At 41.7% G+C, this 144,179-nt stretch overlaps 4 protein-coding genes and 1 pseudogene across 12 annotated transcripts in view; 3 read left to right on the forward strand and 2 right to left on the reverse strand.

Moving 5' to 3' along the window:
* Nucleotides 1–358, forward strand: part of tox2 (TOX high mobility group box family member 2) — a 162,852-nt gene extending 162,494 nt beyond the window's left edge. For all 4 annotated transcript variants that reach the window (XM_072684789.1, XM_072684790.1, XM_072684791.1 and 1 more), the window contains one exon: nt 1–358. This exon is cut by the window's left edge and continues 1,613 nt beyond it. The gene's annotated coding sequence lies outside the window, so the exon portion shown is untranslated.
* Nucleotides 359–16,962: 16,604 nt separating this feature from the next.
* snta1 (syntrophin, alpha 1) lies at nt 16,963–66,750 on the reverse strand. Its single transcript, XM_072684793.1, has 8 exons — nt 66,421–66,750; nt 46,690–46,875; nt 33,029–33,212; nt 30,903–31,092; nt 30,099–30,220; nt 28,352–28,548; nt 22,956–23,143; nt 16,963–22,302 (listed from the first exon to the last, which is right to left on the reverse strand). Exons 1-8 carry the CDS (start codon nt 66,701–66,703, stop codon nt 22,210–22,212), a joined length of 1,443 nt encoding a protein of 480 aa, XP_072540894.1. The 5' UTR covers nt 66,704–66,750; the 3' UTR covers nt 16,963–22,209.
* On the forward strand, nt 51,234–52,338 carry LOC140559306 (toll-like receptor 13; annotated as a pseudogene).
* A 12,223-nt stretch (nt 66,751–78,973) lies between the features above and the next one.
* On the forward strand, nt 78,974–119,199 carry cbfa2t2 (CBFA2/RUNX1 partner transcriptional co-repressor 2). Of its 6 annotated transcripts, none has more exons than XM_072684795.1 (11): nt 78,974–79,098; nt 104,534–104,677; nt 105,674–105,915; nt 106,071–106,160; nt 109,044–109,237; nt 109,829–110,076; nt 111,453–111,538; nt 111,865–112,072; nt 114,026–114,097; nt 114,987–115,177; nt 116,190–119,199. In XM_072684795.1, exons 1-11 carry the CDS (start codon nt 79,071–79,073, stop codon nt 116,475–116,477), a joined length of 1,791 nt encoding a protein of 596 aa, XP_072540896.1. In that variant the 5' UTR covers nt 78,974–79,070; the 3' UTR covers nt 116,478–119,199. The 6 variants fall into 6 exon arrangements, with proteins under 6 accessions (XP_072540896.1, XP_072540897.1, XP_072540898.1 ...); XM_072684796.1 differs by having other exon boundaries at nt 114,029–114,097; XM_072684797.1 differs by having other exon boundaries at nt 109,044–109,225.
* A 20,915-nt stretch (nt 119,200–140,114) lies between these two features.
* The window catches only part of necab3 (N-terminal EF-hand calcium binding protein 3), a 62,368-nt gene continuing 58,303 nt past the window's right edge, over nt 140,115–144,179 (reverse strand). Inside the window, exons 12-13 of the mRNA XM_072684802.1 lie at nt 143,994–144,085; nt 140,115–141,044 (exon numbers count right to left, since the gene is read on the reverse strand). Coding sequence (XP_072540903.1) covers nt 141,016–141,044; nt 143,994–144,085 — 121 coding nt within the window. The 3' untranslated portion in view covers nt 140,115–141,015. The remainder of the gene's footprint in view (nt 141,045–143,993; nt 144,086–144,179) is intronic.

Raw genomic sequence — 144,179 nt, forward strand, 5'->3', positions numbered from 1 at the left:
ATTTTATTTGTAAAGCCAGTAATGATAATTATTTTAAATTGTTACCAACTTTTTTTTCTTTTTTTTTTGCAAGTTGCCCATCAGTTATTTAATTGTTTAACAGGTTGGTTTCCTATCTATTTATGAACAAAATGAGATCATTTTTTGCTTATAACTACATTATTTGAATTTTCTTGTTTGTTTGTTTGTTTTTGCTCTCTTTTTTTTTGGTTTGATGATGATGATTGCTTTTTTTCCCGTTTTTTGTTTTTTACTTTTTTTGAAGCTGGCCTTTTCTTTCCTTGCCAGCCAGGTCATTTTGTGTCACTATGCCTTTTTTGTTTCATTTGTCCGTAATAAAAAAAATGTTAAAGGTGAACCGATTAGTCTGTGTTTCTTTGAGATCTACACCACAAAAGACATAAATTGATGAACGTTTATCCATTTAACGCCTGAATGCTAAGCTAAATGTGTTTCGCGACTCCCGCTTTCACACCGTGATGTGACTTCAGAATCTGCATTCATCTCAACCCTCAGTGTTGAGCTGCTGCGTCGGCACTGTATTTAGAAGAGCGCTTTGGAGATTTCATGTATGCTTCTTTCCTACCTGAAGAAGTGCAGAAATAAAGCTGTACTCTAGCACTGCCTTGCACCCCCACAGCACCCCCCACCTACCCCCCCCCCCCCCCCAAAACCCCATTAAATGTTTTATTCATACTGCAGCAGGCACCTCTGCTAGTATTGAATTGGCAAATAGATCATTATTGAGCAATCGGAAAACTGAAGCACCATTTTGTGCTATGATACACATTATGTGGAAATCTCAGTCATACATTCTTAATGAAACAAGATAATGGGAGGGGGGGCATGCCATAAATGCCTTGTGTATGTTGTAGCTATGCTATTTCTGCTTTCTCTCTCGCATACAGAGCTCTCTCACTTACAGAGCTTTCTCACGTAACATTTGTAGTTGTTTACTATAAATGCTACAACTGCAGTAGCTTTCTAGGCTGCATTGCTGAACGTTGAGGTTGTGAAGCTTCTAATGTGATAAACGTTACAGATCAGTAACTTCTCTCTAATTAATTTCCTCCAAATAGGCCCCGGTTTGAGAATCTATGAAGTATGAAGTTGAAAGCAATCAACTTCATACTGATGAGATATCCTTGATGCTCATGATTAGATGTCATGACTTTTTCCACTAATTATCTCCAATAATTTTTTAACTTTATGTGGTTAGACTGTTGACAATTAAACTTCATATACTTTATTATCAAATGCAACTTTTTCACTTACTATTCAAGAATTTAAAATGTTCAGCACTAAAAGCGCATAAATTAATAGATTTCCATAAAAACAATTTTCTTCATTTATTTAGACCACTTAACTTCTTACTGTCACATTTAATCTTACAACACTAATATTTTTAGATTATTTGTCATATTTAAACTTATAGCACAATTATTTTTTAGATCTTTAGTCATATTTACACTTACAACACTAATATTTTTAGATTATTTGTCATATTTAAACTTACAGCACAAATATTTTTAGATTTTTTGTCATATTTAAACTTACAACAGTTATAAATGTAGTTTTTCACATTTCAACTGACAGCAATTTTTTTGTTTCATATTTAAACTTACAACACTAGTAATATAACAATACAACATTAACTAATACAACAATAAATTTATAATACTAATAAACTTACATTTTTGTCATATTAAAACTTACAACAATAATAAAGTTTTTTTTTTTGTTTTCAACCTCTTAACTGACAACATTAACACATTTTGTTTGTTTTTGTTAGAAAGTCTGTAAAATGAAAAATGTTTTCACTTTTAATTTACAACAACAAGGTATTTTTTCCAACACAACACTAATGTAACATTTTGACATTTTAACTGGTGGGAAGTGTTTGAGATCACTCTCAGCCATGTAAATACACAACCACAGAGCCCATTACACGCAAGTGCAGTGGTCAAGTGTAAAGCGGTAGTCGGACATATGACCTGAAGGCCTAAGGCGAGGAGACAGTTTGAGGGACATGCTACATGGAAACTTTCCACTAGTGTGGCATCTAAAGTTTTGCGGTGCAACGTGCACCAAACAGTCTCATCGACAGGAGATTTTTTTTTCTCGTTCTGTCTCTCTCTTTCTGGCCATTTTTCTCCTTCTTTGATGTGGCCGGGTAACGTATGGGCGCTGGTTTCCATGTCAACATTTTTAGCTAACGAGACCACATATGTAACTGGTCTGGTAGTCTTTAAGAGAAGGAGTCAGTTTGAAGCAAAGTCCCCGTCCTGCATGCACCCCCCTTCTTCTCTCTCTCTCTCTCTCTCTCTCTCTCTCTCTCTCTCTCTCTCTCTCTCTCTCTCTCTCTAACAATAGCCCAGTCAGAGAGAGAGAGAGAGAGAGAGAGAGAGAGGGGGAACGAATGAGCCCAGGAAACGTGGGTGGATTTGACAAGAAAAGAGTTTCAGTCTCTGCCTTTTATAAGAGGTTTCCTTTTCTTTTCTTTTTACTTACATTCAGCAAAATGAAAAAAAAAAAAAGTTTCAAAAGGGGGAACTTTGCAACCTGCATGAGGCCTGTGATAACCGTGCGAGGCACTTGATACTTTTCTGTGAATTTTCACAGAAACTAACATGAATTATTTCCGTTTTTTCGAGGTGGTGCTGCATTGCTTGGTTTGTGAAATGCGTCTCCGAAAAGGAGGCCTTAAAAAAAATAATCACGTGCTAGTTTTGCTGGCAGCGTCGTCATGAACAAGAGACAGTTAGACAGCTGTGGCTAAAACAGCACCTCAAAAAAAGCCCCAAATTGTCCACAAATACATCAGTACTTGGATGGTTACATTTTCAGAACAGTTCCTAGCGGACGCTTCGTGGTGTTGACAGCACTACAAAAAGGTCCAGAACCTCTGCTGAACTGAATCGATTCCCTTATTCAGGCACTGAATGATATTGTTCTGCAGAAGAAGCTGAAGCTCATGATCTTTCCAAGAAGAAAAGATCACTTAACGATCAACGTACCGATCATTTGTTCTTGTGTGAAGAACCTCAAGCTCTTAAACGGATCATTTTGCATAAAGAAAACTCGAGCCTTTGAGCACTATACCATTTCACACCTCAGCTCACACCTGTACTTGTTCCCTAAGCAGTAATTGGGACACAGTAAGTGTCTAGATAGTGTGGTAGATTATGCTGTAAACACACAGGCTTGTAATGCCAGGAAGTCGCATGTGTTTGAAAGGAGACGAAGGCCTCTTAGTTGATTCACTTTTTTCTGTTTGATTTGTTGGCTTCTTTGTGCCATCGTCGGCTCTCAGCAGCCCACATCACCCCGATAAAGCCTGAGTAAGAGCGGCCATGTTGGAACTGAAATAACAGCCTCGTCCCCCGGCTTCAACCGATCTCTCTCAACTCATATCAGAAGTATGAGTCAAAACTATAGGAAACCACAAAGCTAAGCCTAGTTCTCACAGTGCTAATGCTTTCTGTGCCACAGCCATTTTTAGAGGTCATTACAGTTAGCTGGTGCTAATATTGAAGAAACCAGAGGCCGAACACTGCGTATTAAAAGGTGTGCAGTGTAACAGCAGGTGCTGCAGTCGCATACTTTCACTCGAGGCCAGATGGGTTTCTGCACACTGGAAGCTTTCATTTATGGTGGATTCTTTTTTATTCATTCAGAGATACCTACAGATTCACCCAGCAGGCATTTCAGGAGACTTAATAATAGTGAATGGAGGCACACTGCTGGCTTAAATCATGGAAATAAGCAGTGAAGACTGAGAAATACTACGAGTTTGAAGAGATATCTTATTCAACAGTTTATTGCCTTCTAGTTTCAACAAGGATTGTTATGAAAATGGCCTTTTTCATCTTTTAGCAGATGAAAATAAGACGAACTCATAATTTAATCACTTTACAAATACAAATTGGTGAGTGTGGCAATCTTGGGAATCTTGCTCAAGGACTCTGGTTCACATTTAACTTTAATGTGCTCTTATCCAGAGCGACTTACATTAGAATGATGTTACACAGGTAGGAGAAAGCAGAGTTCGGACTCTTACCCAGGAACTCTTATTGGTCTAGGGTGGTGTGCTCGCCCGGTATTTAGCCGACGCTCTTATCTAGAGCAACTTATAAGGTTAATGGTATTACAGAGGTGGGCCAATGCAGTGTTAGGAGTCTTGCCCAAGGACTCTTATTGGTCTAGGGGTCAAGGGTGATGTGCTCGCCTGGTATTTAGTTGACACTCTTATCTAGAGTAACTTACAAGGTTACTGGTATTACAGAGGTGGGCCAATGCAGTGTTAGGAGTCTTGCAGCATAGTCACCCAGACCGGGAATCGATCCCTGGTCTCTGGGTGGGACATGGTGTTGGCTGGGTGGTTGGTGTGGCGCAACAGTATATATACCCACTAGCTGCTAGTGAGCTATTACACCATGTTGGAGACCAGGGTTCGATTCCCAGTCCTTGGGCAAGACTTCTAACACTGCATTGGCCCACCTCTATAATATGAGTAACCATGTAAGTCGCTCTGCATAAGAGCATCAGCATAAATGTAAATGGTGTATTAGCTCACTGGCAGAGAGTGGTGTTATCTGTTGCGCCACACCATGGTCGGCTGGTGTGGTCCTGCCTGGAAATCGAACCCCAGTCCACCAACGGAAAGGCAGTTTTGTGACCCCACTGCACTTTTCCAACCAATTGCAAAATAATAATCTCTTGCTTTGCAGTGATATCCTCTTACTCCAACATTAAAGCTTAGCGTTAATAACAGTCTCCTACACTCGCTGTAAGCAGATTAAGTGTTTATTTACTCTACTCTTACTGTATCATAATGCTGTAATACTCTACTGTGTTTTTCTAATGTACAGCTTTTTTTCTACACCCCTGCGTACCCCTAATGTACAGCTTACATGTGCTGCAATGTGCCTCTACAGCTGTCAGAGACATTTTTTCGCTACATTACCGAATGCAATACAACACGTAGTACAACCCACAAGCAAATACAGCAAATCAACCAAGACAGCTTTTCTGGTTGGAAATCCTTGAATGTTCGTACATTTTTTTAAGGTACAAGAACGATCGTGCTGTGTTTCTCAATGGTGTACTGCTGTTTATTGATCATTATTGATCACCCCATGAAAGGAACATCCCATTACAGCAGTTACATGCACCTCGACCAGTCATTAAGACCTGAAGCTTGCAGTAATAATGTAGTAAACTAAAACACAAAACACAGCCACAATTAGAATATTGTTTAATAAATAAGTTAGTAATGGAATTTTACAAAAAATAAAAAATGTAATAAAGAATAACAGCACGAAAGTTAAATAACTCGCAAAAACCTTATGAAATACTGAGACACTCTGGTCCCAGTGCTACAGTATTCATTGACTGACTGTTCAAATCAGTCATTTTTTAAAAAGCACATAAACATTTCAGCATTTCAACTTCTTTCATAAGACCCTCGACCTGTACCTCCCAGAATTAAGCATCTTAAGCATCGAAAGCCAAGTGTGTCATATTTGCTACATATTTGAGTTCTCCTTAAGACCTCTGAAACATCAGAGTGATCATGAAATAATGAATTGTCTTAAATAATTAGGAAATAATATATATAATAACAAGTATTATGTATTATATTATGCATTAAATAAATAATAAGTACATCAATAAATATTTAATGACATCCAAAAAATATAAATATAAAAGATCAAATCAGCTATATGTTTTCAGCCTCCTGGTGGATTATCTATGCACTGCATGCACCAGAAAAATACAGACAGATTTCATCATTTGAAATTATTTGATGAACATTTTTAAAGCAACTTTAAATAAAAAGGGGTTAAAAATGTTGTGTCTTTTTAAATAATTGCTCAGAAGGACAAATAAACACTTCAGTTTTACCAAAAATTGTAATTAGATTTTTACAATTTTTCTCATTTTAATGGTTCAAGGCTTTAAATGGGTAAAACTTTCACTCTGCTGTGAAGTATTTGGTGAATGCAGTAGATCATTGCAGGATTTCATACAATTCTTAAATTTCACACACTCCATTCAGGTCAGTGTGTGAGTGTGAGAATCAGGCGCTTCTGATTAGTGAATAAAACAGCAAAACAAATGGGAATTCAGTCAGGTTGACAGTATAGCTTCACTCTACAGTCTGTAGCTTTTAAAATAATAGAAGCGTCACATAGATAGTTCTCAAAACCAAACAAGCTTCTGAAGTTTGCTCGGTAATGTACGTGCAGGAGGCTTTTCTGAGATTAAATGAGAAAGCATCGTGCCCAGTGGAAACAGGTTTCTGCTTGTTTTGTTTTTTTTGTTGTTTTTTTTGCACAATAAAACCTAGCTCCGTTCCCATGTAGTGTGCTCATTGCACAACAGCAGCAGCAGCCTGTGGTGCCACCACACAGATGTGTGGCTGGCTAAAATGTCATATAGTAGTGGGGGATAGAATGAGAGTAGAGTTGGTTAGAATGTGCCCAATGTATGTACGTGTGAGTGCACATGTGAATGTCTGCCCACTCGTCTAAGCAGCTCCTTTGACTGCCAGGGTTTCTTTTGTCTTTATGTCTTCTTCTTTCCATCAAACTAAGCTGAAGTGAGTGATCTTTACTCCTTTACCAAACACAGAAATGCAGTGCAAATCAGTTCACTTCAGGGATCCGCACTAAGATGAGTCCTGAAGTCAGAAACACCTCGAGTGAACCTAGGTGGGTACCTTCGCGTTCTAGCAGACGTGACTCACTGCATTAGGGCTGCTTAGAAGCCCTGCTTCTGCTTATGATACACCTAATCTGGAACTGGACAAGGTGTAAGATAAAGGCCTGTGACTTCTGGTGGAACGTTGAGAGAACACTCTTAATAATAAAGGGTTCTTTGAAGCGACGACACAGAGGAACCACTTTTGGTTCTGTGAAGAAGCTTTCTACAGATGGTTCTTCAAAGCCCTGTTTTCATGAATGAGATGTGAGAAAGTGAAGACCTGTTCAAAGCTTGAAGAGGCTTCACTTTGTGCGACTGTGGACCTGTTGAAGGTGAATTTTTTTTTCTCAGATGCTTCAAAAAGTTGCTTAATTTCATGAATTACATAGAACATGCCCACAACTATATATATATATATGGCTGAGGAGGAGGAGGAGTTAGGGCGTGGTCCATCTCCTGAAATCAACTTTCGTCATAACTCCAAATTGTTGTCAACATGTTATCTCTAATTCACAAAATGAATATATATATATATATATATATATATATGTATATATATATATATATATATATATATGTATACATATACTTTCACTCTCTCAATTCACCTTCATGATGAACAACGTCGCACTCACCCATACCCCGCCCCCTACGTTCTTCTTATTCTCTGCTCACCCATCTGAGAAGTGGATGTGTGTCTCCACACAAAGCCGCCCAGAACTTCAAAGTCGACCCCCATTCCAGCTCCGGGTGAAGTGTCCTTACTCGCAAAATATGTATTTGTGAATATTCATGTAGGCAACGTATTCACAGCTCCATTTTTTATTTTAATAACTTTCTGTGAAATCAGTTTTTCACAGGGAATATCTCTCAATCATTCTGCTTACAAATGAACCCTGTAAATAAAGCTTATAATTATTTGGAGTTCTTTAGAATTTCTCTTTAAGGATTTTCCCATAAACATGCATGTATTTATTTTTAAAGGAGGAATATGCAAGAACTGCTATTTTTGCTCACAGGCTCCTCCTACAGGTGGGAAGTGTAATTCATTTTACTCCACTGCAGTAAACGCAAATCATGCTTTGCTGCCCCCTCATGGCCAGCTGTACACGTGCATTTCTGGACAAGCTGAACGGTACATAGGCAGAATCTGAAGGTAGAGAAGCATGTGGGCTGAGGCGATAGAGTAATACTACAGGACTTTACACTAATGTAACTCGGGTTATGCAGCGCTGCAGCGTTACGCAGTTCTGGAGAGAGGCTCTCTTGCAGCTCCACCATCGTTTCATGGAGCAGTAGCGCTGTTTCAGCCTGAGGTGACAATGACAAAGACAGAGCCACTCTCCCTGTTACTGTCAGGGGAGCTTCAGCAGGATCCTGGAGCTGCTGTTTAAGGTAAGATTGCTCCGTAATGCTGCTGTAAGAGTGAAGGTGTGGAGTGCATTGACCACTCCCTCTAATCAGGACTCTGAACCTGGGTGTAATAGTTCAGATTCTGTTTGGGTGCTCGTCGGCGTGTGTCTGCCTTTAATTGACCTAATCTGGTTTATTCTTCGCCTCTGCCTGACCCTGTGGCTGTGACGCTCAGATGAAAAATAACACAAATGAGAATGCTCACAAAAAAACTCTTTTTATTAGATTAGCAAATTAATCATAACAACTCAATAAAGGCACACATGGAGAGGAATCTTTTTTTTTTTCAACAAAACGGTCCTAATTGAATTAAGTTTTTCATTTGTTTTTGCTGTGTGTGTGTGTGTGTGTGTGTGTGTGTGTGTTTAAGACAAAGAGAGAGAGTGAGAGAGAGAGAGAGAGAGAGAGAGAGAGAGAGAGAGAGAGAGAGAGACTGTGCTAATATTAACAAATTAAAGAGCCTAAAATGCAGTGGGGTCCAAATGTCTGTGACCATAAAATTAAAATTATTAAAATTATGCGATATTTTAACTTAAACCTAATAAATCTTCTTATTATTATGTTTATTATATATTATATATTCTTCTTATTATTATAATTCTTCTTCTTCTTCTTCTTCTTCTTCTTCTTCTTCTTCTTATTATTATTATTATTATTATTATTAATGGCAGTAACATTATGATGTATTGGGTTTTACAATAAAACAGACACTCAATATTTAGCCTAGCAAACACCACAACAACCACCAGCTCTCAGGGGGGAGGACCATACAGCATTTCAGCCTGGTATCAACAGGACTTCGTACCTACGTGACTAAAAGACCATTTCCGGATTCGTACAGCGTGTACCGAACACAGTTAGATTGTCGTACATATTTAGGCTGACTTTAAGAAGCCTTCATGAAAGTAAACAGGCCTTCATTGTTTACCAGTGTTGTGTGTGTCCTTAGGGACATGCTGTAGGTGCATGAGAAATCATGCACGTCGGGGATCTGAACGTCTGAGACCACTTTGAAAAATCTGGAGTTTGTTTTTTAGTTGAACCTGAAAAGAAACAAAAACACAAGTTTGATATTCTGAAGTTTTCCTGTGTAAATATTCCAAATCAAGCAAACGTGTGACAATGACCTTGTTAAGGCCTTATCTGTACAGAACGGTCAGCAGTGTTTTGAGGCTGATCTCGTCCACTGAAGCTTGTATTCAGACGACTCTCAGGTGGAGCTGATCTGCTCGTCAGAAGCTTTTACATAAACTTCTGTGGAGTCTGTGCAGCTTCAGGGCTCTCTAGTATTAAAGCCAATGGGGAACACACCACCAAATACTATAACATTCTAGAATTTATAGATTCTACTTCTTCTTACTCAAATGCCTATGCTGGTGATATTCAGAATGAAAAAATGTTTAAAATCCAAACGAATGCAAAATAAAAACATTTCCTCAGACTTTCTTTTTGTATAAACACACACACACACACACACATCAGGGCAAGAGTACGGTTTGGCAGAGTGCACCTAGACGAAGAGCAGGTCTTGCCCTGATGATTTTTTTGGATAGCTCCTTGCACACCTCACATGAAAGTCAAACTTGTTCGGTCTCTTTCTGATGGTAGATGCTGTAGTTTAGCATTAACTGGGGCAAGAGCTACCTGTGGATCCCATGATGACAGTTTAGGACTGTTGAAGGCTTCTTTGCGGCTGAACTTGGAGGACACCCTGATCTGCCCATGCTGGCAGTGGTTTTAAATGTTCTCCACTTGTAAATAATGTAGCGTACAGAGAAACAGCTGATTTCTAACTGTTCTGAGATCTGTTAAAACCTCTTCCCAGACTCGTCTGCATCTACAACCTTCTTTCTGAAGGCCTCAGAGAGCTCTTAGGATCTGGCCATGATGGTGATCATCACCACTCACTTCAACCATCAAGACCAAACCAGACTAAATGTCTGAGGTTTAAATAAGACAGACTCCTCCAGAATCATCCTCTCTAACCATGTTCTGATCATCTGCAGCTGATGTTCTGCACCTGACTCTGATTGTAGTTTTTTTTTAAATAAATATAATAAAAGTTCATTTGTATTAATTATGTTTTATAAAATGTTTAGAGGCATTTCTCCAGTTTGTGTGTGTTCAGTTTTTTTTTACCTCCATCTCCCAATATGGAACTCAAAAAAGATCAAATGTTCAGATGTTTAAATATGTTTAAAAAGACGAAGGGCTTCATTGGGAATCTTAACTATTTTCAGGAGTTAATTTTTTCTACATAGCAATAAAGTCCAGTAGCTGATTTTAAAGCTCACAAATGTTTCAGCATATATTACTGAAGTTTTTTGGTTTCAGTTAGGCCTTCACTAGCAACCTTGTTGGCTCACAGGGAAAATCCAAACATGAACATATTCTCATCAACAGAGAGAGAGAGAGACAGACTGAGAGAGAGAGACAGAGAGAGAGAGAGAGAGAGACTGTGCAGTGATTATTTTTGGAGGCATGATGAAAACCGGTATGTCTAATACAACCTTGTTGCTCTCCCCACTCTCTTTCTCTCTCTCTCTCTCTCTCTCTCTCTCTCTCCCTTCTCCCACTCTCCCCCTCTCCTCCTCCTCCTCCTCCTCCTCCGCCTCCTTCTCCTTTTTGCTGCTTCTCAAACAAGAAATTCCAATCTCTCCGCATTACTCAGAATTCTGCTCACAGCCTCTTTCCTCTCGCTCACTTAGAGCAGCCTGCTTTAAAATTCATAACTACATTCGCAAGTATAAAAGCAGCACAGATGGAATATTTCCAGGAAGCTTACTTGAGCAAAAATACAATTGGCTCTGGCATATTTAATAACCCTATCCTGCCTCTTTAGTACATGCAGTAATAATAACAATAATAAAAAAGAGAGGGGAAAAAAAGTCAAACCATGTCTTAGCATGAAATGACTACCTATAATTCCAGCCGCCGGCAAAAAAAAAAAAAGAAAAAAAAAGTGGAGAGTGGAGGGAAAGGGGAGAGGGAGGGAGAGGGGGAGACAGAGAGAGAGAGAGAGAGAGAGAGAGAGAGAGAGAGAGAGAGAGAAAGAGAGAGAGAGAGAGAAACAAAAGAAAGAGAGACAGAAAATAATATATATACATTTTTAAATACAGTTTTAAGAAGGGTTCATCGGTGGTTCTTTAGTAAAGGTGAGGGTCTATATAGGAGCACAACTCAAAGAACCATTTAAATGCTTATAAACGGTGCTCAAATACAAGGATGGTGGAAAACCTCTCGTATAAGCTTTTCAAATAAACCATGATCTAAAGAGCACTGTTACGAGTCAATGTACCCATTTTCAGTACTGTAAAAGTCCCCTTTTTAGATATGTTGTATGAATATATACACACACATACTGTACCTTCACTCGAGTGGAACTTGTTTTTTGATGCTATATAGATCAAGCTTATTTATATATATCACATACATTGTTTAAAAAATGTACATATAGATATATTTCATGGACAATGAGTGTAGATACATGGAGGTAGTAGTAATCATTTTACTGTACGGTGTATATATATATATATATATATATAGAAAGGAGGTGGTATTAATTTTATGGCCGATATATACATATGCTGATCAGCCATAACACTCGACACTCATTGTCCATTATATCAGCTCCACTTACCGTATAGGAGCACTCTGTAGTCCACCTGTTTCTCTGCGAACTTTGTTAGCCTCTCTTCAGCCTGTTCTTCAATGGTCAGGGCCCCACAGGATCACCACAGAGCAGGTAGTACTTGGGTGGTGCAAAATACATATATATATATATATATATATATATATATATATATATATATATATATATATATATATATATATTGCATAAAGTAACCAATCCTTATTACATTAAGTAACTAAAATAGTGCTTTTCAGTACTATATAGATGTACTGAATACAAATGTACAGATATGTACACACATATGTATGTATAAACATATGTAGGTATATATACAGTATGTATTGTATGTATAAATATATAGATATATACAGTATGTATTGTATGTATAATATATAGATATATACATTGTGTATTGTATGTATACATATATACAGTATGCATTGTATGTTTAATATATATATATACATTGTGTATTGAATGTATAAATATATAGATATATACAGTAAGTATTGTATGTATAATATATAGATATATACATTGTATATTGAATGTATAATATATAGATATATACAGTATGTATTGTATGTATAATATATAGATATATACATTGTGTATTGTATGTATAAATATATAGATATATACAGTATGTATTGTATGTATAATATATAGATATATACATTGTGTATTGTATGTATACATATATACAGTATGCATTGTATGTTTAATATATATATATATACATTGTGTATTGAATGTATAAATATATAGATATATACAGTAAGTATTGTATGTATAATATATAGATATATACATTGTATATTGAATGTATAATATATAGATATATACAGTATGTATTGTATGTATAATATATAGATATATACATTGTGTATTGTATGTATAAATATATATATACAGTATGCATTGTATGTATAATATATATATACATTGTGTATTGAATGTATAAATATATAGATATATACATTGTGTATTGTATGTATAAATATATATATACAGTATGCATTGTATATATAATATATATAAATACATTGTGTATTGAATGTATAAATATATAGATATATACAGTAAGTATTGTATGTATAATATATAAATATATACAGTATGTATTGTATGTATAAATATATGGATATATACATTTTGTATTGTATGTATAAATATATAGATATATACAGTAAGTATTGTATGTATAATATATAGATATATACATTGTGTATTGTATGTATAAATATATAGCAGAGTGCTGATGGAAGTTTCACTGTTGAGTCATTGGTATGGTGTTTGGCAGTGCGGCCTACAGCGTCAGTAAAGCAGCTGTAATTAAAGCAGCCCAGGCTAGCTTTAAACAGTGTATATTTGCAGTTGTGCATCACACTGACCACATCACAGCACTGTTTTCCTTTCCAGTGGAGAGTTTGTCACTGTAATTAGATATGCATTCCAGCGTCACGTTCGTATTTGTGAGTCTCTAATGAAAAAATACCACAGTCAACCACAAAAGCTGGGCTAGAGAGGTAAGAGACAATGGCATCCTTTTTCAATATGGATTTCACTGCTGCACTTTGAGAATTAATCTCATTCTCGTTCTCTCTCTCTCTCTCTCCTTCATTCCCTCCCCCCAGCTCCCATTGTATGTGTCTGTATGAGTGAGAGAGGGAGAAAAAGATTGTGTGTGTGTGAGTGAGTGTGTATGTGTGTGTGTGTTTTGTACATGAACGAGCATTGTGGGACGTCCTGAACTGAATTAGGTCATCTCTTCAATCAGAGCTCTCTCTCTCTCTCTCTCTCTCTCTCTCTCTCTCTCTCTCACTCTCTCTCTCTCTCTCTCTCTCTCTCTCTCTCTCACACACACACACACACTCTCCCTCTCTCTCCAATAGAGACACAGAGACCCCTACTGTTTCACAGAGGGACTTCTATTACACACTCAATTCTCTCTCTCTCTCTCCCAGCACTTTCCACACAGCCCATCTTCTCCAGACTTCTCCAGCCTGTAGTTCTTCAGTGGTGATCAGTTTGCTGTTGTTGGTAAAGAGATCAGTGGGGTTATTAGTGGCTCCCTCTGTAACTAACAGACTCTTATTAGAAACAAGGATCTGATCCATGTGTTTTCTTCCAGTTCCCACAACAGCTGTGCTGTACTGCCCCCTGGCCACATCTGAGGTGTACTGCATGCTTCCAGAATCTGCACCAGAAGGGAGATTATGCTCCCTTGTTTAGGACTTTACACTCCTACAAATAAAGGTCCCACAAAAGGTTCTTTGAGTGATGCCACAGAAGAACCACGTTTGGCTCCATAAGGAATAACCCTGTTTGCAATCCAGATGGAAGAGCCCTTCAAACTGGTAAAGAAACTCCTGCTTCTGCAGAACTAACCTGCTCCTTTAAAGACCCGAAACAGGTTCTTCTGCAGCATCGCCTTTAAAGCACCTTTATTTGAAAGAGTGTAATAAGAAAAAAAAATTAAGGTGTGAGGTATCCTGAAATGTAACAAAATGTGTGTGTTTGTGCCCCTGTGTGTGTGTGTGTGTGTGTGTGTGTTCTCCTGTAGGGATATGAGTGCTAAATTACAGCTTACTGATGCATTCCCCAAGAGTGAAGTTTCAGTCAGGCAGACAGAGGGACAGCCTCGGGGTAAATGAGAGCAGGGGAGATTTTATGGCCCAGGAGCACACACACACACACACACACACACACACACACAGATGCTGGCACACACATACACGCACAGCTCATATTCCTACAGTTGTGGGGTATTTCCATTGTCTTCTGTTATACTTATATACAATTATATATACAATTATTATTATTATTATTATTATTTATTTTATGTATTGTGTCCTTACAATGTCACCTAGTAACATTTTCCATCTTGCAGTGGGCAATAGCCACCCCCCCTCCCCTCTCTTTCTCTCTTCCTCTCTGTATATTGTTCTTTCTTCCTCCTCTGCCTTACCTCTCTCTCTCTCTCCTCTGCCTGGATGTTGTTATTTCTTCCTTTCCTCCTTTGCCAATGCCTCTCTCTCTCAGCCCCCCCCCCCCTCTCTCTCTGTTTCTCTCTTTCTGTCTGTCTCTCATTTCTTTCTCTCTCCTTCTCATCCTCCTCTGCCTCACCTCTGTCTCTCCTGCTCTCTCTCATATCCCTACACGAGAGAACAGCCCAACACGTCTGAGGGTCCCTGCGTCTTCGCCTTGCTCTCCACGCTGATCTGTGTAACATCTTCACGTATGTGACCGAGTTTGGGTTCTGAGAAGTCCAGGCCGAGCTGATGGGAAACGACCTCAAAGCCCATCTGCGGAGGTCCTCTCCGAAACAGCCGTGCATTTCATTTGCAAACTCCGGCGAGGAGAGGATGGAGATGTTGGGCCGTAATGGATTTTGCACACGTACAGTAATCCATCTAGAGCTGAATAGTGTAGCTTTTCATTCTATAGCAGTCATTAGCATGAAGGACAGAGACAATGGCCTTAATTGTGGGAGAGGAAAGGAGAATTGGGAGAGGGAGGAAAAAAGGAGAGATGCAACCTTTTCTTAATGCACAGCCTCCTCCTCCAGCCTCTGCCAATTTTCTCTCTTCTCTCCCTCCTAAGTGGCCTTCTAGTTTTTATCTAATCAAAATATATTCACTCTATCTCTTCCTTGCTCTCTCTCTCTCTCTCTCTCTCTCTCTCTCTCTCTCTCTCTCTCTCTCTCTCTCTCTCTCTTTGATCTAAAAGACTGATTGGCAATTTTTCCAGCTTACTGATATAGAACACTGACGCCGGCTGCCAATCTTGCGGCCCTGCTGTTGCCATGCCAACAGTCACGGGGTAAAAAGGGGGGTGAAGAAGGGGGTTTGGTTTAATGCACGTCCTGATTTGGTAGTCTGATGCCACGTGTTATTATTTTCCATTATTCGCCTTCCTTTTGTCATACAGAGCACATAACCATTACTTCTAATGCCTATTCCTGCTTTCCGGCAATGGCAATAAGCGCAGTGCCGGGGCTGTAATGTACTGTGTTTATGTTTTTCCTCTTGCTTTTGTTTCACAGAGAGATAGGGAAATGATTATATGCTTCCTTTCAGGTACTGTGGAGATCTAGAGGGTTCGATTTGATGCTGCCCATTTCATGAAAAACGGCCAAGTAAAAACAGTTAAAGGGCCTGTACAGAAGAGGAGGGGCTGATTTGGTGATAATTTGATCTATAATGCTGTAGGTTTTATTGCCATGAAGTGCCCAGAATCCAGTGTGCTGTGTTCTGTTGGGTGTGTGTGTGTGTGCTTTAGGAAACCCCATGAAATCCTTGCCTACAACATATTTACTCATCCGGACATTTGATCTGCATGTGATAATTAATACTGAGAGCTGGAGGTAATATAACTAAACCTACACAACTGAAGAAATGTCTTTTAGAATAATTAATTGATTTTAATGACTAAAAAGGTAACAGTTGGGGTCAAAGCACAGCATCCACCATCAGAACGAAACTGAGTATCAGTATCATCAAAGACTGGCAGATGGTTATTTTAGCCAAATGAAGAAATACCAGCTCTTAGGGTAAAGGGTCTCCTAACTGTTTCCCCAGAAAACAACTTTACTTCTATTAATAACATTTGTAGCTGAAACTACACTATATGGACTATAAGTATTGGGACACCTGCTCACTCAGCTTCTTCTGAAATCAAGGGTATTAAAGGAGTCTACTCTGCCGTCGTTGGAGTACCTGTCTTTACTGTCCACAGAAGAAGGCTACTAGATTTTGAAAAAGTGCTGTGAGGATTTGACTGTATTCAGCAATAAGGGCATTAGTGTGGTCAGGATTTTGGATGATCACCACCTCACCTCATCATTCAAGAGAACACAGTTCCATGCTGGGCCCACACCTAGGTTCGTGCTTATCGGCTCTAGGGGGGTCCTATTCTAGTGCCAGTACTTCTCTACAGGGACTAGCTGTGTGTGTATCTGCATGTGCACATCTGTGTCAACAACCGCTGCAACTTAAGTAGCTAAATGCATTTATTAGAAGAGGTGTCCACAAACATTTGGACATACTGTTTTATTTTTTAACATGACTGTATGTGTGTGTGTCTAAGACTTTAGACTTAGTTTAGTCTGCTCATCAGATTTAAGCACAACGGAGCTCAAAAGCTTGTGCTTACTTACACTGCAGCACTCAGATTACTGTAAACACAGTTCACTGGACACCTGGTGTAAGTCAACATTTGTTTTATTCCATTTTTATATACAAACAACCCTGCAAGGCACACTTTAGTTTAAATAAGAATATACAATACAGTTGTCTTTAAGAGCAAACATATCTTAGTTTGAAGTATATATTAATTTCTAGTATTGTTTGAAAAAGGCCACGTGATAGATCGCTTACAGTAACCCACTGACCAGACAACTGTGTTACAGCTGCATTTGCTTTACTGTGAAATTGTGTAGAAAAAAAAAAAATCAACCACAAAATAACACGAGTCCACTCTGCTATTAAAGGAGAAAGTCCTGACTCCAGGTGTAGGAACATGTGTTGTTGATTTTCACTGGGCTTTGACTGTCAAGATGCTAACATGCTAACTTTTATCATTGTGGCGTCAACTCAGGACACACAGTGGGGACCAAGCATCTGAGGCCACTAGTGAAAATGCTCTCCTTTTGAATTAAACCCAAATATTTTTACTGCATAAAATTAGATTTTTTTCTTTTTTTCACCCAATTTGGTAATTCTGCCAATTAACCCACCCATACACAGCGCCCTCTAGCAGTAGCAATGCTCCTGAGACTAGGAGGGTAAGGACCTGACGCGGTAGCCGACATGCTTGGAGGACAGCATCAGGTCCCCAGCTTCCCCCAGCTTCACCGCACCAGCTAACAGACACCTGTGCTGGCCAACATGGCTTAAAAGTGATGAGGGGGAGAGCGCCATCTACCCATCTACCCAACCTATTGTGCTCTCTCAGACTCCGGCCATGGATGGAAAAGCAGCATGGCTTGGGATTTGAACTCATGACCCCAGGCCATAGTGGTAGCGCATTAGACTGCTAAGGCACTTGGTGCCCTAGAAGCTTTGTACCCTAGAGTGTAAATTGTAAAATTTCTTCACATTTCTTTTGCTTTACTGACAGTGTGCACTTGAGCTGTGTGGTTACATTTTTCAGTGTGGTCTCAGACTTTCAGCCCCCCTGTATTCCTAACAAACAAACATTTCTAAGGACACAAACAACACTGTTGAAAAATGACCATTTGCTTTAGTACAAAACTAGAATTTGAATGTTTGCTGCTCCTTAAATTCAGTCTAATTCAGGTTTGCATTATAAAAATGCCGTCATTTGGTACCACTAGGCACTGAAACAAACAAAGTGTTAGAAAGAAAAAACAAAAACAAACAAACAAACAAAAGAGAAATCCCTGGACTGACTATAAATAAGCGACAGTTGGGAATTTCTACGCTATTGGCTAAAAGTATGGAAGCAAGCAGCGACTTTTCAAAGATCATAAAAGTCCATTTTAGAACAATCTAGATCAACCAAAGAACATCAAGATTAAGCGAAGTTTGCAGAGCTGTGATCGTACTATACTGCAGTATACAGAGAAGAAACATTAGCATTGGTGTTTGCTAATAACAGTCTCTTACACATTGACCAGCTTTTGCAGGCAGTACAATGGGTTTCAACCTCTGCATTTAGCCTATTCATGGCAGTGAACACACACACGCTAGTGAATTTGGGGTGAGACCACACACCCAGAGCAGTGGGCAGTGGGGAAACTGCACCTGGGGAGCAATTGGGGTTAGGTACCTTGTTCTAGAGCACCTCAGTTGTGAATGATGATGGAAGACAAAGCGCTGTTCCTTCACTTGCCCTATCCCCTACTTCCTGCCAGGTAAGGGGATTGAACCAGCAACCTATCGTGTCCCTTGCCAAATTCGCGCCGAGGATGTGCGCAGCGCAAATTGGCCAAGGCCATGGTTGAGTCTGCAGTGGTGGTGTTGCTTCCCTCAACTTTCCTATTCCTTGCTGGCAAGCAGGCTAATGCTAGTGCTGAGTTAGCATGTTTAGCCAGTGTGGATATGGCAGCATATGAGTGACTTTGGGTTCTCAGCCTTGTTTGTTTGTTTGTTCGTTCATCTGCCTCAAAATGAAAGCTGGCGGCATCAACCAGCACTGATTATTAATGGCTATCCGATCCGCGTCCCGTGCTCAGTTTGGACTGCATGTACATGCATGCTTGGCACAAATCAGGCAGGGAAAATGGATGGAGTAGCGACAACCTTCCGTCCCTTCCCAAATCTCAAGTCTACTTCTCTAACCTTTAGGCCACGGCTGGCCCATTTAACAGCTGCCCCCTTAATTAGGTGGATCTGACTGGGACTGCGGAATCACCAGCAGCAGCAAAAGCCAATTACAAGAGAAGGTGAAAGTTTGCAAAGTTGCTTCCAATCTTTTGGCCAGTAGCGTAGATGGTGTGACATCTTGCAATTAAATCAGGTCAAATCAGTTACCCCTAGTTGCCCCACCCACTCACTCACGCTCCGTTAATAATGAAATGCTAGGCTTTTCTGACATTATTACCATTACAAGTGTTAAATATCTGTGTAGAAATGTAAATATGTGAATTAATATCTCATGGCTGGATAACGTGATTAGACAAAAGTGCCTCGCAGAAGTTCAGCTGTCACATTTGAAGAAATGAGACGCTGAAAGGTTACGCCTGGACTCCGCATGGTGAAAAATCATGTTGGCTTTTCTTCTTTATATCTGGGACCTGGGTTTGTGTTTGGACAAGCTGCCAGCAGACGATCATTTGAAATGAAATGACCAGTATCTGAATCACATCACAATAGAAAACGGTTAGATGAAATGCGCTATCAGACATGAGAAAACAGAATAGGATTTGATTGCCGGTCTATTCCAAGCCTCTGGAGGGAAGAATAATGTCAAAAGACATGAGACGGGGGCACTACAGTGTTCTGATCCAAAACAGCAGCAGAATGTTACTCAGGAGGAGGCGAGCAGGTAGCCCTGTCCGATCCTGAACCACAAATTCAGCCCCAAATTATTTCCTCCACCTGCTCAGACAATTCCAGGAGCTTTATTAAAGGAATACTTTAGTTTAAACAAGGCTAATGTGGCTAATGACGAGTTTAAGCTCACAGGGCCTAGGTTAGCTTTATGCAGACAGGATTCTATCTTCCGCTGTTTCTGTTGAACTATCAGCTTTGCTTTCTGCCTGATATCTTTTCAGTTGATCTATTCATGCTCTGTGCACAAATCTACACTTTCTTAGCAACTGTGTCAGTGGTAGAACATTGGCAAAAATCTCAGCAATCTGATGTGCACACAATCTGTAGCACACAAAGCCGTTTCTGGTAAAACTCAGATTTTGGAAATTTAAATCTACTTTAAAGCAGCATTATGCGAGAATTGGCAATTTTCACACGCATTTATGGACAAGCTAAGGGATGCAAAACCGTCATCTCAAGTGATATTACAGAGTAACATTACAGGATGTCACACAAATATGACTCAAATATCAGATGATGCTATTCTCTCTATTACAGTCAGTGGAGCATCCACATTCTAAAGATGCAATTTTAAAGGTAAAATGCTACATACTGCTGCTTTAAAGGAGGATTTCACTGTTTAATCAGCACACTTGAATTATTGAGATGTAAACAACGTTTCATAGTGGTTCATTGTAGAGAATCTTACCAACTAATATGGTCTTTACACTGGCGGTGATAGAAACTAGGGGGTCGCAAGGTCTATACCCAACTTCTAACCCAATGTCTTTTCGTGTGTTTTATATGTAACACTGGTTATGGTAAAACTGGTGAATCTACATTTTTGTGAAAAAATGAGGTTTCTCTGGGTACTGCATTGTGATGGTCATGAATGGATATTAAAAATATGTTTCTGGCCAATACTTTATATCCAAACGTCTCAGACATTAGGCAATATATTTCCAACCCAACTAGAAATGTTTGGTTAATAGAACGTTCCAAACGTTTGGATCTTTTTCTGTACGTTCCTAAAACGTTTTTATGTAACTTTTGGGTTTTTGTTACATTTATTTGTTTATTCTTACAACTGAATATGGGCTTTTCACATTTGGTAGTTATATTTTAAAAAGTAATGCAAGTTCATAATTTAAACCTTTTTTATGATTGATGTTAATTCAGAAAATATTCAATATTATTTAAATAAATGCTCCAGTTCTTCATTTGGGAAAACATTTTGTGACATATTTATTAAATATTATTTATCAGTGTAATTATGTATCAGTTTTATCAATGTTTTGATTGAATAGTATTTTATTTACTGTATTTTAGGGGAAAAGAAAGTTACTTCAGATGTTTCCATACTGTTCGTATTTGTCTATCTGGCAATGTTGTGTAAGAAACGTTCTAATAACATTGCGATTTGTCACCTCTGGCTTGCTCACCAGGGGTCTCAGGGTTTTTTTATGTAATCTTGATCTCTTGTCCTTTTACTGATTACTGATTGTGTAAAGCTGCTTTGTGACAACAGCAGTAGTAAAAAGCGCTATGCAAACAAACTGAATTTGATTTGATTTACAGAATGTTCCTGGAACATTATTTTTGTAACGTTAAGGGCTTGCCATCCTAGAACCTTTTAAAAACATTGCTGAACTCTTTAAGAGGCAACTTGGATGTCTGGTTACCACCATGACCACTGTAAATGACTAGATTCAAAAGATTTCTTTAGAATGAAATTATTAAACACTGAATAATTTTGTTTATAACTTAATGGCTTACTTATGAAGATATTTTAAAAACGTTTATGTAATTCCCCTTTAAGATTTTAAAATGTTATGTTATGCATATGAGCGATAATATTGTTAGGATGTCATTTTCTGGGCGTTTAATGGACTTGACAGTAACATGGTGGCAAATGCATTGCCATTTCCATTCTCCCTAGTTTGAATTAGCTATGGCCACACAGTCCAGGCGAAAAACACAGCATTTTAAACTGGAAACTCAGAGTATTGTAGCGACTCTAAAGCCCATCCAAATTCAACAGATTTAACTGGATTTCTGCCAACGTTCCAGTTTGTCCAATCAGTTGTTCTGAAAGAAAGCAGTCACGTACAAAGCATGGACGGATCAATTCCAGTTATGAGCTTTAAATATTGGCGTATTCTATACAGACTAATATGGCGTACACATGTACTGTATAATCTGTGAAAATCAACTCTACATATTATAAAACCAGATAAACTGATTATTCATTGCATGGCTTTTGATTGGTTGGCCATCAGTGAAAGGATTCCACCATTGGCAGCCCACAGCAGAACAACTCTGCTACTGATGCTGTCTGGTCCGCCTTCTGCTTCCATCGCCGTGGCTCTGATTCCTATGGCATGTAACTAAGGCTTCACGAACTGTAGCTGTGTGTGTGTGTTTAATGTGTGTGGAGGTTTAGGGCATCAGCGTTCATGCTAGGAGGCCCAGTCGCTTCACCTTGGCCGAGAGGAAAGAGTGGATAATGAAGACGATGGTCTTGGGACAGGCGTGGAGGTCCAGTTGCTGAAAAAACAACAACAGAGAGGAGAGGGAGGCTGAGTGAGTGTGACTAATGCAGAGGTGGGGAACCGAGGGCCAGAATCCAGCACAGGATGGTGATTTCCCTGCTCTAACACATCTACCAAACGTGGCAACTAAGAGGTTAGGTCAATCAGGAGAAATTGGGCAGATTAAGCACAAAACTGTGCAGGAATCTGGAGTTCCCCAGCCCTGGTATAACGGGAAAAGCAATTAAAAAAGGGGTATGAGGAAACAACAACAGGGAAAGCAGAGAGTAAAGAAGGAGGATTGGGGGGGGGGGGGGGGGGGCTGAGATGGGTGGGAGAGTCATTATGGAAAAAAAGTCTGAGAACTAGAGTGGAAAAGTTGGTCAAAAGGATGGAGGAAGTCAAAAGAGAATAGCTATGAGCTGACTGAGAACACGGACCTGTGATCAGAGATAAAAGAGAGACAGAGAGAGAGAGAGAGAGAATGAACTGAGTGAGAATAAAGAGCATAGGAAAGCGAATGGCAGCAGGAAAGTTTAAAAAGGGGTATGTGTGTGTGTGTGGTGGGGGGGGGTGTTAAAGAGAGAGACGCATGCAGGAGAGGAACTAAGACTGAGGAGAAGAGGAGGAAGAAGAAAGGAAGGGATGGAAGGAAAGAGGCTCTCTCACGATCTCGGCCTCCGGGCCTCCGAAATCGAGGAAGATCATGCGCACGCCGTCGTCGGAGGACATGCGCAGGCGTTCGAACGGCTGCTGCAGGAGGATGTGCCTGCGGACCCCCGCCTCCTCAGTGAACAGCGAAAAGCCGTTGTCTATGTGCACACTCAGCATGCACTGCTGACCGTTCCAACTGCAGGCTGCAGGGAAGACAGAGACAGAGAGAGAGACAGAGAGAGAGAGAGAGTGAGAGTTACTCATTGAAGGCACTTTAAGGAACATGTTGTACATTTTACAGTACATTTTTTAATGTTTGCTGGGGGACTACAATGTACCCGGCCCATTCCGGAATTGCAGGTACATTTCAGCTAAGGAAAGATTTGACTCAGCTCAATTACCTGTTTAAACCATTAAACCAGTAACAGGGTTGACGATAACAGACGTGACATTTCCACCATCTTTGAGGTTAGCATCATTAACTGTATGTGCTAACCTCAAACTAGCTTCCTCGCAGCACGTCTAATAACAGAACTATATTCCCCTATGGCGCCCCGCTGGTGACGTCCCGCATCGCCACGGCTAAGTAAGACGTGGGAACTGGATAATTAAGCAATTACTAAATTAACCCAATTTAGAAAGGCCTGGGAATGTCCATGACCATGATCTTGTTGCCATGCCTTACCAAGTTGTGGCCAGATTAACAGATTATCGTTTATTAAAAACTGAATAGATTCACAAAAACACAAAAACATAATTAATATGACAAATAATGAATATACTTTTGGTGTATTTCACGTGTTTCCCGCCAGAGGAAGTGACATCACTGAGTGCAGATGACATGTCTTTTATTAGAACTATTTGCAGATTATATAAATTTTTTTTAATAGATGTATCAGAGTTGACCAGAACATTGGGACAGACATAAATGTATTTTTAACTACTGAAATGACATATTCTAGAGACAATAGACAGTCAATGTAAGTAACTTATAGAACTGAAAGCGCAAAAAATTAAATTTGACTTATTTCATGTAAAATTCAAGTTGAATTAATAATAATGTGCACAATTAGGATTAGTATGTAGCCCATTTCTTATAGAATCAGTGTGTAGTACACAATCGGGACACAGCCTGTGTTTTAATGCTGTGCTGTTAAAGCTCCTGGGTTGCGCAGAGTATCTGACTTTTACTCCACTGCCCTACATACAAATCACGCCCTGAGCGCCCCCTCTTGGATAGTCTCTACACGTGCATTTGTTGACAAGCTGGGAGATACAGAAGAGGCATCAACAAAGCATAACTACTGGGAATTCTGGGAACAGTGTAGCCAGTGGTTCAAGCGAAACACAACCACTGCCATATGGACAAGAAGAAGAAGAAGAAATGGTGAAGAAGAAACTCTGGCAGAGAAGAAACCTATGGTGGAACTTTTTGAAGAGGGCCTAGTTAGTTGTAAACATCTTTATGGTGTTACGTCGTGTTCATTATCACAACCTCATTAAGTTCATTATCACGACCTCCTCCACCAGTGCCATGTTTGTTGTTGTCAGAAACCTTTGACTCTGACCTGCCCTCTGGTGGATGTATGGCTTAACGTCCATGTCAACATGAAGGCTGCATCATTTGAAACTAACATTTTTGTATTTAAAGGGACAATTATTGAGCCTTAAAGGTAAAGCAGTGGCAAATATGCAAAATTCAGCTTTAGTTGAGGGACGTTTTGCTGTACAACACCCTGCATGTACCTCTCTGCCCTGAACATGAACACATGAGTTATAAATAAACTTGATTACACAACTATCATAAAACCGGTTGCCAGAAGCATTTAAAAAGCTACATATAAGATGGAGTTACATGACATAGCTTTTTAAATGCTTCAGGCATCTAGTTCGTATCACCACTATTGTGGAACTGAATTTTTACTCCGTAGCTGCGTTCCAAAGCCTGCCGAGAGATAGGCAGCATTTCTCTGTCGCTACGTCATTAGAAGGCTGTTCCAAAGTGAAGGACCCTTCATATACAGCCCAGAAATGAAGCCTGTGTTCAGAAGGACGCAACTGATATCTCCTTCCTGGCCCTCGATTACCTACACTTACGCAAGTATGGGGGGGGGGGGGACAGCACCACCTCCAGATCAGAGTTTGTTTTTAATTGTAATTCATTTCCGTCAAGTTGCAAGAGGTGGAAGCTTTCCAGTGACGTCACTTTCCAGTTAGACGGTGTGACCAACAGGCTACTAGAAATTAGTTAACATAGGACAGTCCTACTGAGGACCTGCCCTACCTTGGCTGCAGCCTAGGCTTTGCACGGAGCTAGTAGGTGAATGCAGAGAACTGTGGGTAACCGATACATCCTTCACCGATACATCAGCTGTATGCATTTCTAGGCTGTATACGAAGGCTCCTTCACTTTGGAACAGGCCTTGGTGACGTTGCGGCTGAGAAATGCAGGATACCTGGACTGCAGCCTAGGCTTTGGAACGCAGCTAAGAAGTTTCTCTAGAACTGACCAAACCTCTCTGTGGAGGGACGAGAGGCGGAGTCGCCGTGTTTCCCTGTCAGCTCTCACCATGGGATCAGGGACAGCTGCAACAGGTTCGGGAGGAGCTCCCAGACCCAGTAAAAGCCCAGCAACATACAGAGCAAGGGACGAGTGACAGAAAGTGTACCTGTGAGAGACTGTGTGTGAGTGCAGAGATGCTGGGGCTAAGATAGCCCAAGGACTGCCTAAAGAGATGAACCTAGGGCTAGTGTGAGACTTTATATTGTTGATCTGTGGGCATTTGTTTGGTGCCCAATGTCTAAAAAAAGATCATTTTGGTGGCTTTTGTGATCTGCGTGTGTCCTTCAGGGACAGGTTTTCCAGTCATGTGATTCAGCTGATGCCTGGGCTGGGATCACAAACTCTTACTCTTAATAAATGAATTGTGCAGAAAATTCTAAAAATTGGTGGAATTTCTCTTTAAGCACAGCATTTACAAGACAATTCATGTTCTGTCTAATCTTCCATTATTGGCTATCACCCAGGGAAAGCTCTGCTGCCCCTGACTCCCCTGTCCACTGCCCCCTATTGACCCATCAGCAATTCACACACTCTCAAGATGAACTACCTCAGAGACAAATTCCTAGTACGTGATGTCTGACTCAGCTAATAAAGCCAGCAGAGACCAACAATGGTCCTACAGCAGTGCCCCAGGGTGATGTTCACTGTGTAAATGTTAGAACTGTTTGCTATATGTTGATTGGTTCACCCTTGATGTGTGTAAGTTGTAAAGTGGGATTCCTTTAGGAATTTGGAGTTAGTGTTTTTACCATCACGTCATAGGTTTGACTGTGCAGTCAGGTAAGCACTGTTGGTCATGAACACAGAGCTTGCCACAGTCGTATTGATTACTTCTCAATTCTGGTCCTGGAGTACCACTGCTCTGTCTGTTGTAGTGTTTTCCTTGCTCAAACACACCCAGTTCACTCCAGGAAGGGCTTGTTTACTGGTGGGGCTGCAGGGCTTCCCTTTCTGGCTCAATCAGTTGGTCTCAGTCTTCAACAACTGATTAAGTGAGCTCCTGTTTGGTTGGAATGAGGACCTACAGCCATTACTGGCCCTTTGCAGCTATGATTAGTGACCCCTCTTCGAAATCTCATTGCATTGCTACTTTGGGACCCCAGGATCGATAGCCACTGTTTTAGACTATTAAATGATGTGTCTGATGCTGCTGGAAGAAATGCAATATGTAATTATTATTTGTGTAGCAGATGTAAATGGGTGACCCATAAAAGGCTTCATAGCCAGTATATGTTAATATACACTATATGGATTCAGGTTTTTCGTTCAGAACCATTGCCACATGTGTATAAAATCAAGCCCCTAGCCATGCAGTCTGCCTTTCCACACATTAGTGAGTGAATGGGTGATTTTGAGGAGCTCACTGAACTCCGGCGTGGTTCCGTATGTAGTAGGAGCCACCGCTGCAACAACAACAAGAAACCTGGTGAATTTTTTTCCCCTCCTAGATCTTCCACCATCAGCTGTGAGTGGTATTATTGAACAGTGGAAGCGTTTAGAGGAACCACAGAGCAAGTGTCAGACCATGTAAAGCTACAGAGCAGGGTCAGGGCCGAGTGCTGAGCTCAGAGGTAGTAGAGGTATAGTGCAGAAAACTCTCCAACGCGCTGCAGAGCTGCTGCTGTTAGAGCTGCAGAGGGGGACCAACTCTATATTAATGCATATGAATTTAGAATGGGATGCCATAATAAAGCTTCTGTAGGTGTAATGTGTAGGTGTCCCAATACTTTTGTTCATATAGTTTACAATTGCAATTTCATTGAGTCAGTTCTTACAGTCTCAGCTCTCCACACTCGTAGCGGAGAGAAATATCCAGCTAGAAATATCCAGCCAACCTAGGGTGGTCATAATATTCTGATAAGGCTTTATTATCACTGCTCTAATGCTCAGTTAGAACAGGATGGGCTTGTTAACAGTTAACTGCAGCTTAATGAACAGCTACTCTGTCCTTTATGACAAAAAAAAAACAATACAAATAATGAATGTGGCCTTGGGCACAAAGTTTGGACACTGTGCCAACTGTGAAACATGGGCGTGGATCCATCATGATTTAGGGTTGTGTTGCTGCCAGTGGCACTGGCAATATTGCACAGGTGGTGGGAGGAATGGATTCCACAAAATACCAGCAAATCCTAGATGCAAATATCCGTTAAATATCTGTTAAAAGGCTGTAGCTGAAAAGAGGGTGGCTTCTACAAGAGGACAATGATCCAAAATATCCTTCACAATCCAACACTACACTACCAGAAGAGGCACAGACTGAAGCTTTTGGAATGACCCTCACTGTCCCCTGACAGTGGGAATAGGCCTTAAACAAGCTGTGCAGCAAGATGACCCAAGAATACCTCAAACTAGAGGTCGTCTACTAAGAACAGTGGATGAAAATGCCAACTAGTCCATTAACCTGAAGACTTTTAGCTGCTAGAAAGTGTTTGCATGCTGTTATGTCTGACTCTGTTACGGTGCTCAAACTTTTGAACAGGCCACATTGAGGGTTTAGATGTTTTAATGTTTATAACATAATCACAGAGGCTGTGTCTACTACTTCTCAATGAAGGAAAAGCAAGACTGTACATTAGACGTTGCAACACCCAAAGGAATCAGCAGAGGGAGACATCATCCTTCACCAGTCTTCACTCTTCTCCAGTTCTCTACACGCCTGACTGCTTGGGTCATAGAGAGAACCCTGACTCCCCTCACAGGAATCTCTGCTCTTCGCTGAAGAATTCACAGAGTCACTGGAATTAAACCAGTGTTGTAATTTCTGATATAATGGAGAGGGTTGAAATGTGTACACAGGGTCTGAGTGTAAAGGACAGGTGTGGAATTAGGACTGGGAGGAATGTACCTGTGGTGACTTCCTGTACGAGTTCAGCAGCGTTGTGGCAGCCCTCCACCAGCAGGTGGCTCCAGGTGGACAGGTCTTTGGCAGTATCCACACGGAACAGGTGGGTCTCCACACCTTGCTTAGTGCCCAAACGAAGACCAAAGGTTAACTCTGAATCCTGTACCGATGAACTCTTCCCAGGCCCTGAGTGAACGAGTCTGCGGTGAGAGAGAGAGAGAGAGACTGTATAAAATATTGCAGGTAAACGTGACTGGGTTTGTCTTACTTACATGTACTTATTTAACTTGTTTCTATGCCATATCTACCAGAGGCAGATTATATCTGCCCAATATCATTATTTTACTCCAGTCCTGGACTGAGTGCATTATTATTAATACAACATGTTGAATAATTTACTTTTGTTGAAATCTGGGGACAATTTCAGTAGTTCATCATGTTTCATTATACAGCTCTGGAAAAATTTACAGACAACCATGCACTTATCAGTTTCTCTGGTTTTACTATTTATAGGCAGTGTGTTTAGGGAAATGAACATTTGTGTTGTATTTCATAAAACATGGACAACATTTCCCCTAAATTCGGAATAAAAATATTGCTATTCTATTGCTATAAAATATTGCCGAAATGACAACTGCCCAAAACAACTGCTGAAATAATGCAAAGACATTATGATAATAATTGCAATTTAAAGAAGTTATTATTCAAATTTAAACAACACAGCACTAATATTTGAACTTTGAGAGCATTCAGGAATCACTGTAGTGGAATAACCTTGACTGCCAATCACAGCTTTAATGTCTTGGCAGGCTCTCCACTAGTCTTTCACATTGCTGTTAGGTGACTTTATGCCATTCATAGTCTGCAAATTCACCTAATTTTGTTTGATGAAATACCTGGAATACAATGTCTGCCAGACACGTAGAGATGCAAGTTCAAGAAAAAAAATTAAGTGGTTTCTTCATTTTTTCCAGAGCTGTATATCACAGACAAAACTAATCAGCCCTATTCGTTAAGAAAGTAATCAGCCTTTCACGCAATAGTTCCGCATCTAGTTCTGAAGTTTTGCTTGGGTTTAATTTCTTTCTATTCTATAAATGACAGCACCTAAACGGTTTGGCTGATAGTCACGTGGCTCTTACTTTTTTAGCTTTATCAGTTATTTTAAACCAAAAGAGTCCCAAAAGGGAAAAACAATGTCTAACAAAAAGTTAACTATAACTATGGATGTAGCAATGGAAAGGGTCCTGTACTGCATTATCACAAAGATATGAATAAAAACATTGAGAAACATCGATTGTAATGGGCTGGCATGTTTGCCGACACCAGGGGCCTAATTGAAATGAGGACTCAACTAGAAAATGACTTAATTTGTTCACAACTGATTTCAGTTCATTTGCGCCATCACTGATATAACACTGTTAATAGATTCCTTCTGTCTACTGGATACTAGTTTGAACTGTAGCAATAAAAATAACTTTAAATTAGGATTCATTCTCAAATATATGATATATTATACTTTGTATAATAATAAAAATAAATATTACTGTGTTTGGATTTGGGAAGGAATATTGTTCAGAAACAGAGAGAAGTGTTTAAAGCATGTGAAATGCTGTTCAGGTCAGCCCTATTTTCTGGACATTCGGGTTGTATGGCTATAGCTTTCAGAGACCTCAGTGATTATTTACTGTATGTGTACTGTACACGGGTATGTAGGGATTTCTGTGTGTGTGTGTGTGTGTAGGTATACCTGGTGGTAATGAGCGGATGGCTCTTGTCTGGGCTGTTAAGGCTCTCTCTGCTGTCAGGTAGAGAGCTGTACAACAACAGATCTCTGTCTGTCAACACGGCCAGTACTGGCCTCTCTGATCCCTGGTGAGAGAATGTTCAAACACACACACACACACACACACACACACACACACACACACACACACATTCTGTCTACTGTATTGTTTACCTTAACTGAAATCCTTAAATACCTAATCCCATTGAGAAACCATTAACTGCACCTCCCTTGTAGTTACATTCATTGGCCCCTTTTTAGAAACACCTACTATACAGAAGCAGAGATACAGTTACAGACTGTGGCCCATCTGTTGAGGCACAACTTGTAGATCTCCCGACTCCATCTGTCAGTAATAAAAAAAAAGACCACCACAGGACCACCGCTGACCAGACATTATTTGGGTGGTGACCCTTTTTTTTCATTCACAGCATGAAAGGGTTGTGGTTGTGGTGCTGCCGGGTTGAAAATTTCCCTACTCAAACACAACTGGTTCATCTCATTAGTTCATAATTAGATCTAGCAGGTGTGTTTCAGTAGGGAATTACCAAACCATGCTAAGCACAGGACCTCCAGAACCCCGAAACCTGAAGTTGAACATCCATGGGCTTCAGAATGACAAGCACAACATGTGTATCTACAAGGATTAGCAATAGCCTCTAACTGTACACCAAAAAGGTAGGATCTTTGAGGTAAGTATGCCTAATAAAGGGGCCAGTAATTGCCTAATATAGTCCCATGAGCAGACCTCACCCCATACACACACACCTGCTCTATAATCCAGCCGATGTGTCTGATGTCCATGCCTGGCTGTAAGGCTCTAAGGTCATCTTTGACTGTGGACAGCAGTGCAATGCTGGCTGTTTGGATAGCATTATACCACGACTGGGCCATGGCCGTGTCCTTCGCCCTCAGGAACACTGACTTCTTCCTATCTGCTGACACCACCTCAAAATACCTACAGAGAGAGAGAGAGAGAGAGGAAAGATGGGGGTGGTGCAAACTCTCAAAGTTTCAGATCCAAGTAGTCACCATAGCACAAAGAAAACATTTCCACAATATTCCCAATACACTCAAACTGTGGAATAGTGTGCCAGAGAATATTAGAAATGCTGAGATGTTTTTAAATCCAAATTTAAAAAAAAATTGTTCGGGCTACCATCTGCCTTTTGTCTTCAGATCTCCTTTTTCTTCTAGAAAAAAAAGGAAAATTGCAATTGTGCTGCTTTTTTACTTCACTTTCCATTCAAAGCATAATATTTCAGCGTATTTTCCAGCGTAAAGCACAGACAGATTACGTACCTGCAATGAAAAATGCTATATAAATAAGTAAAGGTTATTATTATTAGCCGACATTGCTTTTTTCTGTCGAAATCAAAAGAATGCCTTGAAATCCTTGAAAATGTCCTTTTCTTTTGCAAAGGCTTCTAAACCCTGAAGTATCGCTCACTGATGTTTGCTATTGTACTTTGGGATATAAATGCCACCTTAACACAACCTTGAGCATCTTAATAGACTTTGCGGTGCAAGCAGATTGCAGGTGCTTGTAAGGCAAGAGCTGGTTCCAAACAGTACGGCTTCCTTTCAGTTATTAGGTGAGGCAAGGCACGTTTATTTATGAAGCACCTTTTGTGCACTGGGGACATTCATAGTGCTTTACAAATGAGAAAATGCAAAGAGAACAACTTAAATAAAATGAAAAACATGTTAGGAGAGGGCTCTGAGGGGCCCTCAGTGGTTCAGCTGTCTATTGTGCTTCCACAATATCCAGGGGGTCGCAAGTTCCAATCCCAAGCCATACCACTTTGCCATCAGTGGCCGGAGTCAGGCGGGTAGATGGCGCTCTCTCCCTATATCACTCTTAAGCAATGTTGGCCAGCACAGGTGTCTGTTAGCTGGTGCGGCGGAGCTGGGGAACCAACGCTTTGCTCCAAGCGTGTCGGCTGCCCGGCGTTGATGCATCTGGAGCAGTTAGAAAAGAGGTTGAGGCTGGCTTTGCATGTAATGGAGGAGATGTGTTAAGTCCTTACCCCTGCTAGTGTCAGGAGCATTGCTACTGCTTGGGGGAGTTATAAAAGGGGTGGGTTAAGTGGCAGTATCAAATTGGTCCATGCCATCAGCATATGATGATTTGGGAGGAGACTCAAGAGAGGGGAGGGGACTTTGGGCTGGAGTTCAGGTGGCTTCTGCTTGTAGTAGAAAACCAGATCCCCTCTAATAAGTGGAGTCAGGAATTAGAGATATGGCTGAGTTAAAAGGGAGGTGACAGGGTGGTGGAGGGTTGAATGTTAATTTCTAATAATATCTTTGTGATAGTACAGTGCAGAAATACCATTCAAACATTTCCTGAATCTATAGAATCTATAGAGCCCACCCTATAGAGCCCACTACATCACATTGCCAGATCGTATGTGACTCACATCCAGAGTTATGAGGCAATAACGAAGGGTCGAAATACTCGTCTCTGCCACTCGCAGTGTCTAACTTGTGGATTTGTGTGTCCGTCATCTGCCTCTCATCTGTAATTGGTGGATTTGTGCGTCCGTCTATGGGGTTTGTGTGATACTGACCAATGAACACTAAGAAACCCTCTCGCTGTTTATATACTTTTTTATTATTTCCGGTACTTTTGTGAAGCTAAGACTCTGGTAAACCCATTTCAAGCACCAAAACTAATCGTCCGAGAAAATACAAAGAATTTCTAAAATTGGACTTCAGTTTTTCCGATTTAGGGCCTGAGTATCTCTTCACACGGTGCATAAAGAGAGAGCTGAGATCATCTAATATGAGTATTATTATCATGTCAATAAGACAGGGTCAGTTAAAACCAACATCAGTATGATTCCCTACGTAAATGGGGCGTGATTCGAATTTGGTGTCGTGTATGTGTTTACCTGTCCTCTGTGTCTGGGGGGCACTGCTTACGGGTGACATGGCACATTTTCAGAGGGATGGTTCTGGTGTCCTTTAAGGCTGGGTCAGGCTGCTTCTGTGGAGTGGACGGAGGAGAGTCCAGTGCAGGGGGAACACCCGGAGATGGGCTTTTAAAAAATGCAGACATCTCCTTTATGTACTTCACTGAAGAACGAGAGAGAGAGAGAGAGAGAGAGAGAGAGAGAGAGAGAGAGAGAGAGTAAGCAGTGTAGAATATGATACAGTGTAGCAATGTTGGCCGGTACAGGAGTCTGTTAGCTGGTGTAGCAGAGCTGAGGACCCAGCATGTCAGCTGCCCGGAAATGCTTCATCAGCAGCATTTCAAAAAGAGGCGGTGGCTGGCAGAGGAGACCCTTACCCTCCTAGTGTCGGGAAATTACGAACAGGGGGGTTAAAAGACAGTACCAAACTGGGGACAATGAGAAAAATGACTGATACGACGGCGATGAAGCGTAGTGTGCCAAACACATACTGTACACTGACAAAAGCTCAGATGAACTCCGGTGGGCCAGTGCACCCCACCCATCATATCCCAAGCACTATGCTTCACTCTGCTGAAATAAATAGAACCTGCTATAATTCTCTCAGGACCAACAACTTATCTCTCTCTCTGCTGCTCACACGAACACACTCTCTCACACACTCTTTCTCACACACACACACAGAAGGAATATAAATAGATGCCGCCACTGAGGGGGCACAGATAGGGTTTCGGTACAAGAGTTGAAGAGTGAGGTGTCAGAGTGAGTGGTGGGGAGAGAGAGACACCGAGAAAGCAGAAGAGCGAGAGAGAAATAGAGGGGCTTCCTCAGCCAAGAATAGAGTCCGGCGCATGGCTCGCCCATTCCCACACTTGTACCTCACCAAGCAGCACCCCTCTCTCTCTCTATGTGTCTCTATCTTGCTTTCACCTGTTGGCCACACACACAAACACACACACACACATGCAGAGTCAGCAAATCTGTCTGTGTGGTCTCTCTCTCTCTCTCTCTCACACACACACACACACACACTGTGTGACAGTTTCTAACCTCCATAGTTGCCAGCTTAGATTTTCCCGTGCCACACTTTCTCAGTGTGGCTAAATGCGGACGGACACACACACACACACACATATTGGCCCACCAACACATTTAACACCCATCCTGTGCTATTGTACACACACACATTCACAGAACAGAAGCACACATACAGTAAGTACACACACATGGCCCTAGGGGCACTCATACACACACACACACACACTAAATTGAGCCTCCACTGTGGAACCCACAATGAAGTCTTGATTATATTTCACCACAGTGGCACCTCAGCTCTTCTACCCAGCCCATCTTTCTGCTAAACACCCCCAACAAAAGATTTCTGACAGGAGCCCACAAACACGGGGTAAATGCGCAGATTTCTGGGTGTATTTTTAGAAACAGGGATTTCGCCGGTACAAAAGCCTCCCGGGACCTGATATTAAACAGCCTTTTGTGAAATTAAAAAGACCAAGCAACGAGCATTCCTCACTTATCGGCCACAGCAAAGATAACATGAGTAGAAAAAGAGGAAAGTAAAAGAAAGAAGGAAGGACAGGGAAGGAAAAAGCAGACGTCAGAGTTTTATTAGGGAAACCAGGGTTGGAAATTTGTGCTCAGCTCTGCAAGGAACAAGCCGTGCTTAATGCAGACCAGATGAAACCATGAATGCCAAATCCAATGCTGCATTAAACCAAACCACACTCTGCTTTAAAACGCTCATACACTATGTGTCCAAATGTTTGTGGACACCCCTTCTAATAAAATACATTCAGCTACTTTAAGCTGCACCCACTGCTGACACAGATGTGCAAATGCACACACTCACTCAGCTTGTCTAGTCTCTATAGAGAAGTATCACCAATTGAATAGGCCTCTCTGGAACAGATAAACATGAACCTATTGGCACCATGCTGCCTAATGCCAGGCATGGGCTAGATGGGGTATAAAGCCCCCCAGCATTGAGCTGTGGAGGAGTGGAAGAACTGTGTTCTCTGGAATGATGGTTGGAGCTCCATCCAATACTTTTGGGATGAGCTGGGGAGTTGGGGATTCAACCACCCAAATCAAATCAATGCTTCAAGCAAATATCTGCGTTTATAAACATGAGCAATGGGTGCAACTTAAAGTAGCGGAATACATTCATTAGCAGGGATGTCCACAAACATTGTGTGTGCATTTGTCACAGTTGTGAAAGCTTAGCCTTCAAATGGTTACTTGTGGTTATAAAACCTGTGCAATTCTGTATACCATGGTCATTTTTTGACTACTCTACAGGGGGTAGATAAGCTGTGAGTGCGTGCCTTTGCACATCGGTCTGTGACAGCAACGGGTGCAACTTAAAATAGCTAAATGCATTCATTAAATAAAAACACAATGAAATGAAATGAAAACATCTAAATTTTTGTCCCCTTTTCTCCATGGTTTGAACCCTGTAGCTGCTTCTGTATACTGTGTAAATTATTCCGGATGAATAGACCAATAGAAATGCTCTAAATTACTTGGAATAAACTCTTATTTTACATTGACTTCCATTCAGAGATAAGACCATTTTGCTTTATTTTGTAAAGAAATTTGGAAGATATGTGATTTTTATTAGTTTTTCATTAATGATATACATGATATATATGATTCCCATGCCATATTTTCTATTGATCTCTCTATCTCTCTATCCATATATATATAGTATATATATGGATAGATAGACAGATAGACAGACAGACAGACAGACAGATAGTAGATAAATATGTAAATAGATAGACAGACAGACATATGGACAGATAGAGAGATATATAGATAGATAGATAGATAGATAGATAGATAGACAAACAGACAGATAAATGGATAGATAGATAGATAGATAGACACATAGATAGATAGACACACAGATAGATAGATAGATAGATAGATAGATAGATAGATAGATAGATAGATAGATAGAGAGATAGATAGATAGACAAACAGACAGATAGATAGATAGATAGATAGATAGATAGATAGAGAGATAGATAGACAGACAGACAGACAGATAGATAGATAGATAGATAGATAGATAGATAGATAGATAGATAAATGGATAGATAGATAGATAGATAGATAGATAGAGAGATAGATAGATAGACAAACAGACAGATAGACAGATAGATAGATAGATAGATAGATAGATAGATAGATAGATAGATAGATAGATAGATAGATAGATAGACACATAGATAGATAGATAGAGAGATAGATAGATAGACAAACAGACAGATAGACAGATAGACAGATAGACAGATAGATAGATAGATAGATAGACACATAGATAGATAGATAGATAGATAGACACATAGATAGATAGATAGATAGATAGATAGACACATAGATAGATAGATAGATAGATAGATAGATAGATAGATAGATAGATAGATAGAAAGATAGACACATAGATAGATAGATAGATAGATAGATAGACAGATAGATAGATAGATGACAGATTATTTCTGAGGCCAATCTAAAATGCTTGTCTGGACAGAGACTGTCTTGTGTGTTAAGATGCCATTTTAAAATGAAAGTGTTTCTTTTTTTGTTTTTTGTTTTTTTGCTGAGGGAGGAAATTTGCCTAAAGGGAATGCTGCGAGTAGCCCGAAGAAAAGAAACAATGTGGAATATGGGCCCTTTAACTGTAATGCTTCAACCAGCAATAACACAGAGTGACAGCAAGAGAAAGAGCGGGGCCCCTCTGAGCTATAAATACGTTTCAAAGTTTTCATGAATCTTCTAGAAGTAAAAATTCCTAACCTTTCGAACACAAAGCAAGTTAGCAGCCATTACTCTGAGTTGCAGGAAGTGTATATTTGAGAACAGTTGGTTCGGGTTCTTCTCATTGGTCGACAGGCTGGCCGCCGCCGAGCGGACAGGCCTTGGCTGGTCAACATGGCAGCAGGTTGTTTTTCTTGCTGCCTCATTGGGCAAACACAAGCCATCGTTGCCAAGTCAGGACAAAAACGTCCTATAGCAGAGTCCCTCTGCTGCCTGGTTGCCGTGGGAGCGGCTGGAATGCGTCTGATTGGCTGCTGCGTGACTCCTGAGGCATGCTGTGCTCTGTGAAAGCTCTATTAGCCCAGGAATGTCCCTCACAACACCCCCACAAAAATGTGGCCATAAGAAAACACACACACACACACACTCACGGTCACAGCACACACACACACAAACTCAATCAACAGCCACAACAGTTCCAACGCAGCTAGAATTCTCCACTGTGTGTTTTTCGCCTTGTTTACACAGATAATGGGCTCTGTTGCGGAGCAATTTTATTATCCACGCAAGAGTCGACCACATGAAACTGTGAACTTGTGTGAACTTGCACGCTTCTACGTCTAAACTGATACTGCAGCTACTGTGGGGATGAGAGCTCTGCATGACTCAGTTTGCTGCAACCTCCAGAGAGCGCATTTGTAAATTAGAGACTAGAAGAACTCAATTCGGCTGAGATTTCTCTCTTCGTCACCATCTCACATGAGCTCATTAAATGTCTGTCCCTCTGCCAGATACAGGCGTGCTTCTGGAGAGAAACCAGGTCTTTGTTAAAAAAGGGTCCTTCATCACAGATAGAAGCTAGTGCTCACTGTTGTGATGACACAGCACAAAAGAGGCCATAAGGCCTAATGATGTTAATTTAGTTAAGTGTGAGAATTCAGTTGAGGAAGGAATGCTGATCACTTCCTCTTTCAGAGGAGTGTTTCATGTGAACACAACTTAATGTGTAAGTGCCCAGCCATCAAATGTGATAGGATCGAAATATACTCTTACTGTTAGGTCTGTAACACTCATTTTTTTGGACAATATACTGTCCCAGAAACTATATTAACGATATTATATGGTGTTAATCATTTTAAGAATATTTTAAGTCACAGATATAATGAGAATGTAATAGCATAATAATTCAATTACCCCCCTTTTTAAAGCAACAAACTTTTAAATAGTGATAATATTCAGACATTGGAATTTAAATATGAAAAAATTATAAATGAATAATAGTAAATAAAGCATAAATACAATTTAACCAAGTCAACATAACGTCTCATTCATGTTAAAGGCCTCTCCTTGCTTATTAAACGCAGTAGGCAATATCTAGGTCAGCAAAAACTACTTACTGTATAATGAGGATTGAATGAATAAATATAAATATATATATTTTTAAGTGCAAACACTTTGCAAACTAACGTTTTTTCATTTTCTTCCACATGCAAGTTATTTTTGTACGGCTTTGCCTTTATTTACAGGTGTCCTAGAATGGATAACTGTATTTACCTTGGCATGGTCGAATAATGAGAGTTCAGTTCGGCATAACCAAAACTGGTTGGAAAATGGGCCAGTCTCAAAACCCCCCAAAATGTTACATAACAGTCTTGGCCAATTTTATTTATGCCCCCAAAAGAGACATATACCCAGCCCACTAGAGAAAGCCATGCTGGTCCCACTCAATGCTGACAACACTGTAAAATGCTACAGCAAATTCCGGAAAATATGATGTTGTTAATAGTCTTCATAAGGGGAGCTCACATGCAGGCAGCTAGGCCATGTGCTAGGCTAAATCGCTAACTGAATGGCTTTTACCCTCTCTTCTCATCAACGTTCCTTAGACTACATAGATGATTTTGTAATACTCTGGCTGGACTATATGCAAACAAAAACACTCCAGTACATGAGCTCTGCTCACCTGTAGAGAGTGAAACGGCAAGCTTGTCCAGAAAAAGAGTGCGAAAGCGCCAGTTTGAAAATTATTCTGGTTTGCAACCGAAGGAAGGAACTCAAAGAACCACTGGATGCTATCAGTGTTGCATGCTGGCTGTGCACAATAGAGCCATCATTATAAATTATTCAGTAATATTAAAAGCTAGTCCAGACTCTAATGCTCACACGTGATGCTGTGAATTTGAATCATGATGATATAGTTCTATTTCTACAGGCGTTTAGCCTAGCAATACTTCCAACACTAGGAGGGTAAGGACTTAACACGTCTTCTCCATGTAAGCCAGCCTTCGCCTCTTTCCGAACATTGCTGGGCAGACTTCACTGCTTGAGAGTAATGAGGAGAGGCATCACCCACCGGGCGAGGAGCACAGCCAATCGAGACAATTAAGCTCTCTCAGATACCAGCTGCTGATGGCAAAGCACCATGGCTCGGGATTCAAACTAGCAACCCCCAAGCCATAGTGATCGCAGAGCCACTCTGAGCCCAAGAAACGTGTGTATGTGAATAGCTGTATTACCTCCATCTCAAATGTCGCTATTTGTTATGTAATCATTTGACTGTGTAATGCTTTTAGACTGGAACAGATTAAGGGCGTACTCACACTAGGCCCGATTTGAAGGCGCTTGGGTGTGCTGATACACAACACTCTCACATGCCTTATAGGCTTACGTTTTGTTAATCGTGCTGAATGCATAAGAACGTTTTTGCCGAGCCAGCATCACTGACATCACATTTGAGTTAGCAATCACACTACGTATGTACCATGCCTGAGTCCAACTGAACCGTGTCTGAGACCACATCTTCACTGTAGCGTGAACCGCTTTGAGGGGGAAACATGCTTGGGCACAGTACAGACCACCTACTGTGAGTCCACCTAAAAAAGTTCTCAGAAGTAACTGAAGTAAAATTGAAGCAAAAATTGAGTCATTGAAATTTTGTAAATCAAAAAGAGTCATATATATATAATGTTTTATTTATATTTGAGATATTTTTTATATTCTATGTGTATATAACATTCTATTTAACATACTTTTTACAATGTTTTGATTGTATTAAACTTGTTCCTTTTACTAAATTAAATTTATTTGTAAGAACTTTCAAGGTGAACTCACAGTAGGTGGTCTGTACTGTGCCCAAGCATGTTTCCCTCAAAGCAGTTCACAGTACAGTGGTACAGTGAAGACGTGGTCTCAGGCACGGTTCACTATATATATATACAGTTTGTGTTTGGTGTTCGTGTATGTATACATATACATACATATAACATATATATATATATATATATATATATATATATATATATATATATATATATATATATATATATATATATCAATATGTGTCAATGTAGAATATTTTGAAGCATTTCTATTGGTCCATTCACCAATAACTCTAGATAAAACAGAGAAATTCAGACTTTTAAACAACAGAGATTGAACTGAACCCCCCCACCACCCCCACGACCCATAGCATTTTAACCAGTCTGCATCCTGTTTATCTTATTTATACATTCCACACTTTACTACCTCAGTGCTGTGTTTTATGTTTCATGTGTGTTGTATGCTGTCTGTACATAACGTCAAAGCATGTTATATTTCTATGCACCTTATTACCAATACCTTTACTCACTTTCTGCAGTCTGTCCTGTACTGTATTGTTTTTGTCTGTATTGTATATTTTGTTCCATGTGGCACCCTTGTTCAGGAAAAAAAATAATTTCATTTCTGTACAGAGCTGAAATGACAATAAAAGCCACTTGACTTGCCTTGAAACTGCCAGATTTACATTCTATAAAAGTCAGAAACAGCAAAAAAAAAATTAATTGTAGCAAAATTCATTTTAAATTGTGAGGTCGGGCCTTCATGGATCACATCAGTGAGCCTAAAATGCTCATGACCCTCTCGCCGGTTCACTGGTTGTCCATTCTTGGACCACATTTGGTAGTCATTGACAACCCACAAGACCTGCCCGATGTTTTGGAGATGTTCTGACCCAGTCGTCCAGACAGCACAGTTTGGTTCTTGTCAAAGTGGCTCGGATTCTTATGCTCCTCATTTGTCCTGCTTTCCACACGTTCATCACCTTCAAAAACTGACTGTTTATTTGCTGCCCAATAGATCCACCCCTTGACAGATAGATGCCACTGTAGATCAACATAATCAATGTTTTTGATTTTTCACTCATACCTTTCAGTGTTACTAATGTTATGGCTGATCAGTGTAGTTCACACACTTCTGTTATGTGTCTCAGCAAGGAATGTCCTTTAATCCCTCTCTTAGCAAAGCCACACAAACACACTCGTTTCCCACTGGCTGATGACTTTTCCAGCCTACACGTCTGGAGCAGCTGAAGGTCACGAAGCTGAAAGCGTAATTTCTTTTAAATTACGACACGACACTGGAGGTAGAACTGGCCTTTCATCAAAGACAAAGTGAACTAAATTGGCTAAGCCACTGTGTGCCGGACTGCCTCGTACCGCGTGGCTCACTGTGTCTCACAATCCAATTATATCTTCACGTAATAACGCCGTGAGAAAGTATGTGATAAATGAAACCTTTTGTTCTGTGCATCCACATTAGCATACAACTCTTTGGACGCGTAATGTGGTGGTCGATAGTTTTACTACACTTGCCTGCAAGGGTTTTTCATAATTGCTAGTTACATTTCTGCTTGTGAGGGCTGAACACGGCTCTAGTTAATGGACTGTGCTCTGAGGAGTCAATGCAGAGCTTAGTAATGGAAATTAACTCTTAGGCTTCGGCTTTGTGCTAAGGCCAGACTTGCCTAGCTGCAGTATAACAGCCATAAAATGCAGAGAGAAGACAGAGGGGTGACAGCAATCATCGCCTGTGAGAATGAGCAAGTAAGGTACACAAAAAAAGTATGTGGACACCATTCTGAATGACTGAGTTCAAGTGTTTTAGACACATGCTAACAGCTGTATAAAATCCACAGAGCAGTCAAAGGGGTCAGAGAGCCGAATGTGGCACGAGATTCCACCTTTGCCCCAAGTCAAAGATCGGCTAGATCCGTACTGGTCAACTGCAGGTGCTATTATTGTGAAATGTATAAGTTTAGGGGCAACAACCGCACAGTGGTAGACCACGCACACAATAGACTTACAAGCAGCCTACGAAAGTGATATCAGCACAAGAATTCATCAGGAAATGAATAAAAAAGGGTTTCCAGGGTTAAAATCACTATGCGCATAGTCGAGTGCCGGCTGTAGTGGTGTAAAGCACACCACCACTGGACTCTGGATCCGCAACAGCAATTCCATATTAACATCCTTCATACATTATTTGGGCCTCATTATTACAGGCTCCGTTCACACTTGCCATTAACTAGGTTACTCTGCTGTAATACCCGAAATTATGCCAGCAAAATTGAGAGATTGGCCATCCTCTTTCTGGGTAGGTAGATGGCAATCTCTCCCCACATCACTGCCCATGTTAGCTGATGTATCAGAGCTGGGTTGGGTGTTGGCTGCTCCGCGATCACGCATCAGTGGCAGTTCAGAAAGAGGCAGTGCCAACTGCCAATTACCTCAACCGCTCGTAGCTCCCCCTAGCACTAACAATGCTCCAAACACTAGGAGGGTAAGAACTTAACACATCTTCTCTGATACACGCAAAGCCAGCCACTGCCTCTTTTCAAACATTGCAGAGCAGACTAAGTACCAGGTCCAACCAATTGTGCTCACTCTGACTCTGGCTGCTGATCGCAAGGCGGCAATGTTAGGGATTGGACACCGCGACCCCCAGACCGTAGTTTTACCTTCATCTCGGATGTCAATATTTTTTACATATTAAGAAAAAGGACACAGACTGTCATGGGTTGTCCTAATTTATTCACATATCTAATAATACTTATGAAGTATTGCAGTGCATCTCTTAAAAAAATAGTCCTACCATATTTTATCATTTAGAGCATTTGTGAAAGTACCAGCAGCAGTGGATGCTTGGTGAAAGACAGTAGGCTGCTTAAGCAGAGCTTTGACAAGTAGGAACCGACTGACTCCAGCTTCTATATGATGCTTATTAAACCGAAATGCCCCTGAGGAATGGTGCGTGAGTTGTCAGTGAACACAGCAGCAACAGCAGCCTGAGGGAGTGCTTGTTTGAGAACAGTGGGCTTTCGGATGCGTGAAAATTCCTGTTATCCGTTGCAGCTTTTCCCATCAGTGGAGAGGGTGAGAAAGACCGGAATTCACACGCGTGTAGACATACACACACACATACACACACACACACACACACACACACACACACATACACAGGAGAGTAACTTTGATTCTGCTGCTGTCTTCTCACATACTGAGAATATACAGAAAACACACACACTGTGGAGCTGGCAGAGTTGGGCTCAGCTTGGCTGGGTGAGTTTATTTGTTACTGTGAGTAATTGAGCCTGCTTCATCCTGGCACATCTTCTGCTCCATTTCCCCCCTCTTTCTCTCTCTCTATCTCTCTCACTCACTCTTTCTCTAACATGTGCACAAACACATACATTCACACAACCCTAATTTGTCATTGCTCGCTACTTCAACACTGTGGCTATTATACATTATGCATCACTAATTCTTACTTAATTAATGAAGTACACAGTATTTCAATAAAAGTATTGGGACACCTGATCATTCATTGCTTCTTTTGAAAACAAGCCTATTAAAAAGAGTATAATCTGCTTTTGCTGGAGTAAATGTCTCTACTGTCCAGGGAAAAAGGCTTCATAATAGATTTCAGATTGCCCTGCTGTGAGGATTTGATTGCATTTAGCAACAAGAGCATTAGACATCTGGATGTTGGATGATCAACACCCCATCTAAACTCTCCCCAACTCTCTAATTTATCCCTAAAATACTGGATGGAGCATCGACCATCATTCCAGAGAACACAGTTCTTCCACTGCTCCACAGCTCAATGCTGGGGGGCTTCATACCCCACTAGCCTACGCCTGGCATTAGGCAGCATGGTGTTAAGAGGTTCCTGTTTAACTGCTCCAGAGAGTCCTATACTTCTCTACTGAACCACTTCGACAAGAGCCAAACTGTAATGGCTACACGACTGGGTCAGAACATCTTCAAAACATCAGGCAGGTATTGTGGGATTTCTTTTGGTATGCAGTGGTCAGTACCTACCAAACAATCTTCAAGAAACCTGCGCAAGGGTCATGGGCACCTAAGGCTCATTGATGTGATCCTTGGAGGTCCCACCTCACAATATACAGGACTCTAAGATTCTTCTGCTAATGTCTTGGTGCCAGATACCATAGGCAGGATGCCTTCAGAGGTCATGTGGAGTCCATGGTGGGCCTATTCAAAATAAGGCAGGTGGTGCTAATGCTGTGGCTGACTGCCATATGGTGTATATAGAAGTGTAGAAGGATTGTGTGTTCACTGGTCCTCATTCACCAAACTCTTCCTAAGAATGTTTGTATATTCCTGATAGTCCTAAGAAAACTGTTGAGAGCTCTGCTCTCGTAAAGATGGATCCATTACCTGAACAAATCCCAAAAAACAGGAAACATGGATGAATGCCAGAATCGTCATGAAAATCATTAAGGGTTTGAAGAAGAACTTTCTTTCTCAGAACAGCTGGTGAATGAGGCCCAATATCTTCATCAATGTTGTTTAGTCGAAGGAGAGTGCAGATGGAGAATGTCTACAGCTCAACCCACCCCCCACTACACACACACACACACACTCCAGCAGGCATGCACATCCACCTTGATGGCTTTCACTGTCCATTTCAAAGAGATCCATTACAATTGGTAAATGCTGATATGGCACTTTACTGTCTGCACTTATCATATCCAGTACACATTTCTCTTCAATCATCTCTCTCACTCGAAGTCCATCCCCACTCCTCTCTCTCTCTTTCTCTCCTGCAGTCTTTCTATTCTTTCTATTTCCAACTTTCTCAAGCCTAAAATGATCTAATATGCCACAATAAAGGCAACACTGATCATTAACACTTCATAAGCAGTCCAGCCCAGTCCTTTCTGGCTGATATGTTAGAGCCAGTGCTGCTCTGTGAGAGTCTGGCAGGCTGCCTCCACAACTCCAGTGTGATTTGCTTCTTGTGCTAATTAATTCATTGAAACCGTGCCTAGTATTATGGCTGCTGGCTCGGATATGAAGCTAAACTGAGAAAGCAGTAAACAGTGTTTTGAGCAAAGCTGCAAAGCTCAGATCTCTCACATTACACAAGACGCTTCTCATACTCCTGCACCGGTGGACAATGCAGACTGTTCTGCGACCATATTTATGACCACATGTCCACAATAGTGCTGGTCATAGGGACATGGCATTACTTATTTGGGGTGCAAATCTCTAACCCTACTGATTCGATTCTTTAGGAAAGAAATCAGTGCACCACAAGCTTGCAGATTCACTTCAGTTCAGTTCAACGCAGACAGAGGACTCATCTCTTTCAAGAGCACTTGAATCAGCAGTGATCTTGCCCTTACTAAAGGCCTGTAATAGCACTCGTGTCTTACCTTGATTTCTTTGACTTTCAGGCACAGTGTAGTATATGTACTTTATGTAGCTGTTGTGCATCTTCTGTATCCATACTGACTTTTGTATGTGGCAGTATGTAGGCTTAAAAGTACACTATATGGACAAAAGTATTGGGACACCTGCTCTTTCATTGTTTCTTCTGAAATTATTCTATTCTAAACTATTCTACTACTGTCCAGGGAGGCCTTCCACTAGATTTTGGAGCACTGCATTCAGCGCCAAAGATGTTGGATAATCACCACCCCACCTCATTCCCAACTCATCCCAAAACCATCATTCCAGAGAACACAGTTCCACTGCTCCACAGCTCAATGCTAGGGGGCTTTATACCCCTCCAGCCCAGCCCTGCCATTAGGCAGCATGGTGCCATTAGGTTCATGCTTATCTGCCCCAGAGAGTCTCATTCTATCTGCAATACTTTTCTACAGGAACTAGACAAGCTGTGTGTGTGTGGATTTGCACATCCGTGTCAGCAATGGGTGCAACATAAAGTAGCTGAATGTCTTCATTGATAGAATAACCTCTATTAGAGACCATTGTGGGGTGTCTATATGTGTGTGTGTTTGTGTTTGAGAGAGACAGGGAGGGATGAGGTCAAGCCTGAAGTTTTACGATTTCATCTGCCATATTTTATGGATCCATTTACCTGACCTACTTCTGTGCTATTAAGATCTCACAATACACAATACTTGAGCAGGTGTCCCAATACTTCTGTCCATATAGTGTACCTCATTCATAGCACAGTATGATTGTGCAGTTTACAAAACAGAATAACAGACAGAATGGCTGCTAATTTTGGCCTGAACTGAAGTTTCACCTCAAGGACTCTTAAACCTGAAGCTGAGGAGAAAACACTTCAGCCTGACTGCGGGCACATGCTGATCAGGCTGTTTACTTGTTTCCATGCTTATCCCAGCCTCCTGCTGTTTATGCACGTGTCTTCGTGTGGGTGTGTGCATATACTCATGCGCATACTCCTGGGGATCCCCGTCTTTGTTGTTTGGCGCTGAAAGCTTTGCACTGAGCCCCCTTTTTATTCCCCAATTTCTTCCTCATATATTTTGACACAGCCTCCTGGTTGTGAATTTTAATGAGCCTAATCACAGCCAACCATGTCTGTATCGCACTGTTGATTACAGTCAAGAACTTTGAGGTGTTGGAGGTGTTTCTTTGTGCTTTTCTTTGAATGAGGTGCTTCAGAAAACCCCTTTATATGAAGATCACTTATAACTAAAGCGAACTCTATTTTGTGTGTGGAGATTGATGGAGATTGAAGGTTAAAAAAAGAGGCTAGAGCATAATTCTGGCTTGCAACCAGCCACACCCATGATGGCTTACCCTCCAGGATGACCTCTTTTCCTGTCTTCTTCAGGGCTTGTACAGCTTCGTCATGTGTGGCTTCTCGCAGGTCACATCCATTGACTGACAAAATGGCATCACCCACATAAAGGGCCTCAGTCTGGTCTGCAGCAAGTCCCTTGAAAATCTTCGAGATTAGGATGGGCATCTTATTCTCTTTACCACCTAAAAGTCAACGAACAAAGAGAATGCTACCTTACTGTCGTCCTCACATGTAATCAGTACAATACAATACAATCAGAAGAGGCAGAAGTGCCACCCCTGTACCACACTTCAGTACAATAATAAACATTGCAGTTTAAAAATACTCTGGTAAAAGTATTACAGTACATACTCCTGAATGTACTTATGACAAAAAGTATTTAAAAAGTTTCAAATTCAGTATTTATTAATGATAAATATATACAACCACTAAGCAAAAACAATGGCTTATTCTAGAACTACAGAATCATCTGCATTATCCTACAAATGACATCTTAATATTTTATTTTTTTAACTAACACAATGAACATTATTCAAATATTACATTTTTCAGTTTTGTATTCATCTCATGGATGGTAAACAGGGTCATATACTGCATCCTCAGCTCTGAAATCCTCAATATGCGATTAATCCTATAGTCCTTTCACTTAGATCTTGAGTTAGATCATTTCTGTTTTGGTATTTCTTTGTCTTATTTGGCGTCTCAGTTATATGAAAGTAATTTTTAAACTAGCATACTATAAAATTATGCCATCCATCTGAAATCAACACCCCCCCCCTCTCCGGATTAACAGCTGAAGCTCAGAGCAACCCTTTCCAGTTATTTACAGATTTTGAGTGACCGATTGAAATCAAGGCTCTGGGAGTGGGACACAGGAGTTAAAAAGTTAAATAGTTTCACTAAGATTACACTGGAAATGATTTACACTTCCATCAGATCAGACCACAGCTTTCACGGATTCAGATTCACCAACAGCAGTGATTGGAAACTGCCCTATTAAATTTTTTTTTTTTTAAATTAAAGTTTTAAAGTCTGTTTTGAAAAATTGGTAAGTAAAAAGTGGAATGTCAGGAGTAGAAGTCGACAAAGACAAAGTGACAGAAATACTCAAGTAAAGTACAGACACTTCCAAAATCTCAAATACTTCAGCACTTTTCATTGGAAGATGCAAAATTGTGATGCTCAATTTCAAAACACAATGTGGAACAACTTCAAAAATGAAGTAAGAACATAAAATCCTGGGACTGCTTCAGTTATTTATTAAATGTTACACAGGCTAAATTTAAGGCTGAATACCGCTAGGCCTTTTTTTTAGCATCATGAGGATGTAGATTCAGGGTGTAGCCAAGTACATATTTAAGGCTAACCTATCACCACCGTTGGCTGCTGTGGAAACTACAAACTATATGTCAGAATTGCTGACACAGATGTGCAAATGCACACACATACACACACAGCTTATGATTCCCTGTATAGCTGTGGAGCAGTGGAACTGTGTTCTCTGGAATGAGGGTGGGAATCATCCAATATCCTGACCTCACTCATGCTAATTCTCACAGCAATGATAGAAAGCCCTCCCTGGAAAGTACGTAGAAACAGTCTCTTTTAATACTATTGATTCTGAAAGAAACAATGAATGAGCAGTCCCAATACTTTTGTCCATATGTTGGATAACTCATTATTAATCACAGGCATAAAGGAAGAAGCACACAAGAGGCACTCTGAGCTCTGTGATGCTTAAATGTAGTGGCTCAAGTTTCAAGGCCCTACCAGTGCTAAGACTGCTTTGTCCTCTCTCTCTCTCTCTCTCTCTCTCTCTCTCGGTTCTTTTATTTCAATTCCTGTGTCTTAGAAGAACTGATGGTTTCAGTAATCGGTCACAGTGTCAGTAGAACCACACCAGGTAAGTGTTCTTGCAATGTTTGCTGTATTCAGCTGGAAAATGAATTCTGGATATGAAATTATGCTTGGTTATGTCTACTGTGCCTCAGCTCATAGGGTGTTTCAAACAAGAACCCGATAAGAAAACTAATGGTTGGAATAATGTTGTTTTGTTATGACCTTAATATTTAATTACATAATTAATAATAGAACAATGGGCCCAATGAATTGATCAATATCTTTCTCAAGAATTTTCTTAAACTTGTTCTTGAGAAAAGTCTATGTCAGATTCATGATGTGTTCAGATCAGCCATAACATTAGCACCACTGACAGGTGAAGTGAAAACATTGATTATCTTTATCTACAGTGGCGTCTGTCAAGAGCTGGGTCACTGCATATTAGGCAGCAAGTAAACAGTCAGTTCTTAAAGGTGATGAAGGTGTTAAAAGCAGGAAAAATGGGCAAGCCTACAGATCTGAGCCACTTTGACTAGAACCAAACTGTGATGGTTAGATGACTGCATCTGACCATCTCCAAAACATCAGGCAGATCTTGTGGGATGTTCATGGTATGCAGTGGTCCGTACCTACCAAAATGGTTAATGAAAGGACAACCAGTGAATCTGCGTGTCATGAGCACCTAAGGCTCATTGATGCGATCCATGAAGGCCTCTTGGTGGCAGATACCTCAGGACTTCTTAAGAGCTCTTAAGAAGTTAGTAGATAGTGTTAATGTTATGGCTGATTAGTGGATGGTCTTATTATGACGGAACCCACTGTCCTTGTAATTTGAACAAATCCCGAATAAGAAAATACTGGTCAGAAAAAGCTTTTATGGAGTAAATATGAATTTCTATTAAGGCTTGGAAAAATGCTACATCCACTATTAATAACAGAGTTACCCTTTACAACGTGTCCATTTTGATGTTTCTTGGTAGCTAAGGGCTAAAAAACACTGTTATAACACTAGTATCACCTTTTTATCCCTGTTTAGATCATCTGATCTATCTGTTCTGCAGAGGCAGATCATTTACGAACAGACCATTAAGCAGCACTGCAAAGCAGTGAACTGACTTCAGCATAGGGAGTTTTAGGCAAAAACCTGCAAAATGACCACTTGCAGACCAAGCTCAGTGAAATACAGCATCATGCTATGCTATACTATTTATTCCTTCACTATTTTTGTGCCAACTTCTGAGATCCAGGCCCCTTCAACTACTCAGACAAACCGAGGGTATTTTGCTACAAAATGTGTTTCACAAGCGTTCCTCCTCAGTTACCCAACAATGTAGTGAACTTCATTACTTTCAATTACATCTCCAAAATCAAAGAGGCAGATCTTTGCAGGCTCACATTTCTGACACATATAAATGCTTCCAACAACTGGACCTCTCAACTGGTCTCGAAGCCACCTAAGCAACATATCAGGAAGATGGCTGCAGGGTCTGTATCAACTCTCTGTGCTTCGGCTTGATGGAAATTTGATTGAACACATCGAACCAAACTCATTTATATCGCTTTTGAGTTTAAAAGTTTTGGATCTAATTGACAACAAGCTCCAATGCATCGAGAGGCTTCAACTACAAGAGCTGCATGTTGAAAAGAACAACTTCAGCAAATTCCAAATGACAGAAATCATTTTACCTGCACTTGAGGCCTTATACACAATACAATTCACAAATACAATGTGCAATACCCCCCCCCACATGTGCAATTAAGAGTCAATGTGCAATTATCTGTAAATAATCTGTAAAATTGTTATTGCTTTTTTATTTATTTATATTGTGTATATGTTGGTCCCATTTCTGCTGTGACACTGAGAATTTCCCCACTGTGGGACTAATAAAGACTCATCTTATCTTATCTTAGACCTCTCCTACTGTAGCCATGATGGCAACCTAGACTGGATCGTTCCAGACGTAACAATGCTGAAGTCTGTGACAATCCTCAAACTGGATGGAGTACAGATTACAGAAGAACAAATGATAGATGTTTTTGCGACTTTTAACGCAAGCCTTTATAGACTAAGTATGAATGACATTAAGCCAGTTCAGACTGGTAGTTTCAGTGCACTGAGGGTCCTACACTTAGGGGAGAAAAACATCACTTCCCTCACGGAACACATGCTCATGCCCTGTTGCCACCTGCAGCTTAGACTTATCAGGCAATATCATATTCAAACATTTCGCAGAACACCTTTACCAGTTTTATACAGCTGATAGCTCTGCACTTACTTACAAAACGACTAAATGGGGTTTTTAAAGGCCTTTGAGTACTTGAGCTACTGGACTTGAATGGAAATAGGATTGAGAAACAAAACTGCTGATAAATCTGATAGGATCTATACAGTATGTGTACAGAAAGGCTGCTAACTGTCAGCAAGTTCTTCTCTGGGGTATTACTGAACTTGAAATACCTGCAGCTCAGATACAATTTGCATTGATTTGCATCCGCTTCAAAAATTAGATCTAGTCGATAATCCGATTTCTCAGATTGAGGAGTATGCTTCTGCAGTATTGGGAAAACTGACTTATCTTTCCATAGCATCCAACAAAGTCACAAAGAACACAATAACAGATCAGAATAACAGAATAACAGAACAGAAGTATTTTTAGGATTGTTCAAGCTGCAGAAATTACATCTGTTTAGCAACTACATCATGTTTAAGAGTGCATATTTGGATTCTCAACCGTTTACTGATTTAAAAATCCTTTCACACATTGGCAATTAACACCCTGCGCCACCATGGCCTCCAGTTTTTCTTACCCAGAAATCTACTTGAGGGCTTGAGATCCTTGAAGGTCTTCTATGGTGGAAACTTCAACATTAACTATCTGCATCCTGACACATTCAACAACACCCCTTACCTCTGGCATGTGGATCTCACAAGAAATATGCTGTCAGACAGTAACGCCCTCACTCCTCAAGTTTTCCATCCAATCCCTAAGCTAACGAGGCTCAGCCTGTCCAAAAGTCAGCTTACGTCTTTGGACTACCTGATCAAAGCAAATCTATCGAGACTTTCTGTCCTACGAGAACCTGGAAATCAGCTTGCATCAATCAACCAGCCTATGATGCAATCCATCCCCAGACTGAAATTCTTGTACTTGCAGAACAACACAATCTCCTGTGACTGTAGCAGCGCCTGGTTCATTGACTGGTCAATCCAGAACAACCACACCCAGGTCCTTTATCTGAATAAGTAATCTGCAACTATCCACTGGCAATGAGCCAGGAGACCTTAGAGGACTTCAACGCTGAACCCTGCATCGTGAATAATGACTTCATTTCCTTCCTCTGTAGCTCTTTGATAGTCATCTTCACTGCTGTCATCTCATTTGCTTACAACTTCCTGAGGTGGCATCTGGTCTGCACCTACTACCTATTTTTAGCCCTCCTCCATGATGGGAAAAGCAAACCAAGAGCTCAGCAACAGATTTCAGCATGATGTTTCGTTTCCTACAATGGTCAGGACAAGTCATGGGTAATGGAGGAACTTCTAACCAAGCCTGGAGGGCAACCAGAACTGGAGCCTGTGTCTGCACCACAGAGACTTCCTGCCAGGCAAGTCCATCACGGACAACATCGTCGACAGGACATACAACAGTCGCAAGACCATTTGCTTAATCACCCACAACTATTTGAGGAGCAACTGGTGTTCCCAAGAGATTCAAGTGGCCAGGTTCAGGCTTTTCCATGAAAACAAAGATGTGCTGATGCACATTTTCCTGGAGGACATCCCCGCTCATTACCTTTCTCCCTAATATAAAAAAGTTGGTGAAAAAACAGACGTCTCTCAGTTGGCCTGAAGCGGGAGGTGACACCAGAATGTTTTGGCAGAAAGTGAAAATGGCCATGGAGACCAAAGAGACTCTAGAGGAGGAGAGACGCAGTCTCTCAGGGCATGATAATGGATTTTAAATAGAGACAGCACTGCAGTTTGAGTGCTCTGGCAGGAGGAAATAAGGAGCAGCAGAGCATCATTTCCTGATCTGCATCAAGTTCTGTGTAATTAGTTCATATTCTTTGGACTGTTTAAGATGTGCAAGATGGTTATGAACACCCAGTATGTTTTATTATTAGTATTATTTACATTATTATATAAAGTAGTTATACACATGAATAACTATGCAAAATGCATCTTTTTTAACTATTGTTAAAGGCCTTGACCAGTTGTTATAATATTTTCACCCAGTTTACATTTGTGTGCATCGTACGTATCAGGGTTATATCTGATTAAGCCCAAACCACATCAAAATGCAAGTGTAAACAGAAGAGGTGGTCTGAAACGCATTTCAGCCAAGTTATAACAGTGTAAACGCATCCGTCTCTCCAAGATGCATTCCACAACCAAAACCCCTCCCAGTACAACCAAAATTTGCAAGCAATTTTGCATATTCTGTCCCACTTAGCGATTGGACTTCAGTCTGACTAACCAGAGTCACATTTGACTATCTAGTGTGGCTATCACTATCATGTGGCTAAAATCTTACCAGGATAAAATCAAGAAACTAGTCACGTGAAGTGAGCAGGTGTAAACAAAGTCATTGTTGTCAGGGTAACATGCAGTCTCATATGGCCAGGTGGGAACTCATGTAGTCATGTACTATTTTATTGCTCAGTCCCTGTTCTTTATATGCACTAAGCTATACTGAAAAGGAGTTCCACTCCTACAGTAATTCTGAGGTTAAATAAAAAGTTAATTAATAAATAATTAATTGTTAATTAATAGGTCAATCAATAAAGAATTGATGGATCGATTTATACATTTATTGATTCAATGTCACAATTATTACTTTACAACTTTTTAAGATCCAAGTACCAATACCATTAGTGCTATATGTACCAATGCCAATAGCACTATATGTACCAATACCAATAACAACAGTGCTATATGCACCAATCCCAATAGTGCTATATGTACCAATACCAAAAGTGCTATAAGTACCAATACCAATAGTGCTATATGTACCAATACCAAAAGTGCTATAAGTACCAATACCAAAAGTGCTATATGTACCAATACCAATAGTGCTATATGCACCAATACCAATAGTGCTATATGTACCAATACCAATAGTGCTATATGTACCAATACCAATATGTACCAATACCAATAGTGCTATATGTACCAATACCAATATGTACCAATACCAAAAGTGCTATATGTACCAATACCAATATGTACCAATAACAACAGTGTTATATGCACCAATACCAATAGTGCTATATGTACTAATACCAATATGTACCAATACCAATAGTGCTATATGTATCAATACCAATAGTGCTATATGCACCAATACCAATAGTGCTATATGTACCAATACCAATAGTGCTATATGCACCAATACCAATAGTGCTATATGTACCAATACCAATATGTACCAATACCAATCGTGCTATATGTACCAATACCAATAGTGCTATATGCACCAATACCAATAGTGCTATATGTACCAATACCAATAGTGCTATATGTACCAATACCAATAGTGCTATATGTACCAATACCAATAGTGCTATATTTTAGTTAGAACAATAAACTACATGTACAAGATAGTACATCTACAGTACATACATATCTGATGTTCAGCACATCAAGTGGTTACAGGTTTTGGGATTTAGGGACGTCCATGAGTATAATGGCACAGCAGTTTTCATTCACCTCTGGAATCTGGAATGCTGCTTTTTTTTTTTTTTTGACAGGCTTAACAGGCCTCACGTTTTTGGTTTCTCCTAGATTTGCCCCTAGGCCAGGTGGTTGACCTTTGATAACACATTAAGTAGGAAAGGACAGCACTGCAAACTTTACCCAGAGCTGTAAAGGTGCTCAGACCGATAACCCACTAGAACAGCTGTACAAACATCCAAATAAAGCATGGGATCAGAATGTGACGGCTTAGTGGGAGCTTGTAAAAGCAGAGCTGCTCTAAAACAAATCTCTGGTGAATATGCAGCTTGTTTGACTGAAATGCAGTGACAGAATTTTCCACAATAACAATATCATGTGTGTTTAATAGCACATAGAATACCAAATGATCCCGTATCTAAATCACAGAGTTTAAATTAGGGTCAACAGTATCTACCCTACATAAGCCTGTAATGGTTGTGCCGTGACTGTTAATGCTGGGTAACCATTTGCTGTACACAGTTAAAATTATGAGAACCTTGAGAAACTTAGGGAGGTTCTTCAGTTTGAAACTGTAGAGAAACCTCTTAAGGTGCTTTGAGGAACTTTCAAAAAACCTTCTTCCTTTAAAAACCTTGAAGGTTCCTCCATAGTTTCTAACTGAAAAACCTCCTCAAGGATCTTATACTTTTAAGAGTGTTTGAAGCCTCTCTGTGGTGAGTAAATTTGATCTTTGAAGAATTGGCCACTACAAAACTGTGCAGAAATTCTTAGTCTTCAGGAAAAGTAAAAGCCTTTTGCTGTCATTTTTTTTAAACAATGAAATAAGTATAAACAAACAGATACACAGCACATTATCATTTGATGTGTGAGTGTGTTCTCTTCACCATTTCCAAGGCTCTACTCAAGGATGCTCCCTATTTACACATCACCTAGTTGGACTAATCACTCCTTCTTTAAATGAAATCCATACAGTGGCTGAAGTTCACAATTAGGTCGGTAATCAAACATCAAACTTCTACATGTCATGTGTAACTTACTTTTTCTAGCCTGCACTGGGACATGAACAGTACAGCAGCTGGTGTGATATTAGTTTAGTAATATTGTGTTTGTTTATTATTGTGACTTAGTAATTGAGCTAACAGTAATCAGCTCACATGTTATTAGTAATTAATGCAGAAAGTTTGACAGGTAATTTGACAAAGTTCACTTACTTTTTCTAGCCTGCATTGTGGATGTTTACTTAATCTGCTCAATACAAAACATTTACAGCATTTATCAGATGCTCTTATCCAGAGCGACTTACAAAAGTGCTTTGCTATTTACTCAAGAAAAAACCTCAGCTAGTTAGAATAGACTAAACATTCAAAGATACCTCTAAGTTTAGACACTACTAAACACAAGTCAATAAGGTGACCACTCTGCTATTCGCCCAAATACTCTCGGAAGAGGAGGGTCTTCAGTCTGCGTTTGAAGACAGTGAGCGACTCGGCCGTTCGGACACCCAGGGGAAGCTCGCTCCACCACTTTGGTGCCAGGACAGAAAAAAGCCTGGACGCTTGTCTTCCGTGGATTTTGAGGGATGGCGGGTCAAGTTGAGCCATATTTGAAGCTCGAAGGGCTCTAGGTGCAGATCGGCTTTTGACCATTCAATAATCAATGCAGAAATCCACAAAATTTCAAAGGGTTAACTTATACCCTTATACCCTAATACCCTAATTCCACAGGATTCCACAAACTGCTCCCACAGCAAAAAGTCAGTGGGAAATATTGTGTCAATAATGTCAGATACCAGCCAAGTCTCTGGCTCTCAGGTGATGAGTAACGTAGACGAAAGCAGATTAAATCATATGAACTCCCAGTGCTTGTCTGCTGGTAAGGATTCATGAGGGCTGCAAGGAGGCTAGCCGCAGTTTTCTGCATGTGTTTAAAGAGTAATGTCACATCATTCCAGTAAATATCGAGCACAACGCATGTCAGGTATCTAACACACCTCCAGCCTGAACTGAGAGTGTTTCTCAGCTCCAGTCCAAACAGCTCCCTGAAGTGTTTTTGAACTGCTTTCCTTTCGAAATTGTGCTACGTGTTTGCTGACTACTCCCTTTTGTGCTAAAAACAGACTGCCACTACTGGAGCTGATTTAGGCAATGGAGAGAAAAACAATGCACTTAGAATAACACACCAAACACTGAAGTATTGGGACACCTGCTTAATCATAGTTTCTTCTGAAATCAAGGGTATTTAAAAAGAGTTTATCCTGCTGTCCAGGGAAGATGGCTTTCAACTAGTTTTTCTGAGCATTGCTGTGAGGATTTGATTGCACCAACCAACCAATAATCTTCCACTGTCCCTGCCTTTATATCCCTCTAGCCGACGCATGGCATTGGGCATGGTGCAAATAGGCTCATGCTTATCTGCTCCAGGGAGTCCTATTCTATTGGAAGTACTCTACAGGGACTGGACAAGCTGTGTGTGTGGATTTGCAGATCCGTGTCAGCAATGGATGCAACGTAAAGTAGCTGAATGCATTGCACAGGAGGTGTCCACAAACATTTGGACATCAAGTAGAAGTCCATGTTAAGAGAATTCAGAGCATTTCTATTGGACCACTCATCATGACATTTGGACACAATGTAAAGAACTACCTTCTTGGGCAGCAAGTGTTAAACACTAATATTAGAATAAACATTAATAATATTCCTACAGAAAGCAGTGGTGGTTCTCCATCACTGTGTTCATTAGAACATCTCCAAAGTTCTCCTCATGGAGTCTAGTATTATTTAGAGTTCTCCTCAGATCAACACCTGGTTTGGTGGTAAATCAGGGCTTAATGATGGTAAATCAGGTGAGCTGCTGCTGCTGCTGCTGCTGCTGATGGAGTTGAACACATCCTCCACGCTGTGCCGGCTGGACTGGGGGGTTTCCAGGAGAAACCTGGAGGAACCGAGCTCTGTTCTTCAGACTAGCTCACCGACAAGATCTCACTACTTTCTTCAGAATGAGAAGCTCTTGCTCCTTTTTACTGAAATTAGGTTTACCTGCATCTGTTCTAATGAGATCTGGAGTTTCTACAGTGGAAACTCTCTTATTGCTGAGAGACATGCTTTTCAATTTCATAACTGGGTGTCCAGAACCTCTGCATATTACTGTATATCATATTCATTTGACTTGTTTTAAGTCACTGAAAAATCTTTACGTTATTAGAATAATCTTACGCTACTCAACCAACAATGTTAGACAAAAATATTAAATATACAGACTTGATTAAAGATGTCTCCACTTACAAAGATGTCATTTCTGGCAGTAAATATGCTCAGTATCTGTGGCTTCTTATTACTATCTAGTTTTCTGCATTAGATGTCGTCTCCCTGGCTGCGATTTATGTGGAACACTTAGATGTGAGAATTATGGTTGGCTTCGACCTTGAGCTAGAGTGTGGTCCAAAACGCATGGGCATAACGCATAGATCTTCTTTAGTACATGAAGGTTATGTCTGCAGTATATCTTTGGAGGAACAGCCTCTCTAAATCAGCAGCAAGGATCATTTTCAATGAACATTAGGTAGCCATCGATATTGGTCTCAAGGGTTCCCGGGTTCTAAATGTTCCTCTGGTGATGCAAGGGGGTGGAAATGACCACCTTGGCCTTTCCCCATAAAGAATTTCATGGGGACAGGAAAACATTAAAGCATTTCACACCAAGAATGGAATGGAAACACACTGAGAAGAATTTGACACATTTTACACCACTGGAGGGGCAGAATTTACTTCTGCTCATAACCTCTGACCTTTAATGAGACTGCTCCAACACACTGGCTGGGTGGTCTGCCACTGCCCTAGATACTGTTGGGTAGGAACCAATAGCGTTGGTAGGAGGTCTAAAACTGTGCCAATGTCCTAGATACCATAGGGAAGTTCTGACCGTTCTGATGGACGCCCAATCATACCTATTAATCATTTCTATGCCAACTAGGAAATTTTGAGCGCATTACACCTCCACTCCAACACCTCCATTTATCTACAATCATGTTGCGTGAACCTCTGAATAACAGTGAAAGGTGCTGTTTGCTGCTTGATAAAGAGGAGTTCTTCATCAGAAATGAATCTTCCTTAATTTTCTCTGAAAAATAAAAAGCATTTGATGTAATCTGTGAACATCGTTCAGGTTTCAAAACAATCCATGAGTGGTAACTACACAATATATCCACCTATTCAGCCTGCAGCAGTTTAGTCCCGCCCATTTATGTTAATGTTATGAGGCATGTTTTAGCCTTGACTGTTAATAAATGAAGCACTAAATACAGAAGCCACTCAGAACAAGGATCACTTACATCTTATGGCTACAAATCAGCTTGCTTAATAAATGGTCATGTATAAATGAATGTTAATAATTATTATTTATTATTATTTCTAAAATTATTATTATTTATTTTTTTACTTGTTTGTTACTACTATATATTATTTATTATTATAATCATACTATTTACATATTGGCTCAATAACAATAAAACAGTTTGTTTAATAAATGGTCCTGTAGAAACGAATTATTGACTAACTATTATGACAGTCATACAATTTTTATATAGTCAAAAATATAACTATAGAAAAATGCAGGATATGGGGCTTTTAAAAACAGAGACACTGAACCAACTTTATATCTGTAAATATTTGACTGGCAGAATATATCAAGATTTGCAACCAGTAGGGGTGTAACAGTATGTGCACTCATAAAAAATATGCCTCCATATTCGACATTTTTCTGTAGTCATATATTTTATTATAATTGTATGACTATAAAAACAGTTAATTAATTTAAAAATGTTAGTCAATCATTCTTTTCTACATTTTTGCAACTGTGCCTATATGTAAATATTAATATTAAAATTATATGTCTTTAAAATAGTTACCAAAATGTCAAATGGTAGGGGGGTCAAGGTTCTTGGTATGTCACACAGAAAATACATGGTATATACTATTTAGGGGAAATATGATCATTTCACAGGCACACATGCCACCCAGAAACCTTAAGCTGTAAGCAGTAGGATTGGCAGGGTATTATGGTAACTGCAGTGGTTTAGTCTTGTAAAGCCCAAACCAAACTGTGACTTTTGCGTACTATTGCACAAGGCAGTGTAATGATTACTCTGAAGGTCTAAATGACATGTAAGGAATAACATTTTCTCTTTGATATTGAGTTAAATAAAATAATGCTCAGGTAAAGGGTGGGTGCTGGTGCCTGTCTACCCTCTGGACCAGCCTTGTCCCGTTATATAAACCCCCCAATTTTGCTGTGATTCTTTATTTTTCCTTCCTTTCAGTTTTCTGATCTTTTCCATGTGATTAGATGTTCTGTTCCGATTGTTCTGTCCCGGTACTGCCAGACCTGGCTCTCCACTACCCTTCTGATTGCTGCAATGCTGTCCTGCTCCGGATCCTCACATTGACCAGCATAGCTGTTCATATGACTGTTTACCTGCATGGACTTTTACATTTGACTCACATTTCGCTTACATTTATGGCTTGATTTCTCATTTTCCACAGCTCTTATTTTAGTATGTTTCCTCAATTGTACTCTTGTTCTTCTGTTAGCTGTAGTGCTATCCTGTGTCAGCCTGAGAAAGGTGGGTTCTTCTGAGGGAGTTTTTCTTTGCCACTGTCGACCTTGGCTTGCTCAAAAGAGGCTCAGATCTTTGTAAAGCTACTTTGTGACTGGAGATGCACTCTTGAACCTAAATTCACTTTATGCTGGGCAATAATACAGTATTCATCATTACTGTGGAAGATTGCGTAACAATATGTCTCAACATGCTTTTCTGGGAATGGTGTACAGATTATCATTATTTAAAAGGAGTTCTTGCTCAAAAGAGGCTTGGATCTCTGTAAAGCTACTTTGTGGTAGTTTTAAAGCGCTGTATTAATAAATACATTTGAAATCATTGTATATAAATTGAAATAAATTGAAATAATTGTAAATCAATTGTAAAGTACAACTCCCCCAAAATAATACTTCAGTCCAGTTAAATGGTACAACTAGTCATACAATCATTGCAAATAAGTGTTGACACACCAGTTCCGATACAGCAATGACATCTCACACAGTTTCTAGAAACTTGAAGGTAGTGAAGGTAATTTCCTACATTGAATGTTACTGCTGACAGCTTTTCGTATTAATCTGTTTGTGTACATTTAAATTTACAGCAATGAGATCCTGCCACACTTCGGCACAAAGCGTTCTCTAAAGCAATTTGACCTTTGGGGAGAAGAATGGGGTCACGCAAGTCTTTTATACATGTAATAAGACGGAAATGGTTTGGCATTTAATACACTGGCTGAGAGAGGGAGGGAGAGAAGGTAGAGATTTCTTGGCTCTATTATTGGTATACTATACCAATCCGATACTGCTAATATTATACATATTATTGTTAAAGTTTTCTATACATTTATGTGTCTGAAATTAGATATACTACTTAATTCCACAAGAAATACTGGATGCACTATTTTTCATCAATTTTAATCAATTTAGTTCAAGTATCTAAGAGAAAAACACTTACAAACACAACTGCACTTTCAACAGTTCTGAATCTTCATTTTGTCAGAAGTTTCTATTCATTTTATTGTCATAAAAACAATGAACCCCTTAACGCACAAAGGCTTATTACACACTAAGATGTATTACTTAGTAACTACAGGGCCTTCTGTACAAACTGCTGGGGCTATTCTTTGGTAATAAAGGTTTGTAATAACACTTTTTACCCCATTGGAAGCCCTAGGCATTTTATGGTGTAGGTGGTTGGTGTGGCACAACACTACTAAGTAACACCACTACCTGCCAATGAGCCCCGTGGGAGACTGGGGTTCGATTCCTGGTCTGGGTGACTATGCTGCGTACAACAATAAGAGTCCTTGGGCATAACTCCTAACACTACATTGGCCCACCTCTGTAATACATGTAACCTTGTAAGTCGCTCTGGATAAGAGCATCAGCTAAATGCCGTAAATGTAGAATGTAAATAAATTAAATTCAACAAAATGGATTCAATATATCATTTAAAAGACAAAATGATTGTTTTTCAATAAGGCTCCATCACAATATGACTTGCCACCTCTATGCCGTCTACCGACCAGAAAGTGTGGCACAATAATATTAACCAATAATATCTTTTACCTCCCACTCTCACCACTCCCACCCATCATTCAGTAAAAGAGCTGAGCTAATTCCAAGACCCTCCCTGACACTGTGACCCCATTTACACCTGGTCACTTCATGTGACTAGCATCTGGAAAGCACCCTAAGAAGATTTTAGCCACATTTATACTCAGTTGTCAAACGCATCTCTGGTTAGTCAGAGTGAAATCCGATCACTGTGTGAGATGGAATATGCAAATCTGTTGGTTGTGCTGCAGTTAATACTGATGTTTCAGGCTTACTTAGATGAGTTTTGGTTGGTGAATGTGTCTTGGAGAGACAGATGCGTTTACACTGCTATACCGTGGCTGAAATGCATCTATGTGGTTTCAATAAGGGGCAGTGGTGGCTCAGCGGTTAGAGCGCCGGGATATCGATAACAGGGTTGTGGGTTCGATTCCCGGGCTCGGCAAGCTGCCACTGTTGGGTCCTTGAGCAAGGCCCAAGGCCCTCTCTGCTCCCCGGGCGCTGGAGTTGGCTGCCCACCGCTCTGGGTGTGTGTGTGTGTGTGTGTGTGTGTGTGTGTGTGTGTGTGTGTGTGTGTGTGAGTGTGTGTCCACTACCAGATGGGTTAAATGCGGAGGACACATTTCGCTGTACAGTGTACAGTGACAAATACGTGCACCTTTAAATGGGTCTTGGGTGTGTTTACACTTGCATTTTTATGTGGTTTGGCCTTACCCAGATATAATCATGGTACTCAAGACGGAGACCAGGTGTAACCAGTGTCCGTGTTTCATTCAGCAACACATCACAGCACTGAAGGAAAGTGTGGTCTGATTTTCTAAATCACGCTGACTTTAAACCAAATGTATGCAGAGGAATATCAGTGTGTACGCCTAAGAGAGTTGAATCAATTTGCATGTGTGTGAAATTTCAAATTAAGAATCTGTGGTCAGGGGAAACCAGGAGACAGGTTCACTCAGGATTTGACTAAATAAGTGACACCTCGGAGGCAATTATATTATTTTTCATCTGCTCTGGTTCTGCCTAGTAAGAAGTGAATACTAAAATAAAGCGCTGAGCGTCTACTCAACCACTCCCTGGAAAACAGACCACATTTTTAATACTTTAAATAACAACTGTCCCCAGTCACTGTTGCTTTTGGCTTCTGGGAAGTGGCGAATGTCTGTAACCCGATGGAAAGAGTTCTCAGTGGAAAATATATCTGATCCAAGGAACCAAGATCATTCAAGTCTTTCTTCACTGGTACATTTTGGTCCCTCAGGGATATAAAATGATGTACAAAGAATGTAATTCTATTCAAAAAGTACAAAACTGCCCGTAAGGTCCAACTGCGTATCTTAAATGAGTTCTAAATGTACACTACTCATTTGTCCAGGGGAATGGTACACATTTGGTCATTTTCATAGCTTAGCATTAACAAATAGAATTACAAAAAAGCCTAGAGTCAAGATGGGACTCATACACTTTATGAAAAATTATAAATATGGTACAATTATGGCCCCTAACTAAGATACTGGAGATAGACCTAATTAGACCTAAGTACACTTTATGCTGGGCAATATTCATCATTACTGTGGGAGATTGCGTAACAGTATGTCCCAACATGCGTTTCTGGGAATGGTGTAGATAGAGTCCTACAATGTTAAACTGTATTTACCTTGGCATAGTTGAATAATAAGAGTTCAGTACAGTAAAGTGACAAGCCAGGAACCTCAAACACTGTTGTATTGTCATTCAAAAGAAAACCCAGCAGAACCAAACCAGAGATGTAAAATGAGCCAATACCCAACCCCCCAAACTGTTCCGTAACAGTCTTAATTCCTTATATTTACGCCCCCAAACTTTAAAGCCCCCAAAGCTGGCAAAACGCTAAAACCCGATGGAGACTTAAGGAAAATATGGTGTTGCTGATTCTGGAGAGCAGCTGATCACCTCCAGACTCCAGACAGCTAGTTACAGGAATATGGGTTACTACGTGAACCAGACCTGGTGATCACAGCTTTTCCCGCGCCAGTGTCTGCAGAAGAGGAGCTCAAATTCGTCATGTGACGAAGCAAAATCATCTTGCATCCTCTCCTCTCACCATCGTCCACTGCCTCGCAAAAACACTGGATTACCTTAGCTGAACCGAACTGGCGCTAAAAGCATATCAGAAGGGAGTATGACTTGAAAAGGCCAAAAACATGGAATCGAGTGGAGGCAAGGCTAAAAGCTAACTGGCTACAATCTCTTCAGCTTGCTAATCACACTTCACGAGGACACCAAGAAGACAGCAACACTATCCAATAAGACTAATTGTGGCATAATTACAGTGTTTTTACACAGTATTAAAACTATGCTATGGTATATGGTATTCAGCTTCGGCGAGCAATGCTGATGCGGCAAACCAGACTATAATAGCTGAGCTTAACTTTTTTTTTTTCTCACAAACCATCTGTGGAAATCATGGAGTGTTTCATTCTGAGGCAAAATAACAGGGTGGTAAATAGGCTTGTAAAAATGGATGTAAGCATTTTTCAACCTCAGCCATAGTCAGATAATTCATATTTATACATTAGAGAACCTCAATAAATGCATTTATCTTTGGCAGCTTTAAAGAACACTGACCAATTACATAATTATTACATAATTAGTCCAGTTTGGGCTTTAAAAGTAATTATCGTAATTATCTCATTTGATATTTTTAAACATATAACTATTTCTCTGATCAGTTCCAGCTTATTACATGTCAGAGTAAACGAATATCATGGGACATCCTGTGTGACGATTTTCCTAAAGTATCATGATATTGTATTTAAGCTATATTGACCCAACCCTAGAGAAATGTACTTTTTCTGAGGGGGATAGGACACATTTGGGCTTTGCCAGCTGCCAATCCAAAGTCTCGCACGAGTCTCGCTACAGTAAATATAGATATACAACTGCACTCTGGACTCAATGCAAGGTCGTCTCTCTCTCTCTCTCTCTCTCTCTCTCTCTCTCTCTCTCTCACCCTAAAATAAACAGCACCAATCTCCCCGCTCCTCCTTGCTCTCGTTCCACAGCTTTCATGTTAAGCCAATGGCCACGCTGGGCATTATGGGTAATTCTCCAGTCAGCTGTTGGCATTGGGGTGCAACAACCACCCACCCCCCATCCCCCCCATACACACACACACACACAGCCACAATCCTCCTCGTAACCCTTAAGTTAGTTCCCTTTGCCACAGACGCAAATACACGCTATCCAGCCTGTTCTCAGCGGCTCAGAGGCATTAACGTTAATTACCAGAACTGAAGCAAATATATAATAATCCCAGTGGAAAATGTTACTAGTGTTTCAAGCAAGATCACAAAGTTCTGAATGCCTCTAATGCAGCCTAAGCGTTCTCCTCAGTCTTCAGTGGCCTGGAGTCAGCTCTTTCCTCTGCATGTGTGCATGTGCTCAGGCAGAGAGAGGGGCAGAAGGGCAGGCCCACAAGCAAGCAAACCCTTCTTGGAACATATTCCTACTACTAAACCCCTACTGCTAGCATGACATGCCATTAATTCAGCTATTGTCCTTGCTACTCATTTTAGGTTGTATCAAAGCGCATTCCAGGTGTCAGTGTAAATCAGTGAGCTATGGTCTGTAGTCTATGAGCTAAGCCCTGCTGATTAACAAACATCTACCAGTGGGGCAACACTGGTAAAGCCCTGTGGATGACCTTTCCATGTAAGAGCAGTCCTTTTCAAAACGGTGGGCGACTGCAAACACGGACTGCAGACAGGCCATGCAGTCCTATCCTACCTGGAGACCATTCTGCTGCTTGTTTGAGTGTATATCACTCCATGAACACCACCTTTGACTACATTAAGGATCTTTTAACTCAAACCAAAGCAGACCTAACCCAGTTTAAGCATTCTACTAGCCAAAGAGTTTGTGTTATGGAGACTGAAAGGGGTTCGGAAGTGGTAACAGTTTTCAGCAAAGTCATTCAGAGTGGTTTGGGGAGGAATGCTAGTTCTAGAGAAAGGAATAGCTCATAGTTCTGCTGAAAGGAATCAGACAAGCCTCTGAAAAAGCCTCCTTCTTGAAGCTCCCTCACTGCATATTTTGCACATAATGGTTACAAACACAACGTGAGATACCTAAGACACTGTTTCGCAACAGTTTTAAGAGAAAGTTTGGACCTAAAACATTTCTATTTGGCCTAAAACAAGTTTTATTTTATTATTTTTATTTTTTTAAGTTTCCATTCAGGGGTGCACTGAGCTACGCACAGGGCACTGAGGCCTAGTCCTAAGGAAAGCTTAAAGTTTTCCAGTTTTCCCACTATTTTACCACCATCTTCACGTAACATTACGTATACTGATGATGGTTCCCTGATGGATTCGGATAGCAAGTAAAATGGCTAGATTTAAGATAAGATAGTCCTTTATTAGTCCCGCAGTGGGGAAATTATTGGTCCCGCAGTGGGGAAATTTGTGCTGAAGACATCAGAACCCTTGGTTCCTATCTGTTTTTTTTTCTTTTGCACCAAACTACTCTGAATGAATCTAGACATTATCTAGACATTACAAATAGACCAAATGTTGCAAAAACAAACAAATATATAGTATAAATAATAAAATATTAATTAAATAAAACATTATATAATATATTATCATATTTTATATATATATATATATATATATATATATATATATTTATATATATATATATATATATTTTTTTTTTTTTTTTTTTTTTTTTTTTTTGCAGGTTACCTTCAAATTCCTTTCCAGAGCTTCAGGAGCTTTAAGCATGCATGCTAACATCCTACTTTTCCTTATGTGCCTTTATTACAGCCCTAAGTCTTGGATGTGCACCTACTTACACATCTCATAAGGCGTTCCTGAGACTGGGTCTCCAAGGCTGACTTCATTTGCAGCCTTTCTATGGACTTCAGCTACAGACTGGTCGAAGTTGCAAACTTCTCTGTTTGGCGCTACTGTAAGTGTAAATATGATCTTCTGCCTTTTTTCGATACTCATAACTCATAACTTTATTACTCAGAACAAAAAACTCCTTGCTATTTTAAGCTGCTTTCGAAGGATCTTACCTTTAATGCTGATTCCGAGCCCCCCTACGTCCTGCTTGGTGACCCTCACGGTGCGCTTGACGCTGCTGATGTGTTCTGGGACAGTTGGGCAGCCCAGGCTGCTCGGTTCCCCGTTCAGAGGCGCCGCGGCCGGGGCTTTGCTCTTAGCCGCCTCCTCGCTGGCCTCGGCGGGGCTCACGGTGAGCGCGTCCCCGCTCAGAGCCGCCAGAACGCGGCTCCAGCGCTCCACCGCCACGCGCAGCTCCAGCAGCCCGCTTTTGGGAGCCTTCAGCGCGGCCGCCATGTTCACCACGCATTCCTGGAATACCACTGCACGGGCTGGCAGTCCCGTAAAGAGATGGGGGTGGAGAGAGAGATGCCCAGAGATAGGCTACAACCCCCTCCTCTCTCTCTCTCTCTCTCTCTCTCTCTCTCCTAGTTGATCTCCTAATTGAGATCAACTGAGTCTGCTCTGTTAACCCCTTACATGGGCTGAACAATACATTCATTAAAATGACCAGCTGATTACAATATTTTTAATATCTGCATATGCATATTTTATTTTTATTATTTTTTTATCTTGCATACCTTCAAACCCTGAGTCTTCCCCCTGGTGCCAGGGCTGTTTACCATTATTTATTACCCTGTGTTTAGTAGTAAAGTACTCCAGCATCTACAGAACTGGAAAACAGGCCAATTCCGAACCCCCCGGACTAATTCAGGCTAATTCAGGAAGATATGAAAGCAAGACTGAGAGGCTAAAGGCTAAACCGAACCTTAATGCCTTACTGAACCTACTCAGAGAAGGGCCGACCGTAGTTAGCGCCGCCGCATGCATCCGTGTGACGACTGGAGGGGGCTATCCTTGTGCTGGGCTAAAAGCTAACCCCACCAGGCCCTACTGAAGTCTCTATAGCTGGCTGAGCTGGACACTGAGATAGCAGGCTTGCTGAACAGCAGCTGAACACTGTTTGGCACTTTTGACTTTCTTAACATTATTGCACCCCATAGGCAGGGTTAACTGTAACAGATGGAGGAGCTATGTCTACCAGTCCATGATGCAAAACATAACTCATTTCAACAAGACAAACTTCACAGATGGCGTTGCTATGGGAACATGAGAAGATGACCAAAAGCATGCCGGGCTTAAAAATTAAATAATCCATGTAACATTTGAGTTAAAGTACTTGCTTTAAAATATATGACTAGATATACTAAATGGACAGAAATATTGGGACACCTGCTCATTCACCGTTTCTTCCAAAATCAAAGGGAATATAAAAGAGTTTATCCTGTTTTTGTTGGAGTAACTGTCTCTACTGTTCAAGGAAGAAGACTTTCTACTAGATTTCGGAGCATTGCTGTGACAAATTGATTGCATTCAACAGATTAGTTACTGAGGTCAGGACCCCACTTCATCTCCAACTCCCTAACTCATCCCAAAAGTACTGGATGGGGCATCAACCCTCATTCCAGAGAACACAGATCCACTGCTCCCCAGCTCAATGTTGCAGGGGCTTTATATCCGTCTAGGCTTGCCCAGGCCTGGCATTAGGCAGCATGGTGCCTACAGGTTCATGTTTATCTGCTCCAGAGAGTCTTATTCTATTGGCAGTACTTCTTTACAGGAACTAGACAAGCTGTATGTGTGCTTGCATTCGCACATATGTGTCAGCAATGGAAGCAACCTAGTAATTGAATGAATTTATTAAAAGGGGTGTCCACAAACATTTGGACATTTATTCTATTGTAGTCATTTTTAGTAGGAATAAGGGGTTTAGTAACTGTGATTGGCCTTAAAGTGGATTTATATATTTGTATATATGGGGTACTGACCACACAGGTGGGATGGGGTGGGGTAGTGACCACCCGGTATCCTGACTTCACTGACACTTTCGTCACTAAAAGCCATCAAACCATCTAGTAGAAAGCCTTTCCTAGACAGTTACTCCAACAAAAGCAGAAGAACCTCTTAATGTGCTTTGAGGAACCTTCCAGAAAAGATTTATTAGAAGAAAGAGCTTCCTTGAAGGTTAAGAGATTCATCCACAGTTTCAAAATGAAGAACCTCCAAAACGTCCTCAAGGATCTTATTCTTTTAACAGTATAGTGGAACGACCCACCTGTGGTTGGACTACCTGAGCCTGGACCGATGTGGCCTATATTTCATCTCAGTAAGAATAACTGGATTGGGGCTGCCCTGGATTGCAGCTGCCTACAGGCCAAATCAAACATCCTCATGGGCTAACTTTGGCCCACAGGCCTCACTTTGGGCAGCTCCACTCCACATATTCGTATTTGCCAGAAAGCCACTCTAACGCCACTCCCTCAGTCCATTAAAGAACAAACTCTTTTTTTAATATTATACTGAACTACTAATCTCTCCTCAGTGTGGCCTACACACGCCTGTTCTACACAGCGCCAAGTCGCATACAGGCCAGGAGACCATTTTCCATCCCTTTTCAGAGATGCTGAAAGATTCTCTGACATATGGAGACTGATTGTTGCCTGAGAAGGACACGGTGACATAAGATAAGAACCTGTTGTGCTCCTCTTTAAGATGTTGGGGCCACCAGAGTGGAGCCTGTCACGGTCATCTGAGCTCAACAACAAGATGTTAATTAGACACTGCTGATACAGCTATACTGATAGATGCCGGCCCATAGCTTTCAGCTTAGTCATCAGCATTAGGTTGTGGTAGGTTGACCAGACAGAGACATTTATTCTTGGGTTCAACTGGATTCCCTTTTGGGGATTTTATTAGGACTGTCTAGGGGTTTTCATTCAGTTTTGAGTTATTACTGTAAACCCTGTTTTGCTGTGGTACATTACCCAGTTGTAATAGTGTAATATCATTAATATATATTTTTAGAAACAATTAAAAACATATTTATTTTTATATGGTTTTGTCTGTTTGGTCCTCGGACCACCACAAACATTTGCTTTTGACACCCCTTAACCAACAGTTTGGGGCATATGGTTCTAGGTCAATAAATTCAATTATTTCAGGTTTTTTTTTTATTTTTTTGTTTTGTTTGGATTGTTTTTGTTGTGTAGTTTTGTTCAGTTTTATTATTTATTTATTTATTAATTTTATTTATTTTCAGTGATGGATACAATGTAATTACACACAGTGTACATTTTACTTAATTACAAAGCAGTTGTCCTGTGTCCTAGGGGAACTAAAAAGTTGGACTGCAGTTCTCTATGTGTTACAATAACATTTAAGGCATTTAGTATGCTGACCCTCCAGGAACAGACTGACAGACGTCTGTGCAGTTGTCTATTTCTTTGTCTCTGCTGTTCTCTGTCTCCATCTGGTGGTAAAGAGTTGACAGAGCTCTTTTCCTCTTGTCCTAAAAAAGACCCAGGAGACTGAGAGCCGGACTTTTTCTTGGTGTGCATTTTTTATTTCTCCTGTTTGGGACTGGTAGGACCTAACAAGTATAAAAACTAAAGTCAGTCTTTGTACTGGAAGTCATTTCTGCAAAAAACAATGTCCTCATTTGAGGCCTAAGGGTCAGAGAAGCAGAAATGTAAGGTCCCTATATAAGGATGCAAGGTCTCAAAAGGGTATATATGCTAGTATGTATGTATTTATTTATTGTTATTTATTGTTATTTATTGTAATTAGCTGATGATAACTGTGGTCCTTTCACCACGCACAGGGAAATTGTTGGTGCTTGTACTCAAAATGTGCTTTTTTAAACTCTACTTGGATGGCTTACTATGATTAACTTTGTTGAGATTCTTTATTGTCATTACAGTAGTTGGGTATATAAATAATATTATACAGCACAGATTATATTTAATGTTAAAAATCACACTTTAATGCTGCTTAAAACACATAAAATGAACCACATGGCTAGACTAAACTCAGCTGCAGCAACATATGAATGATAAGAATACATGGGCTGCAGCCATACTCGGGACGGGAATCCCAGATAGAATCTTTGGTCTAGCTGTCTTTGGCTGGGTATATGCGCCCCCTGGGCAGTAGGGGCATCTGTTAGCTGATGTAACAGAACTGGCAGTTGGTGCTCTCCTCCAAGAGCGTTCAGCTGTCCAGTCGTGCTGCGTTAGTGCGTTAGTGTCAAGTAACAAAGTACAAATACTAGGAAATATTAGTAATCTATACTACAGTAATTATTTTTTAGCCGACTTTTAACTTCTACTCCTTACATTTTCACCCAGTGATCTGTACGTTCTACTCCTTATATTTTAAACATAGCCTCATTACTCCTATTTCATTTCCGTTTGTTTTCATTCTGGCTCATCATCGTTCAAAAAACCCCAAAAAACGATAAATCGCGCCATTCCTAAAAGAGTGAATTTGACTGTGGTTGGAAGAGACGCATAAACATCTACTATTCTGACACCCTATTGGTTTGTAGGCGATCCATCACACCTGCACACGTCACGTCACCCTCCAGCAAGCACACAGCAGACGAACATAGCCTAGAAACAGGAAGCTTAGTGCATCCCAAAATATTTCAACATGAACATTTTAATAGAACATTATAGTCATCATGACTGTCAGAAAAATGTTGTTTTGGGGAGGTGGGGTAGTGGACTATAGGCCCCTGTGGTGCGGCCTAAGCTTTCAGCCTTTGTTTTCCTTCCATTACTTTTACTTTTCTACTTGAAGTAGTTCTGAAACCAGTACTTTTATACTTTTACTGGAGTAAAAAGCTTAAGTTGATACTTCAACTTCTATAGAACACTACACTTCTACCTGAGTAATGTATGTGAATACTTCTGACACCTTTGTTCAGCACTGGTGGAGCCCTAGCTACTGGTAGAGAATTGAAAATGACTCAAATTGAGGTGGAAATTAATTAGGTGGTTAATAAAGCAGTATTTAGGTCCACTTACTAAACACTCACACACTAATAATGTAACTAATAATCTCCCATTCTACTACATGCCAGAGTGTGCTCTCCTGGATTCAGATAGGGTGCCTGGGAAGGCCTCTGAGGAACACTGAACTCAGGAAATTAGTTTGTGCGACTTTGTTTTGTGACGTGGTGCATCATAGTGCTGGATGTAGCTGTTAGAAGATGAGAAAGCTAAACTGTGGCCATAAAGGGATGCAGACGGTCAGCAACAATACTCAAAAAGGCTGTGGTGTTCAAGCAATGAGCGAATTGGTAATAACGAACCAAAGTGTGCCAAAAAAACACAAACCCCACACCATCACACCACCGTCACCTCTGCCTGGACTGTGGTGTTGATGATGTGGTCCTGGCCTAAATGTGACCCTACCATCTGTGAGCCTCAGTTAAAATCAAGATTCATCAGACCACGCTACGTTTCTCCTGTCTTCACCGGTCCAGTGTTGGTAAGCCTCTGCACCGCTGCAGCCTCAGCTTTCTGTTCTTGGCTGATAGAAACAGACCCCAATGTGGTCTGCTTCTGCTGTTGTAGTCCAGCCGCCCTCAAGATTGGATGCGCTGTTCATTCGGAGATGCTTTTCTGCTCACCATAATCACACAGAGTGGTTATCTGCGTTACTGCAGCCTTCCTGCCAGCTCCAACCAGTCTCCCTATTCTCGTTGACCTCTCTCATCAATAAGGTGTTTCTGTCTGCAGAACCGCCGCTAACTGGAGGTTTTTCCTTTATTGAACAATTCTGAGTAACTCTAGAGACTGTTGGGCTGAAAATCCCAGTAGATCAGCAGTTCTAGGATTACTCATGGTTGCATAACTGATTGAATGAACAGGTGTTGCTAATGAATTGCTCCAAAAAAAAAACACACACACACAAAATGCATTGAATTCACTTGATTTAATCACCTAACGCAGAAACGTTATTCTTTGGTAACAGAAGTTTGCCCTGCCGGCGGTCCACAGACTTTTTAAGGGGTTAATCATGTTCTCTGTATCCATGTGGAAATTCTTGATTCAGAAATCTGAGAAAGTCAAATAAATCAATTGCATGAACAGTCTAGGATTAGTTTTATTTGACCTAATGACAGTCTTATATGGTTGTTTAACACACACACACACACCGAGCTTTGTGCTTAACTCCCCAAAGACAATAGCCAGTTGGACTCATATTGTAATCCAGACTTCTGCTGAGTGTCCATATGGAACAGGATCAATATGTCTGATATTTGCATATTTAGCTACGCACTCACTCTTATCATGCAGCAGCCTAGTCTGCCACTGCAGCACATACACAGCGCACTGGAAAAGGACTCTTGGTTTATACATGTCAGTTTATACAACATACAGCATGCTGCAACATACACTACATGTCTAAATATTTGTGGACACCCCTTCAAATGAATGCACCTATTGCTGACACAGATGTGTGAATGCACACAAACTCACACACGCAGCTTGCCAATAGAATAGGACTCTCTGGAGCAGATAAACACAAACCTATTGGCACCATGCTGCCTAATGCCAGGCGTGGGCTAGAGAGGTATAAAGCCCCCCAGAGGTGAGCTGTGGAGCAGTGAAAAAACTGAGGAATGATGGTGATGGTGGTCTATCCAGTACTTTTGGGATGCATTTGGGAGTTGGAAGATGAAGTGGGGTGGTGATCATCCAACATCCTGACCTCACTAACTTGCTTGTCTGGTGTAAATCCGTTACTGGGCCGTAGAGATAGTCACTCCGTGTGGTATTGGTGTTCCAATACTTTTGTTAATATAATTTATCAAGTGGCCTTCCGTATATTTATCATTTACCAAAAATAAATAAATAATAGAATATAATCAATAAATATATTTTCATAGGTAATTGATTTTTTTTATAATTACTACTATACTATATATAGAACTATATACTGTATGTTTAAATAATAATAATAGAAAGAACAAGAAGAAACCGAGAAAAGATCATTATTATCAAAGTTCATTATTATTACATATTATTTTGTATTATTAGTAGTATTACTGATTTTATTGTCATTTATATATATATAATCATAATATATACTATAATACTGTTATTTTCATTATTTATTATTATTATAATTGTTATTAGTAGTAGTAGTAGCAGTAGTAGTAGTAGTAGTAGATAGATAGTAGTAGTAATAGATTTCTAAACATTAGTTTTTAGACACAATAGTTTGTTTGAATAAATATCTGAAACTCACCCTCCCCCATTTCTGCTCTACAGTTTTTAATACACGACTGACCTCATATAAATGTAAATGTATGTATATGTATGATTGATGAAGAGGAGGCCTGCATTACATTAGCAGATGATAAGCCATCTTCAGTTTCCATCTGGCCATATATAATCTTTCTGTTTTTCTGTCTGGGCATGGCATGTGTGTGTGTGTGTGTGTGTGTAGATGGCTTTACTCTGGAGGTTTAACCAGGCGTCTGCCGGCTGACCCTGTTGACCCCAGCCTTTTGCTTCATACTGAAGCGCTCAGGAGAACAGCAGGTACACTCAGACACACACACACACACACACACGGACACATGGACACACATCCAGACACGCGCTGAGGAGCTGGGGCTAATGTGAACAGCAGGAGAGCAAGATGACCAGAGATGAGGATGGGGGAGGTTGGAGGGTGGTCTTTTGGCATTGTTATGAAGGAGAAACAGTACAGGCACAGTCAGGCCACTCAGAACGTGTGTGTGTGTGTGTGTGTGTGTGTGGTGCATGCCTGGGTCACACTCAAGCTGTTGCTCAGTGACAGACCTGCTGGTGCTCTAAAAAGACCAGTGACAAAAGACTGGCACACTCAGAGAGGCAACCCCAGCTGTCAAATAAACACACACTCACACACACACACGCTGCCACGAGTCAGATCAGCAGGGTGACTTCTGTCGCTTCGTCTAATTCATGGCCCTCTTTGTTAATGTAACACTCGCTCTCTCTGGCAGACCCTCGCTTTAATTTGTCCGTTGCAAATTATCATCACAAAAGGCGTCCCGAGTGACATGTATGTTATATTCATAGAGTGAAGAATCCTAATGCTCAGGCCAACGCCTCCGCCAAGGCCCCTGCACGTGCAACGGTTCAGACACTGTTAGGTCTTACAGAAGATTGATAACAGTTGGTTTAATCAGTATTAATCAGTACCTATATACCTCTCTCTCTCTCTCTCTCTCTATATATATATATATATATATATATATATAATGTCTGTCCATCTCTCTGTCTGTCCATCTCTCTGTCTATCTATCTATCTATCTATCTATCTATCTATCTATCTATCTATCTATCTATCTATCTGTCTGTCTGTCTGTCTGTCTATCTATCTGTCTGTCTGTCTGTCTGTCTGTCTGTCTATCTATCTATCTATCTATATGTCTGTCTGTCTATCTGTCTGTCTGTCTGTCTGTCTGTCTGTCTGTCTATCTATCTATCTGTCTATCTATCTATCTATCTGTCTATCTATCTATCTATCTATCTATCTATCTATCTATCTATCTATCTATCTATCTATCTATCTATCTATCTGTCTGTCCATCTCTCTGTCTATCTATCTATCTATCTATCTATCTATCTATCTCTCTGTCTATCTATCTATCTATCTATCTATCTATCTATCTATCTATCTATCTATCTGTCTGTCTGTCCATCTCTCTGTCTATCTATCTATCTATCTATCTATCTATCTATCTATCTGTCTGTCTGTCTGTCTATCTATCTATCTATCTATCTATATATATATATATATCTGTCTGTCCATCTGTCCATCTATCTATCTATCTATCTATCTATCTATCTATCTATCTATCTATCTGTCTGTCCATCTGCCTGTCTATCTATCTATATATCTATCTATATATCTGTCTGTCCATCTCTCTGTCTATCTATCTCTCTGTCTGTCATCTGTCTGTCTGTCTATATGTCTGTCCATCTCTCTGTCTATCTATCTATCTATCTATCTATCTATCAATCAAATGTACTCTAGTATGACTGTAACGGGCAGAGCATTATAGATATATCAACATTTACAGTACTGTGTTCTGTATTGATCTACACTATCTGTATTAAATAGGCCCACAGAACAAACAGCATCCACGAGGAAGATATTTCTCCCTCCTCCTCCCTCTCCCCTCTCTCCTCCCTCTCTCCCTCATTCACACTGGTGTTAATTTGTTGTTGCAGGCTGGCAGCTGTGCAGCATGTTCTGGAGCAGGTGGCCGGCTCGCAGGGTGGACAGGGAAAGAACGAGCGGCATGTGTTTGCGTGGGCTGCGGAGCAGGGGAGGGAGAAAGAGAGGGGGAGGAGAGAGAGAGAGGGGACTGAGAGAACACTCAGCATCCATATATCCTGTTAGAAGAGAGGAATAATCTATGTGGGATCAGCTGGTTGTCCTGCCCTTAATAACACAATGGGCCACTGTAATTCAAGCAGCTATACTGATCCTGCCACTATTTATTTATCTGACTGTCCGTTTCTGTCCCTGTGTGCATGTCTCTGTCTCTCTACATAGCTGTCTCTATATATCTATCTCTCTCTCTATCTCTCTCTCTCTCTCTATATATATATATATATATATATATATATATATATATATATATAGTAGGATCCAGGTGTATAAAATCAAGCACCCTTGTAATGAAGTCTGCCTTTACAAACATTTGTTGCCAACACTCTGCTGACTCAATAACTGCAGAGTCCCAAACCTCCCCTGACCTTAACATCAGCACAAAAACGGTGCAGAGCTTTGTGGCATGACTTTCCATGGTCGAGCAGCTGCATGCAAGCCTTACATCACCAAGCACAATGCCAAGCATCAGATGGAGTGGTGTAAAACTGGACTCTAGAGCACTGGACGACTCTGGACAATGGACACTGTTTTGTGGAGTGACAAATCTAGCTTCTCTATCTGGCGGTCTGATGAGGAAGTCTGGGTTTGACGAATGCCAGGACAATGTTACTTGCCTGACTGCACTGTACCAACTGAAAAGTTTGGAAGAGGAGGGATAATTTTCAGAGGTTGGCCTAGAGGCCCCCTTAGATCCAGTGAAGGGAAATCTTAATGCTTCAGCAGAACCTTTTGGATGATTTTTGGACAAAATGCTTTCAACTTAGTGGAAATAGTTTAAGGGTGGGCCCTTTTCTGTTCCTGTATCCCTAGTACACAAAGCAAGGTCCATAAAGGCATGGATCAGTGAGTTTGACTGGCCCAAACAGAGCCCTGACCTGAACCTCAACACCTTTGGGATGAACTAGAATGAGATTGTGAGCCAGGCGCTCTTGTCCAATTGCAGTGCCTGACCTCACAAATGCTCTTCTGGATGAATGGACAAACCTGCCCACAGACACCTGTTCTGTTGGAGTCCCTATATGTTTCCATACATATATAGTAGAAAATATAACCCATCCGTGCAGTGAACACACGCCTACACACACTAAGGGACGGTGGGTACATGTCCCAAGAGTGGTCAGCAGCCTTTGCTGTGGCACACGGGGAGCAGTTGGGCGTTAGGTGCCTTACTCAAGGGCACTTCAGACATTCTCTAATGGTTCAGAGGACCAAACGTGGCAAGCTTCCAATCACAAGGCCGTTTCTCTAACCTCCAGGCCACAGCTGCCCCAAGCAATCACACATTTATAAGAATAGAATGCATCACTGATATGACTGTGCTCCTCAACACAGGAGTGTACTCCTGTCCAACAAAAAAGGACTAATGCTGATTCATTTGCTTCCTCTTATCAGTCTATAGTTATCCAAAAGAGGCTCGGGTGACTTATCTTCATGGTCACACCAAAGGACTACAGTGCCAATACTTTCCAGGTGGCTTGTGATACGCACCACACACACTTCAGACATGTGTTCATAGATTAAACTAGGCTTATCTCTTTCAGACAGCTTTCCCAGGGAGTCTGGCTGTATAACTAAAGGACAACAGATATCCACCATGAACAATACGACTCTGATACTGGTGATAATGGTCGATTTGATGCCAAAAGCAAATCAATCCTATTTCCCCACAATGGGAATTGCGAGGTACCAAAATACAGTGTGTATTCAGTTGTGCATATCTTGTAAAAAGGTCAGCATTATTGTTGCGTTGTCCCTCCCTTTTTTATTTAATTATTTTATTTGTTCTTATTTATTTATTATTGTTTTAATGTTTTATTTGTAAGTAGCAGAGTGTAAATTGTAAGTTGTGTGACTTTGCTTAGGGTAAAAATGTTCAGATGACAGCGGTTCTATAAGCCTATTTACCACCCTGTTATTGTACCTCAGAATGAAAGATAAGCTCTGCTTTTATGGGCTGGTTTGCAGCACTTACTCATATTATAGCATATTTTTTTAACACTGTAGCAAAAACACTGTAATTATTATTATTTTTAACTATTATTTTATATCTTATTCTGGATAGTGTTGCTATCCTCTCTTCGGGCCCTCTCAGTGCAATGTGCTGTTAAACTAGCTGAAGAGGTTGTAGCCGGTTAGCCTTTAGCCTTGGCCCAACTCACTTGCCCAGGTCGGGCTTTTCTTACTGGTAAACAGTGATAATCTGGTGCTTTCTTTTCTGGTGTGTCTGTAGCTCTAGCTTGTTTCAGCTGAGATGGTCCAGTTTGTGTTTAAGGGAGTGGACGGTGGAGAGAAGAGATGGTAAAAGCTGGTCAGCTAGAGTTAGCTTTTAGCCTTGCATGGATAGCTCTTTGCTTCCCTGGTTTTTGCATTGTCACGTGCCGAGTGTGAGCTCCCTTTCTCAAGCTAATTTGTCTGCATATGTGAAAAGTTCAAGATAATTGTTTCATATTCAATACTATACTTTGACAAAAGTATTGGGACATCTGCTCTTTCATAGCTTCTTCCGAAATGAAGGGTATTAAAAAAAAAAGGTTTGTCCTGCTTGTGTTGGAGTAACACAGTCTCTACTGTCCTGGGAAGAAGTCTTTCTACAAGATTTTGGAGAAGCATTGCTGTGAGGATTTGATTGCATTCAGTGACAAGAGCGTTAGTGAGGTCAGGATTTTGGATAATCCCCACCTCACCTCATCCCCAACCCATCCCAAACGTATTGGATGGAACACAGTTCTTCCACTGCTCCACAGCTCAATGCTGGGGGGGTCTTTATACCCCTCTAGCCTTCACTTGGCATTAGGCAGCAGCATGGAGCCAATAGGTTCATGTTTATCTGCTCCAGAAAGTCCTATTGTACTGGCAACACTTCTCTACAGGGACTAGACTGGCTGTGTGCGTTTGTGTCAGCAAGGGGTGCAGCCTCAAGTAGCTGAATGCTTTCATTAGAAGGGCTGTCCACAAACATCTGGACATATCGTGTATGTGGCCATAAACGCGTGACTCGTGCTGATTTGCCTGCGTATTCCTCAAGCCTAATTGGGAACAGGTGTTCCCGGATCTCTCTAATTACGAGCTGACTTGCCACACGTGGTGTCAGGCGCTGGCTCAGATCGTCACTGATGTTGGAAGGTAGTTAGTCGAGGGGGCAGCCGGCAGCTTTCCTCCACGTTCATGAGAGGCACCCCAGCGCTTCAGCGTCCTGTCACTCACTGTAAGCCCCGCCCCTGGAGGGCTGCTGAGGGCGGGCTGGTGGAGCTGCTGCTGCCGCTGCTCTGCGCTGCGCTCTCCTTCACTTCAGTACCAAACGCGTCCCCTCAGAGGCAGGAGCAGCCGCACTGCTTGGAGTCCAGGTCCAATAGCTCCTCACGACGTGGCCAGAAGTCGTGTTTTAACCAGCTTTGGTGACCGAAGTCCGCCTCGGAGCATGGTTGGGATTCCGGGCACTTTTCAGTGTAAGCTGCCTTTACTTTTCCAAGTTTGTGGTGGTGGTGGTGGTGGGGGGTCTGTGCTAGACTGTTGGTTCCTCTGGAGATGTTGCATTAGCTGGCTGCAGTTCAGTAGTCAGTGGTTCAGTGCTGGCCATGTTGCTTCTACTGGTACTGAGGATGAAGCTAGAAGTGCTGTTGGTAAATATGGATGGATGGATGGATGGATGGATGAATGGATGGTCTGGGAAACCTACTCCAAATGTCAAAGGTTGTAGACACCTGCTCATTCAGCATTTCTGAGAAGGCTGAGAACATTGCTGTGGGGATTTGATTGCATTCAGCCACAGGAGCATTAGTCAGGTCAAGTGCCGATGTTGGATGGTTGGTTCTAGATCACAAACACACCTGGAGCTCATCTCAGAGGTGCTGGATGACCTGGGTTGAGCACCATTACTCCAGAGCCCAATGCTGGTTTCATACCCCATAGGCCTACACTTGGCATTGGGCATTGTGCCCTTCAGCTCATGCACAGCTCCTCCAGCATTACTGCCCTTAGGCTGCATGTTCAGAGGTTCAGTAGCTCAGTGCTGTCAGAACTGGCCAAGCTGATTATACTGTCACTGGGAATGAAGCTAGGAGTGGGGAAAGCATGGTTGTTTACTGGTTTTGGGTAAATCTTTGCTTGGGGTTTTTTAGTCCCCAGCCTGTGTTGGTCCATTAGGACCATAATGGACCTGTGAAGATGTCAAAGTGGTACAGCCGGGTGCTGTAGTTTTATACTGGCTTATAGTTTGACTAAACAGCAGCAGAAAGCCCTTCATTTGTGCCATTTGTGCATAATTAATTCATCTACTTTATTTACTAACTGGACTTCTGGGCCATATCTGGGTAGTATGGGACACTTCAAGAAGTTCTGATGGCACCTCTGACCCACTGATCTTCTCAAGTCCTATAATGACTTTTTTTTCTGGCCTTTTTAAACTCTTTAAACTCTGTTTTTTGAGATTTGAGCTCAGCTTTCCTTCTCCTGCTGTGAACTGTACTCCAATGGGCACTGAAAGAGTTGCGGTACCAGCCTGCTGTCTATCTATCCCAGTCCAGCCTGTGAGAAGTGGTCCGAGGGGGGTTGGCTCCTTCTGCCCTGTCCCCTCCTCATGCTGGAGGATTTGGAGCTAATCCACTCGGCAAAGTTTCACACCATCTGGACCTTGCCGCTGCTGAAGAACAGAGCTGCAGGAGGCCTCGCTGTGTGTGTGCATGCGCACGTCTGTCCGTCTTGAGGGGTATCAGTGCCAGAAATCCTGGCTCACGAGGCCCGGGGCTGAGACGGGGCATTGTTTAACCCCAGGGGGGTGTATCCTAAGGGTAAATAACAAATGTGGTCCATGCTGATGCAGGCAATGATGCTGATGACAATGAGCTGGTATTATGGTGGCTGGCACCACTAGAGGGCAGTGATGGGCCCTAGAACCCTCAATGGGTAATGATTATTGAGCTGTGCTTGATGGCTCTGTTAAATAATCACATGTACAAGGACACCTAACAGGCCATGCATACTAGAGTGTGTGTGTGTGTGTGTGTGTGTGTGTGTGTGTGTGTATTTGTGCCATTTCTCTTGCCTGGAACCTCGTCAAAAAAGGCGGCACGTGAAGTTGTGTGTTTGTTCTCTCGCCCTCTCAATGATCCTCCTATTTTTTTTTATTGCTGTTTTGCCCCTTGTTTCAATTAGATTCGTTTGGAGATATGTGTGGCCACTTGGACAGCAGGATAGTTTTCCCCTTTCATTTCATTTAGCTCTGTGTGTCTGTGTGTGTGAGGGTTTGTGTGAGTCAGATTCCTTTCCTCTGACTTGAAGAAAGGAAACGGCGGACAAAGAGGCCCTTCAGGTTTGAATTAGAGCTCTAATTGGTTTTGGCTCTTGCTGCTGGGGGGCTCCAGCTCTGGCAGGCCGGCACTTTGGTCGCGTGGGAGAGTTTGTGCATGTCAGAGAGAGAGAGTGAGGCAGAGCAAACGAGAGCGGGAGAAAGAGAAGTGGCTATGGATCTCCCTCCAGCCTCAGCAGCTGTAAGCGTTTAAGGAAGCCCCAGGCCAGGAGAGGCTTGGCTGCGTTCGGCTCCAGAGTTTCTCCCCTTAAAGCCGCCCCAAGTCTGTAGCTATCAGGTCAACCAGCACACTGCAGGCCTTTATATGTATACACATGCATATATGGAGCTGGTTGTGCCACTGGAGGCAAGTTTCTCAGAGCTTTGTGAGGACCCTGAGCCCTAGTGTTGGACTAGGAAAGCATTTGTATTGGAAACACGCCACTGAAAAATATGAGGTTGAGGCTTCAGTTGACCTCAGACAGGGCGACACGATATGGAGGAAAGGTCATATGGTGGTTCTGCTGCTAGGTTAGGCCTGAATGCAGCTGAAGTACGGGTCTAAACTGGCCGGAGCGGCTGATTAGCTATCTTGTTTCCTAGCTGTCGACACTGATTAGCTGTACCGATGACAGACGCGGCTCTAGCTCAGATAAACAAACACTACTCACCGCTGACCAGAACTTAGCCTAGCGCTGTAGCTGTTTTTGTAAGATTTATTCAATTGACATGTAGACTGTGAGTCAGTTTCCCGGACAGGGATTAAGCCTAGTCCAGGACTAAACAACAATCTGAATGAAGATTCTCGACTGGGAGAAGATGTAGTCTGGGACTAGGCTTAATACATTAATAGAGAGTATTAATAGAGAGTTTGCTGCAGTTCACATCATCTACTCTTCTAAAGGGGGCTGTGAGCATTGCTATGAGGGTTTGATTGCATTCAGCTACAGGAGCATTAGTGAGGTCACATCCTGATGTTAGATGATTAGTTCCTGATCACAAACATCATTCCAGCTCATTTTAAAAGTGCTTAAAGAAGCTCCATCACTCTAGAGCATGCAGTTTCAATGGTCTACAGCTCAATGCTATGGGATCTATAGTCCTCTAGCTGACACCGGTCATTGGGCATGGTGACCTTGAGATCCAGTTCTTAAAGTAGTTGAAAGCAAATATGGTCTGTATTTAAAAACCACAATGAAAGCTAAATAGGATGGAAGATAAGTGCCCTCTGTCAATTAGGCCCAGGTAATAATTGTGTGTGGCAGGTCTGTGCTACATTTCATTATACTATACAGTTTTTATTTCATATTCACAGTTGTTAGAACAGGATGGATGATTTGCCAGAACAACCACAGAACCCGGTCAATGAACATTTGCGATTGGGCGGGATGCAGTAAAACATCGAGCAGTGGTGGGCAATTTCAGTCCTGGAGGGCCGGGTACCTGCACAGTTTTGTGCTTTTCCTGCTCAAGCACACCTGATTCAACTCTCTAGTTAATTGCTAGGTGAAGTAGGTCTGTTGTGTAGAAGGCCCCTGTTGCCCTCCCTTGGGTTAGAGGCTTCTTGTCTAATTGTAGCCTCCTGCATGATCATTTTTGTTCACTATAGCTGGGCAATTTGACGATATTTTATCATGATCGTGTGGATATTGTCAGTACTCGAAGAACAACCAGCCAGAAGTTAATGACTTGTGCATCGGCTAGTAGATGCCCATGCTCACTGACAACACGCTGAAGTGATGTGGGGAAAGAGCGCCATCTCCCATCCGGAGAGAGCAAGGCCAATTTTGCTCTCTCGGGCTCCCATTTGAACCAACCTCCTACAGATGGGAAGTGTAATTCACTTTCACACCACTATTGTAAATACAAATCGCGTGTTGTGCGCGTGTTGGACAGCTGTACACATGCATTTCTGGAGAAGCTACGGTAAAGAAGCATGTGGACTATGGACTAAGCATATTGCGTATAATGAAATTGTGGCTTGTGTTTGCTGTATCACCCAACAAACAAAATTGTGATAATGATAAACAAACAATATCTTGCACATCCCTAATTTAGCTTTTCAGGAATTTGGAGAGGACCAGTGCTGGACCAGTTCAGTTCTTTCAGCCTCTTAAAGAAAATAAATAGTGCTGCTTCTGGAATGCCAAAGTCAAGCACCTGGATCTTTGGCTGTTTGTTTTTATGGCCTTCTCCACTATATTTTAAGTGAGGAAAGGAAAGTTGTTGGCATTATTGGCATGACTTGCAAGAGTCATCACTGTTTTTGCCTTCAGTGCCCTGCTGAGAAAGGAGGACAACAAAAGAATGAACTTTATTAGGTCAACCTGTTTAATACTGATGTTTGTGTGTGTACAAGATCTGGATGACTGTTGCAATTCCTTTTTTGTGTGTGTGTGTGTGTGTGTGTGTGTGTGTGTGTGTGTGTGTGTGTGTGTGTGTGTGTGTGTGTGTGTGTGTGTGTGAGCGAGGGAGCAAGAAAGAGAAGGAGAGTTTAAGAACAGATTATCCACGAAGGGAAACGCGATGCGGTAATTGACATCAGCTCCGCCAGATGTTTCGTGTTGCGTGGCGCTGTGTGGACAGGCTGGGAAAGATGGGATCCAGATGTGGCGGCTCCTCCGCCAGCGCCTATTGCCCAGAACGGCGGCCCGCTGGAGACGAGGGCTATTAGAGGGACTGGACCTCCTGGAGTCAGGCCTGTGTGTGTAGTTTAGAGTCGCGGATATGAGCTTGTCTTTTATGCTGATTGCTGCCTCCTGTCTTTTTTTTTTTTACGCCGTTCTGGCCTCTCGCTTCCCAGACCAAAGCATCCCCTGGATGCAGCGCGACACTGAGCTAGCATCAGCTCTGCTCTTTTGGGTGGAAGAGTTTAGTTACACTACATGTCCACATATTTCTAGTCCCTGTAGAAGTAAAGTATTGCCAATAGAATAGGACTCTCTGGAGCAAACAGACATGGTACTGCTGTGCCTAATGCCAGAGTCTACAGTGTGGACCAGGAAAACGGACCAGATTATCTGAACCTTTATAAAACTACTATTGGAACACTTATTACACATTTTACCCACGGGAGAACAGCTCACCCAGTATGCAGTGGTCATTACTTACCAAAAGTGGTCCATGAAAGGACAGCCAGTAACCCCTGACAGGGTCACAGGCACCTAAGGCTCATTGATGTGATCCATGGAGGCCTCCCCTCACATCTTACAGGACTTGAAGAATCTGCCGCCAGAACATCTTGGTGCCAGAGACCACAGGATGTCTTCAGAGGTCTTGTGGAGTCCATGCCTCGAAGGGTCAGATCTGTTGTGGCAGCACAAGCAGGACTTACTCACTATTAGGCAGGTGGTGGAAGCTTTTCCAAAGCTTTTCTTGAGGAAGGCTCGTATTACTTAGTTATAGTCATTATCTAATACCTGGTTTGGTTGAACAGCGTCTTATGAAGTTAAATCAGGTGCTGTAGTTGAACAAATCTAGACAATGGATTGTTGAGGAGAAATCTGGGAACAACGCTTTGTAAAATTATTTTTTAGTTTTTGTTACAGTAATGCATTCATTTTGATGTTACTGGGTGGTTTTAGAGTCATAAGCGCTCTTACCAAGACATTTCTTGTTTTCTGGTCTTCCTTTTTTGTCCGTGATAATTGAATTTGCGTTTCCTGCTGATGCAAGTCTGTACATATTAACAGATTTTCATTTTAAAACAATAATTTGAGGATTTATGGTGACCTAATTAGTGCCGAGCGGATCCAAACATCTTCATGGCACTGGAATTAAGACTAAGGCTTCGCTGACCCTCCAGTGTGTCCAGTAAGGTCCACAATACATTTTAAGGGTCAACAACAGGTCCGACAGTGGACAGTCTTGGACAGAGTGAGAGACTATTCTTAGTCTTCCTAGAAGTGATTTGCTTTGGTGTCCTTTGAGTGCTGCTGCTGAAATCTACTCCATGGAGTTAATTCTGTAGATAACTGACGATGGCAAAATCCACTCCCAGTTTTCAGAGCGTTGGGTTTAGAGTCTCACTCTGTCACCTTTTTCACACACACACACACACACACACACACTTTTTCTTTCTCTGCACGTGGGTTTTCTGAGTGTTTTCTCTGGTCCAGGTCCAGGTCCCCACCCCCTACTTCCCTCCCGATTTTTGTCTGTTTCGGTGGGACTCTGAGAAAAGGATAAAGCCCCTGGCCAGTTCAGTAGACTGTCATTGGAGGAGCACTTGAGAGCTTGTGAAAGAGGCTTATCACCACACTAAGTGTCTCGCTTAAAACACACACACACACACACACACACACACACACACACACACACACACTCATCACCTTCATCCAGCTCGAGGCCTACTGCTTTGAACAAAACCCACACTGCAGCAGTCCCCCACTTCTTCACTCTGGAGTCTGAGCCTTTCTCTAAACCCATCACTTCTTTCTCTGGTCTGTCATCTCTCTCTCTCTCTCTCTCTCTTTCTCTCTCTCTCTCTCTCTCTCTCTCTCTCTCTCTCTCTCTCGTGCTGTCTCACTCAGTCTCTCCCTCTCTTTCGTTTTTCCTCTCCCCCTCTGCGTCCCTCTCTCGCTGCCTGTCTTCGATGGGAAAGCCAGCTGTTCCGTGGCTGTCAGCGGCCAATGGATTATTAAAAAAAAGGAAAGAAAGAAAAAGTCCCTTCACTCCAGACTGTGAGAACTCTTCCTGTGCGCTGACAGAGTGTCTAAGTGAGTGTGAGTGTATTTGTAGTTGGTGCGTACACACACACACACACACACACACACACACACACACACACACACACCTCAGTGGATTTGTATCAAGCTTTTATATTATACATTATTTTTACAGCATATAGCTCTGAGAACTGAAGACGTTTATTTAATTATTAATGAATAGAAGACTGAATGGAAGACTGTTAGGCCTTAATTAGAGGTTCTGATTAATTAAACTATATATATATATATATTTTTTTTTTTTTTTTTTTTTTTTTTTTATTATTTTTTTTTTTTTTACTTTTAATACTTTCCCCACTCTGTGTCTTAATCTTCTGTCCCCTTAAAAACGTACCACTGTGTGTATATTCACGTGACTCTGCCCTGTCCAATGATTAACATGGAGGAGCAGCATATATAATTGTTCATTAATCGTAATCAAGGTAAAATGTTCCGTTAATTAGATTATTATTATTAGTAGTAGTAGTAGAAGTTTTGAATAATTTTGGGATTAATAATGTATTCAGTGATCAGTTACAGTGCTGATTGAAATACAAATTCTAGCAAATATGTAGACACCAGAATCTGTTATTGCATCAGATACAGTCATTGTAATGGATTCTCATTTGATTAAACCCTCATTGTGAACTCTGGTCCTTCATCCTCAGCGTTATAACACATCAGTAACACCCACATCTGTCTGGATGCATAAGAAAATAGTAATCCAAACTTTTGAACAGTTCTTTTTGAAAAAGAAGCCATAATCAGACAATCAGCATTAGATTACGACAAAAATGACTTAGAGTGACTTAGAGCTAGTTGGCAAAGGCTACCCTAGCCAGTGGGCTACAGATGTCCAGCACACTGGACACTAATTTCAGCTATGTGTGCTTTCAACACCAGAGTCGGACAGGCCAGTGCAGCTGCTGTTGACGAACAGGACTAGACAGGAATTGACTGGTGTTGGGAGTAACAGAATTGGGGAAATTAGACTCCGGTTCTGCCATGCTTGGACTTGTAGCCAGGCTTGGATAAGTTAATGCCAGCTAGCTGGCTAAACCCCACAGCACAGGCTTTATTCAGCTAACTGATGCCTGCATCTTACACTTTTAGAGGTCTCCCTTTTCGTCGCATGTCGCTAAACTCGCAGCTGCAGTGGGGTTTTCAGAGTGTGACCTTGCCAGTCAGTGAGATCCTGCAGAACCCACACACACTGAGGCTCTCTTAAATGCACATGCATCTGGCTGCGTACTAGACAGTATTTAATGATATAACATTTATACCACGCAGCCCTACAGGGATGCACCTGGATTAGCATTATACGGAGGTTCTACGATTATTTCTTTAGGGTCCCAAAATGCAGTAAAATGAATGTGGATATTTTACTGCAGTAATCCAGAACACTCTGCTCTTCTGAACATTATTCACCTCTCTAAGACTGATGTTTATTTGTTAAGCAGTTCTCTGATGAGCTTGATGATTCTGAACTTCTTGTCCACCCCTAAACGTTTCTTGATGGATGCAGCCTGCCGTATTGGCACATGACCGCAGCAACCGTCCTCCAGAATCAGGGAGTTTCCTGCAGGAACAGCCGCCGCTCTTCTGGGAAGGCTTTACGCTAGCTGTTGTATGAAGACTACTGGGAAGGTGTATGGGTGTGTATGTTTGTGTGTACATTTTTGCAGCCTTTTGGGCGCAGGGGGTGTTGTTTGTGTTCACATCAAGCTCACACACAATTTGTGTGTGTGTGTGTGTCCCTGAGGCATTGTGAGGTATGGTGCCCTTGACAAGCTAGAACAGGCCCTGTCATCCAACCTGAGGAAAGGCATGTTACCCCCCCCCACACACACACACACTCACTCACACACACTCACTCCCACACACACACACTTAGTGTCTCTCCTTACAGCCAGGTGTTCTCAACGCACATTGCAGCTGAGCCACCTGCAAAGCACAGGTGTGTGTGTGTATGGTAATAACACAGCTGCCTCTCTAGCCCAGAGGCCAACAAGCAGGAGAAAGATGGATTAAAGGATAAACTGCAGGTGAGCGAGAGACCCACACTCAGAGAGAGAGAGAGAGAGAGAGAGAGAGAGAGAGAGAGAGAGAGAGAGAGATGGTGTAACTTTGATGTTTGAAGATGGGCTTTATCAAAATGGTCATATTTGAGTAAATGGGGACTCTCTCTCTCTCTCTCTCGTTCTCTCTCTCTCTCTCTCTCTCTCTCTCTCTCTCTCTCTCTCTCTCTCTCCTCCCTCGTCCTGGATCGGCTTCCTCTCGTCCACAGTGGCTCTCTGTGTGCTCAGTGGAGACACTGTCCAGACCCTGCTGAACATACTGTCCAACACCAACTCCCGTTCTCTGTTCTCTCTCTCTCTCTCTCTCTCTCTCTCTCTCTCTCTGTGTGTGTGTCTGTCTGTCTCTCTCAAATGTGGTTGTGGCGCAACGGCTGACTCACTACCTGCCAGTGAGCTACCCCGCCCTGTGGGAGACTGGGTTTCGATTCCTGGTCTGGGTGACTATGCTGCGCTACCTCATTAAGAGTCCTTGGGCAAGACTCCTAACACTACTTTGGCCCTCCTCTGTAATGCGAGTAACCTTGCAAGTCTCTGTGGATAAGAGCGTCAGATATAGGCCATGGATGTAAGAGTAATGTGAATGTTAGGTGTTACTGTGATCCTGCAATGGATCCTACAACTCTCCGTCTGTCCATCGCTTGCTCTCCTGTGTTATCTGAGTGGCTTTCCGTTGGTCAGGATTAGAATGAGCTGGAACTGTTTCGGCCCCTCAGACGCAGTAATAAATATGTAATACTGACTCGGCCCACCCTGCATAGCTGCTTCCCCCCGAATTTTCACTCAGCTGGTTTACGTTCATGTGCAGTGCTGAATTGACAGTGCTGAGCGTTGGGAACGGCTGGGGCTGAGGGACAAACCGAGCGGAGCAGTGAAGTCATTAATAAAGAGACTGATTTGGAGTTTCGAGCACGAGAAGAGAAATATCTGGGGTCTCTTTGGAGCCTGATTTGGTAATAATTCTGACTGCATGGCAGTAAAGTGTGTGTGTGTGTGTGTGTGTGTGTGTGTGTGTGTGTGTGTCCTCTGTCTGTGCTGTCTTGGCTGCAGGCTGTGGAAACTTCAGGGTGATGCAGCCAAGTGAGCGTGTGACCCACCTCTCAAATTTTAAGTGCAGACTTATGCGCGTCTCCCTAATACACACACACACACACACACACACACACACACACACACACACATATATATTAGTTATCTGTATCACACTTGGCACATAATCGCACACACATATACACACACTACTGTCACAGTGCTTATTCTTTCACGATCTTACTCTCTGACACACACACACACACACACACACACACACACACACACTTGTACAACATACACATTTCCTCTTCACATAACCTTTTCCCTGTGCATGCACATATATACACACACACACACATGCTTACTGTGAATCTTGCAGAAGGTGTGTGTGTGTGTGTGTGTGTGTGTGTGTGTGTGTGTGTGTGTGATGGGGGTGGGCAGGGTGCGTCGGGCTTTACTTAAACTAATGGCTCCCAGGCGTGCAGCATGGCCAGACATACTGGAGCCGAGAGCAGAGAGAAGGAATGCCACTCCAAACCCAGAGAGAGAGAGCGGGAGAGAGCGCGCAAGAGCTAGAGAGGGAACGAGGAAGGGGGGGGCAGGGGTTGGAGAGTGTGGTTGGAAAGAGGTTATTTTGGCAGGGAGGATGGAGGTTTTGGATAGGTACAACTGGAATGTCTGTCGTTTTTCTGCATTGTGCACGAGAGTGTAACGCACCTTCTCCAAGTATTCTCTAAATGCAGAAGCACAGACTGCGACTCTATATAAGGGAATTCTCCTCTGCTGTGCTAAAAGCTGGACTTGCATGTTTATAATCCTTTCTAAATTGGATCCAGGGCGTTTTATTATTACACTTTCGTTCTGCATTTCAACTCTCTGTCGAGCGTGTGGCTCAGCTGAGCTCAAAACCACGCTGTTCTTGGAGGGGGATGGTGTAGTAGATCGTAGAAAGGCTGTGTTGTGTAGATTACAGGCCTAAATAAAACCATGATGTGTTCAAGCCCTCAGTTACAGTTAAATTGACTAATGTCCACCTTCCCCGGCGCATGTCTCCGTAATCAGGCCTGCTGTGAAGAGCAGCGCAGATACAAACAAGCTGCAGCTGAGCGATGGTGGTGTTGTGGTTTGTAGAAATAAACAAAGATGGCATTGTTTGGGCTGGAGAGTACACTGCGTGTTTCTCCGCGGCCTGCTCTGAGAAATATGAAGGCCGTCCTACCTGCGGCGACCCCGGCAGCTACAAAATGAACTGCTTCATGTGTTTCTGGCTTTTGAACAAGAATTTGTTTATTTTTTTCTGTATATTTTTGTCATTAAGATGTAAACAGGATTGTTTACAATGGCTGGGAATGGAAGCAGATGTCTGAATCACTTTATTACATGAGGGTTAAGAATGACATAAGGGTTATGAATATAATAACCTGGTGAGGCATCATTTATAGATTATTTAGTTAAAATATTGTCAGGGTGGAGGGTTATGGGTTTGCAGGGAGTTGTAAGGCAAAATAGTCCCCCAAGAAAACTGTCATTAAGCTGTAAACAGGACTCTTCACAGGACCGTGCCTCTGAAACTTCATCAAAGTTATTATAATGGTTATGAATATGTTAATACTTATCCGATATATACATTAATGGTAGTTCTGCTGTAATATTTTCATCTAAAATCTATTCAAATATATTTGCGGTGGAGGGATACATGCAGGAACTCCTTAGGGCAAAATAGTCCCCTACTTTTTTTTGGCTTTTAAGCTTTTGGTTTTAATTTTAATTCTGATAATTTTGCCATTTTAAAACTATTAAGCTGTAAACATGGAATGAATGAAACCAGACAATTCTACCGTAATTCCATGATTATGTTTTCACCTAAAACCTATTCTTTCAAAGCTATTCGGGGTGGAGGGATACACATTGTATGCAAGGAGTTGTAAGGCGACATAGTCCCCCAAGAAAACTTCCTTTTCTGCCTCTATTATTTATTGATTTGCTAGTTTTTGTATGCAAACCCATCCATTCTTGGCCCATTTTGTGTTATCACCCGTGTGTGTGTATGCACACACACTCACTCTGGCTCATTATCTCCTTTGGCATGGGCCCTAAACTTCTAAGGGTTGAGGCCGGTGGCTCTTTATTAAAATGTAAATGAAGTTAGTGGGTGTAAACTCAGATTCACACAGGACTGTGGGCAGACACACAAACACACACACATATAAAGGGTATGTCAATTATTTTTCTGTACGTTGACTGAAGCAACTTCGACTAGAGTGGTAATTTAGTCCTAATGGTCATACCTCTGCGTAAACTGTGTACAGTGGAGCGTAATGAGGTCCGTCAGGCCCTTGGTGCAACACAATACAGCAGCAGATACGCGACATGACCAGGTACATACTGGACAATCAGTACAATATATATATATATATATATATATATATATATATATATATATATATATATATATATATATATATATATATATATATATATATATACACACCATTACTTTGACCCATATAGTGCCTTTATCGTCGCACCTCTACACCTGTACACTACAGTGAGGTTCTTCTCTTAGCATATCCCGTCCCAGCTGGGTCCGAGTGTGAGGTCAGCCATGCTGTAGCACATCTGGAGCAGAGCGGCTTAAGGGCCCGGCAGTGGCAGCTAAGTGGACCCTGGTATTGAACCCACAGCGCTGTGATCAATGACCCAGTGTTTAAGCAGCTCTCTGCTGATACTGCTCTGGTTCTGAGATCATTGTGCATCACTAGTTCAAACTAATGAGATGTTTAAAAGTGTGTGAGGACAGTGGTGTGTGTGTGTGTGTGTGTGTGTGTGTGTGTGTGTGTGTGTGTGTGTGTGTGTGTGTGTGTGTGTGTGTGTGTGTGTGTGTGTGTAAGCTGACTGACCGTTATAAGTATATTGTCCCGTGTGTGTTGGTCAGTTTCATCATGGCTCGTCTCAGCCTGGGAAGAAAAACATCTCCCATGTGCAGCTGTGTGAAGATCGGCTGCACAGCTGTTTCCACGGAAATTGTGTGCACACACACATGCATCCTAACATGGTCATGGTAGGGATACAGTATAATTTATTTATTGTGGTCTCTCTCTCTCTCTTTCTCTCTTTCTTTATTTCTCTCTTTCTCTCTCTCTCTCTCTCTCTCTCTATCTCTATCTCTCTCTCTCTCTATCTCTCTCTCTGTTGTTCGTTACCCTGTTTATTTTGCTAAAAGTAGACGGGGATAGGGAGGGAGCGTGTGAACTCCAGCAGATGATCTCTTTCTGCTAACTTCAGCTCACTCAATGATTGACTGTGTGTGTGTGTGTGTGTGTGTGTGTGCATACATATATGTATACTGCACCTGGTGAAATGAAGACCTGCACCTGGTAGAAAGAAGCAGGAGAACTCTGAATTGGCGCACACGCACACACACACACACACGCACACACACACACAGGCACTCTTACTCACTCATATACAGTAGCTGTATGTCACTGAAGGTGTGTATCCGTTACTTAGTCATTAAGGAGGTTCTCAGATGCTGAGCACACTCTCAGTATTTAGCGGTTAGTTCACACCTCATTCAGGCCAGTCTCCAAACTGAGACATCTAGCACCTCATGGTCTGCTGCTCTTCGACACACCCTGTGTGTGTGTTTCTTTTGGCTGTTGAGTCAACATATAACATTCTTGGTTCTATTAGTCTAAAAGTAATGCAGATGAAGGTCCTAAATTTTCATGATTTTGTAGATTTGTTTTAAATTACTTTGTTTTCAATCTAATACAGAGTCAAAAGGCTCTAATGATCTCATTTCTTATACCAGTCAACTACACCTTTAAACATACAGCTGCTATAACTGATTCTTTCAGCAATGCAGCATTCATGGCGTCATCCATTTTTGGACCTTTTAAGTTAGTAAAGAATTGGTTCTTAACAAGGTTCTTTATGGAAATTGCTTATTCTATGGCATCACACAGAGAACTCTTTATTTTATAGGAGTGTAGATTATATGTCCTTTCTGAAAAATTATAACCTAACTTTGAATGGAAGTCAGTGTAAAAATATATAACCCAAGTCTTTTGGGGCATTGCTATTGGTCCGGTCATCACAATGTAAAGACCTACCACCAGATTCGCATTTATGTCCAAAAGTGAAAAATCAATCAATCAATCGATCAATATCTGAGCTCTATAGTTAGATGAGTGTGTTAGTGTGTAGACCTGGATACATACAGATTCTTCAGTTGAAATAGAGCAATATAAATCATCCTCCACTAAAGTGCACAACACTCAATTATGTCCTCATTATTTGGAGTGGGTTAAAAAAAACAGCCCCCTCCTCACCCCCCCTCCTCCCCCACTCCTGCAACTGGCACATACTTTGTTTGACCTTTTAGTGCCAGAACAATTAGTTATGTTAATCGCCCCGGCCCGCCTCACTAAATACATTAAATAGATTATCAGCTGATTGGCCGGGAGCCACTAAGTGGGCGTGTCACTATCCCAGCAGGATACGCTTTCTGAGTGAGCACTGTGAAAGAGGGGGGAGTGTGTGTGTGTGTGTGTGTGTGTGTGTGTGTGTGTGTGTGTGCTTGTGTATGTGTTTGTATGTGTGTGTGTGAGAGAGAGAGAGAGAGAGAGCAATTGAGATTGCTAATAGAGGAGGGAAAGTGAGATAGCAGGGCGACAGAAGGACGAAAGAAAGTAGAGAGATGGAAACGGAGAGAGCTCAAAGCTGAGAGAGCGAGCGAGAGAGAGAGAGAGAGAGTGGGGGGGGAATAAAGAAGTATTGCTGAATCTCCTCACCCATCTGGGCTCCATCTGTGTTTCTCCGGCTGCGAGAGGAACTCTGCTCACATATGTGGGGGGCTTACACACACATGCCCCACATATGAAGGAGAGGAACGAGGGCAGGCGAAAAAAGGAGCTGTAAGACGACCAGAACACAAGGAACTCCTCATTTTTCTGGGTTGTTTTATTTTATTTTGGCTATTTTATTCCCCCTTTGTTTTGGAACCAGGCAGAAGGCTTAACTGGACCATCCTATAGAGGAGGTGAGGTGAGGTGTTTGTGTTTGTGTCTGTCTGCCTGTTTGTTTGGCTGTCTGTGTATTGGTAAAGCTGCCCGTAGCTCTTTCTTACCATGCATCTTCACTTATCAAACTAAACCCAACAACCTACTGAGTCTTTCACCGTCTTTCTTTCTAAGCATTGTTGGAAAGTGTGAAGCGCTGGCGTTTAGGTTTCCTCCACTGAACAAATTGCAGTCATTCTTGCATCACAGCCGTCTCCTGTCAGAATAGCCTGCTTTGGTTGTGTTTGAATGCTGAAGGTCTTTTATAGCTTCATGGTGACCGTATTTACCCAGCGATGGGCTGTAAGGTTCTATAGGGGCTAAATATGGCTAATATTTTTTGACTGCTGTCCTGTTTGTTGTGTGGGTTTCAGACCAAACGGTTGTGTTTAAAAGGTAGCTGAATTTTGTGGAGGTTTTCTATTGGTTTTTCTCTAATCCACGTGGCACATGCTTGAACGGGAGAATGCCATGCTGGAGAAATCAGAGCGTGAGAGAGATGTTCCTCTACCAGCAGCCGTTCTCCTTCTCTGTATCCATCTGTCCCAGCATCATAGCTCTGACTTTCTGACCTCACCGCCAGTCTGGATTCAATCTAATGGTTTGACTGGTATTGGTTTAGTCCCAGTTTAAGCATGCAGAGTTGGAGATGGCACCAGTCCGGTTAATCAGGCCATAATCAGCTGAAAATGCTCAAATCTGAGCCGATCCTGGATCCCTTTGAGCTTGTGTTTCTTCCTGTGGGGTAGTAGTGTTTGAGTTGTCTGGGCATGGTGGCCTGCATTGTGGTCCAGTTAAAGTGTAGTATAGGATGTATCAGGCTGGTATCGGTAACGAATGGCTAATTTTCATAGGTTTAGTATCGAGATCACAAAAAATAATGCAGGATTGTGCCATTGCTAAATAGAACTCGAGACCAACCAGCACAAGACAGTTTATATATATATATATATATATTTATCTAATTTTCCACCAAGTAGTTACGACTCCCAGAGAAAGTAATGTTCATTGTGCTCTCTGGGACTCCCAGCCCAGATTGAATTAAGATTATGCTGATTATGCCAATGCTTAGACTTTTCTGAAAGCCTGGTATCCTCAGTATTGAACACCTTAATCTTTAGGTTTATTATTCAGTTATTAATCCTAATACAGAAAGTATTGTGCATTATTTGGGAACAATTAGTTTTAGCATGCCTTGTGGAGTCCCACAGGGTTCTATTTTGGGGCCTATAAAACTGATGTTCAATTTTTTAATTTTCATTAAAATTTTCATTAGTCATTTTACTCCATTTAATTGAACCAAATTCAACAACTACTGAATTCTATTATTATTATTATTATTATTATTATTATTATAGAATCTGATGCTACTTGTTCAATTTGATCTGCGTCAGAAGATCATAATGTTGGTCATGTATCATCCGAATGTCCTTAAGTATCATGACGGAATAGTTTTGCCATATTACCCACGCCATTTGCAGACGAATAGTAATTGCTGAATCCCCCAGGACCAAAATATCTACGTTCACTAGTTTGTCTGATGGTTTCCCGTAGCTGTGTGTTTAGTAGTGTCAAAATTTCAGAGTTTAGCTGGAAGCTGTGCTGCAGTGAGCTGAAGAGGTGCTCAGGGCTGTGTTTGTTGCTGACTGCTTGTCACTGCAGGCCTGCGTAATCTTAGCAAACACAATCTCCAGGCAAGCCCTGACAGACATACACCAGAACACGCTGCATACTGTCAGACTGACAGCCCTCTGTGTGTGTGTGTGTGTGTGTGTGTGTGTGTGTGTGTGTGTGTGTGTGTGTGTGTGTGTGTGTTATTTTCCCTGCAGACTGGCTGTCTGCTTTCCTGTAAATTTACAGAGGTTTGGACTGTGTGTAATGGACAGCCACCATTTATCAGCCTTCCATGAGAGCGCGAGAGGGAGAAAGTGAGAGCGAGAAGACATGTTAGCATGCTTTCCTGCATTCTTAATTTTACTCCGAAGTTTACTCTTCAGTTTACTGTTCTCTCAAGCTCACGACTTCAGGGCACACGCCAGCGAGAATCCTTACAAGGGCAAAACTGAGATTAGTGCTTTTTTTTTTTTTTTGTCCTGAGAGAAATAGATCCATACACATGTGGACATACCACACATGCACACACATGCACACACATGGGGCAGCTGTTGGCCAGCGCAGCCAGAAGGAAGTACCAGATTAGTTGTGCGAGCTGGAGCTGTGATAACTGTTGTCATGTCATCAGAACAGCTATTGATCCAACCGATTAGCTCTGAAACAGCCGCTTTACGATGCCGAGAGTGTGCACGCCGCTCAATAAGGCCATTGTCCCTGTCACTTCCTCCACTCTCCAGTGGGGTCCCTGGTCCTTTCGGGGTCAGCGGGTTCAACAGGGAATCGTAAGGCATGTCTTATTACAGTAGAAACAGGGAATTTTCTTGGAATTTTAATACTTTGCATATTTAGTTGATCTGGTGATTAATAGGATTAGTACTTCAGACATGTGATTTAATAAGGGTGTTGCAGAATGAGCTCTTGCATGTTACATAGTTACTCACAGTTTATATTCAGTGTTAATAACAATATAATTACACATGAATAATGATGTAATAACTACTGGATGTAGTCGCTCTTTAAATGCCATTAAATGAAAGAGTATTAAGATGAAGACGTTAAAATAATCGTGGCTGAACGCACAACCAGTAGCCCTTGTGGTGCGTTCACTGACCCCAAACCACATCTTAACCCACAGTGTTCACCAGAGCCCCCTGGGAGCACCGCAGTCAGTTAATCTTCTACCGGACTTCACAATCCCAGCACGCGGACCAGTGCTTGACCTACCATTTGCTGGAGCTGTATGCAAGTTTTTAGTGTGTCCATTAAGCAGAATAGCAGCCTACTGGTCAGGTATAGATGTTTGCCTATAATCATTTAGTGAAACTTGAGATTTCTAGGTTGTAGCTGTGTGTTGAGTTAATCATCCTCAGAGACCGAATGTCTCCTCCAGAAGTGTGACCTGGGATGATTAACATCATAGAGCCAATGGCATGTTTCACACCTGGACTCCACTGTGGCTCAACCACAGACACACACACACACACATCTCTGGGATGAGTAGTAAACTGAGCACACCTGGTAAACGGACAACTCTGAGTGTTAGTGTGTGTTTGTTTGGGTCCTTACTGTAGTTGAAGTCGTATTTCCAAAAGGGCAACTTTACAGGAGAAAAAAAAAATCAGTCTTCGCTTTCAATGGAAGTCATTTTGAAGCATTTTTATTGGTCCATTTGTCATAACTCCCCCTAGCACTAGCAGCGCTGCCGACACTAGGAGGGTATCTCATCTCATCCAGTACATCTAAGCCAGCCACCGGCTCTTTTCTAACTGCCCTAAGGAAAGCACTTGTGCGCTCAGGCTTGGGCTGCTGATGGCATCAAACTTGCGGGATTCTAACTTGTGATATCCGGACCATAGTGGTAGTGCATCGGATCGCTTAGCCACTCTGAGCCCACTTTGGGCCGGACTTACGAGAACACAAGAAGAACCACACATCTAAGGACATATCACACTGTGTGTGTATGTGTGTGTATGTGTGTGTGTGTGTGTGTGTGTGTGTGTGTGTGTGTGTGTGTGAGAGAGAGAGAGAGAGAGTGTGAGTGTGCCGTTTCAGCTTAGATTTGTTACAGGATTGAATCATTGAATCATTTTGATGATTGATTCTTTCTGTTTTCCCCTCTGCTGATATTGTCCTAATACTCATCCGCATAGATCTCCATATGCCATCAGCTGCTGGTAGAAGCCTCGTGAACCCATGTGGAACATGTCGCTGGTGTGGTTTGGTATAGAGGAGCTTAATGAAGCCCTGACCTTCCACAGACCATACATGGAGTTCATCTCAATAATGTTGAGAAGTGTGGGGTCAAGAGGGGCAGTGCTTTGGTGTAATTAGCAAAGCCAAAGCAGCCGTGTGCACACAGAGAAAGATGGAGAAAAGCTGCAACCTGTTGCGGAGCTCACACACACACACACACACACACACACATTGCTGGAGAGGAACAGATGTGTGTGCATTGTGTGTGTGTGTGTGTGTGTGTGTGTGTGTGTGTGTGTGTGTGTGTGTGTGTGTGTGTGTGTGTGTGGACTGACAGGCACCAGGTGCAGCCTTTGTTTTCCTCGTCTTTGTCTCTGCTGGCCTCCCATCCCCATCCTCTCTCTCCCTCTCTCTCTTCCCCTCTCTCTATTGCTCTCGCTCTTGCTTGCTCACCGCCCCCCCCCCCCTCTCTCCTTCTGCTGGGACACAGGTGACTGTTGGAGGCTCCAGCTGCCAGCATGCTGCCCCATTAGGTCCATATGGTAGGGATGCAGGAGAAAGGGGGGTGGATGGGGAGAACACACACACACATGCGCGCACGCACACACACTTCCAAATAAGTGATAGCTTAACCCTTTTGTATCCATGGCCCAAGGCTCTGTTGTGAATCACCCCACCCCCAATGTAGGGTTTAGATGCGTGCTGGGTGCCCGGAGGCGGTACGAGGCTTTTCTCTCTTTTGTCGCCGTGTGTTTAAATGATTTTCCAGTCTGGAAGCGCTCAAGTGCTTTTAATGGGAATCCGTATATCACTTTAAACAAAGGCAGAGCGGGCCTTTTTAAATAAGCCCTTTGTGCAAGTTGTGCCAATGTTAAGCTCTTTAGCCAGTGTCGGGGGGGAGTAAATATCTATACTTATTCATTCACTTATTCATGCTGATGGAGTTGGTTACGCTCAGCAGTGCACTGTGCACCAGCTCACGCCTTTATACCCAGTCCAGCTTTGAGGATCACTGGGTTCAGGATGTGAAAGCACCTGCTTTCGGTGTATTTGTGGACTAATGTGTTTTTGAACCTTTTGGCCCATACAGAAATCTAATATGAGGCCATACATGCACAAATATCATAGATGATGGAGTGCATATTACAAAACATGTTGTTGCTGATGGGCTACAACCTTGTATCTTGTATCTTTCTTTTTTGACGTAATGTGAATCTGGCAGTTGCTCTTTACATTATGTCCAAATTTCTTAATGACTGGACTAATGGAAAGTCTTCCGAAATGACTTCAATTGAGAGTTAAGAAGGTTATTTCCTGTAAAGTTGTCAAGTTGGAGATACAAGGATTTTGTATTGCCACAAACGTATGTACCTATGCGCCCCAGAATATGGATCATAGGTGTATTTATGATGGGTAAATGGTCCAAATACAGTTTATGTATTTACTTAACTTAGCTTGCCCATATAGACACATTCATCTGATATATGGCACTATACAGATTTTAGAAATGTGATATACATGCACGGAATGGACCAAAGTATTGGGACACCTACAGGAGCTTTTATGACCTCATAAATCCATAGTCATTAATATGGAGTTGGTCCCCCTGTGCAGCTCTAACAGCAGGTTTGGAGCTCTGCAGGTATTGAGTCAGCAGAGCGTTGGAGACTTTTCTGCTCTATGCTCTGAGCTCAGCATTCGGCCCTGACCCCGCTCTGTAACTTTACGTGGTCTGACACTCAGTGGCTGAGCTGCTCTCTGTGGTTCCTCCTAAATGCTTCCACTGTTCAATAATACCACTCACAGCTGATGGAGGAATATCTAGGGGGAGGAAATTTCACCAGCTCAGTGAGCTCTTTAGAACCACTCATTATTTCATTAATGTGTGGAAAGACAGACTGCATTGCTAGGGGCTTGATTTTATGCAACTGTGGCAATGGGACTGAATGAAACCCCTGAATTCAAATATTAAGTGTTGTCCCAATACTTTTGTCCATATAGTGTATAGAAGGTTTTTTTTTCATTCCCTAAATATTGCGTATCTGAACTGTCATTTTAATGCAGTTACTAATTGGATATTTAGGCCGTGTTTGATGACCTGGTGAGTGGTCTGTGGGGGTGTTGAACAGGTCTGTGAGCTTTGCTTTGAGGTCGCACAGTGGAACTTTGCAATTCATGGCCTCACGTGCAGATGTGCTTATGGGTCTCGTCCTCCCTCAGAGGACTGACAAAGCTAAACAAGCAGATTTAAATAACAAAAGACAGGTGAAAGCAGCTCTGCGCACTTTGCATAATAAAAGTGCACACCTGTGCCTGTGTATATATTAAAAAGAAAAAAAGGTGCTGCTCCACAAACCAGAGCACCCCATCCGTGTCCTCCACAGCTGGTTAAAGCTTCCAATCTCTGCTACGCTTGGATCATCTCTCCTAGTTCTGGATACATTTTTCTCACAGACAGATACACACATACACACAATTTTGATATTGCAGAAGGCCTCGGTACACAGCTGATGCTCAACAGACTTTTGTCCATATTGTTAAAAACTGTACGGGCCGTATAAAGAGAGATCTGACGATTAGATCATTTTAAACCAAGTCAAATTGTTTGTTTACTGTATTTTGCAAAAGCCTTGATTAAAAAAAAAAATCATATAAACACATCTGGCTATTAAAGAACCACTATTGGTTCCATAAAGAACCATTTTTGTAAATTAGCTGTTAATATAAAGAACCTGTTAATTAGTAAAATCACATTTACACCCATTTCTTTAGACCTGAACTAATTCTATAGAAAACCCACATTAAGGGCTTTCAAGACTTTTGCAAGATACAGTAAACATAGAAAATATGATTTGCTGATCAAATAGTCAGATTCAGGTGTTCATATTCAGCCCCATTGCCACAGGTGTATAAAATCAAACACCTAATCTTGCAGTCTGCCTATTCCACCATCGACTGTGTGTGGTATTCTTGATAAGTGGAAGGGTTCAGGAATCACAGCAACCCAAGCCATAAAGTGTCCGACCATGTAAAGTTACAGAGCGGCCGTTAGAGCGACAAAGACCATGCATCTGTTTATTTATATATATATATATATATATATATATATATATATATATATATATATATATGATGTTTCAATGTGCTAACCCAGTGTCACCTATGAACTCTTCCAGACTACATTAAACAGATGACCAAATATCACTCAAATTTATACAGCCGTCAGATACTGATTATCGTCTTGCGCATGCCTAATTGTATGGGATCACCATCACAATATCTGCAGTATTATATGCCATATGCAATTCTGTACATATCTGCCAGGCCTATCACACAGATGTGTTCCGTCTGACTGCTGTCCATCTGGCTATCTCTCCGTTTCTCTCGCTGTGACTGGCTGTACACAGTAGTTAGTATTCTCACATGCAGTGACAGTTGGCGCTCGGGGTAAGCAGCACTTTCTCTGTTTGTTGAGGGTGAATCAATATTGAACTGAGAAGATAAAGCTATTCTGTGTTAACAGCAGTGTGTGTGTGTGTGTGTGTGTGTGTGTGTGTGTGTGTGTGTGTGTGTGTGTGTGTGTGTGTGTGTGTGTGTGTGTGTGTGTGTGTTCCTGCCTGTAGTTCAGCACACCTCACTGCCCTGATATACCCATAGCCCAGCTGCTCTTTGTGTGTGTGTGTGTGTGTGTGTGTGTGTGTGTGTGTGTTTAATATAGCATGCTCTTCTCCCAAATGTGGCAGTCCCAGGTGCACAGCAAAGACGTTTCCTGCTGGGCAAATTTCAGACGTCGTCCGAAGGCTATGATGAAGGCCACGTGTCTTAAAGACCATAAAGTAGTTGGAGGATCTGTCCCTGTTGCAGGTCTTAAATTCTACAGCCTCACAGTTACTGCTCTAGTAAAAGTCATTTAGGCCCATAGTCTACCTTTTATTATGAATCTTGTTTTCCCCCCGAGCTAAGATATGACATTAACCTCGGTTTGTATCCCAGCAACAGTTGTAATTCATTTTAAAGGGCTTTTAAACTGGCTGTTTTTACTGTGCGTTTAAGGCTGAAGTGGAAATGATCTCAGTCCTGTTTGGATGCATTGTATTGTGCCTCTTAGAGCAACAGTTATACAGCATTTGTACTGTAAAACCGCATCTTCAGTATTATGCAGGTGCTCCGCTGACTGTAATAGAAAACATGACCTCTCGCTATGGACCCTTAGACCCCTACAAAACCATGTAGTATTACTCTTAACGCTTAAGTCCACATGCTTCTTTACCTTCAGATGCTGGTTTGTATCTCTCAGCTTGTCAACAAATGCACGTAGTATCATTGTACAGCTATCCATGAGTGGGCTCTCCACAGCTGTAGGGGGAGCCCAGAAGCCAAAAATACAGATTCTTGCACATAGCCCCGGTCAAACTGGGTTCTTGCATTTCGCCTCACCCAGCGAAATGGTCGGCCTGGGCTAAAACACCCCTTGTAGCTTCGGTGAGAAGGGGCGGGGCTAACTGTCGTAGACGGAATGGGTGTATATATGAAAATGCATGGCTTCTGGGACATATAATCCATAAGCGGGACATTTCAGAAGCTTGGTTTCCATGAATGTCCTACAGAATGGAGAGTGTTCAAACGGTAGCAGTGTGTACGTACTGCTTCCAACTCTACACAATACAGGCCCTTTAATGATTTAGCTTTTTCTTTCCTTAGTGAAGCGATAGGGAGGGTGCATATGAGTGTCCCACGGTGTGGCACACAACCAAACCGCTTGGCATCCTCTCTCTCAATCCCTTTCACTCATGTTCTCTTTCTCTCCTTCCTCCTTTCTTTCCTTCCTGCCTCCTGGGAAGAAAACAGGTGGGCATATGGAAGGGGAAAAATTGCTATTTCCAGTCAGGCATAAAGATGGGCGGCCTTAAGAGCTGCGAGACAGTTTGAAGGATTCAAAGCAGGGCTCAGGTGTGAGGCGTTTTTGCCTCGCGGACTGGGGGCAAAGTGTGTGTGTGTGTGTGTGTTTTAAATATGTCGCACCTGTGACTGTGGTGGTTCAGTTCACTGGGTTAAGATGATTTTATTTGGCTGCTCTTTCTCTCTCATTTGTGACAATAGACTTGCCTCTATTGTTCACACAGCCTTGCTGCCTTTCTTTCTATAGCATGTCCTAATCATTCATTGAGTTATCTTTGTTCACGGGGACCGGAGTAAAACGTATGGATGAAGAGCCGACAATTGCATTAAAAATGGCTTTACTCTCCATTGCTAAGCAGACAGTCCTCCTTTAAAACCCCACACCATTGATCCCCCTTATAGACGTGCATTCACCCCATTAGTCCCAATGAATAAACATTGAACAAAATGGCCTTTTCACCGAGAAAAAGCCCATCAATCTCCGAAACGTTGTCTCATAAAAAGCGTTTCATGACCTCTGACAGCTCGATCCGTGCTTGTCTATTAGCCGCTATTCTAAAAGCGTTTTCGGTCATCTGATATACTCGGAATGGAGCTGATCGCTCCTCTTGCGGCTCTTTCTAGAACAATGGTTCCTCTAATCTACGACTGCTGAGCCTGGTGGTCCATTCAAAGGCAGAAAGTATGCGCCGAGCCCTCAATGGCTTTTGTGAAGGCTAGTTAGCGAGCGTGAAATAGCCTAGCCACTCTTTTCTTACTGAGGGCTCAATGATGGTCCATTCTTCTCAGGGACAAAGCCTGGTTCATTTGCACCTCAGCTGTGGGGCCTCCACGGTTCTTAAGAAGGAGCAGAAGACATCTGGTGTCCACCAGCTATGAACGAGGGGTTCCCCAAACCTCTCAAGTTTTTGTTCGTATTTTGGCCCTGTGGGATAAAGGTTAAGCTAGACGTCATGCAGAAATACTATGGATCCAACAATCTTTCGCTAGTCATTAGCAAAAGTTTTTAGTATTTAGTAAAAACAGTTATTTAAAGCAGCAGAAACGGACAAATGTACAGTGTTCTCTTAGCCCGGATGTAGTCAAAGAGCTGATACATGTTTAAGGTCCATATTTAGCTTCATTTGCTTTGTTTTACACTGGAGTTTGGAGTCTAAAGTTGCAAACAAACGTGAGAAGTCAACACTCAAGTGTCGACACATTTCTCTCAGCCTGCTTAAACCATATCCAGGTCTTCATTAAGGCTGCCTAACGTGGTTTAAAAAAAAACAAAAAAATAAATAAATAATGTATATTCCAACAAAACTGGACGGCTATTGTTGTCTCTTGTTGTCATTAATACCATTAGCTTTGTAGTTCCAAGTGCAAAAGTAAAAGCAAACGTAGGACACCAAAAGTGTCCTGGCTGATAAACTACATCTGGCATAAATTGAAAGTTGGGTTAATTGAATTTTCCAATGAATCCTTTCTTTGGGTCTATCCAGCGTTTGGTATTTTACAAAGCAGGATTTGCCAGTAAACTGGAGAACTTACTCAGTTAGCCAGATAACTGAAGCCTAATGGAAAGATGTTTCAGAGATGGCCTCTTTGGTCCTAGCTGTCCTAGCTTTGGGCTTAGCTTTTATCTCATTTCAGCAGTCCTGTTTTATGAAACGCTATTTTGGCAGCATAATCGGATGTTTCTATTAGGAATCACTTAATGGCTTCCCAAAAAAGCACAAAGTAGCGTATTGATTTTAAAGGATTTTCTGTAAATCTCAGTTTTGAAGTGGCACAGTCTGGGAGTTTTCAGCCTAGTCATCTTAATGCTTCTAATTGTAATCTGAAAAAAATCCTACTCAGCTTCTACTAACCCAAAATCGTTCTGGGTTCTTCAACTTGGTGGCCTTTTTCTTCTCCTGCCGGTTCGTATTTTGTGTCTGAGGTTTTGTGATTATGATTTAACGTCTAAATATAAATAAACTAAACATGAATTAATCACTTGTTCTGTCTGTCTGTCTGTTGTTCTCTTTTAGACAGTGGAGAGAAGAAGGTTCTTGCCATGCCCGGTTCTCCAGTGGATGTAAAGACTCATTCCAGACCGGCCGTGTCCGCCATGCCCCCTCTACCCTCAGTCAACCCCAGCGGGCCCCGGCCTGCTGCCTTCTCTTCCACAGCTTGTGAGTGTGACACACACACACACACAGACACACAGAGCATACTAAAGACCTGGCACACAGCTTCCCTCTGTTTCGCATCTGTTGTTAAGCACACACTTTCTCTGGCGCACACCTGTGTGTGTTCCACAGTTTGTCAGTACACTTACATCTGCCAGGGTTTAACCCCTTAAACCCTGTGTGTTGGCCCACACTTAACTGCATTACCTCCAACAGTTAGCAACAGTTTCATGAACCCTATAACCGAACCCTGTGGGGTGCCACAAAATGTGCTAAACTAAATGGTTACCAAATAATTTATGATTGTTTTTGCGTTAGGAGTAATAACTGAATAATACACCAAGGGTTTAGACCTAGTGGTAATGAAGGAGGACTCTACGCTGTAGTGGTAGTGGTAGTGGTAGTGGTGGTGGTGGTGGTGGTAGTGGTGGTGGTGGTAGTAGTGGTGGTGGTAGTAGTGGTGGTAGTAGTAGTCGTGGTGGTGGTGGTGGTAGTAGTGGGAGTGCTGGGAGTAGTAGTAGTCGTAGTAGCGGTGGTGGTAGTGCTGATGGTGGTGGTGGTGGTAGTAGTAGTAGGAGTTGTGGTGTTGGTGGTAGTAGTAGTGATGGTGGTGGTGGGTAGTAGTAGTGGTGGTGGTGGTGGTGGTGGTAGTAGTAGTAGTGGTAGGAGTAGTGGTGGTGGTGGTAGTAATGGTGGTGGGTAGTAGTAGTGATAGTGGTGGTGGTGGTGGTGGTGGTAGGAGTTGTGGTGTTGGTAGTAGTGGTGGTAGTAGTGGTAGTGATAGTGGTGGTGGTGGTGGTGGTAGTAGTAGGAGTTGTGGTGTTGGTAGTAGTGGTGGTAGTAGTGGTAGTGATAGTGGTGGTGGTAGTAGTAGTAGTAGTTGCAATAACCATAATCATCATCATAAGATAATCCTTTATTAGTCCCGCAGTGGGGAAAATCATAATAATAACTGGTTTATTTTAAAGACCAAACAATAATTTTTCCTTTCTTCTGCAGTGACCAATGGGATGAACCATTCCCCACCCACCCTCAACGCCGTCCCTTCCCCGCCACAGCGCTACAGCAACGGACCATCCTCATCCTCTTCTTCCTCACTGGCCAATCAGCAGCTTCCGGCCACATGTGGTGCCAGGCAACTTAGCAAACTGAAGCGGTTCCTCACCACATTGCAGCAGTTTGGCAACGATATCTCACCAGAGATTGGAGAGAGTGTGCGGAACTTGGTCCTGGCCCTAGTGGTATGTAGTGTGTACTAACTACAGTGTGTGTGTGTGTGTGTGTGTGTGTGTGTGTGTGTGTGTGTGTGTGTGTGTGTGTGTGTGAGCACATTCAGTGCTTGTTAAAATTCAGCAAAGTGTGTCAGCTGATTGCTCTGACGTTCTCTCTTGGCCAGAATTCCACAGTCACTATTGAGGAATTTCATTCCAGACTACAGGAGGCCACCAATTTCCCCTTGAGGCCGTTCGTCATCCCTTTCCTGAAGGTAATCGTCTGTCTGTGCGTCTCTGGCTCTGTCCTTTTTCTCTCCTTCTCTTCTGTAATTTATGCTGATTTTCATTCAGTTTAAGTGTGTATGTGTGTGTACGTGTGTGTACTCTTTCTCACAATCTATCACTTGGAAGTCACGGTTTGCCAGTCGTAGCTCTGGAGCGTAGCCTGTTGACCGTGGAAAAGCGCACAGCATCCATGTCCTAGAAGCCAAATCTGAATAATAATGTTTGAAGCCATCTGTCCCTGCTCTGCTTGGTGTCCTCCATATCTCAGCGTGACTAAAGATAAAACCTTGTGAAAACTGTCAGCAGTGGCCCTGAATGAGTCCTTGGGAACAAACGTTTAATCCTGGGAATGAAAAAGAAACCGGAGGAGCCGTTGATGCTTTTGTGCCATTTGAAGTCCGGGATTTCAGAGGGGACATTTTTTTTAATCAGCACTGAGAAACTAAGCAAGGGGGGGATGATTTGAGAATAATGGCTGCCCCCCCCCCTCAATGGAAACAGACGAAGTCTTCAGTTCCAGGACTGGACGTAACGCTTCCTCAAATGGAATGGTTTTGTTTGGACGTGGCGCCCAGTTTCATTTTGTGTCTGGCTCCATTACGGTTACAGATTGAGCTTCAGTGATTCGGTTGAGGTATCGTGGGGTAGGCATGGCCTGGTGAAGTTTCATTTGTCTGAGGAAAAGAATGAAATAATAAAAAAAGATTTAATCTCTGGTTTCTTTGATTTATGTCTGTGTTCTAAGACGAATCCAGAGCGTTCGGAAGTGTGAAACACAGCTATAAAGCCTTTCAGCTCCTTTTATGAGGCCTGCGCGACATATGGACTCCAGCTTAGATTAACACGGGCGTCCAGAGCATGGGCCCGCCCTGGGAAAAAATCCTGTCTAAATGACAGGCAGCATGTGTAGTGGCAGGAGGGCGAGAACGAGAGGAAGTGGAGGGTGATTATGCACAGTATGGTCTTAATTAAAGGGAGAAAAGGAGCTAGAAACTACATCTAGAAACGTTTAACTGACTTAAGGGGTGTTTTGCAAGGCTACGTGGAGGCCAGGGTCAGGGCTAGATCCACCTTAACCTTTAACCCTTTGACATTTCGAGTTATTACTATTGCTGTAGCTTTTTAAATGTAGTTGCATGGTTGAATTTGTGGACACTCCTTCTAATGAATGCATTCAGCTACTTTAAGTTGCACCCATGGCTGACACAGATGTGCAAGATTAACTTATTGGGACCATGCCTAATGCCAGGTGTGGGCTAGAGGGGTAGCATTGAGCTGGGGAGCAGTGAAAGTACTGTGTTCTCTGGAATGACGGGTGGTGCTCCATCCAGTGCATTTGGAATGAGTTACTGAGCGACGCTCCGTAATCTGGTAGAAACCCTTCCCTGGACAGTAACCGAAACCGCAAATTAGCAGCAGGGTGTCCCAATACTTTTGTTGATATAGTGCGCACAGTTTTTGCACGACAGTGACCATATACTCTGTATTCCTGAGCGCAGTCGCATCCCCTGAGAGTATTGTAGTTTTTCTGTTTTCTCTTATCTAATAGACACATCAGCATTGACACAAACCAGCTCCTCCGCAATCAGCGTGTCTGTTCCGATAACTTCGTTCACATACCACTCCGGCACAAGGAATGTTTTGGGTCTGTTTCGTCTCATCCTGACAACTCCGTTGTTGCTTTTCTCCTCCCCTGCTTGCTGGCGTTTTCACATGGCAGATTTAGTGCGTATTTTGTCTGGAGCCGTCGGTGCCAACAGCAGTCTGGAGGGGAGCGTAATGCGAGCGGAGCGTTTTGTAACGCTCAGCAGACCCCCCATCAATCAAAGGCTGCGTCCAGACGCCACAGGCCCAGACAAGGAGGCTGCTTTGAGGTTTTTCTCCAAGCAGAGATTGATCTGAAGTCCTGATGCAGGACCAGCGTGTGTGTTTGTGTTTAACGTGGCTAATCCGAACCATCGTGAAGATGAAGACCAAACTGATTGCAGGCCCAGAAGGCAGTTCATGAAAACTTCTGTTTTTCTGTTCAGAGAAACTAGAAGCTACATGAGGTCAACTCTGAGACCGTTCCCTGTTCTTGATTGTCCAACGTTTGCTGGACTGTAGCTGCAATGCTGTGATTGTAGTAACAAGTAATGTTACTACATACTACATAGTACATACATATGGACAAAAGTTTTGGGACACCTGCTCTTTTATTTCTTTGTTTCTGAAAACTTGGGTATTAAACAAATAGTTTATCCTGCTTTTGTTGGAGTGACTGTCTCTACAGTCCAGCGAAGGCCTTTAAACAGATTGTAGAGCATTGCTGTGAAGCATTCAGCAACAAGAGTGTTAGTGAGTTCAGGGTGTTGGATCACCACCCCCCACCTCATCCCCAACTAATTCCAAAAGTATTGGATGGAGCACCAGCCATCATTCCAGAGAACACCATTCCACAGCTCCACAGCTCAATGCTGGCAGGTATTTTATTCATTAGACAAGCTATGTGTGCATTTGCACATTTGTCAGGATTGGGTGAAATTTAAAAGTAAAAAAGTAAAAAAAAAAATTAAAGGGTGTCCAAAAACATTTGGACATGTAGTGTATCTAATTTATCAACTTAGATTATCCAGTGTCCAATGAGTCTCATTAAGACCTTTTACAAGGAAGTTCTCTGATTAACCTCTGATGGTCCACCCAGAGCAAGTTCTTTAACCATGGATTGTTAAAGGTGGAGCGTTTTATGGATGCGCTATATGTTGTGGGAAGAGTAATTAGTGGACAGATTTAACGAATCAATAGAATTAAAGCTGATTGTCACGTTTAAAGTTGGGGTCATGCAAGCGTACTTGCAGAAGGGTTGAGGTTTCCTGTGTGTTGTGTTGCAGGCAAACCTACCGCTGCTACAGAGAGAGCTCCTGCACTGTGCGCGAGCGGCTAAGCAGACCCCAGCCCAGTATCTGTCCCAACATGAGCACCTGCTACTCAGCACAGCTGCCCCATCACCCGCAGACTCCACCGAGCTTCTACTGGAGCCCAGCGACAACGGCAAGAGACACAGCCCTAACAGGTACACACAGAGGTACACACATCAAGGCAAGACTACCAGAATGTGCAGGTCTGCAACTGCTATCCCAGCTTTGAAATATGAAGATGCTAAGGGTGCTGTTCTTTAAGGAGTACCACAGAACCCAGGTCTTTAAATCTAGACCTTGAATCCAGTTTCCAGTTCTGGGTTTTATGTCATTTACCAGGGATTACATAGTCCAGGACTGGAAGCTGGATTCAAGGATTTGAAGACCTCTGTTTGTTGGTTCCATTAGGGACCATTTCTGTTAGAGATGTATGTGTGAAAAACCTTTGTAAAGTTTAAAGAAGTGGATCTAAGGGTTCTTCACCAGCTTTGAGCTTCTTCACACTCTCATCTCTCTTACAGATTGGTTCTTCATGAAACCATAAGTGGTTCTTCAGTGATATTGCTCAAAGACCTTAATTTTTAAGTGTTGTAAAACTCCATCTAAGATGGCCCAAATGAGTTTTTGTGAGTGATCTGAGAAATCCATGCTTTTACAAGAGTGTGTTTGAGAAAGGAACCCACCTTTACTGTGAGAGCATTATCATCATCATCATCATCATCATCATCATCATCACTCCCCTATTATTTGTCAATCAGGGGCAAAGAGAACGGCTTCCACGAGCGACCTCCTGCTCCTCTGGAGCCTCCAGCCAAGCGAATCTGCACCATCAGCCCTGCTCCAAGGCATAGCCCTGCCCACCCCCTGCCACTCCCTGCCCAGATTCACCCGACCCCGCCCCCTCTCCAGCACTACGCCCTGGATGACATCACTACGCCTCACCTGTACAGAGAGCCGCATCGCATCCTGGAGCTGCGAGAACTGAAGGACAGACCACGGCTGCCAGGTAAACACTGTAGAATGTGTGCGCGTGTGTGTGTGCGCACGTGTGTGTGTGTGTGTGTGTGTGTGTGTGTGTGTGTGTGTCTGTACTTACAGCACTTCACCTTCAGATAACAGCAGCAGTCTGTGTCCGTAGCTGTAGCGTCTCTGAGAGTAACCAGTCTGCAGTGTTTAGTAAAGCTGTAAGATGAAGTAGCTGGATAATGTGAGCAGACTGGATGAATGGATGCATGGAAGGAATTAAAGGAATGAACTTGGCTTGGCGTTCCTGATGGATAGTGAAGTCCACCAAGTAAACCTCCCTGATTCAAAGTAGCTACAGAGGGGGAGACTGGAGTAAAGTGGCGTGTTGTTTAAGTGGGGTGACACAGGCATGAGGTAAATCACGGCTTTAATGCGCTCTGTGCTGAGCGCTGAGCTCCAGCCAGTTCCATCTGCACTGCACTCGACCTTCACTACAGTCCTCTGAGAGCTTTTTGAACTCTATTAGGACAAGAAACATCCCGACGCTGATGGTGGCCTGTGTGTGTGTGTGTGCGCGCGTGCGAGTGTGTTGTTAGACCCTCATATCCAAGCCTCACTTTGTTTAGAAGTGGCCTACTCCGCTCAGCCAGAGCGGCTCCCTGAAAGAATGTGTGTGTGTGTGTGTGTGTGTGTGTGTGCACTCTGGGGTGGAGAGCACATTCTGACAGCTGAGTTCCAGATGTGGTTTGTGTGTGTTGTGGTCCCCCTGCAGTCTGTTTTTCATCAGAGGATCTCTCTCTCTCGCGCTCTCTCTCTCTCTCTCTCTCTCTCTGTCTCTGTCTCTTTCTCTGTCTGTCTCTCTCTCTCTCTCTGTCTGTCTCGCATTTTTTGTCTGTCTGTCTCGCATTTTCTCTCTCTCTCTCTCTCTCATGTTCTCTCTTTATGTGGCACTCTATGTCTCGCACGCTCTCTCGCTGTCTCACGTTTTCTCTGTCTCTGTCTCTTTCTCTGTCTGTCTCACATTTTCTCTGTCATGTTCTGTCTGTCTCACGCTCGCTGTCTGTCTCTCACATTCTCTTTCTCTCTTTCTCGCTCTGTCTGTCTGTCTTGCATTTTCTCTCTCTGTCTTGTGTTCTCTCTCTAGGTGCTCTATGTCTCGCACACTCTCTCGCTGTCTCGCGTTTTCTCTCTCTCATTCTCTGTCTGTCTCGCTTCTCTCTCTCTCTCTGTCTCGTGTTCTCTCTCTATGTGGTGCTCTATGTCTCGCACGCTCTCTCGCTGTCTCGCGTTTTCTCTCTCTCATTCTCTGTCTGTCTCGCTTCTCTCTCTCTCTCTCTCTCTCTCTCTCTCTCTCTCTCTCATGTAGTAGTGTGGTTGTGTCTAATAATTGTGAATTGTCCTGTGTTTTGTGATCAGGCAGTAATGGTGGCTTCCACGAGGAGCCAGTAGACCACAGGCTGACGGAGAGAGAGTGGGCTGATGAATGGAGACACCTGGACCATGTAAGACCTGCTTAGCTGTTAATAATGCACACTCAGGTCTTCTGCTACACTTTGATCAGTCCTTCAGTAAAGCCTACACAGGGGGACTGATCCCTCAGCTGCTTATTACAGAGCATGGAAGCACCTTCACAGCCTTACACCTTTACTGACTGGAGACACTTTTGACCTTCCAATGTAAATGCTTATCAGGATACAGTCCAGAAACTGGTCACATGGTCACCGCGCTACACCGCACTGCACCTACTCCAATAAAACAGGCCTAGTTAAGCTCTCTATGCCGTGATATATGCGGAGTTCTTCTCTAAAGAACTGTGTGCTGGTTCTAGGTGCTGAACTGCATCGTGGACATGGTGGAGAAGACGAGGCGTTCGGTGAGCGTCCTGCGCCGTTGTCAGGAGTCAGACCGCGAGGAGTTGAATTACTGGAGACGGCGCTCCAGCCAGCAGGACGGAGCACGCAAGTGCACGACAGCTCCCGCGAGTGTGCCTTTCTCCAAAACACACAGCCCTCTGTCTGCTGAGGGAGTCAGCGCCGGTGAGTCAGCCGCCTCACTCATTCACTCTTAAAGAACTGGCTCGGAGGAGCCACTTCAATAATAACAACAAATAAAAGTGGAAAATGATTTTAATAGCTTAGTCATGCCATTCAGATTTCAGATGTTGAGTCAGAAACTCAGAAGATAATACAGGATTACAATGATTCTGTCTGACAAAAGCCTTGTATCTCCAGAATGGCTGTTTCATAGCTTTACAGGAGAAGGAAAAAAAACTCCTTAATGTTTAATGGAAGTCAATAGAAAAAGACTTGATTCATTTGATTCATGAGTCAATTTGAAGCACTTCTAATGATTCACTCATTATAAAATTTGGACAAAGTGTAAAGAACAACTTCCAGATTCACATTTATATCAAATCAAAAACCGCTAAGTAGAGATACAAGGTTTTTGCATAACAGCAATGATAACTAAATTAATGGAGCTGTAATTATTTATGTATAATTAATGTTTAATTACTGAGACTTTCCCTAAGAAAACTGAAATCCTACCAAAAATATTGTGAATAGATCACTACTTTATATATTTTTTATAATTGAATATCATGATCACAGAACATTATTGTCACCATCACGCTGAAAAACTCCCAAATCTCCAAAATGACAACTTTTTAAAAATAGGAAAAAAATAAGGCCCTCTATGCTATGATCTGTTGTGAGGTTGTTCACACTAATGCTCAAAAGATCATATTATGACAGTGTGAGGTTATGCTGAATTTTCACAATAACTATGAATATCCTAAAAATTAATATCATAAAAAGACCAAAAACATTCTTAACCCCTTAAACAGCCGGTAGACTTTTATTACAAACTTCTGTTCCCAAAGAATAGTCCCACCAGTGTGTACACACGTCCCTGTAGTTACTGACTAATACACTTTAGTTGACTTTCAATTGAAGTCAGTGGAAAAATACTTTGGCGCATTTCTATTGGTCCATTCATCATGGAATTTGGACTTAATACAAAGAATGCAATATGCATGCAAATCCTGTAGATCTACATTATGGATTAAAATGCATTAAAAATGAGATACAAGGTTTTTGCAGGACAGCAACAATATGAAGTACTTTTCAATGGCTAATCTACGTTCTATAATGAATCACTGCGTTAATACACTCATCAGCACCTCAGTGAAACACCCCTGAGCTGATTTTGCACGTTTCTGGGGTAGTAGTAAATGATTTGAGTGCCTTAAACGCCCCCTTGAGGTGATCAGGGGGTATTACAAAAGTGCTCCCACTGCCCGGCAGCTCTGACTAATGGCCACAAGTGTGTGTGTGTGTGTGTGTGTGTGTGTGTGTGTGTGTGTGTGTGTGTGTGTGTGTGTGTGTGTGTGTGTGTGTGTGTGCGCCTGCCTGCCTGCCTGCCTGCCTGCCTGCCTGCCTGCCTGCCTGCTGAGTGAGCAGGTGTTGCACGCTCGTGTCCAGGCTGCTACAGTAGGAGTGTGTGTTGTTTGAGAGAGCAGCTCTGGCTCCCACTCACTACTGCCATCTGTGATCAGTCCCTGCCCAAAACTGAGCCGCCTTCTACTTCTTCTTCACTACTGATCACTGTTGACCCCTCTATCATTGCCCCATTTCTCTCTCTCTCTCTCTCTCTCTCTCTCTCTCTCTCTCTCTTGCTCTCTCTGTATTTCTCTCTTGCGCTCTCTCGCTCTCGCTCTCGCTTTCTCGCTCTCTCGCTCTCCAACAGTGCTTCTTTGGCCTGAATGATACTTGTTACACCTCACCAACACAGTTACCACAGGAAGTTTATTTTGAGATCATTAAAATGAAATGAGGATTAATTATCTAAAACAAAGATAAATGCTAAATGACCAGTCTTGCTGCTGTCTGTATGATTCTCTCTCTACCTTTTTGATGTTAATTCTCTCTCTCTCTCTCTCTCTCTCTCTCTCTCTCTCTCTCTCTCTCTCTCTCTCTCTCTCTCTGTAGCAGATCCCCAGCGGGAGCTCTCTCTGCGTGCTGCGCCTGGCTATGTGCCTGATGAGATCTGGAGGAAAGCTGGTAAGGGCGTCAACCCAGATGCACCCTGGGAAACCTGTTTACTAACCCTGCCATACACCTGTTCCTCACTTTCAGTGGTATTACATCTCTATAAGCCTCTCACTCTCTGCATGTTTCTCTACTGCTTTATACTGCTTTTACACTCAAAGCCCAATATTTCATCTTTTGTTTCATTTGAGAATCACCTACAGCTCCTTCTGGTCAGATATGAGTGTAGATTATCGCAAAAAATCTTATATCTCCCAAATGGCAACTTTACAGGAGAAGGAAAAAACCTTCTTTACTAATGAAAGTCATTTTGGAGCGTTTCAGCGTTTAGTCACAGTATAAGGAACAGCCTATACTGACTCCTTTAATGTAAAAACATGAGAACGGGCAAAACTGGAGATATGAGGGATTTTATGTGACCGCAGTTAATATATATATACAATTTTAATGATACATAATTATATATACACAGTATTTAAAATATTATTTAGATATAATTCTGTATTTTATATATAATAAATTATTTATATAATTATTAATACATGATAGTATAATAATAATATAGTAATAATAATTATTATAATTATAATATCTGATAATATCTGATAAGTATAAATCTTTGCTAAATAGTCCAAAAAACATCAATTTATTTATTAAAATTTTTGGATTATGTTAAGCAACTAAGCAACAGCACTTACAATAGGACTTGTGAACTTGATATGAACTTATTTTAACTTAGAAACGTACTCTTTCTATTGGTCCATTCATCCTGACGTGTTCACACAGCTAGTGTTTTCAAATGGTGTAAAAATAAAATGTAAAAAATAAAGTGTTCATGTGACCGTGACCACATGCCTCGGGGTATAACCTTTGCTGCTTGCCCCCTGTGTGACCCCTGCAGAGGAAGCTGTGAACGAGGTGAAGCGGCAGGCGATGGATGAGGTGCAGAAGGCCGTGGCTGAAGCAGAGCAGAAGGCTTTCGAGATGATTGCAGCGGAGAGAGCCAAGATGGAGAAAACCCTCGCCGAGGCCAAGAGGAAAGCCACAGAGGACGCCATTCAGGTCATCAACGAACAGGAGGACTCCAGTGAGGTGAGTGTGTCTGCTCACCTGTCCATCCATCTGTCGGCATACCTGGCCGTTCTTCTTTTTGCATATGAAGTTTCATACACGCACATGGGCATGGTCTTCTGTGTCATTTAAAATATTGTAATTACCTTATAATAATAATGTAATTAAAACTGGCTTTATATTGTTCTCTGATGTCAGCAATCAAATCCGCCAGGTGTTTAAGCCACATTTGTTTTATTTTTATTAGTATATATATTATTATTTTTATTAAGATGATCAAAATCTTAAATTATGTATTTCCATAGTACAACACAGTTTTCCCAAGATCTGAAATTACACTCTGTCCAAATGTATGTGGACTCTTCCACCCTTCTAGTGAATGTATTCATCTACTTTAAGTTGTGCCCATTGCTGACACAGATGTGCAAATAACTATTGCCAGTAGAATAGGACTCTCTCTTTGGAACAGATAAACATGAACCCATTCGCACCATGTCTAATGCCAGGCGTAGTCTAGAGGGGTGTAAAGCCCACCTCCCAGCATTGAGCTGTGGAGCAGTGGAAGAACTGTGTTCTCTGGAATGATGGATGGTGCTGCATTCAGTACTTTTTGGATGAGGTGGGGTGATGATCATCCAACATCCTGAGCTCACTAACGCTCTTGGTCACTGACCTAAATCAAATCATCGCTGCAATGCTCCCCCAAAATCTAGTAGAACGGCTTCTTCCCTGGACAGTAGAGATAGTTACCCCAACAAAAGCAAGCTCAATTTCCTTTTTTATTTTTAAAACTCTGAAGAAATGTCCCAATACTTTTGTCCATATAGTGTATGTTGTTTCATTATCGTGACCTAACAATGCACTTCTGTGCACAACCTGCCCTGTCCTGAGAACAATCCGCCACCAAAGCAATATCTAACACACTGTGCGTCAACAGATGGCCTAGCCCCGGCCATTGTAAACCTCCAAAGTAAGGTAGAGTGATTTTATGCTAATTTATGCTAATTTCTCTCTCATGCTCTCCCCCTCTCAGTGCTGCTGGAACTGCGGTAGAAAAGCCAGCGAGACGTGTAGCGGCTGTAACGCAGCTCGCTACTGCGGCTCCTTCTGCCAACACAAAGACTGGGAGCGCCATCACCTCATCTGCAGCCCTGGCCTGCAGGCCCAGCCCAAACCAGCCCAGACCAGCCTGAGCACCCGCAGCCTGCCCAAAGCCTCAGAGAGCCCCAGCCTGGAGAAAACGTCCAGCACCTCCAGAGCCTCCACACCACCAACGCCTGCGTCCGCCTCCGCCTCCACCCCTGACACCAACACACACTAGAGCAGAGCAATCTGCCCAGGTCAGACTTGAGACAGAGAGTGATAAGAAAAACAGCTATGGACATCAGAGCCTCATATGGAGCCCACGGTACAGGATGCAGGTTCTTGAAAGCTATTGGACAATTCATTAACAAGAAGTGGACTATGATTGCTCATCCCAACACAAACACACAGAGACAGGGTGTGAATAAACTGGCAAGGGAAATAAACACACACACACACACACACACACACACACACACACACACACACACACAGGAGCTTTGTTGTTGAATAGACATTGTTCGTCCTCCTCGTGTTCACTACAGCAGCGCTTCACCTCCTCCAGTCTAAGAACTCGTCCAGTGCAGACTGCGGACTGCGTGTCCTTCCTTTCCTTCCTGCCTGCCTGCCGTCCTCGGTGTTCCAGCTCCTTCTCCTTGCGCACAGGCGTGTCTTGGTCCGTCGTGTTCGTGAGTGTGCGTAAGTGTGTGCATGTGCGTGTATGTGCACATATGCATATCTTTCCACAGCATGTGTTTAGGGTCTGTTCAAGTGTCCGTACATTGTCCGAGCAATATAGAGGAGAAGCCCAGCCCAAAGTTGCAATGAGTTGTGATCCAGAAAGACTGTGTTTGTATATGTTGATTCATTTTCCAAGAGATGCAAAAAGAGGGGAGGTTTGCTCTCTAAACGTCAGGGAACGGGACGATGGTACGAAAACTAACAACTCTGCATGGACTTGCTGTTTCTCTGTGTTGAGCATGGATACCAATCTGGTACTAGAAGGACGACTCCACATCCAAGTGTTCAGCTGTTTTGAGCAGTGCTTAAACTCTGGGGGAGGCGGTGAACGTGTCCAGTTCCCGAAACTACAGGAAGGAAACTACAGGAAGATCAAATTTACATAGATTTGCACAGTGTCGTCAATCAGCCAAGACTCGGTGTTCTCTTTGCCTCTTTAGTGTTTTTCTTTTTTTCTGCCTCTCTCTCCCTTTATAGGAGCTATGCTAATAACGCTGATGCACCATGGCAGTCTGTGTCCCCTACAAGAGAGAGCGCACAGCGCTCGTATATCTAATGCATGTATTTGGCTCCCGGATGAAATGCTAAAACTGCCGAAACGTCCGAGCTTTATCTGTCAGTCAAATAAATGCATACATTAGATATACGAGTGCTGTTCGATCTCTTACCTTCTTTATTTGAAAGCCAAAAAAAAAGCAAGCTTGTCTTTTCTGGTTGACTGACTGAATTTACAGTGTGGAAAATTGTGTAAATTTGAGTTTTTGGAGAAACCGTTTCTCCAACACCACAGAAATCGGCTCTTGTAGCCACTACATCACCTCCCCATTCAGGTCAATGGGATCTGTTTTTGTGTTCAGCAAGTGTGTCTCAGATTTGGACCAAACCAAGTGTTAAAATGCTAAAATCGCAAGAAATCAAACAACAGCGGTTGACTGAATGCTGAAATAGGGCTTTTTTACATCTCCGCTCCTGTACCAAGACACCTGACACCTGAGATTTAAAGATTCCTGTTGGTCCCTTCATCATGAAATTGTGTCAAAAAAATGAATAAATAGAAATGAGTTTTTTGCAGGGCAGTGACTGTATACTACATGTCTAAAAAAAATCCAGACCTCAATTGTAGTTCATGAATTCTGCTGCTTCACTTTATGCTCATGGAAATGCACTGCCAGTAGAATGGGATGCTTTGGAGCAGCCACACAGGTCAGATGCCAAAATGCCATCAGCTCAATGGGCGTAAAGCCTACCCCAACATTGGGCTGGCGAGCAGTGGAACTACTGTGCATTCTTTGGGCTGATGGAGCCAATGCTTCGTTCAATACTGAGCACAATTATGGCTAAATGCAATCAAATTCCACAGCAATCACAGCAATATTCCACTTCCTAGATCCCAGTGGAAAGCATTTTCAAAAGCGTAGAAGCTGTTACTGCAGCAAAGGACGGAAACTCCTCACTAATGCCCTTGATTTCAGAAGAAGGACTGATTTGAGCAGAAGGTCTTCAAAAGGTTTGGATTGAAATTTAGAGATTTAGTCGTTGTCATGGTTTCCAGATGCCTTTTAGCGTTACTGAGACTGAGTTTGGTCCAAATCTGTGCCACTCTTACGATGTAAAGGTCATGTCTGAAAAGGGAACGGCTCAGGCTTTGGTGGTGTCGCAAGGAAATGCTGAATGCTGAAGTGGTCCAGGTGATATTTCTTGGTGGACGGTGTTAAAAAAGGGACTCTTCAGGTGATCGGACACAGAACAGCACTGCTCCAGTAACGCCATAATCCAGTATCATGACACGTTTTACATGCAAATGGGTAAAATGAGCCTTCAGTGCCAGGTTTAGGTTCCGCTCTGTGAAGTTACCGTACGTTTTCTGGTCTTGCCTGTAGGTGTTGCAACTCAAACTATCTAAATCTCAGGAGCATATTGTATGTATATAGGTTTATTTCCTCGTCACATTTAGAGAGGGTAAAGTTTAAACCTTTTTTTTTTCACCTTTATATCTCTCATCAATTTCCTTCTATTCACGTGATATGTAACAGAATGAATTACATTATTTTTTCATTATGAAATGACTTATCTGTAAAAAAAAAAATGATTATGAGCAAAGGAAATCTGTATTTTGTGAGCCACGTTTCTTTTTTTTTTTTTTTTTTTTTTTTTTTTTCTCACGAGGCACAAAGATAATCTTGGTATGTAGGCTACATGAAATAAAGAATTAAACAGAATCTGGGCTGAATTTCTTATTCTTTACAATCTAAGGGAAAATGGCTGTATGATCGGCCTATTTTTTTTTATCATTCATCATTCAGCATCAAACCTAGCTGTTACTTTTTGACCTACACCAATCAGCCATAACTTTAGCACCACCTGCCTAATATTGCGTAGGTTCCCCTCGTGCCACCGCAACAGATCCGCCCATTTAAGTCATGCACCCCACAAGACCTATGAAGGTGTTTGTGCTATATGGCACCCAGACAAGGCCGCAGCAGCAGGAGCAGCAGCTCTTGTAAGTCCTGTAAGCTGAGAAGTGGAGCCTCTATGGACCTCTTCAATGAGCCTTAAGTGTCCAGGACTCTGCTGCTGGTGTGTCTGTTGTGCTTTCTTAGTGCACGTTTAATAGCAATTGACCACTGCATACTAGGAACACCTCCACAAGACCTGCCTGATGTTTTGGACATGCTCTGACCATGCAGATGTCTAGACGTCACAGTTTGGTTCTTGTCAAAGTGGCTCAGATTTATGGGCTTGCCCGTTTTTCCTGCTTTTAACACCTTCATCATCTTCGAGAACTGACCGTTCACTTGCTGCCTAATGTTTACATCTCATGACCGATGCTCACTTCACCTGTCGGTGGTGTTAATGTTATGGCTGATGGGTGTAATTTAAATCTAGCAGTTGTTCTTTATATTGTGGAAGGATGTCTTGATGAATGGACAAATAGAAATGCTCCAAAATTAGTGGGAATAAAATCTTGGGATAAAGAAAGTTTGATCTGATAATGTTGACATGAAAATCTAACATATAATAATCATTTTTAAATTATACACTTCATAAAATGACACTAATCCTAAAAATACAGACTAAAAGACCATATTTGCAGGTTTAATTTTATTATTCTGCAAAAAAAAGAAGAGCTCTCGTCTGTCATGGGTGTCACTCTCAGTTCTCATCAATTCTTCAATCCTCATTTTAAAGTAATCCTAAATGAGAGCTATAATTCATAACTCAGCCTCGCTCACACAAAAGTCTGCTAATATCCACAGAGCTTTGAACGTGGTAAGAGGCTGCAGGTGCAGCTGGTGATAAGCGCCACAACACGGAGCGCAGTAATACCAACTCTAACCACCAGGTGGCAGCAACACACTTCACACTGACACAAGCTGCCCTTTACTCTGACCTTTCCCTTGCACTAACCCAGAGGTGTGTGTAGAGTAGCCTGAACCCAGACGCAAGTAAAGGCACTGTTACTTCAGTCAAAGATAGTACAGAAGTACCGAGTACCTTATTTAAATACTAAATATGTATTCAAAAAGAACACATTTGAAGCCAAAATGGCTCGATGCCATATTACAATACTACACCACCATTGCTTGATTCACCTGTAACAAGACAAGACACCCATCCACCCACCCATTCACCATTTGGCCTCCGCCTTTAACCCATCCGTGCAGTGAACACACACACACACATTCACACAGTGACAGTGAGCATGTGCGCCCAGAGCGGTGGACATTTGAGCGGTGGGCATCCATTGCTGTGGCATCCAGAGAGCAGAGAGGGTGTGTCGATAAGCTTTGTCCGAACCCAAACCAGAGCACCATGCAGTGATGTAGCCATGTTTTCCTCCTTTTAATTGAATGTATGTATCTCATCTGATGATTTAATAATTATTTTTTCTCCTCGTATAAAAAATATTAAAAAACATGGTTCATAATATTTAATAAAGCGAAAAAGACTACTACTGAATATGTGTGAAAAGCATGCATTATTTTCATTTTAATTCAGTTTGGATAATTAAATTCTCTATTCAAAAACCATCAAACACCTTCAATGTTTGTCAAGAACGTTTTGTGTATGTTTGTTTATGTTATTTACCTGATTCTCCTTATTTGAACATAAAAGGGTGTAGAAAACTAGGTGCAGAACAAACAGGGTGCAGCAATCTACTTGGTGAGAACTACAACACAAACATAAGGTGACAAATCAAGTGGCCAACACAACAAACCTGGGACTGGGAGGAGCAGGGAGAGACAGTGAATGAGCCGAACAAAACTAAGGATGTGCTTAAGGGAAGGGGATAAACGAAACACAAGCCTCGCTTGGGATGCAGGGGAAACTAGAACTGAAATCCAGAGCTGCACCTCTGGGTAAACAAAGGGAGTAGCTGGAGAGCCAGCTGCCTGACCAGATAATAAGGCAAGCCCAACCCGAGTATGCTGTGACTGCCTCGTGAGCTGGGATCACCAAGGAGCATGAGCAGGAAGCGATGCAACGCGCTTTCCTGTAGAATCAGACTGGGATATCTCTCGAACCAAATCAGAACACTAGCCAACATGAACACGCCACTGACGCATGGAGAAACATGGGGAATCAAGGAGATTCAATTCACGGCAGCGAGTAGCAGACAGGGAGCTCCTTAAATGCTCCCAGTCCCAGGTGCAACACATGAACATGAATCAAACACAAAATACCGGAAACCGGAAGTCCTTTTATGGGCCTGTGGGCGGCGGCCCAGAAACGCCCCAGTGGAGGGCGTGAGAACGAGGGTTTCAGTTCAGAAAATTAATATAAAATTACATATATTCATATGCAACATACACTCTGCTGGCCAAGGGCTATAAGGTACATTTTTATGTCTGGATGACCAGCTTTTCATCAAACCTCCTTGGTCATCCAAGACCGGCTGAGGCTGAAACCAGCTGGATGTTTCAGCAGAGATGATAAAGAGAAAATTCAAAGGCCTGTTCAGTGAGAAATGTGCAAACCCTCAAAAGAATAAGTCCATAACTTTTTTGTTTTTGTTAGCTGGTAAACACTGGCTAAACTGAAACCTCAAAAGAAATGTTGTGTTGTCATGGTAACTACACAGATCAGATTTGAGAATTAGGAAGTTTCTGTAAAGCAGTCCCTGATCCCAGACTGTGCTGTGTGATCTCAGTGTCAGATAATAACCTGATCTGATCAATACAACCTTCATATACGATATCATATATGAAAGCTATATTCATCTGACTTAATCAGATTTACACATATAGATAGATAGATACAGAACAGCTGTATGTTTACTAAGTATGTAGACAGTGTTATGCAACAGTTTGGGCACCCTTGGCCAAATGACACATCTTGAGAAGTAGTAAAGCCTCTGTAGCTAATCTAACACAGAACACTATTTAGCTAATCTCAATGCACAGTTATTCTGTCCTTTATAAAACGACATCCTATATGCATTGTAAAGATTTTTAAACCTTAAAGTTCTTTAAACCTTAACATTCAGCAATCCTGGGTTCCTCTAAGCATCTATGCCCACAATAAGAAGATAAGAAGAAGGCACTTGCAGCTTGTGGGTTCCACAGTGCAGACTGTGGCAGTTCAGGAGAACTGTGGAGGTCAACATGAGATCTGGAAGACCACGAAAAACTCCTGGAGAGAAAGACTCGTATGCTGGGAAGAACTTGCTTGAGTCGAGAGTGGTGGTGCACTTTGTGCCTTATCTGCAAACTCATCACACTACTCAACACTACAGAACATCTATGCAAGCCAGATGAGATTTTAGAAACAAGTGCTGTGGACTGATCAAGCCAAAACAGAACCTTTTGGATCCAATCAGCAATGATATGGTGCTGTCATGGTTTGGAGGTGTGTAGAGTCATGAAAATACCAGCAAATCCTGGATGCAAAGCTAAGAAGATGGATGGATTCCAACTGTACCTCAATGTCCATCATCTGCTACCTGAAGAGACACAAACTGAAGCAGAACTGAAGCATAGCCCTCGTAGTCATCTGACCTAAACATCATAGTTTTTAAAATTTGTGAATAGACCTTGAGCAAGCTGTGCAGCAAGACGAGCCAAGAACGTCTCAGAACTAGAGGCCTTCTGCTAAGAAGCGTGGGAAGAAAATCCTATAAGAGCTCAAAGACTTTTAGCTGTCTACAACGAGAGTTTGAAAGCTGGGATTTCAGCCAAATGGGATTTCTGCCTGACTCTGTCAGGTGCTCAAAAATTTGTATGGGCCTCATTGATGATTTGTATATATTTTTTTTATTTCTTAAGCTATAAAACACTGAGTAAATGTACAGTAGGATGTGCTGAGGCTGTGTTTACTAATTCTCAATGAATAAAAAAAGGTTTAATTTGACTAAGGGTGTTTAAACATCACCATATAACTCTATTAATATTGACCTCATGCATTATTTACTTTAAAACCTTTAGACCTCATGTAACTTTGTGAAGTTCCTCATTTAATAAAAGCAATTAAATTAGAGTCCACTTGTTTAATGAAACCCTATCGAGAAAGACAGGTCATGGTTTTAGAGCAGTTCTAAAGGAGCTTTAGGTAATTACTAATATTCAGACAGTAGCTTGTACTGCTGCACTCTACTAGTGAACCCGCTGCAGATGTGTGCTGAAGAAACCCACTGGAGGAGAACAAGGAGAACGAGGAGAACATGCATTTCCACATTTTGCAGAATTATATTGGTCCCAAAAGTCTGGCAAAAATAGTTCCTTCTCTTTTCGTGAAAAATTGAAGAGCTCCCTGCTCATTATTTCAGAAGTAAGACTGCTCTGTCATATTGCAGATCAAAGAGAATCACAAACCACCCCAAGATCCAGCTGATAATGTGGCAGATACACTGAAAAAACAAGGGCTTTAGGCCATATCCAAGGGGTCTTAGGCTAGATCCAGCAAAGACCTCTCCAGCGGTCAAACTATCCAGGCTCAGAATGAATCACTGGGCAGCTTCTTGCGTTCGGCAGCCTGCTTTATAACATTTGCATCAGAGCAGGTACAGGTGGTTAAGTCCAGCAGTTAAGAGCCGAATGGACATATGGCAGGCTCAGAAATACTGGAACCATTAAGGACTGTGTTATTGACCGCATGGCTGGTCTTAACTCTTGTTTGCACATGACTCATCATTCTGTACTGTTGCATAATTACCCGGCAAGGCTGCTTCCCACAGTTTATGCCACAGTGAGCTGAATGGAAAGTTTTAATGCGGGTCATAGTGGCGGCATTAGCTTAGCTTTACGTGGCTCATCTCATTCTAATTGACCTATGCATGAGTTCATCTCTTGCAACTCTACTCCCAGTCACCCTTAATACTACTATTATCACTCCTGCTATACTCCAGAAGCCCTTAATAATGGTTTGTGGAACACAGCGTACATTATCTTACTGACGTACACAGCTAACAGTGTGCACTAGGTCTGGTTGGAGTGGCTGAAGCGATATAATTTACACTATATGTCCAGATGTTTGTGGACATGTCTTCTAATAAATCTCTTCTAATTACAGATGTGTAAATGCACACACGAACACACACAGCTTGTACTAAGGAGAACTGAAAATAGAATAGAATGCTCTCAAGCAGAAACCCTAAACCAATTAGCACCATGATGCATAATGTCAGGTGTGGGCTAGAGGGGTATTAAGCCCCCCCAGTATTGAGCTGTGGAGCAGTGGAAGGACTGTGTACTCTGGAATGATGGTGATGGTGCTCCATCCAATATTTTTGGGATGAGTTGGGGAGTTGGGAATGAGGTCGGTGCTATTCATCCAACGGCCCGAACTCACTAGCAGTCATGGCACTCTATTTGATGAAAAGAACACATTGCCAACTGTGAAGCATGGGGGTGGGTATGTCATGCCTTGGGGTTGTGCTGCCTCTAGTGGATCAGGTAATTACATAAAATACTAGCAAATCCTGGATGCAAATGTTCAACCACCTGTAAATAAAAGGCTGAGGCTGAAAAGAAGACGACTCCAAACTGTTCCTCATTATCCATCATGAGCTACATAAAGAGGCACAAACTGAAGCTTTTGGAATAACCCTCATAGTCATCTACTATGACCTAAACATCATCGTCATTTTTACATTTGCGAATAGGCCTTAAGCAAGCTGTGCAGCAAGACGAGCCAAATATATCTCAGAACTAGAGGCCTTCTGCTAAGAATATAACCTTGAACCGATTAGCACCATGTCTAATGCCAGGTGTGGGCTAGAGGGGTATAAAGCCCCCCAGCACTGAGCTGTGGAGTATTGGGACTGTGTTCTCTGGAATGATGGTTGGCGCTCTGTCAAATACTGTTGGGATGAGTTGGGGTGCTGATCATCCAACATTCTGACATCACTAATGCTCTTGGTGAATGCAATCCAATCACCACAGCAATGCTCCAAGACCTATCCATCCAATCCCACTGTCCCAATGACAGAGACAAGCCAGTGTTTTTTAAGGGTGCTCTTATCTTTGCTAACACATTAACTTATTACCCCAATCACATCATTCATACTGTACATTTCTGAATGCAGAAAATACATGTACAACGGAGAACCTTCTGACATGACATGACTGAGGTGATTAATCCCACAGATTTAGGAAGTGATGGGTTTTTGTCACTCTGATGAGTCCAAACACTGAACATGGTATGAAAGAAGTGTGGGAAATAGATCAGCTTGAGTCAGCCTCTCTGACATTTCTGCCTGTGTTGATTCTGCCAAGGCCTTCAAATGCAACTGTCACAGAAAATCCTATTTAGCTTTTAATCAAGCAAACACACACACACACTCCATACCCCAGAGGACAGGAAGGCTGGAATCAGACAAAGAGCTAGGAGTGTGACTGCGTGTCTGTTTTTGTACACATTCAAGACAATAATGAAGACCAGACTAGGTTTAAGGATAGACTTAGAAAAACATCACCACATATACACCATGGCTGGTTTCCTGGACAGGGATTAAGTCTTGAATGAAAATAAAATTACTAGAGAGCCAGGCCTATAAAGTGGCATGCAAAAGTTTGGGCACCCCTAATCTAAATGGTCTGCTACTGTGAATAGTTAAGTGAGAAGAAGAACAGCTAATCTCCTCTCAGAGGTTCAAGATTGTCCATCATTTTAAGCAAGATCAGTGTATCATTTCTGTTGTGTCCAGTTTGAGAGGGAAAACAAGCAAATTAGTGCAAAATGCAAAAGTTGGGGTACCCCAAGAACCTTACTCTCATCATTTAGTAAACAATTTCACAGTCCATAGCTTGTTAGAGCAATGGCTTGTTCAGATTCTTTACTAGGAAAAGTCTGGTTGTGGAAATTTCAATGTTTTATATGTTGTTATAACTCAATTTTTGGAGGAGGTACCTGTCTGAAGCCCCTCCTCCCAATCTAACGACCTATATACAGTGGGGAAAAAAGTATTTAGTCAGTCGCCAATTGTGCAAGTTCTCCCACTTAAAAAAATGAGAGAGACCTGTAATTGACATCATAGGTAGACCTCAACTATGAGAGACAGAATGAGAAAAATAATTCTGAAAATCACATTGTCTGATTTTTAAATAATGCAGATAATGGTGGAAAATAAGTATTTGGTCAATAACAAAAGTTCATCTCAATACTTTGTTATATATCCTTTGTTGGCAATGACAGGTCAAACGTTTTCTGTAAGTTTTCACAAGGTTGGCACACACCGTTGCTGGTATGTTGGCCCATTCCTCCATGCAGATCTCCTTTAGAGCAGTGATGTTTTGGGGCTGTCGGCGGCAACACGGACTTTCAACTCCCTCCAAAGGTTTTCTATGGGGTTGAGATCTGGAGACTGGCTGGGCCACTACAGGACCTTGAAATGCTTCTTACGAAGCCACTCCTTTGTTGCCCTGTCAGTGTGCTTGGGATCATTGTCATGCTGAAAGACCCAGCCACATTTCATCTTCAATGCCCTTGCTGATGGAAGGAGGTTTGCACTCAAAATCTCACAATACATGGCCCCATTCATTCTTTCATGTACACGGACCAGTCGTCCTAGTCCATAGGTGATGTTGCCACCCCCATGCTTTACAGTTGGTATGGTGTTCTTTGGATGCAACTCAGCATTTACTCTCCTCCAAACACAACGAGTTGTGTTTGTACCAAACAGTTCTTAGCAGTGGTCTTGTAGGTCTCCCATTTTCTGATTATTGCTCCCACAGTAGATTTCTTCACACCAAGCTGCTTGCCTATTGCAGATTCAGTCTTCCCAGCCTGGTGCAGGTCTACAATTTTGTTTCTGGTGTCCGTCGACAGCTCTTTGGTCTTCACCATAGTGGAGTTTGGAGTGTGACTGTTTGAGGTTGTGGGCAGGTGTCTTTTATACTGTTAGCGAGTTCAAACAGGTGCCATTAATACAGGTAATGAGTGGAGGACAGAGAAGTCTCTTAAAGAAGAAGTTACAGGTCTGTGACAGACAGAAATCTTGCTTGTTTGTAGGTGACCAAATACTTATTTTCCACCATTATTTGCAAATAAATTCTTTAAAAATCAGACAATGTGATTTTCAGAATTATTTTTCTCATTCTGTCTCTCATAGTTGAGGTCTACCTATGATGTCAATTACAGCCTCTCTCATCTTTTAAAGTGGGAGAACTTGCACAATTGGTGACTGACTAAATACCTTTTTTCCCCACTGTATATATATACCAACTCTAGCTTGTACTTGTATGTCCCTTTTTAACTATCATCTCTCATTCCTGGCTTCACTTACTAAAGGGGGGGCTGGCTTCCCACCATAAGTAGAACCATAAGCTTCTTGAACTCCAGCCCAGTTCTCTCCCCTGTCTTAAGTCTCTTCTCAAATCATCATATGCAGATGGCATGGTCTGAACTAGCAAAAACTCCTGACTTCTCAAAGCCATGGGCTCCTCTAGGCAGGTGCAAAAAATGATCACCACCAAGTTCTTCAGAAGATGTTTTCAAAGGAACATCTATACTATATTATAAAATAACGTTTTGGTTGCAATGAGCAAAGGTATAGTTGGAGAAAATGGTGCAGAACAGCATGAAAAGAACACCTCTCCAACTATTCAGAAGATTTGTGTTGCAGCCAGTGGCATGGCGAACATTTCAGTTCTAGAGCAAAAATGGATTCAGTTAAATACCAGCAAATTCTGAAGACAAACGTCACACTCGCTGTAAAAAAAAAAAAAAAAAAAAAGCTGGATGGCTTTACATCTGGCAGGGGAATGATCCTAAACAAACCTCAAAATCCACAGTGGACCACTTCACCAGAAACCATCTGAAGGTTGTAGACCTCCACAGACCAGTGCAGCAAGACAGCGAAAGAATCTCAGAGAACTAGAAGTCCTTGTAAGGAAGAATGGGTGAAATTCATCAACAAGAAGCTGTGAAGCTCACCACATGGGGTGTTGTTTAGTACTGACCAAACCTTTGCTTTGGGCACTTTTCCTTTTTGCTTTTTGTCAAATGGTAAAGAAGGTTATAGTTTACTTGCTAATCTGTTGACACTGACAGATATTTTGACCGGGGTCCATACCACTGTATGTCCAAATCTCCCCATCCCACATTTATTTTGAAATCAAGAGGACTAATAATGAGTTATCTTACGTTGCTGCTGTAAAAGCTCCTACTCTTACGGAAAGCCTTTACAGTAGATGTTGGAACACATGTTGTTCACATTCAGCCACAAGGACATCAGTGTGGCCAGCTACTGATGTATCATTAGCTCTAGATGACCAACATCAAATTAACTTCGGGGGCTTTATACTCCTCTAGCTGATGCTTGGCATTGAGCATGGTGACCTTAGGTTAACTTTCTCATTATGAAATATAGATCATTCCAATCCTACTCCATCCTGCACACACCAAACTTCACAGACCTGCAGCCTATCTAGACATCATTAAGACTCTTATATAGACTGAGGTGTTTGAGAGTGTGCTTGCGAAGTCTCTATGTGTCATACCTGATTTCTAGGCCTGTGTTCTGACCTTTGCTTTGTATTCTTGTTTCTTGGATTTGGCTGTGTGTTGCCTGCCTGCCTACCTGCCTGCCTGCATTTAACCCGGTCTGTTCAATAGGTGCGAAGTATTGGATAAGCCCTATTAAATCCATCCTGACTCATCTCCTACCTATGTTACACATGCAGTGTTTTTCTATAGAGATTATACAAGCTGTGTGTGTGTGCAATCAAATGTCTATGTCAACAATGGGTGCACCTTAAAGTAGATGAATTGACTGAATAAAAGGGGGGTATGGATACATTGGGACGTATAACATTGTAAAACAAATAGTACAATTTATGGTAAAGTACTGGCAGTACATTGTAAATTATACAATCAGAATGTTTAAGACATGACAGTATGCTTTTTTGTCAACCATAAATTTTATGTATAATAACATTTTGTTTACAGTATATTACAGTGAATAAATTAGAAAAAAATAGAAAAAAAAACTAAATATTCTTAGTGTCACATAATTTTCATTCCTAATCTTAAATTCAGCAAAATAACTGACAGTATAGTCCTGTGGTAATGCAAGAGTGACCACTGCTACACCCAGCCAGCAGAGAGTCACACTCAGCTGCTTAGAAACTGGTAACTTACTCTTACAGCCTTCAACACTGAGGCCATTATATAAACTATAAACATACACCCAAGAGAAGGTAGCATGGGGAGAATGACTACACACAGACAGTGAGTAAATGGGGTGAGGACACATCCAATATGCAAATAGATGATCCTAGGAGCCAATGAGAACTATTATAGGAGCCACTATTAAATGTTACACACTCAGACCCGCTGCATTTTTTTTGTAACAGCACAGTGGACTTGTCCTTGTTGAGAAAACATCAACATACAGGAAATGATTAGATCCATCTCCAGTTCAGTGAAATTTAAGTGTAGTGTACTTTTTCAAAACAAAATGAATATGAAAAACCAAGCATCTTTGCTGCTATATTAATATTACTGACAGTTTAGATTATAAATAGAGTGCAAGACTATTTACATTGGAATAATTTGAATATTTTCTTTCCAAAAAAGAGATGCACAAATGAATGCTTGGGCTGATTTATGGATTTATGGTATTTCACTGTTACAGAGATTACAAGTTCTGCTAGAGTTTCATGGTTTGATAGTTTTTCACTGTAAAATATATAGACTTTTATAGTGTACATCAATCAGCCATAACATTAGTACCACCGACAGCTGAGGTGAAAAACATTTATTGACCGCCGCGTCTGTCAAGGGGCTAGATCTACATATTAGGCAGCAAGTGACCAATCAGTTTTTGAAGGTGACAAAGATGTAAAAAGAAGGAAAAATAGGCAAGCTTAGAAATCTGAGCAATTCTGACAAGGGCCAAACTGTGATGGCTAGACGACTGGGTCAGAAAATCTCCAAAACTTGGAGGTATGCAGTAGTCAGTACCTACCAAAAGTGGTCCAAGAAAGGACAAGCAGTGAATCAGCAACAGGGTAATGGGTATCCAAGCCTTAATGCACTGATTCCTGCAGGACCAACCTCCCAACTTTAAGAGCTGGGAGCTTGGTGCCAGATACCACCAGACGCCTTCAGAGGTCTTCTGGAGTCCATGATCCGAATGCTCAGATCTATTGTGGCAACACAAGGGAGACCTACTCAGTATTAGGCAAGTGGTATTAATGTTATGGCTGATAGATGTAAAACTAGACTTCTTACATTACTGAGGGTGATAATGCATGGTACATGGTGCAGTAGGATCATGTTGTATGAAGCGTCGGCGTCTATATGGATGACATTATGAACTCCCAGCTGCTCTAACAATATTCTGAACCACATCTAATTAGCTAATGGATTGATGATGAATGCTAGCTGTGTTTTTGTATGTAGCAGAATGTTTCTGTTCTGTTTTCCAGCAGTGAACAATCCTTCCATCCCTACCTCTCCTTTTTACCCTCTCTTACACGTTTCCGCAATCCCCAGACACACACTGTGCCCGAGAATAAATGTCACTTGTAACCTGGCCTTCCCCATGCACATATACGTCCACCATTGCCGTCTCTCTCCAGCACTGAAGACATACATTTCGCCCATGACAAGGAATATAAATGAGGCTATATAAGATATATGGGTGTGTGTATGCATGTGTATGTCATAGTCTGAGTGTCACTGTGTGTGTGTCCACGTCCAAATCAGCAAGAGCATAAAGGCAGTGGAGCAGAATGGAGAGTGAGTCATGGAGAGATGCATAATTTTCACATAAACAGCTTCCGCTCACCCCGAGAGGAGGAGGAGGAGGAGGGAGATGTATAGGAGTGTAGGCCTTTAACATCTGTTACAGCCTGACAGAATGAGAGAGGGGAAGAGCGAGAGAGGGAAAGACACAAAAAGAGACAGAGAGACATAGTTGAGACACAGAGAGTGAGGAAAAAATGAGAGAGAGATATTGTTGAGACACAGAATCAGGACTATATCTGAATAAGGCGGAGCCACAGAAAAATGCAGGTGTAAACGCAACCAAGACTCCAAACCAGATACCAATCCCATCACTCAAACCACTTCAGGATGAGGTCTGAGACACATTAGAGCCACGTGGTATAGCAATGTAAACACATCCATCTCTCCAAGGCACCTTTCATAACCAAAACCCCTCCCAGTACAACCGAAACACCAGCAATAATTGGTATGCGCCAAGCGAATTTGCATATTCTGTCTCACACAGCGATCAGATTTCAGTCTGACTAACTGGAGATGCTTTGACTACCAAATGTTAATGCATGGGGCTAAACTCTCATCAGGATACAATCCAGATACCAGTCACTTAATGTGACCAGGTGTAAACAGGGTCAAGGAGACATTTACATTTAAGGCATTTAGCAGACGCTTTTATCCAGAGCGACTTACAAAAGTGTTTCGCTCTTTACTCAAGAAAAACCTCAGCTAGTTTAAATAGACTAAAAATTCAAAGATACCTCTAAGTTTAGACTCTACTAAAGTCAATATGGAGACCACAGTACTCTACTCTTCACCCAAGTCCTCTCGGAAGAGGTGGGTCTTTAGTCTGGGTTTGAAGATAGCGAGCGACTCCACTGTTCGGACACCCAGGGGAAGCTCGTTCCACCACTTTGGTGCCAGGACAGAAAAAAGCCTGGACGCTTGTCTTCCGTGGATCTGACGGTGGGTCAAGCCGAGCAGTACTTGAAGCTCGAAGTGCTCTTGGTGCAAATCGGCTTTTGACCATTGCCATCAAGTTACGGAGGGGTTGGTCCAGTCTTGGCTTTGTAGGCCAGCATCAGGGTTTTGAATCTGATGCAGGCAGCAGTTGCAGGAAGCCAGTGAAGAGAACGCAGCAGTGGAGTAACATGGCTGAATTTAGAAATGTTGAAGACGACCCGTGCCGCTGCATTCTGGATAAATTGCAGGGGCCTGATGGTGCACACAGGGATACCAGCCAGAAGAGAGCTGCAGTAATCAAGTCTTGAAGTGACGAGAGACTGAACGAGCACCTGGGTGACCTCTCTAGAGAGGAAGGGTCGAATTCTCTGGATGTTGTACAGGAGAAATCTGCATGAGCGAATCAGATTTGCAACATGACTTGAGAACGATAACTGATCATCCATGACTACACCAAGACTTCGTGCTTCTCTAGATGGAATTCTCAAAGGAGACCTCAAAGGAGACCTCATTTGCACCAAGTTACTTTACGAGTCTCGAGTATCAGGATTACATCTGGATCTGGATGGATCAAAACACAAGTGTAAACACACCCAAGACTCATTTAAAGAAGGTCTGAGACGCCATATTAGTGTGTTTACACTGCTATAACAGCAGTATCTGTCTCTCCAAGACACATTCCACAACCAAAACTTCATCCAGTACAACCGAAACTGTCACCTCCGCCTCATGCAGTAGATTGTTGGGCATGTGATCCATCTCTGTGAGGAACAGACGGTTCATCATGGATGATGATGGCATGTAAAATTGCAATTCAGAGACAACAATCATCTTTAGCACAGCACGTTAAGTGGCTGAATGCATGAACAACTGATGACTGATGCTGGACGAGGAGAATTGCATATTTCATCTCACACAGTGATTGGATTTCAGTCGGACTAACCGGAGACACATTTGAATACCAAATGTAAATACATGTGGCTAAAATCTTACCAGGATACAATCCAGATACTAGGTACATGAAGTGACCAGGTGTACACGGAGGTTGTTGACACAAAAAGAATTTCAGAATTTGGCATAATCTTTTTCTCCCAATTTGGTACTAGTGATTTCCCACCCCTTAGTAACTTCCCCCTGTTCTAACTGCTGCCAGTATGGCATCACCGGGCAGCCTGCACGCTCAGAGGAATGTGACAGGTCTCTAGCTCCACCACACCCGCTAACAGATGCCTGTGCCAGCCAACATTGCTTTAAAAAAGATATGGGGAGAGAGCTCCATCTACCCACCCGAGAGAGCATGGTCATTTGTGCTCTCTCACACTCTGGAAGCTGATGGCAAAGACATAGTTGTAGTGCATTAGACCGCTGAAGCACTCGAAACCCATACGTTTATTACAAGACGTTTGATGCTAATGAGGCTAATGAGAGAGAGAGAGAGAAAGAGAGAGAGAGAGAGAGAGACAGAGAGAGAGAGAGACAGAGAGAGAGACAGAGAGAGAGACAAAGAGAGAGACAGAGAGAAAGACAGAGAGAGAGAGAGAGAGAGAGAGAGAGAGAGAGAGAGAGAGAGAGAGACAGAGAGAGAGACAGACAGAGAGAGAGAAAGACAGAGAGAGACAGAGAGAGAGAGAGAGAAAGACAGAGAGAGACAGAGAGAGAGACAGAGAGAGAGAGAGAGAGAAAGACAGAGAGAGAGAGAGAGAGAGAGAGAGGGAGAGAGAGAGAGATATGAGGCTGAGGAGTCGAGTTCTTGCCTCAGTAATGTCCTCTGTGGGTTTTTTGCTGAGAGAGAAATGGCAGTGTCAGCTCACACAGCCAGCCACAATGGAGTCGTTTAATGACTGGACAAAAGTGGAAAAACTCAGAGGACCCCATTCATAAGTCTGTCACACATACACACACACACACACACACACATCAATTTTGCCCATTTGCTCATCATAATGGGCATTTCTGGTCTGTTATTTAAAGCAGTTTGAGATAATGGAGCAGCTTTTATTACAACATTAGAGTTAAAATTCAGGCTCATCAGACAGACACCATCTTCATCATTCTCTTTAGAAACAAGAAAGCAACACAGCTGACCAGCACTGTTAATAAACTTGTGATGGTGATGTTCATCACTGCAGAGCTTTTGGAACACATGACCTCAGAGTTTTAATGGTACACAAAAGTTCACACCACCAAAACGGTTCACGGTTTGGTTCACACCACAGTTTGGACCTCAGGGTTTGGTAAGAGTTTGGTACAATGAGCCATGCTCTCTCTGGATGAGTAGATGGCGCTCTCTCCCCTCATCATTCCCACTAGGATGCTGGTCGGCACAGGTGTCCGTTGGCTGATGTGTTGAGCTGGGGGTGCAATGCTTTCCACTGAACGCGCTGACTGTCTAGTGGTGCTGTGTCTGATAAGCAATGGTCAGTTCCTACCAAAAGTGGACCAAGGAAAGGTCCAGCAACAGGGTCATGGGCACCCAAAGCTCACTAATCCAATCCATGGAGACCCCACCTTGCAACTTACTGGACTTAAGAGATCTGCTGCAAACATCTTGGTGCCAGATACCACAGGATGTCTTCAGAGGGCCTTGATGGGTCAGAGCTAATTTGGCAGCATGACCATTTGGGGAACTACACAATTTAATAATACAGTGATGTCTGAACTGTGGCATCCATACCATGCCGGTTCCGTATGAATATACATAGACCTACACCCCTACAAGGCCTCATTTTGAATTCCACTGACCAAAAAACGAACAAAACGAACAAATTCGAGGCTATCTGGGGCAAATTGCAGTCCTCAAGGGAAGCCTGCAGTTTGATAAAGCTTGCACCCACCTATATTCTCTCTCTTATACACACACACACCAAATCCATATAATCACACACTCTCAGTGCTCCTCCGCCTAACGTTAAGGCTATTCATTGCCTTAATATCTCTCCTCACTTAGTCACACACCTACACACAAATATATATTACATAAAGACAGCCGGAGGAGACAGGCCTGGGTTTGATCTAATTCTCTGGAACACTCTTTGGTCTAGCAAACATTAAGGCCTCACGTCAGCCAGAGTCTCAAACCTTGCCCATGATATAAAGCCCCTCAGTATTGAGCTGTGGAGCAGTGGAACTCCATCTAAAACTTTTGGAATGAGTTGGGAAGTTGGTGATGAGGTGGGGTGGAGATCATCCAACATCTTGACCTCACTAATGCTCTTGTCACTGAATGCAATAAACTTCTCACAGCAATGCTCCTCCAAAATCTAGTAGAAAGCCATCCTTCCCTGGACAGTAGAGACAGTTACTCCAACAAAAGTAGGAAACTGCAGGATTCTAAAACCCATCTAATACCCTTGAATGAATGAGGAGGTGTCCCAACATGTTGTACATATAGTGTATAGCGCCCCATGCTCAATAATTATAGTACTGCATTGATTCAGTGAATGGAGTTAGCTTACAAAGATACAATAAAACAGGACTTGAGACCTTCAACATATTAACCACAAACCAGAAGGCAGAACAGTTGAGCTGCACATAAAATATTACATCTATATAATCACACCGTTCAATCTTATTTTTAAAAATAGTGTCCTTGTGCAAGCATTGAGAGTTCAGTTTACTCTAGCTGCAGTTCTTCTCAGAATGCTGCTGTGTTGAATTCACGTTAGTGTAAAACTCAACCAACAGCTCAGGAGAACGTTTAAAAGTTTGGAACTGGCAAATGGGCTGATGGCTTCCTATTGCACTTTCCTCAAAACTGAAACTTTCCAAAGAACAGAAAAGTAAGAGAACTCTCATAAGACCAGAGTGCACAGTTGGGCTCATTAGCTCAGCTTAGTAGAAAAACATCAGCTCAGCCTGGGTCAGGGAGAGACACCAGGAATGAAAGGAGGTGGAGTCTGAGACTGCAGTGCTCAGCAGTGAGGGGGGGTACTGAAGTAATTAACTAAGTAAGTAAATAACTGTTATTTTGATAGATTTGTACTTGACTGAACTAGAATATGCATTCTTTTACTCAATTACATTTTCAAGAGTAAAAACGTTACTTTGTAAGGGTGAGGATGAGGAGCTGGAGTACAGTGTGTTAGTGAGGAAGATTAGAATAGTTAAGATGATGCAGTCTCGCTAATACACAAAATTCCACAACTAGTAACAGTTGTGTTATTACATTTTAGAATTGCAAGTTGTTACATTTGTGTCATTACATATGAGCCTTAAAAATCTAGTTACATTTGTGTAATTATGTATCAGAATTGCAAGTTGTTACATTTGTGTAATTACATATCAGAATTCCAATGTGTGACATTTGTGTAATTACGTGTACAAATTCCACAATTGTTACATGTATGTTATTACATATTGGAATTCCAGAACTTTGGTTTAGTACTGTCCTGATAGGACATACTGTCTGTCCAACAATTCCTCTGAACTTCAATGTCAACAAATAGAATTGAGTCATTTGACTTGGATCACAAAGAAGCACATCATGCATTTTTCCATTTAATTTCACTGTCAAGTTTACAGTTTTTCAACGGAAAAGGACTGTATTATACACCTCATCGTCTAAAATCCCCAGTTTCCCACTTCTAAATACGACAAGTGCAATTTACAAATGGGATAATCTGACATCATCTTGAACGCAGCATTACTTTTAAACAGTGAACAAATCTGGTTGAAACTTACCTCGACACACTGAAAGCTCTTGTTGCAGCAGTGAGCTGTCCTACTAGTCGGCTCCTCATAAGAGTCTAAAAGAGGCTGAATACTGCATCCAGCATTTTTCAGTTTTTCATTTATTTATAGGATCTAAATACAAACATTTTAGGCTCACTGTACAAATTTAACGTCAGACCAATTTAAACTGACAAAGTAACTGATAACATAGTTTTTAAAAATAACTCAACATAGTTTAGTCAAAAATTCTCCTAATTCACAATTTAAAATTCTGCATCAGTTTGATTGACAGTACATACTGACCTGAGCCTCAAAATCATCAGCAAAACTGAGGTACACTTGTAATTTGTAATCTGTTGGAAATTAGTAAGCTATTGTCAAGCTACTTTCACCACAGTAAAGTTTCTCTGGAAGTTTTCCATCCTTGTGCTCAGTTTCGTCACCATCAGCCATGTTCTTACCTGTCACTGAGCTTTTAACCACTGATAACCTCACCTGAGGCGGTTTCTTTGTCATGTTTTTTCTCCCAGTGTTAGTCACCAATTCCCACTTGCTGAGTATAAATCTTCCTCATCAGAAAACCCTGTCGTGATTCTGACACTGTTTCCCAAGACACATGATACCTCTCAGCGTTTTCTAAGATTTCTAAAAGTCATCCTTAGAAATGCAGATTTTTTCAGGAGGTGTTACTGACATTCTGTCCAATTTACTGCATGTGAGTAAATGTCTCAGATGGGCAGACTCACCACCAGTCAAAAGTTTAGATCAGATTAAATCTTTAAGTTATTATTAAATATAAAATATTATATTTAGTATATATTTAGTAGTCTTTTTTATCTAAAGTTTCTGCTTAAATGCATTAAATGTGTTTTGAGGAGGAATATAAATAGCTGGTTTGGTAATCTCCTCATATTCATATTGGAACATCATGTGCAAATTCTGCAAACAAGATATTTCTCAAGATTTAACCTGTAGACTGTTGTCCTGTGTAGTTTAATTCCTCTCTTGGTGGCTGTAAAGAGCCCATTTTAAAACATATAAATAATTCACAGTCAGTAATTAAGCCTCCCCAAAATACACAGCAAGAGTATGCACATATTAATAAACTATACTACAGTCATGTAATCAAATTATATATAAATTATATGTCATGTAATGAAAATGTATGTCAATTTCATGGCTGTGATATTAGTGGTACTTTGTACTGTGTGGATAAAAATGACATCTACAATGTTTGACACAGACTCTTTTAACCAATCAGATTTGTTTTTAATATGTTTTATGTATTTTGGCTGGGAAGCTTTTCTGGTTCGAACAACACAGAGTTGTATTGAATTAAATGATGTTTTGTATCATTTTACCAGATTATTATAACAATTGTTATAATGCTATTTCAACCATGCTATTGCAGTTAACCCTTACCACCTATGTGGTAAGCTGTAACACTGGCCCTCACATAACTTTCTGTGATAAAAATAAAAATGATACCTGTTGTAAATAGTATACAAAAAATGCAATTTTTAGACTTACATGATGGAACTGTGATAAATTGTAGCATATGAATATAATCAACACAAATACTATTTCAGTGCACACATATGGTCGGAGCTTTATATATTCTTATTTCCTTAATTTTTGATTTCTGAAATAAACTCAGGGTTTAGAATTATACATGCAGGGTCAAAATGATAGATACACCCACTTAGTGGATTAATTCAGTGGTGCTGAAAGTTCCTAAAAGTCTCATAACTTGTCTAGGCCAAGACCTCGTAACGTCCTGTCAGTGATCATGATTGGCTACAGCTATGCTCACACTGAAAGAGTTTGTCTCAAACGGGAGCTCAGTGCAGATCTAAGAAAGGAGTCAAGTCAGAAATATATCTTGGAGCCATTTCTAAACATCTGCAGATTCCAAGATCATCACCTCAAACATTAGCTGCTGTAAGTACACATTATCGCGAGGCATAGCCACTTTGCCAGTTGGGGAACTGTGACCCTCAGCTGAGAGGAAATTGGTTCAACAGAACATTGACCTCAAGCACACATCAAGGGTGAATGTGAAATGGATGAAGCAGGCTAACATTAAGCTTCTTCCCAAAGTCCTGACCTCAAATATGTGGACTTAAATGTCGAGCTTTTACCAGAAATGCTGTAGGTATGCACCAGAAATGCACCAAAAATTATATGGACAAAAGTTTTGGGACACCAGCCAATTTCTTTTTCTTTTTTTTTTTAAATCAAGGGTGTATAAGTTTATCTCTACTGTCCAAGAAAAGTCTTTCCACTAGATTTTGAAGCATGTAATGATCTGCAGTAAAAAAAAATTGTATTGCATTTAGCAACAAGAGCTTTAGTGAGGTCAGGATGTTGGATGATCACCACCCCACCTCATCCCAAAAGATTGGATGACGCACCATCAATCTAGAGAACACAGTTCTTCCATTGCTCAACAGCTCAATGCTGGGGGGCTTTATACCCCTCTAGCCCACGTCTGGCATTAGGCAGCATGGTGCCAATAGGTTTGCGTTTATCTGCTGCAGAGAATCCTATACTTATACTTATATTTGCAGTACTTCTCTACAAGGACTAAACAAGCTATGTGCGTGCACTTGCACATCTATGTCAGCAATGGGCGCAACTAAAAGTAGCCGAATGCATTCGTTGTAAAAGGTGTCCCCAAACATTTGGACATGAAGTGTAGTTCTGGTTTGTCCTACAAAATTACATGTGTTTTATATCCTGGATCTGACACCTCATATGAGCAGGTGTATCCAAACTTTTGACACCTGCTGTTTGTGTTGGAGACAGGAAGAGCACCTTGCTCTGGAGGCTGTTTTGTTGTACTCTCACCGATTTCTGCGCTACATAAGCGCATTAGCAGACTGGGGCTTCTTGAGGGCTCCAATTAGCCTTATTGACATGGAGCTAAAGATCTATGACACCTAATCCTTGTTGTTTCTATGCCTGAAAACTCATAGCAGGATTTATGTGCACCTCTAAAGCACCTAATGAGACTGCTGAGGGTGAAGAGCAATGGCAGTGCCTCTCGCAGACAACAGAGCTCAGTCATTTTCATGGAGTGCGGCTAGGCTTTTTCATAAGACTTACAAGGAGCTGAGTTTCATACTTCTCCCGGCTGAAGATCTTCTTACTCGTCAATGCTTTGGACTTTTGAGAACTCCTCGATGTGCAGCAGTGGTTGACATGTATAATGTAAGAGAATACTGCACAAGATTTTTCCACACTCAATGTTTCAGTCTCTTTCAAACCTTTGACAAAAAGGAAAAGTCAGCTATCCCAACACCGCCAGGAACAAATGATGGGAACCAGGTGGTACACAAATGATATTCTTAGGTTTATTTCTTCTTATATGCTTAAATACATTAAATTTAAACCTCAAATAAATAAATCCATAAATAAATCTCAGCATATGTCCTTAAGTCAAGCAATTAAACACACCATATACAGATTTCCATGTTCTGAAAACGATAAGAAAAAGCAGAAACTGATTCAGCGATTCAGCTGTAAGCATACGAATAGCTTCAATGAAACAGAATTGTTGGGACTCGGGAACATCAACATATCGACTGAGGAACCACAAGGCAGAACAGCTAAGTTCCACATAAGGACTATTCTATCCACAGAATCACACAGGTCGATCTTATCGTTAGAAATAGTGTCCTTGAGCAAGCATGGAGAATGGCTTTAAGTCAGCTATGTCTGAAACTAAAGTTCTAACAAGCATGCAATCCTAAACAGCTAGTTTTCTTATTATTTGTAAATCATACCCCAAGAAGTGAACACGAGTCAGACGTGGAGAAGAGTGGTGGAATTCCTTTCTTTGCGCTTATGTGTTTTATTAGGTTTATTAGGAAGGTTCTTCGCTTTTCTAATCCATGAGCTGTTGCCACATCGAAGCCACGTTAGCTGTAAAAGCTTGGCTACTGGCTTGCTTGTGCACGGAGCAAAAAAAGTCACTTTCATTTTCTATACATGCTAGAGAGATCAGAACCATGCCTGACTGCTGTTCTCTTTTTATTTAGTTTCGGTACAGACGGAATGTTGAAGGAGCACAAAAACCAAGCCATGAGGTACAGTCACGTGAGGAGGAGTTAGTATGCTGTTCTCTAGCTCGGGTTGAGGCGAACACACGCAGGATCGCTTTCAGATCGCGGCTCATTTTTTGAGGGGAGTGGAGTTGAGGCAGCACACTGCTTTTTTCTGCTTTTTTCTGGTTAATTGTTTGTCATGATCCACCAGGATGCTGAGAAAGAGAGAGAGAGGGGGGGGGGAGAGATGATCTCACTAGTTTGCTAATTATTGTAAAAGGTTTGACTGTGATTATAATTGTAGTTATTAAAATGGGCTTTCATTGCTTTTCTTTTTGCTACAGACTTGAGAACTGAGAAAGAGAGAGAGGGAGAGAAAAAAGAGAGAGTAAAGAGAGATTCTGAGAGAGAGAGAGAGAGAGAGAGAGAGAGAGAGAGAGAGAGAGAGATAATGAGAGAGAGAATGCAAAAGAAAGAGAGAGAAAACGGGGATAGAAAGAAAGAGGGAAAAGGATAGAATGAAAAAGAGAAAAGAGAGAGAGGAATAGAGAGAGGGAAAGAGATAAGATAAAGCAAAAAAAGACAGAGAAAGAGAGAGAGGAGATAGAGATATAAAGAGTGAGAGAAAAAGTGAGAGAGATAAAAGAGAAAGAGAGAGAGAGGAAAAAGGAGAGATAGTAAATAGAGATTTAAAGAGAGAAAAGAAAGAGAGAGAAAAAGAGAGAAAATATAGAGAGAAATAGAGAGAGGGAAAGAGATAAGATAAAGCGAAAAAGACAGAAAGAGAGAGAAATTGAGAGGGAGAACGAGAAAGAGGAAAATAGAGAAAGAGAAAAAAGACAGAGAAAAAGAAAGACAGAGAGAATAGATATAGATTTAAAAGAAGAGAGAAAAAAAGAGAAAGAGAGAGAGAGAGAAAGAGAGAGAGAGATAATGAGAAAAATGAGAGAGAGAATGCAAAAGACAAAAGATAAAGAGAAAAAAGAGAGAGAAAGAGAGAGAAAATGGGGATAGAAAGAAGGAGGGAAAAGGATAGAATGAAAAAGAGAAAATATAGAAAGAAATAGAGAGAGGGAAAGAGATAAGATAAAGCAGGAGAGAGAAAGAGAGAGAGAAGAGATAGAGATATAAAGAGAGAGAGAAAAAGTGAGAGAGATAAAAGAGAAAGAGAGAGAGAGGGGGAAAAGGAGAAAGAGTAAATAGAGATTCAAAGAGAGAAAAGAAAGAGAGAGAAAAAGAGAAAAAAAGATAGAGAAATAGAGAGAGGGAAAGAGATAAGATAAAGAGAAAAAGACAGAGAAAGAGAGAGAAATTGAGAGGGAGAACGAGAAAGAGGAAAATAGAGAAAGAGAAAAAAGACAGAAAAAGAAAGACAGAGAGAATAGATATAGACTTAAAAAAAGAGAGAGAAAAAAGAGAAAGAGAGAGAGAGAGAAAAGGAGAGAGAGAAAAAGAGAGATAAAGAGAAAGAGAGATTCTAAGAGAAAAAGAGAAAATGGGGATAGAAAGAGAGAGGGAAAAAGAACACAATGAAAAAAAGAAAAGAGAGAGAGAAATAGAGAGAGGGAAAGAGATAAGATAAAGTGAAAAAGAGAGAAAAGAGAGATAGAGAGAAAAGAAAAGAGGAAATAAGATTGAATTGAATAGAAAAAGAGAGGAAAGAGAGAGGGAGAGAAATGGAAAGGGACAACAAGAAAAGACATAAAGAGAATTTAAAGATAGAAAGAGAAAAAATAGAAAGACAGAAAAGGAGAAAAAGAAAGAAAGAGAGAGAGAGAGAGAGAGAGAGAGAGAGAGAGAGAGAGAGAAAAGAGAGATGAAGGCATAGCAAGAAATACTGACAGAGAAAAGTAGAGAGAGCAAGAAACAGTGACCAAAAGAGGTGGAGCTAGAGACAGAGAGAGAAAGGAGAGAACCATCCATGGACAAAGAAAGAGTGAAAGTGGGAGACAGAGTGGAAAAGGGAGAGAATGTGTGAGAGAGAGAGAGAGATTAGGAAAGACTAAGAAAGAGCGAGCAAGAGATGTTACAAAAAAAAGTAAGGCCACCTTAAACTGATTAAGTAACTGATTACAGAACAGATTTTTGAGCAAACTCAACTTCGTTTAGGGAGGTATTCTTTCATTCTGCTTCTCAGTTTGGTCAACAGTACTTATTAAGTTGAGCCTTGAAATCATCAGCAAATGATCTGCAGCTGAAACTGATTTAATACTGTGTAAGACATTTAGTCTGTAGCTCCTCCCCCTCAATCTGTTTACTCTTTGTTCCCATCTGCAGGTTAGAACTCCCCCTGTTACATGGAGGGAGTCCTTCCTATTCTCACACTCCTAACGATGGAGGGCTGTGGTGTTGGTGGGATTTGAACATATGATCTCTGGTCAGATCAAAACAGGCAGTTAGACAGTTGCACCACCCTAGAGCTGTGAGGCCACGTACATCTCTGTGTCTGAGTAAGAACTGAAAGGTAAATTTACTCAGAACTGTGTTTTCATGTAGTGTAATTTCACAGCTCTGGACCGGCCCTACGGTCTAACTGCTGCTCATAAAGTGTGAGGAGGTCATAAGTTCAAACCCCAACAAGGGCTCAGCGCTCTATTGTCAAAAGCCTTAAAGTCTGGGGATGTTATATGTGATGGGGGGAGTTCTAACCTGTAGATGGGAACAAACAGTAAACAGACTGAGGGGGAGGAGCTACAGACTTAATGTCTTACACAGTATTAAATCCGTTCAGCTGTAGCTCTTTGATTGATGCTTTTTTGAGGCTCAGCTCAGTATGTACTGTTAAGAAATGTGAGTTAGGAGAACTTGTGAGTTGAGTTAACTCCAAAAACATTCTGCAGTCTGTTTAAGGTGGCCTGTCTGTATACTTTTACAGCGTAAGAAGGAGAGACAGAGAGACGCAGAGAGAGAAACAACATAAGGAAATGAAAATTCATAGATTGGAATGGAAAGCAGTGATTCATTTCCATTTTCTATTCGCTGCATAATGACTGCAGCCTTAATGTAAACACTTGTTTTCTCCTGTGGGCAGAAAATTAATTCATTAATTAATTCTGCAATGTCTTTTTTTATGAACAGGCAGAAAAACTAAACAGTGAAGTTCCATACGTGCACACTAACACACTCCTGTGCACATAAACACAAACACACACACACTCACGTACCAGGCATGAGCATGGTAGAGACGAGTTCAGGATCCTCCAGCATGTCTATGATACAGCGCTGGAAGGTCTTACTGGCCTCAGACTGCAGATAACTGAAAGACAGCAAAGGACAGACAACCACAGAGACACAACTACTGGCTTAGTAATCAGTAGAAACACAACTTGCCACAATTAAACATCAACCGA

The sequence above is a fragment of the Salminus brasiliensis genome, chromosome 7 (genome assembly GCF_030463535.1).
Source record: "Salminus brasiliensis chromosome 7, fSalBra1.hap2, whole genome shotgun sequence".
Taxonomy (NCBI): domain Eukaryota; kingdom Metazoa; phylum Chordata; class Actinopteri; order Characiformes; family Bryconidae; genus Salminus; species Salminus brasiliensis.

Excerpts from the sequence above, each read along its gene's own strand:
- cbfa2t2 (XM_072684795.1), top strand. The coding sequence starts at position 79,071 with ATGGTTGGGATTCCGGGCACTTTTCAGT. Across the intron at positions 106,161-109,043 it reads TCGTCATCCCTTTCCTGAAG|GCAAACCTACCGCTGCTACA; the intron begins GTAATCGTCTGT and ends GTTGTGTTGCAG. Across the intron at positions 110,077-111,452 it reads GGACAGACCACGGCTGCCAG|GCAGTAATGGTGGCTTCCAC; the intron begins GTAAACACTGTA and ends TTTTGTGATCAG.
- snta1 (XM_072684793.1), bottom strand. The coding sequence starts at position 66,703 with ATGGCGGCCGCGCTGAAGGCTCCCAAAAGCGGGCTGCTGGAGCTGCGC. Across the intron at positions 30,221-30,902 it reads TCGGCTGGATTATAGAGCAG|GGATCAGAGAGGCCAGTACT; the intron begins GTGTGTGTGTAT and ends TTCTCTCACCAG. Across the intron at positions 23,144-28,351 it reads CGTACAGGAAGTCACCACAG|CCTGCAGTTGGAACGGTCAG; the intron begins GTACATTCCTCC and ends TCTTCCCTGCAG.